We start from the raw sequence: 136,542 nt of genomic DNA, 5'->3' as shown, positions 1-136,542 counted from the left end.
ATACTACAGATCCTGCATTTATTAAAAGCTTTGTAAGCGCAGACAATGAACAATTTTGCACTTATAATCATAACTTTGACTACTTAGAAGAAGTGGACCAATTCTTCAAAAAGTGCAAGCAACCAAAATCCAACCAAGATGAAATAGATAATCTGAATAGTCCTTTAGCCATTAAAGAAATTGAATTAATAATTTAAAAGTTCCCAATCTTCAGGTCTAGAGGGCTTCACTGGAGAATTCTACCAAACAATAGAGGCAGGATTATCAACAATTTTACACAATTTCTTCCAGAAAATAGATGGGTTATATTTTCCAACTTTTTTTTTTAACATCTTTATTGGAGTATAATTGCTTTACAATGGTGTGTTAGTTTCTGCTTTATAACAAAGTGAATGAGCTATACATATACATATATCCCCATATCTCCTCCCTCTTGCATCTCCCTCCCACCCTCCCTATACCACCCCCCCTAGGTCCCACCCCTCTAGGTGGTCACAAAGCACCTATCTGATCTCCCTGTGCTATGAGGCTGTTTCCCACTAGCTATCTATTTTACATTTGGTAGTATGTATAAGTCCATGCCACTCTTCCAACTCTTTTCATGTTGCTAAGATTACTCTGACAGGCAAAAAACAAAAGAAAAACAACTCAGCCTAAACCACACACCTTATACAAAAATCAGCTGAAAACAGATCATGGGGCTAAAACATAAGACATAACTTAAAACTTCAAAGAAAACATAAGAGGAAATCATCAGGACCTAGAGTTAGGCAAAGATTCTGAGAACTGACATCAAAAGCATGATTCATTAAAGGAAAAATTAATAATTTTGTCTTCATCAAAATTTAAAACTTTTGATCTGTGACAGACTCTATTAAGAGGATTAAAAGACAAGCTACAGACGGGGGAAATATTTTTATACCATATATCTGACAGAGGAACTGTATCTAGAATATAAGAAGAACTCACCTAATCGCAACAGTTAAACAACAAACAACTCAATTAGCTATGGGCAAAACTTATGAACAGACATTTTACTGAAGAGTACCCAACAATGGAGGCACTGTGTCATTCACCATTTCATGCCCCCATATCACCTCCCAGTCACCCTCACTCCCAAGGTTACTTTAACTTTTTTCTCTTCATTGTAGATTTTCTTAAATTCCATCAGTTGAATTTAGACACTTTTTTTTTAAACAAAAATGTGGAGAAAGAAGTGTAATACAGACACTTCAAGGGTTACAACACCAACTACCAGGAGAGTATTGTCTGTCTGCTTGACTGGGAGCTCAGGGAGTAATGTGGAGTCCATCCTGCAGAGATGGCTAGAGCATTGGGAACCCTTTTTTCCTTAAAGTAACTGAGGTTGGGAAGAGATCAGGAGGCACAGAGGATCGGCTCCACACCAGTAAGCGTAGATTTGCACTGACTTTCGTTTTTCAGTGGCCGTCTGCTCAGCCTCAAGAAACAAACTTTTAATAACTAAGGCATTAGAAAGCTGGATTCAATCCTACCTTCAGGGACTTAACTCCTAAACATTCATCAGCAGGTAGCATATGCTATTGAGTCTCAGAGACTCTTTTCTGTTACAACAGAAAAACTGTTATTTCTGGAAATAGGTATGTGAACACTTTGGTCTCAAGCAGTAGGTGCCGGGGGGATTTTATGTTGCAGTGAAAGAGCAAGTAGAATCAACCAATCTTCAGAATCATTCATTCATCAGGAACTCTGCTAGGTGCTGAGGATACAGTAGTAAGCCAGTCATTATCTCTTGTCGCTCAGCCTCATACCAGCCCTTCTTTATCCCGATCTGTAAGCAGGGTAAGGAGGCTACAAACATTATTTCCTAGGCTCCTACTGTCACTTGTAAGAACTAGAGATCAACAGTGGGGGAGCATGGTTAAGAGTTGTAATACTTAGCTAGTACCTGAAACTACAGTATTGTGATGGTTAATTTTGTGTCAACTTGACTGAGCCACAGGATACCCAGATATTTTTTTTCATTGAAAAATATCACAACTTTTACTGTAATGTTTTTAAACGTTTTTATTGGAGTATAATTGCTTTACAATGGTGTGTTAGTTTCTGCTTTATAACAAAGTGAATCAGCTATGCATATACATATGTTCCCATATCTCTTCGCTCTTGCATCTCCCCTCCTCCCACCCTCACTATCCCACCCCTCTAGGTGGCCACAAAGCACCAAGCTGATCTCCCTGTGCTATGCGGCTGCTTCCCACTAGCTATATATTTTACGTTTGGTAGTGTATATATGTCCATGCCACTCTCTCACTTCATCCCAGCTTACCCTTCCCCCTCCTCGTATCCTCAAGTCCATTCTCTAGTAGGTCTGCATCTTTATTCCCATCTTGCCCTTAGGTTCTTCATGACCATTTTTTTAAATTCCATATATATGTGTTAGCATACAGTATTTGTTTTTATCTTTCTGACTTACTTCACTCTGTATGACAGTCTCTAGGTCCATCCACCTCACTACAAATAACTCAGTTTCATTCCTTTTTATGGCTGAGTAATATTCCATTGTATATATGTGCCACATCTTCTTTATCCATTCATCTGTTGATGGACATTTCGGTTGCTTCCATGTCCTGGCTATTGTAAATAGAGCTGCAATGAACATTGTGGTACATGACTCTTTTTGAATTATGGTTTTCTCAGGGTATATGGCCAGTAGTGGGATTGCTGGGTCATATGGTAGTTCTATTTGTAGTTTTTTAAGGAACCTCCATACTGTTCTCCATAGCGGCTGTATCAATTTACATTCCCACCAACAGTGTATGAGGGTTCCTTTTTCTCCACGCTCTCTCCAGCGTTTATTGTTTGTAGAAATTTTGATGATGGCCATTCTGAACGGTGTGAGATGATATCTCATTGTAGTTTTGATTTGCATTTCTCTAATGATTAATGATGTTGAGCATTCTTTCATGTGGTTGTTGGCAATCTGTATATCTTCTTTGGAGAAATGTCTATTTAGGTCTTCTGCCCATTTTTGGATTGGGTTTTTGTTTTTTTGATTTTGAGCTGCATGAGCTGCTTGTAAATTTTGGAGATTAATCCTTTGTCAGTTGCTTCATTTGCAAATATTTTCTCCCATTCTGAGGGTTGTCTTTTGGTCTTGTTTATGGTTTCCTTTACTGTGCAAAAGCTTTTAAATTTCATTAGGTCCCATTTGTTTATTTTTGTTTTTATTTCCATTTCTCTAGGAGGTGGATACCCAGATATTTGGTCAAACATTTTTCTGGGTGTGTCTGTGAAGGTGTTTGGGGATGAGATTAACATTTGAATTGGTCGACTTCGTAAAGCAGATCACTCTCCCTAATGTGGATGGTCCTCATCCAATCAGGTGAAGACCTGAATAGAGCAAGAAAGGCTGATCCTCTCTGGAGTAAGAGGGAACTCCTCCTGCCTAACTTCATTGAACTGCCTTCAGACTTGTCTTTTCCTGCCTTCAGACTTGACCTGAAACATCATTGGCTCTTCTTGGTTCTCAAGCCCACTGGCTTTTGGACTGGAGCTACGCCATCAGCTTCCCTGGGTCTCCAGCTTGCCAACTGCAGATCTTGGGACTTCTCAACCTCCATAATCATGTGAGTCAATTTCTTATAATAAATCTCTTTACATGTACACCCTATAGCTTCTGTTTGTCTGAAGGACCCAGACTAATATGAGTATGTTCAGGAAGTTCAGAAATCATACAGTAGATTTTTATTGGTTTAAGGATTCGCTTAAACAAAATAAATAACTATATTGTTTACTACTGTAATACAAATAATTTACATTATGATTTGTTAGATTTGTGTCCCCTGAAAACTATGAAGTACCAAGGCTTGGAAACTGGCGTAAAAACAGGGACTTAGATCTGCAAAGGATTTTGGATAAGCAAGAGAGAATATATCACAATGGTGAAACCATTAATTGTGAAAAGTGGCCAGAAAACATTGCTATATGAATTCCTGAGTCTTAGAATGATATTGTAAATTTTGTAACTGATATTGTAAATAGTCTTAGAATGATATTGTAAATAGGGAAGAGATTGCTGGTGCCAGAAGCCAAGTGAGAAGTGTGAGTAGATGCAAAAGCAAAAGCATATTTCTGTAATAAAGAGAAGTGATACACTAACAAATAAAGTTTGCAGGAAAGTAATCATCCTGAAATACTTTTTTAAAAGCAATTCCATTTGAAATATACATAATAAATACTTCTTGCATAATGCTGACTAAAAAACTTTTGTCACTTGAATTCGTAAGACTGCAATTTTGGCTATCAGGAAGAAAAAAAAGATGGTTTACAAAGTGTGTTTAAAGAAAAGTAGATAGCCTGAGGAGTTAACTTAATGCTTAAAGTTCTCATCATGAATAATGTAGGAAGAGGTACCACACAGCTTGTTTGGGATTCAATATATAAGAAGACCAAGATGGTCAACACTAAAAATGGAGTTTTGAAACCATAAGTGATACTTGTAAATATCTGATGTGAATCCACTGACCCAGAGAAAGTTTGAACTTAGTAAGTATAAGTCTTGATGTAGTATATGATACAGTTGGGGGGAGGGAGAAAGTTTGTGGGCAGGATAGTGCCAGGAGCTTTAGAGAGCACTTGGTCAGGCCCAAGAGAACCAAAAGGTGAGAATCATGATGCTGAGCTTTAGAGAATCTATTATTTTATCCTGACGTGATAACTGATTTTCACACTGCCTGCATAGGAACAATTTTCTCCTTCAAAAGTAGCAAAATTAGTGTCAGGGAAACATTAATAAAAGAATGCAATTCGATGGTTGACATATATTCACATTGATTTAATGATAAAGAAGCTGTTTCAGGCATTCATATTAGAATTCCTAGGCTGGTAAAGAAATTTGGATTCCGTGTGTCGCAGTAACCCTACTGTGACCCTACTCTGCCCATCCTGTGTGCTTGACAAGACATGTGCTACCACTAACTCAGAACCTAGCACCTCAAAATTAGGCACAAGCACAAATGGTTTTGGTGACAAATTTTTCAGAAATCTAGACGACATCAGATTTTCAGAGCTGTGAAGGTAATCTCACTGGTACAGTGTATGTGGGGGGGGGATGGGTGTATAAGAGTTCATGAATCTGACAAACCATGGAGGTTTCATTATAAGCAAGATGAATAGTCAGCACAGCAGCCCCCAAATCACAGCCTTCTACTCATCATAAAGTGCTGGCTGAGGGTAATTAATTAGCCAGTTTGGGAGCCCTTTTAAGTTCAGTAGGTCAGAACAAACCATTTCAGGACCGACCTCTTCCAGACAACTCTCCCATAGCCTCTTATCAAACAAGTTTTTTTTTTTTTCAATCACCTTCTAAGATGTAGAAGATAATTCACCTCAGCCAGTCTCTGTTTTCTAACAAACACCTGATGATGTGTGGGAGTAAATAAAGCCCAGCTCACAATTTTCTAGTCAGCAAGGGCTCCAGGGTGGCTTCAGTTCAACGAGGAGTGAGCACCAACTCTGGCATATAAGACATGGGTCATGGAGACAGAATTTTTTTCCCAACGTGGCTTCTCTGATGTTGAATAAGGTATGAAGTTCGGGTGAAGCCTTTTCTGCATGTATCACACTGATAGGGTTTCTCACCAGTGTGGATTTTTTGGTGCTCAATAAGGCTTCTATTCCTAGTGAAACTTCTCTCACACTCATTACATTTATAAGACACGGGAGCCTCAACATTTTCCCACTGGCTTCCCATCCTCCCCTGACTCTCCCAGGTCTCTCCACGGTCAGGATTCTGAACGTTTTTATCGCCGTGGATCCTCTGATGTCTCAGGAGATGTGAATTGCGCCTAAAGGCTTTGCCGCACACATTGCACTGGTATGGCTTCTCCCCAGTGTGGATCTTGCGATGTTCAAGGAGGCTGCAGCTCTGGCTAAAGGCTTTCCCGCAGTCATCACACTCGTAGGGCTTCTCCCCGGTGTGAGTTCTCTGGTGTTTGATAAGGTTTGAACTGTGACTGAATACTTTGCCACATTCCTCACACTCATATGGTTTCTCCCCAGTGTGGACTCTCTGATGAATGACGAGGGCAGAGCTCCCGAAGAAGGTCTTGCCACACTCCTCACATTCATAGGGTTTCTCCCCAGTGTGGATTCTCCTGTGCTTAGTCAGGCCTGAACTCTGAGCAAAAGTCTTCCCACATTCATGGCAGTAGTGCCGCCTCCTCCCAGAGGCATTTTCCTGCTTTCTTTGTAACCTGCCCTCCCGTGCACCAGCTTCTGCACATGTAGAAATCTGGGCAGTGTTTTCATCCAGGTGAAGCATCTGCCAGCCTCCTGTTCTGGATGGTCCTCATCTGGAGGCAGGTCCCTGATCTTAGTCCATATCTCACCACCTGAAATAACAAATGACTAGCAACTGTCAATTATGCCCTGCCACAGGGGAAAGCTTTGTGATGAGTCCCAGGGAGGCAAGAATTATAGAGGTCTATACATGGCAAGGATGAGGAGTTAAGTACAAAAATAAGGATGAAAATAAGAGGGAGAACAGAGTACTGGGGAGGAAGGAGACAAGGATGGGAATGGGTCCATCGGATGAACGATACAAACTGGCAAGGTTGTGAGGACTGTGCTAGGGATACATGCAGTGGCTCTAAGTTCTAAGGACAGTAAGGCAGGCTCGTGCACCTAGGATTAAACACTAAAAGGGTTGCACAGAAGGCAACAGTAAGCAAGGCAAGTGAAAGAACTTCTGAAGCATTTAGTAAGAAAACAGGGGAAGTGGGGACTCAAAAGTTGATCACCAAACAATGACAAGGGCAGCCATCTCTCCTATTATTCCAGGTAGTGGCAGGATCCCCAAACAAAACTGGCTTCAACCTTCAACACTAGGAGATCTGAGTTGGAGTGCCACCCCTGCAATCTTGTGCACCTCTGCACCACATGCTTATCTCTAAGGCCAGGCTCTGCAGTCAATCTCTGGGTCCCTTCTAGCTCTCACTCTATGGTCCCATGGCCCACTTCCTGAAGATACCCCCTCAGCTCTCCTCTACCATCAGGGCTAGCAACAGGAAGGGAAGGGGAAGAAATAAGCATTTACTGAGCATCTACTATGAGCTGGACCTGTACTAGAGGTTGTAAGTGCTTCATCCCACTTAACCTTACTACAGGGCAGAGGAGAAGGCAAGATCAGAAGGGTTAAGGAACTGGTCAGTAGCAGAGTTTAGAAATGGTGATTCTGATCCAAACGTAAGGGGGTTCAATGGCTTCTAACAGCCTGGTAGGTTCTAATTCACAAAGGCAGTCAAGAAACCTTATGAGAAATCAGTGCCCATCAGTCTTACCCAAGGAGGTCAGGCTGCCACAGTTCTCTTGCTTTTCAGCTCTGTAGAAGTTCACCTGAGCTGAATCCAGCTGTGTCCATTCAGGGGAAAGAGTCAGGGCCACATCTTCCATTTTCAGCGGCCCCTAAAACAAGGGGCCAAAGATTCATGCTTGAGTAGAGCCTTCATCAGCTGGAACTGGCTGCTTTGTGAACCTCAGGATGGTGTCAACAGTGCCATCTTGCAGCAGAGCAATTCTTGCCCCTGGCTACCACCTGGGACCTAGAAGTTATTCATTTATTTTCATTTTCATTTATTTATCAAACACTTCTATAGCACTTTCTATGTGCCTGGCACTGTTTCCAAGAGCACTAAAACAATTAACTCATTTAATATAGACAACAACCACCTTAAGGTTGGGACTATTATTAACCCATTTCACTGATGGGGAAACTGAGGGACAGAGAGTTTAGGAAGTTTGCCCGAGGTCACCCAGCTAATAAGTGGCAATGCTTAGGATGGGAGCTCAGGGAGAGTGAGTCCAGAGCCCATGCTCTTAACCATTACTCTGTGCTCCCTCATTACATATATGTGTGCTTCTATGAAAACTCTTTGAGAATTGGTGCTAAGTTCTTAGAATACTAATATCTTTTCTTACTGAAAACAATGAGGATAATATTTTCTAGCTTACAGGATTTGGGGGACCAGCAAATAAGATCACATTATGTGAAATTACCTAACACAGGACCCTGCACATGTGTCTCTGTTAAATGCAGGCTTCTGTCCAGACATTTATAGTTAAATTACAGTTTTCAAGTTTTACTTTCTCATGTGCAACTCAGAATTCCCCACATCCTCTGTAAGGAATGAAGAGCCTGAAGCTAAGAGACCTGAAATCACTTTTCAGTGTTACAGGGTGCAATAGATCCCAGTGAAGAACCTTGGTCTTTTGGTCACTGGTTAGAAGGCTCTGGCTACACATCCTCTGAAGGAACATTCACAAGGACACAAAATAATGCAAAGAGGAAACAATCTCATAATACAGGCAAGAAGATGCCAGTAAAATCAACCCATTTTCTGTGATCCATGGGCTCCTTTCCAAGTGGTCCATGAACCTGGATGGAAAAAACTATTTTAATTTTTACTAGCCTCCAGGAGAAGTTTAGCATTTCCTTCCACTATAAATGGGAGCAAAAACCACAATATGGAATAAGCATATCCCGGACTTTGTCAGCAATAGAAGCTGCAGATGTTTTCACATCACATTACATTACCACCAGGCAAATATTGTCAGAGTCATTCGTGCTTAGAGCAACTTTGAAATTGCCAGTTATTAGGCCTGTCCCTAGGTCTTATTATTTAATGCACCAATAAAAAAGCATATATAACCTTATCACAAATTTGTTTAATGTGATTCCTGGTGATATCATTAGCCCCATTTTACAAAGCAGTAAAATGAGGCACAGAGTGGTTAAGATGTTGGCCAAAAGTCACACAGCAAATATGTGGCAGGAATAAGGCAGGAGTTGAACGAGGCAGTCTGACTCCAAAATCCAGGCTCTTGTCCAGTACCACAGAGTAATTTAAAGACCCTGGTACTGACCTGGTCTCCAGGCGGAGCAAAAATGTAACGACTCCCATTTTCAAGGCTCATCTGTGAAAGCAACCCAAGAATCCTGTCTTCAGATGCCCTGAGGCACAGACCCAGGCTCCCAGAAACAGCCCTAGACAAGAGATACGGGAGTGGGACCTAGGTGGGGAGCCCTACACCACAGCAGAGCACCCTTCGGTCGGTTCCACACAGCCTCTCCCAGGGTCTCTTCCAGGGACTGCAGGGGACTGGTGAGGGAGGGTCTTCTCTACATACACAGGTAACACAGAAGAACGGTGGGTGTGCCAGAGGAGAGCCTGGAAAGGAGACCTAAACCTGCACTGGGATGTGGGTGCCCAGCGGGCATACCCCGCTCACCCCACACTCACCACGTGTCCAAACTAGCAAACCACCGCTACCAGGCCTCTGTAGCTACCTCCACCTCCCAGATAGACACTCAGTCTTTTACTAGCTCCCTGCCCCGTCAGCTCCCCTCCCCTCTGGCTACTGAAGAGGCTTTTAGTAAATGACTTTTTCAGTTGTAACAAAGGGAGGAAAGAAAGGCGCAGGTCTCTGTCTATAGTTTCCTACATTTGTGAATTGAAGTGTGAAATAAAATTCATACTTTATGGCAAGACAAGAAAAATTTTAACATAAAAAATTTTCTCTGCCCTTTGGCCTCCTCTCTCCCCTCCACTGTGCATTGTGTACCTGCATGATGCATTGACCAAACCTGCTCAACTATATAGAGCAACGTTCTCCCAGCACCAAGACAACTCCTTAAAAGATAGCATTCCTTCTTAACCTTGTAAGTGACTGCAATGACTCATGATCCACTACTGGCTAGATTGTATAAACTGTCAATAATATGTCATTTAATGTACAGCCGTCTGTCTCAAAAACTTACACGACTGCTTTGACCTATAATGGGAGAACAGTTCTTGGAGCTTTCTGAGAGGATGTTCCCAGGTTATAATTCTCAGTTTGGCTCGAATAAAATTTCCCATTTCTTTCTTAGATCATCTGATTAATTTTTCATTGATTGTATAGTCAGAAAGAAACTCTGGAAAAACACATAAGAAAATTAATAATAGTGGTTGCCTGTAAGAGGTGAATGGTGTCAACTACAAACTGGCACTAGCCATCTACCTCTACAAGGATTAAATTATGACCTTCAACACCCCCTGAAAGGAGTTCAGGGTAGAGATCAGGAATGAGGCACTCTGTACTCTGGGGAAAACTGGCAGAACAAGTCTTCAGACAGTTAAATATTTTCAGGAGAAGATTTTACGAGCCCAATTCTTGCATCTCCTCATATCTAGAAAAGCACTAAAATCCTTCATGGTGACGTCGCTCCTCATGACTAGTAGCAACCTTCTGCAAAAAGTATGTGCTTGATTGCATGTACTCCCTCTTCACCAAAATCACATATATATATTGACCTTCCCCCCCTACCTCTTTGGAGCAGTTTCTCAGAGCTATCTGAAATGCTGACTCCCGGCCATTTTGCCCCAAATAAAACTTAACTCATGACTCTCATGTTGTGCATTTTTTTTTCCAGTCAACGATGGTTAGAAGCTCAGTGAAAAGGAGGACAAGGGTGAGAAGAAGAGTGTTACTCTAAGTATTTTAAATATATTGTAAATTTTAGAGCTGATCGTATTACCTAATTAAAACATTAATTATAAATATTGTTGACTGAGAGAAAAACACATAATGTAAAAGGTGTGAGTTAAGTTTTATTTAGGGACCTGAGGACTAGGGCCTGGGGAACCAGCCTCTCAGTAGTAGGGAAGGTAGAGGAGGAGCCAGTATATATGATTTCCCCCCCCCGGGAAATACAAGTAGTCAACATACATTTTTGTAAAAGATCACTGCTAATCACGAAGAATAAGTGTCTCAAGTTAATGATTTTAGTGCTTTTCTATGCACAGGAAGATGCAAGAATCTGGGGGATCATTGAAATTCTTCCTTAGATTTGCATCTTAACTATCCAGAGGCTCCTTTATCCAAAGCCCAGAATCTTCATTCTGTGGGCAACTGCAGTGGGTTGTGACTTAACCCTTTGTATAACTGGATGATGAGCAACACTCCTTGTTCTTTTTTACAGTGCATGACTTTTATAAGGAACATGCTGAATTGTTTAAAGAGAAAGTCCAAGATAATTGAACACTCAAATTATGATGATTAATAAAAGAGTTTAGCAAGCTTGTAGAATTTTTAAAAATTCATATTCACAATTGCATTTCCCATCACCAGAACAAGTTAAAAAATGTAATTTTTAAGACAGCAATTACAGGAGCAAAGAAATACAGTACTTGAATGGAAACATACATGTTTCCGTGGAGATATATACCATGGAGATACCGTGTCTGTGTATGGGAGAACTCAAACTCATAAAGTTGTTTGCTGCCTCTTCCATGACGTATGTTCTATGAAGGGCTTTAACTTGTAGTACAATGATCTTCAGACTTTCTGCTCACTCTCAAAAGTCCATCCAGACGCCTCTTCCTCAGACCTCGTTTTTGATTTTTCAGACTTTTTCTTTCCAGGCCCCCACAAACTAGCCATGACATTCATCATTGCCCTGAATGTATGTGACCTTATTTGGAGATAGAGTCACTGTAGATGTAATTAGTTAAGATGAAGTCATACTGGGGTACGTTTGGCCCCTAATCCAGTATGAGTAAAAGAGGGAAATTTGGACACAGAGACAAGCACACAGGAAGAACACCAGGAGAAAATGAAGGCAGAGATCAACAAGCCAAAGGAATGCCAAAGATTGCCAGCAAACCACCACAAGCTAGGAGATATACTTGGAAGATTCTTCCCTCACCAGAAGAATCCAGAAGAAACCAACCCTGCTAGCACCTTGATCTGGGACCTCCACAACTGTGAGACAATACGTTTCTGTAGGTTAAGCCACCTAGTTTGTGGTACCATGCCTAGAAAACGAATATTCCTACTGTCAGCCCTCGTCTCCAGCAGACACTCACCACAGACCTCAGTGATGCTGGTACATCTTTCATCAGCATATTCTTATCAGTTTGGTTAATAGAGGATTCTTCATCAACCCCACAGAATGTAGTCAGCTTATGGGCTTTCTAGCTTTACGTGCTGTGTCCAGTCTGGCGTGCACACTTCTCTGAACTGTCTGATCCCTGCCTCCACCTTTTGCAGTAGCAGTTCTGCATTTCTACTTCACTTGCTGTGAACCTTTGCTCCTTTCCCCTAACATTCTATTGTGAACACCTTCAAACATTCAGAAAGTTTGAAAAATTTTACAGTGCATATGATATTTGTCCACAACTGAGATTCTAAAATTATCATCTTACTATATTTGCTTTTCCACATCTCTATTCCCGTATCTATTCATTTTTCTTAATATGTTTATATTTTCTTAATATATCAAAGTAAATTGCAAACATCAAGCAGTATACTTCCCCCTAAATATAATACTTCAGTGTGCATGTCATTAGCTAGATTTCAATATTTGTTTATAGCTCTTTTCTTCTGAGGTAAAATTATGTGTAATAAAATATATTACTTTAATTGTACATTCTTTGAGTTTTCATAAATGCATGTCCCTGTGTAATCCAAACCTCTATCGAGGTCAGAAATAAGTCATTTTATCTGCAATTTGGAAAGACATTTTGATATGATTTAAGGAACAAATGATAAATTTTGAAATAAAGATTATTTATTAAAGAACAGAGAAAATTCAAATTAAAAGGATGTAATGTGAGAAACAAAAGGAATAAAGATATTGAATGAAATAAACAGATTTTTGTTCTGATATAAAGAAGCAAGTTATAACAAAACAAATTTCAGATTACATGAAAACAGTAATTCAATAAGAGGAAAGCTAAATATTAAATAAAATAATAAATCGGCTCTTGGATTGTTCAATAATCTAGTTAATGAAGAACAGTGTATCGCTGAACACAGTGAAAAGAGATTTAAATTTCTTGCACATTTGACATAAAATACTGACACTGACTATGTCTGCTACTGACAATGAGGACATCAAAACAATCTAGTTAATGTGTCATCGATATGAGGTTCTCAGATTAGTCCTCAAAAAACGTAAAACATCCTAAAATCTTGTAGCTCAAAATTGAAAGAAATTTGGGCTTCCATGGTGGTGCAGTGGTTGAGAATCTGCCTGCCAATGCAGGGGACACGGGTTCGAGCCCTGGTCTGGGAAGATCCCAGAATGCCACGGAGCAACTAGGCCCGTAAGCCACAACTACTGAGCCTGCGCGTCTGGAGCTTGTGCTCTGAAACACGAGAGGCCGCGACGGTGAGGCCCGCGTATCGCGATGAAGAGAGGCCCCTGCTTGCCACAACTAGAGAAAGCCCTCGCACAGAAACGAAGACCCAACACAGCCATAAATAAATAAATAAGCTTTCATTTAAAAAAAAAAAAGAAAGAAACTTGATAGAGGTTTACCCAAATAACAACTTAAAATGTCTTTTTTTAATTAAGTTTCGGCTGCGTTGGTTCTTCATTGCTGCATGCGGGCTTTTCTCTAGTTGTGGCGAGCGGGGGCTACTCTTCGTTGCGGTGTGCGGGCTTCTCATTGCGGTGGCTTACTCTTGTTGTGGAGCACAGGCTCTAGGCGCGTGGGCTTCAGTAGTTGTGGCTCGCGGGCTTAGTTGCTCTGCGGCATGTGGGATCTTCCCAGACCAGGGCTTGAACCCATGTTCCCTGTATTGGCAGGCGGATTCTCAACCACTGCGCCACCAGGGAAGCCCTAAAACGTTTTTGATGAGTTATGCTAGAGGATAGATTTTGCTACATTATCTTTTCATTCTTTTTAGAAAAATTTAAATTACAAAATTAACATTAAAAGACAGTCTAAGAATATAGACACGAATTTAGGAGAAAATTATTATAGAAATGCATCAGGCAGTTAATTAATAAAAATATTTTATTATTTTTCTGACTTTCATGTTTGTGGTGCTTTTAAGACTTTAAAATTTGTAATATGTGATTTTCCATTCCAAATCTCCATTATCATACCTATGTTTCACCCAAATTATATATATTAGATCTCGCACTGTCTATATTTCTCTTTTAAGCTTCTTGAGGGTCAAGATCTGTGTTCATTATTATTATATCCAGTCCTTAGAGGAAACCCTTGGCACAAAGAATGCATTCAAAGAGAATTTGTTAAATAAATGGATAAAAAAATAAATTCAACTTCTTAACATATATTATCTATCCCCTTCTCTCCACTACTGTGGCTACTGCCTTGATTCAGGCCCTCACTATATCTACCCTGGATTCTTGCAGTTGTCTCCTAACTGGTCTACCTGCCTGTAATCTCAAATCCTTCCAGTCTACTCTCCACACTGCTGCCATGGTAACATTTCTAGGGACAAATCTGATCGTATCAGCCCAAACTCTCTGGTTAGGGATCCAGGAACAGTAACTGCAGGTGCCCCCTGCTGTATATTCTCTTCTCCAGCCATCGTGATTTGCCCAATTTTCTGGATGACCAAAGTATCTCACCCCATTTCTGATTTTATTCTTTTATTTCATCTCCGGAAATTCCTTTCTCTTGTTCTACAAGGGCAAACTCCTACAGTTTCCTGATCTGCTCCATTAGTTTTCCTCTTTGGCCTAATACATACATTTATCTTCTAAATACTTATACGGCATTTACTATGGTCCAGGGACTATCCTAATCGATTTACAAACATTTACTTCATTTTTATTTCATTTCACATACAAATCAGCTGTTTATAGTTACTTGTTTCTGTGCCCGTGTCTCCTTCTAGACTGCGATTCTAGAAAACAGAGGTTGAGAGTTAAAAATGAACAAACAAAAACCCCCAGCCACAACTACCATCTCTCCTTTGTGGTGTCAAAGGGACCAGAGCTAGGAGAGCGCCTCAGGAAGCAATGGGCGGTAAGTACCAGACTAGAGGAACTATGAAGTCCCTTTCGGCCCTAACATTTTGCATTGCCATGACCATCTGATTCCCAGATGCCGGGAGCCACTCCGTACAGAAATCTCGCTGGGTTTCCCCGCCTCGGGCTGGATTTCTGGTTCCGAGCCTTGTAATGAGGCAGTCATAAAGTGCATCAACCTCCGGAGCTCCTAGAGAGAACAAGATCGCGGAAAAGGCTGCTCGGCTTCAGCAACGGGGCTCAGAACGATGACGCACTTCCGGCCTTTGTGGTTTGTGGGTTCTACGGGCGCTGCTGCCCTTGCCACGGATCCGAAGCTCCCGGGACCCCGAAGGTGAGTCCCAGGCCCCTCGTCCCGATCCTCCCGCCCCGGGAAGATTAAAGTCGGTGACTTGGGGTAGACCGGGAGGGGACGTCTGTGCGGGCGTGGCCTTGCCATCCTCTCGCCGTCGCCTCGACACAGGGCTAAAGCCCCAGTGGAGTAGAAGGAGGTCCCGCCCCTGCCCAGGCGGGGCTTTGTGGTCTTGAGCGGATGTGGGGAGGTGGAGGAGGAGCGTCCGACTGGGAGTCTCGCTCTCTGTCAAAAGCCCGACTCCGTATATACCCATCACTTTTATTTAACAAGTGTTAACATTATACAGTATTTATCGGATCTATTTTTTCTTTAAATGTTTCGAAATAAATTACAAGCATCATGACTTGTCACTTCTAAATAGTTTCGTATGTGCATCTCTGAAAATTAAGGACATTTTACATACATAAATCATAACCCCAGTATCAACACACCCAACTAAACCTAAGCGCATTCCCTAGTATTACCTGACACCTGCTTCATATTCAAATTTCCCCGCGTTGTCCTACAAATGTTTTTTGCAGTTGGTTTGTACCAACTAGGATCCAATTAAAGACCATTCGAAGCATGTAGTTAAGTCTCTTAATTTAAAACAGTCCTATCCTTCCCCTCCCTTCTTCCCATCCTATTTCCTGGTTGAAGGACTTGCGAATCGTCCCGTAGAGTATCTTAATTTCCGGATTTGCCTATTTCCTTGTGGTATTTAAGTTGTTCCTCTTTTCCTTGCCTTTGTGATCAGTTTTCCTTTGGAATTTATTTTGCGACACAGGTGGTTTATGCTTTTCATTATCTCTTCGTTGTGCTGATATGCTAATATGCTGAAGCTAATAAGAAAAACGCTCGGGAATTCCCTGGCAGTCCAGTGTTTAGCACTCCGCGCTTCCATCGCAGGGGTCGCGGGTTCAATCCCTGGTCAGGGAACTAAGATCCCGCAAACCGCGGGGCGCTGCCGGGGAAAGAAAGGAAAACGCTCTTTACGCCACGTCATGTTTTAATTTTTTTAGTTCAATTAGGGAGATGAGAACACATCAAATTCTGCAATTGTATCACTCTTTTATCATGTATTTGCTGCCTGACACGTAATAGGCACTTAGTAAATATTTTTGAAGTGAATTCCTTTGCGGGTTACAGGTAATGCACTGAATTTAGGATGAGTTGTCCTACTTCCTCCAGGAGTGTACCTTATGCACATCTTCGAGATTATGGCTTTTATTTCATTCTATTATAATTTTATCTCCATGAGTTATAAACTCCTGTGTATACCCAGCTCTTAGCACAGCTCCATAAATATCTGTCCGAAGACTGTAGCACTTTTTTCAAACAAAAGTTAAGCTGTTTTGCCTTTCAGTTGTATTTTTCAAAGTTAAATTAATTTGATGAATACATTAACATTATACCTAAGTGGCAGTCTTTTGGATCCAGTGCAATAGCCTCCACCACCACGCTTTCAACTTTTGCCTTTTCTGCTTCCACTCTCTTGCCTCCACCTTCATTCCCTCAGCTCGCCTACCATACAGTAGCAGAGCTTCTTAAAACGTAAACCCAGTCTTGTCACTTACCTTCCTAAAAGCCTTCAGTGGCTTTTCAGTGTAATTAGAATTAAAAAATAAACTCCTGTGCCCTGCATGATCTGCCTTGTCTTACCAGCCTAATTTTTTTTTTTATTTCTTTTTTTGCGGTGTGCGGGCCTCTCACTGCTGTGGCTTCTCCCGTTGCGGAGCACAGGCTCCGGACGCGCAGGCTCAGTGGCCATGGCTCACGGGACCAGCCGCTCCGCGGCATGTGGGATCTTCCCGGACTGGGGCACGAACCCGTGTCCCCTACATCGGCAGGCGGACTCGCAACCACTGCGCCACCAGGGAAGCCCCCAGCCTAATTTTTGCCACTCTCCTCTCACATGGCTGTAGGCACTCTGCCTCCTTTCATTGTTTTGACCACACCGTGCCCTGCCTCAGGGCTTTTGAACAGTTCTCCCCCTGTCCCCCACCTCTACTCTGCAGGGCTCACTCCTTTTTGTTCTTAAGGGCTCACCTCTCACCATCCTGTCTTAATAGGTCCTCCATTTATTTGATAACTCAGTGTCTTCCCCGTTAGAGTGAAAGCTCTAGCAACACAGAGACTGGTTCTCTTTGGAAGACAGCCAGAAGCCAGGATAGCAGAGGAAATCAAATAGGAAATCTTTGGTTAATATAAATGGCACTAAATTTACTGACTGTGTTTTAAAAATACAAGAGTCTTAAACCTTTTATAGAATTTAATTTCTTTCAATTGTAGAACTGAAGTCCCTGGTAGAACCAAGGTCTCCCTTTCCTTGCTGGCTGCCACTGTGGGACTGGTCTCAGCTTCTTGAGGCTGCCTGCATTCCTTTACTGGTGGCTCCCTCCATCAGCAAGTCAGCAATTGTGTATCTAATCCTTCTCATGCTTCAAATCTCTGACTTCGTCTTCTGCTACCAGCGAGAGAAAACTCTGCTGTTAAAGGAGTTATGTAGTAGGTTAGGCCCACCTAGAGCTCTCCTAAGGTCAACTGATAGGTACCTTAATTACATCTTAATTACACCTTTTATCATGTAAACTAACAATCTTAAGTGACATGATGACAATCATAGAGGACGGAGATCATGTGGCGATCTTAGAATTCTGCCTACCACAGTTCCACTGTTTGTTTATCCTGCAGTTGATGGACATTTGGGTTGTTTCTAATTTGGAGCTATTTTGAATAAAGCTGCTCTGAACATTCCTGTAGTTTTAGCTTTTAGTGGACGAAAGCACTTGTTTCTTTGGGGTATATATCCGGGAGTGGAATTACTAGGTCATGGCGTACACATACGTTCAGCTTGTCAAAGAATGATGAGACCATCACTCAATACCTGAAATGAAAAGAGAGCTGGAGAGATCCTGACTAGGAACACCTCACTAGGTACAGAAGAGATTGCTGCTCTTACACAGGCATTTTGAGAAGCATGGAGTTCGGTGGGCTGACATCATCTCTGGGGGCTTGGTTTCATGGGACAAACTGTTGTTGATTAGTTGGCTCTCAGAGCTGTGTTTATTGGAACAAGTCATTACAGATTGGATGATTTTCAAAAGCTATGGGTTGCCACTAATTGATGGACTTACAAAAACATGTTCTCTGAAGTGAATTGTTGATTGATTGAACAGACCAGTTCAGGGCTATTTTATTAAATTAATTTTTATTGGAGTGTAGTTGCTTTACAATGTTGTGTTAGTTTCTCCTGTGCAGCAAAGTGAATCAGCTGTACGTATACATATATCCCCTCTTTTTTGGATTTCCTTCCCATTTACGTCAGTTCTGGGCTACTTGATACCACAGCTGCAGAACTTTTTTTATTCTCAAGCTTTAAGAGATAGTTCTAAAGAATTTTCCAAAGTGGTTGTACCCATTAAACTATCATATTAATGTATGAGAGTTCCATTTGCTCCAATTCCTTGCTGATTTACCCTTAAATTATAAGATGTGTATTTACTTTTAGAATTTTTTTAAATGAGGTCTGTTCAGTATTTCTGTTCTCCTGACAACAAGGGCCTTAATACACTCTTTCTACTGAACTGACCATCTACCACATCTTGTTATTATAAAGAATTTTAGTTTTATATTCTTCCCCTTTTGCATAGTAAAACATTCTCATGTAAAAAAATGTAATACGGGTTATCCATTGAAACATTCCACATCATGCCTGCTCCCTCTGGGATGTTTCCCATCCCCAGAGACAGGTAATGTTGCTTGGGTATCCAATATATATATATTTTTTTTCCCTTTTTTAAATACAACTGGTAATATTTTTCACAGTGGTTCTTCACCATGCTTTTTTCACTAAATGTATCTTGCCAGTGCTTTCATATCTGTACATAAAGAGCTTCCTCATTTTTAAAAACTGCATAGTAGTAGTCCAATATATGGATTACTCTAATTTATTTAACCAGTCCCGTATTGGTGGACATTTAGGTTGTTTCCAACCTTTTGCCTCACAAACAGTGCTACAGTAAATAACCTTTTATGTACATCATTTTACATGTGAATGAATATATTACTTTACAGGAGGTTTTTTTTCCCATAATCATTTAAATTTATTGCCATATTTTGTCAGTTTTTGGACTTATGTTGTTTCCTCTGTTTCATACCTTCTCTCTGAGTTCACTTTTGTTTGCTGAACTTCATTCTTCAGTTACTCTCTTAGGAAGGGTTCGTGGGTTGTAAATGGCTTCAGTTTGCTCTATTTATTTATATTTGGCTGGGAGTAAATTCTGTGTTCACAGTCATTTCCCCACTCTGATTGCCTTCTGGACTCCATTAATGAGCACTTTGCTGTGTTTCCTTTGTAGGTAATCTGTCTCTTTTCCTCTGGCAGGTTTTAAGATTGTCTCTTTATCCTCAATAGGCTGCAGTTTTACTATATTATGTCTAGGTGTGCTCTCTTGATCTGAGAAGTCAGGCCTTCATTTCTGAAAAATTCTTAATTTTTTTTCTCAACTATTATTTCTCAGTCATTGACTACATTCTCATCTTCTGAAGCTCCTGTATATTAATGTTGTATTTTCTTAACATTTTATATATATAGTATGTATATATATTTATTATATATGTGTATATATATGAAAGAGCAGTTAAGAAGATATATATATATGAAATATTCTCTCTTCTTAACTGCTCTTCCATATTTTTCATCTCTGCTTCATTCAGAGTAAAGCCTTCAGTATTGTCTTAAAAATCACTGTTGTTCTTCAGCTGTGTCCGTTCTGTTGTTTATCCTCTAATGCATGTTAAATGTCAAAGTTTTTTCTTAAATCCTAAGATTTCTCATTAGTCCTTTTTTATATCTACCCAATGTTGCATTTTTTGCCTGTTTTGGTTTCATTATCTCATGTATTTCTCAAAATCACTTATTTAAAAAACTCCTCGGACTATAAAATGAACTTTATAGTCCAAGTGAATTTCTATTCTGATTTGTTGATTATTTTTCTTAGGGTTAGAGTTATTCATGCATTTTGGAATTTAGTTTGTAGGTTTATTTTGTGTGGGCAGCTTTCTGTTTTAGATTTCTCTCTCTTCTTCATTCAGCATTATATTTATTATATTTAAGACCCTTTCTGGGACTTACACCCAGTGTTTGAGTGTTGCTGCCCCAAGAAGTTCTTAGGGCGGGCAGACCTAGTATGGGGCCAGCAGCTTCAGGGCTTAGTTACTGCAGATGAGACTGGTCCTGTCCCTTGGCCCCTGGGTCCATAGTTTCTGATAAAGCCGTAGCCTGAGTCAGTAGCCTACAGTCTTTTTTTTTTCCTATCCCCTTTCATGAGTGTGGAAGTCCACTGAAGCCTCTAGCATCAGAAAATATTTCTTCCAAGATTTTCAACTGTCTACTGAATTTGGCCTGTGAATTCAATGGTTTATTTTGTTGGGTCTATTTCCTCTATAAAAAGAGGATATTCAACTTATTAGTACTGCTTTGCTAATAATACCTGGTAGTTTTTTAATGTTTAGCAATTGCTATGGGCCAGGTACCATGCTAAGCTTTTTATATGCATTACCTTATATAATTATCACAGTTCTGTGATAGGGGTGCTTTGGTCAGTCCCATTTTAGAGAGGCCACATGATTTGAACATTAGTCTCTACCTTGCAGTGCTTCTCTAAAGATGATTTTAAAAAACTCAGTCCATTCAGTTTATCAGAGGTGTATCAAGTACAAGAGGCGTCTGGGATCTGTAGCAGGTTGGGACATGGGTGGGAGAGGAGACAGGAGACAAGGGAGGACTAGCTGGTAACATAGGGTAACACATACAGATCCTGGGAGCAGTGGTGGCATAGGGGAGAATAGGAAGAGTGCATTTTCTCTGCCTTCTCCCTTCCCTGCCCTTGCCATGGCTTGATGAAAGGAAAAGGGACGTAGATAGGGAGAATTCACTTATTTATCCAGAAAACAGGGATAAAGACAGAGTTCATGGTGGCACAAGATCAGGAGGTAAATCCTAAGTCCACCAACTGTGGGGAGAGCAGCACAGCGAATGCAGAGGCTGCCCCACCTGGGGCTTTGGGTCTGTGAGGGGTTGCCTGTGGTACTCAAGAGAAAAACCTGATCACCATGGTTTCTCAGTAGCGTTCAGGTTCAGAGCCTATAGTCACAGAACAATTTTTGCCACATTTTTAATAATAGTGGAATCCAATGTAAATTCATAAGAATTCTCAGGCTTACAAGTCTTCCTGGACTGAAGACTCAACAAACCTGATACCCAGATGCTGCAGTAAGGAGTAAAAAATTAGAGTTGATGCTGGATGTGGACAAAGAATAAGACCCACAATCTTTGTAACGCTCTCTATTCTTAACACTACAACATAAGTTGATGTGAATATTGTACTAAAGTCTGTCTCTCCCACTGCAAATCCCATAAAGGCAAGGACCAGGTCTGTTCCCTTTCACTGCTTTGACCTAAGTGCCCGCACTATGCCAGGCATTTAGTAGGCACATGATATTTGAATGAATGGGATAAATACATTTTCCCCCAATAAAGTATAACTGAGAAACTTTTCTCAGTTCTCTCAGACCTTAATGATTCTATTAAAACAGGACTAAAGGGCTTCCCTGGTGGCGCGGTGGTTGAGAGTCCGCCTGCCGATGCAGGGGACGTGGGTTCGTGCCCCGGTCCGGGAAGATCCCATATGCCCCGGAGCGGCTGGGCTCGTAAGCCATGGCCGCTGAGACTGCGCGTCCGGAGCCTGTGCTCCGCAACGGGAGAGGCCACAACGGTGAGAGGCCCGTGTACTGCAAAAAAAAAAAAAAAAAAACAGGACTAAAGCCATATATAAAACTTAAATTCCACCGCTAAAGTAAACATTGTATCCGTGTAACCACCATTAAACCTGCCAACTTAAACTGCCACAACCCTACAGCATATTCTTACCATTTTCCTCCTGAATCTTACTCAATATTCCTTTAAAATACAGCTCTAACTCTATGACAGTGAAATAAAAACCTTGATGACCCTCGGTTTTCCATATCGTAAAGTCTAAACATCTTAGCCTAGAGTTCAGGGTTGTTCTCTATTCCGATGAAATGCATCTTTCCAACCTTATCTCTTGTCATGCATTTTCTCCCCACACGCTATACTCTGTAGTTCAGCCACCAGGACCCCCTGCCTGTCCTTAGAGTCACTGTGCCGTGTAACCTTAAATACCTTTGATTCTGTTGTCTGCTTGGCCTGTCATGTTGAATCTCCTCCCATCACCCTTTCTCTGCCTGACAACTTTCTGTTCGTTATTTTAGGCCTAATTCAAATGTACTTGCCCCTAAGCCACATTCTTTCACTGCTCCATACCCTGTCAGAATTATGTTTTTCCTGCTCATCACTCCCTAGATATTCTGTTGAAGCCTCTATATAGCACTCATCATTTGATATTATGGCTAGTTTTATATGTCCTGTTCTTCCCCTAAAACTACCATATACTGACTATGAGACTTTTAAATCACTACAATTTATTTATTTGTTTATTTTCTTAGAATAAGTACTTTATTTGAAATGGCTCAACAATCAGAAAAAATACAGACAGTATTATTTTCCTTCCTGTCTTATTCTGAGTTACCTAGTTCCCTCCCCAGAGGCCACCCCTCTGTATTAGTTTTTCATTGCTATAATAATGTGGTGTAACAATTACAAATCTTTGGCAGCATATAGCAATAAACATTTATTTAGCACATGAGTCTGGGGTTCAGCTGATAGGGGTAGGGCTTACTTGTATATCTGCAGTCAGCTGTGAATCGTCCAGGCAGCTCTGCAAATCTCAGCTAGGCTCACTTACATGTCTGGGGATTAGCTGGCTGTTAGCTGACCTAGGATGGTCTCATCTGCCCCTCTGGGGTGATTTGGCTCTGTCCTGCATGTTTCTTATCATCTGAAAGCCAGCATATCCTCCTAGTAATTGTAGCAGGCAAGGGCAAGCAAGCCCAATCACACAAGTACTTTTCAAGTCTAGCTTGTATCACACTTGCTAGTAACACACTGGCCAAGTCAAGTCACATGGCTGAGCCCAGAATCACAGTGGGAGGGCACAACAAAGTACATGTCTACAGGGAAGGGTGAAGAATTGGGGTCAGTAATGTATTCTGCCATATGCCTTTTCTTCCAATTTCTAAACGTACAGAAGTAAAATACTATATATACCTTTTATTAACATAAATGATAGCATAATATTTATTGTTCTTATACTTTGTTTTTTTTCCCCATTACTTTTTAATTTCCATTAAGACATATTTTTCTCATCAGGTACATCCTCCTAAAGAAGGTTAAATCAGGGGATCTTAAATCAGTTACCCCTCTGCCTCAGGCTGGAGTGAGCCCTTCTAAGTTAATCCCAGAATGGCTTCAACAGGGGAACAGGATGGACTTAAGATTGTGAAGGTGGAGGAAGACCCTATCTGGGACCAAGGAACCTACCTTAAGGAGAACAGCTTTTCTGGCCAGGAGGCCTCCCGCCAACTTTTTAGGCACTTTTGTTACCAAGAGACTCCTGGTCCCCGGGAAGCACTGAGCCGGCTCCGGGAACTCTGTCATCAGTGGCTGAGGCCAGACACACATACCAAGGAGCAAATCCTGGAGCTCCTGGTGCTGGAGCAGTTCCTGACCATCCTGCCCGAGGAGCTCCAGGCCTGGGTGCAGAAGCACCATCCCGAGAGTGGGGAGGAGGCGGTGGCTGCAGTTGAAGATCTGGAGCGAGAGCTAAGTGAGCCAGAGAACCAGGTGAGAGGAGAAAGATAGGCTCCTGGACACAGAATATTAAACGAAGGGTGAAGTTTGGTGACCCAGGTTGGTTGGCCATAGCCTCATGTATTAGTTCTCTGTTGCGGGGTAACAAATTACCCACCTCCCTAAGCTTTAATGGCTTGAAAAAACAAATATTATCTCCCAGTTTCTGAGTCAGGGTTTTGGGAGCCACTTAGGAGGATCTCTCATGAGGTTGCTGTGAAGATGTCAACCAAGACTATAGTCCTCTGAAGACCTGACTACGGCTGGTGAACCCACTTCCAAGATGGCTCACTCCCATGGTTGTTGGTAGGGGGCCTCGGTTCTTCACTGGCTGTTGGCGGGAGGTCTTTACCATATGGGTTTCTCCTTAGGGCTCATTGAGTGTCCTCACAACATGTCAGTTGGCTTCCCCAAGAGACAGACAGAGAAATAGAGAAAGAGAAAATAAGGATGAAACCACATCCTTTTTACTACTTAGTCTCAGAAGTTATATACCGTCACTTCTGCCATACATTCTATTCAGTAGAAATGAGTCATTTTAAGTACAGCTCTCACTCAAGGAGAGAGGAATTAATGGAAGGAGCATCAAAGAACTTATAAACATATTTTAAACCACCATATCACGTTGGGCCACTCTTGTTCTCCCCCTTCTGCTTTTGGGTGTGGATTTAAACTCTGGGTCTTCCACTGTGCCATTGCTCTACAAATGTCTCATATGGTTCCATATGATCTCTTTCATTGAGTATTAGCCTGGATTCCTGTAATCCTCCTCTTATGAACCCAAATATACCTACCTGCCTTCAGGCCCCAGACTGTGAACATGGACATTCTGAAGTGCTCTCAGGGGATGCAGTGCATTTGAAGGCCAAGCAGGAATCAACAGCTCTCCAGGTTCAGTCCATGGTGACACAGCTCAAATGTGAATCTTTTGGGCCCCACAAATTTGGAGAACAAGGTAAGGACTTTCACAGGTCCATTCAGGGGATCTCTGGTGGTTCAGTATAGGGTAGTAAAGACTGTGGACTCTGGCACCAAATTGCCTGGGTTGGAATTTAAGCACTGCCACTTAGAAGCTGTGTGACATTGGGCAGGTCAAGTAACCTTCCTGTGCCTTCAGTTTATGCATTTGTAAAAATGGAGATAATCATAATATGGAGTCAAAGAGTCATTTGAAGATTTAATAAATTAATATACATAAAACAGAACAGTTCCTGCTTCCTAGTAAGCATTCCACAGTGCCTGCTTAAGTACATCCTCTCTGGAAGCCTCGCCTTCTCTGGGTGACCCCCTCCAGCCATTTCAGCAGGTGCTGATGACCCCTTACTCTGTTGGTCTCAATATCTCCATTTAGGTCTTCTTTGGATTCCTAGAATATGTGTGCTTGATATGGATCTTCCTGTTCCCCATCCTGTGGTTATACTCTTTCATAAAGGAAAGAGATGACATTGTTTGATCTATTTATTATTCTAGATGGTGAAACTGTACTTGAAAACCAGGACTTGGCATCAAAACAAGAAGTCTTAAAAGAAACGGGACATTTTGAGAATAGCAGACTCCAAAGAGATGTTCCTTTAGATTCTAAGTACAGAGAAACTTGTAAACGTGAGAGCAAGGTAGAAAAGCAGAGGGGACATCCCACTGGAGAGAGACGTCACAGGTGCAATGAATGTGGGAAAAGCTTTACTCAGAGTTCAGTTCTCATTCAGCACCAGAGAATCCACACTGGGGAGAAGCCATATGAATGTGAAGAATGTGGAAAGACCTTCAGCCAGAGGTCAGGCCTGGTTGAACATCAGCGGAGCCACTCTGGAGAGAAACCCTATCAATGTAAGGATTGTGGGAAAGCCTTCAGTGCCAGCAATGGCCTCATTAGACACAGAAGGATCCACACAGGGGAAAAACCATATGAATGTGAAGAGTGTGGGAGAGCCTTCCGCCTGAGCTCATACCTTGTTCAGCATCAGAGGATACACACTGGAGAGAAGCGCTATCGCTGTAATGAGTGTGGTAAAGCCTTCAGCCAGAATGCAGGGCTTTTCCAGCACCTCCGAATCCACACTGGTGAGAAACCCTATCAATGCAGTCAGTGCAGTAAAAGCTTTAGTAGGCGAACACTCCTTATAAAGCATCAGAGAAGCCACACTGGAGAGAGACCGTATGAGTGTGATGAGTGTGGGAAAGCCTTCAGTCATCATTGCAACCTCATTAGGCATTTTAGAATCCATACTGTTGCCAAACTGGACTAATCCCATGGACCACCAGGGCCCCTAAATGAGGTGATCTTGGAAAGTAAGATTTTCAAGTGGATAATTTTGCTCTTATGAAATTTATTTTGCTTTGGAGTGTGTGGCTTTTCTGCAGACCAAGTGCTGCTGTCTCCTGGGTGGATGACTGTTGGCAGTTGCTTGGCAACCTCCTTCTTCCCTATCCGTTGGTTCATTTCTAACAATTTCTCTTAAAGGGACCAAATCTTACCTGGAGATAAATTGGTATGGAGGGGCCATTATTGAGTAATATTTAATATTGAATAACTCTAAATGACTAGCAATTGTGTATACTTTTTTTTAAGATTGGGTACATTCAAAAGATATTCAGAGATGAGCCCTTTTTTTTTGTAAAAGTGACATTTTAAACACAATTAAGATTTGGGGGAATAAGAATCATTCCCATTCCCGTAGGAAATCATTGCCACAGTCTCCCCAGGAATTTAATGGATGATTTCTTTGTTGCTTTCATCGGAATGGGTGGCAAACTCATTTATTAAGCAGCATTACCCATGGTGTGAAACCTATTTGATGGTTTAGAAATCCATATCCCATTTTGATATCTAACTCCAAATTCCCAGTGCAGGTCATTACCATATTAAGGTTTCCATTTTTGTTATAAATAACGAATAAGATGATACTTTAAAACCTTTGCAGTGTGCCAGTTTTATTCATAGCCTTTTCTGCCACTGCCTTTTGAAGGCTAGTCAGCAACTTGGAGGGCCATTGCGAGCAGCATCATTGAGACTCTATCAAGAAAAGGAGCCTCTGACCTCGGGCAGCTTGCTGCTTAACTGGGGAGTACAGCTTTCTCAGGCCATTTACTGTCAGGGTTAAACACACAAATCTGGCACCACACTGTGTAGGTTCATTACCTGCCTTTCCATCTGTGAGCTGTGTGACTTTGGGCAGTTTAATTAAATGCCCCTATGCTACAGTCTCCCTGTCTGTAAGATAGGGGATAAGAGTACCTTTCTCATAGGGAACATAAGAATAAATTAATACAAACTTGTAAAGCACTGAAAACATAACTCTCAATAAACGTGCACTATGATTTACATAAAGAAATAATACCATCTAATGAATGTAGGTGGAATTGTAAGTATCATGCTTGAACGAAATAGAATGTTAAATGCCTCTGCTGACAGTCTCATTATACTTTTCTCCACAGTCAAAATCTGAATCAGAATTTCACAAGGAAATAAAAGTTCAACCTAAAAGTATACTGTACTAAATATGTCTTCAAAGTCTATTTTTAAAAAGTTAAAGAAGTCTATATATGTGTGTGTATATGTATATGCATATGTATATATATTTGGTTTTCCTTATAGCTTAGGGACCATAACAACAACCAAAAAACTCTAAAATTCCTTGACCCTTTCATTTGTAAATAGAACAGTGGCTAAATGCAGACTACATAGAATAGTGCTTATTGAATTTGTTTTTTTTTTTTTGGCTGCACTGCGTGACATGTGGGATCTTAGTTCCCCAGCCAGGAATCAAACGCATGCACCCTGCAGTGGAAGTATGGAGTCTTAACCACTGGACCACCAGGGAAGTCCCTAGAATAGTGCTTACTGAATTTTAGAGTATCTACAAATCACCCGAGATCTTGTTAAAATACAGATTCTAATTCAGAAGGTAGCCCAGGAATCTGCATTTTCAGTATGCTCCCAGTGATGCTGATGCTGTTGGTTCATGGAACACACTTTGAGTATCAAGGCCCCAGACAGTCCTGATGGTCCTTGTAATCAGTTAGAGGTGCCAGCAAATCCATTTCCTTCCCATCCTTCTTCCACCTGCAACCTCTGCCTCAGCATGTTGCCCCTATACCTGTGCTCCCCACTGCCTACCCCACCCCCAGAGGAGTGAGATGCCCCAGAAGTGCAATGGGCAGGTGGGCTGAGGTGGGTTTGGGAAACCAGGCAGTGTTCTCTGCTCTAGCATAGGCAGATTCAGCCAAATCTTTACTTGGGAAGTCTAAGCAGTTCCTGTAAACGTTTGCTTTAGGAAAAAGCCGCTGCTACAGAGCTTCCGCTCTGCCTCCTCCCTCCCCTTCACGCGAGCTCCCGGGGTGAGGGGAAAGCAGCTGTTGCATGTTTAGAGCACAGTGCAGACCTGTAGTCCTCCCTGTGCTCCCTGAGCATCTCAGGACACAGGGACAAAGTCTCAGCCGCCGTGTCCTTATCTAGGCTGCTACTACAGACCACACTCACCTTCATCACTGAATTTCAGTTTGGTCTCTCTGAGACTCCAACCCCAGTGCTCAGACAGCCCCTTCCTCTCTCACCTACCCAGAAAGGCAAAGAAAAGCTCACAGAGGAGAAAGCAGTCACAAAAGAGGCCCAAGGAGTAAAGGAGAAAAGCAAAGGGGAGGAGAGGCCTCGAGACGGGAAGGGAGAGACGGGGGAGAAGAGAGGGCCTGATAGGGTGAGCCTGCAGCAAAGAGAAAGTTGAAGGGAGAATTTGGGAATGTTGCAGTTTTTTTTCAGTTTCTCTTTCATCAATCTAGTCCAAAGTGTTATAGGCGCTGATACCACTCCCCTCCATTCAGCCTCATTGACAGTGTCATGAAGGATTTTCAGTGCCTGTGATCAGCGGAGCACCTAGAGAAGAAGGGAAGTTCAGGCAGTGAACAGGGCACTCAGCCACTCGGCAGGGATTTGGGACACAGCAGAGAACCCTGCCTGAGAAAAACAGTAAGTATAATACATAAACGATATAGTGTAATATATAGGTGATACAGTGCTTTGGAAACAGAAGAAAGTGGAGCAGGATAAAGGAGTGAGGTTTCATTATCTAGGGTGGTCAGGGGAGGCTTCGTTAAGAGGCATTTGAGCTAAGATACAGAGCAGATGAGGGAGTCAGCTCAGTGCTACCTGGGAGGGTAATCCAGGAAGTGGGACCAGCTGGTGAAAAGGCCTCAGGGTATAGACTAAAAAGCTTTCCCATGGGGTTTCTCAGATGATCCTCACAATCACCCAGAGAAGAGCAAGGCGTGGGTATTTACCATTCACATTTACAGTTGAGTTAACTGAGCTTGGTGACATGAAGTGATTGCCCAACGTCGCATGCCTGGGAGGTGACAGTTGTCTGTATTTGAGACTGACTCTCTGTCTAGTGCCCTTTCCTATTAAGCATCCAGAAACTTTGTTTCCGTGCCTGGAAAGTTATTATTCTTCCTTATCTAGAAAACATAGGTGTTGCCACATAAGTAGTTGTCAAGTAATTATTTTGTGTGACTAGCTGTGTCCTGAAAGTATTGGCAGAGGGGGTGGTGCACATACCCTGTTGGTGCACAAGAGGAAGAAATGGATAGACTCCTGGAGGTCAGGTGATGTTAATGTGGGGTGGGAGACACGGGGAGTGAGGGTGGCCAGGTGCAGGCACTCCGCAGGCAACTAGAGCCTGATGGGAAGGAAGGGCGGGGAAAGCCGCGGGGTGGGAGATTGAGTGTCTTGGTAGCAGGGCGCTGCTCTGGTTTGTCCGTGTCCACTAGTGTTGCTGTGGACGAGTTACTTCACCTCTCTGTGCCCAAGTGGAAAGACAAGAAGGCCAGGCGGGTGTGTGGAGCTCTCAGGGGTAAGGCAATGCAGGCGACCCTTTCTCTGGGTCTCTCGGTGCTGCTCCTCAGATCGCCAGATGAAATTCACTTGTGGGGCAAGTCGGGGGCAGGATGGGGTGGGGCTAGGAAATGGAAGGGAAGAGCCAGGCTTGTATGGAACAGGAACAGGAGGTCCCAGGATTTGGGGGCAGCGGGGGAAGGGGGACAGTTTCCTATTGGCCTCTTTGCACTGGATGGGCCCAAAGCGTGGAGGCCGACAACATGAAACAGCTTCCGAGCGGCCTAAAGAGACAGCGGAAGTGTCAGCCTAGCGGAGCGGAGAGAGGGTCCGCGGTGCTCCTTCGGCCCAAGTCCCAAGGACCCACCGGCGTTTCAAGAGTCTCGGTCGCGGGTCGGCCGGGTTCAGGTGAGTCCCCGGGCGAGCGGGACGGGCGGGGGCGGTGCATCGGGCTCCAGACTAAAATCCAGGAAAGAGGGCGCGCAGTGCGGGGTGCGCCAAGAACCAAGGCCGGCCTTCCAGGAATAGATATACCACGACTACTAATAGATACTTCTGTAGCGCTCACCACGAGCCTGGCACTGTTCTAATCGCTTAACAGGTAGTAACTCATTTAATCGTCAAAAAATGGTGTGTATACGGGAATTCCCTGGCGGTCCAGTGGTTAGGACTCCGCACTTTCACTGCCGAGGGCCTGGGTTCAATCCCTGGTCGGGAAACTAAAATCCCGCAAACCGAGGGGCGTGGCCCAAAAAAAATCTATATGATTATTATCAACTCCATGTTAAAGAGGGTGAAACTGAGGCACGGAGAGGTTAAGTCACTCGCTCAAGGTCACACAGCTTGAAGGTCCCCTTTGTGCTCTTGACCCCATTTCAGTAAGAAGCTATAAAGTATTACATCAGTGCTGTCAAGGCTGTACTGGATTCCGTTTTAACTGCTACCCTAGTTAGAATTGAGAGCCCCGTTTCTTTAGCAGTTCTACTGATAGACACTGAGGTTGTGTCCTGTTTTCACTATTAGGAACAACACTGCAGTGCCAGGTCGTGCACTTGCCTCCTTGAGCACAAGTGTTAAGTGCAGAACCATAGCATATGCACATATTTTAAAAGCTTTTTTTTTTAATTACAAAGAATTTAAAACGTTGACAAAGACTGAAAGAATAATATGAACCCTTACATGCTCACCCACCTTCAACAGTTAGCAGCTCTTGACCAGTCTTGTATCATGTGTGTCCCCATCCACCCACTCCCTTCCCTTGTTATTTTGAAGCAAAAACATATACTGTTTTACCTGTAAATATTCCAGTATGTATCTCTAACAAATACTTTTTAAAACATAGGCATAATACCTTTATCTCATAAAAGCTTAATAATTATTCCTTATGTCATTACATATCCAGTAAGTGCTTACATTCCAATTTTTATTATCGTATATATATGCTTAGTTAAATATATATATCATATATATATAAATGTTTAGTTGAATCAGTGTCCCCATTATGTCTACAAAATGTGTTTGACTGGTAGGTCTTGTCTATTTTTTTGTTTGTTTTTGGCTGCGTTGGGTCTTGGTTGCTACCAGCGGGCTTTCTCTAGCTGCGGCGGGCGGGGCTACTCTTTGTTGCCGTGGGTGGGCTTATTGCGGTGGCTTCTCTTGTGTGGAGCACCGGCTTTAGACGCGCAGGCTTCACTAGTTGCGGCGCGTGGGCTCGGTAGTTGTGGCTTGCGGGCTTAGTTGCTTCACGGCATGTGGGATCTTCCCGGATCAGGGCTCGAACCTGTGTCCCCTGCGTTGGCAGGCGGATTCTTAACCACTGCGCCACCAGGGAAGTCCCTCTTGTCTCTTTTAATTGGATTTCTGCTCCATTTCTTTCTTCCCATTGCATTGTATTTCCTGGGCGTGGGGGTTGTTTATCCTGTAGTTGCCCCCCAGTATGCATTTTGACAAATGCTTCCCTGTGGTGTACTTTCACATCTTTCTCTGTTTCTACTTCCTGGGAGTTGGTAGTTCAGTCTGGAGGCTTGAACGTATTCAGGTTCAGCCTTTCTGGCAAGACCACTTAATCATGGTGTCACTTTCTTCCATCAAGAAAGAATGTCTGGTTTCTCTTTGTGATGTTAGCAGCCACTGATGAATAGTGTCTCCACTAATTCATAATTGGTGGCAAAATCACAATATTCTAATTATATCATTCCTTCTTTATTCACTCGAAGAATACTTTTTTTTTGGCTGCGCGGCCTGGCTTGCAGGAGTTTTCAGTTCCCTGACCAGTGATCGAACCCGGGACCTTGGCAGGGAAAGCTTGGAGTCCTAACCACTGGACCGTCAGGGAATTCCCTAGAAGAATACATTTATTAAAAGAAACTTTTTCTTATCATCTATTTGGTTACCAAGTGTTATAATTCACATGGAAAAGGCAGGATAAATCCTTGATTGTTTTCTTTTATTTACCAGTTTTCAGAATTGTTAGTTGGTGACCAATCCAGTTTTTTAAAATAAGAGTAATTATGAATTCATGGATGTAAACATCCTTAAAGTGTTTCAATCCACTGCTGTCATTATCTTTACTGATGCTCAAATTTTCCCATCTTCAAGTGGGAAGTTCTTCAAGTTGGCTTCTGACATTAGACCCTCATAGTCAGGAACTTCCTTGCTTTATGGTGACAAGATGTTTCAGGCTTATGTCATATAATTCCTGCCTCAGATCTGTATTCAGCCATTTCTCCAAGGAGCCTTGGTTTCTTCTTGGGGAAACAGAATTTCAAGACCACAAATTGGATGCCAGGGGATGTTCACTGTTTCTAAGCCTTTTTAGTAGAAAGACCTAGGGCATCTATATTTTATTGATACTTCCAATTAAAATTCAGGACTATAGGGTGTTTACTTCTCTTACATTTGTATCTCCTTTTGTGTTAGTTATTTCTATTTCAAAACTTAGTAGTTTAAAACAACACACATTATCTCATAGTTTTCATGTGTCAGGAATCCAGGTATGGCTCAACTGGGTCCTCTGCTTCAGAGTCTCTCAAGACTGAAATCAAGGTGTTAAACAGGGCTAGTGTCTCATCAGAAGGCTTGACTGGGGAAGGATCTGCTTCCAAGTTCACATGGTTGTTGACAGGATTCTGTTCCTTGAGGGTTCTTGGACTGAGGGCCTTATTTACTCAGTTACTTGCTGGATGTTGACAAGAGGGCCATGTAGGCCTCTTTAACATGGCTGCCTTTATATACTTTAAAATTTTTATTGAAGTATAGTTGATTTATAATGTGTTAATTTTTGCTGTACAGCAAAGTGATTCAGTTATATATATATATATATTCTTTTCCATTATGGTTTATCAGAGGATATTGAATATAGTTCCCTGTGCTATAAATAGGACTTTGTTTCTGGGTTGTTGTTGTTTATTGTTTTATTTTTATTTATTTATTTTTAGATTTCAGTTCCTATGGATTTTTTAAAAAATTTTTATTTTATATTGGAGTATAGTTGATTAACAATGTTGTGTTGGTTTTAGGTGTACAGCAAAGTGATTCACTTATACATATACATGTATCTTTTCTTTTTCAAATTCTTTTCCCATTTAGTTTATTACAGAGTATTGAGCAGAGTTCCTTTTGCTATATGGTAGGTCCTTGTTGGTTATCTATTTTAAATATATGTGTACATGTATATCTCCAAACTCCCAGTCTATCCTTCCCCCCCACCCATCCCCCCGGTAACCATAAGTTCATTCTCTAAGTCTGTGACTCTATTTCCATTTTATAAATAAGTTCATTTGTATCAATTTTTTTTTAGATTCTGCATATCAGTGATATCACATGATGTTTGTTTTTCTCTGACTTACTTCACTTAGTATGATAATCTACAAGTCTAACCATGTTGCTGCAAATGGCATTATTTCATTCTCTTTAATGGCTGAGTAATATTCCATTGTATATATGTACCACATCTTGTTTATCCATTCATCTGTTGATGGACATTTAGGTTGTTTCCATGACCTGACTATTGTAAATAGTGCTGCAATGAACACTGGGGTGCATGTATCCTTTTGAACCATGCTTTTCTCCAGATATATGCCCAGGATTGGGATTGCAGGATCATATGATAGTTCTATTTTTAGTTTCTTAAGGAACCTCCATACTGTTCTCCACAGTAGCTGTACCAATTTACATTCCCACCAACAGCATAGGAGGGTTCCCTTTTGTCCACACCCTCTCCAGCATTTATTGTTTGTAGACTTTTTGATGATGGCCATTCTGACTGGTGTGAGGTGATATCTCATAGTTTTTTGGGTTTTTTTTCTGGCCATGCTGTGCAGCTTGCAGGATCTTAGTTCTCCAACCAGGGATGGAACCCGGGCCCCCAGCATTGGAAGCACGGAGTCCTAACCACTGGACCACCAGGGAATTCCCTCGTTGTAGTTTTGATTTGCATTTCTCTAATAATTAGCGATGTTGAGCATCTTTTCAGGTACCCCTTGGCCATCTGTATGTCTTCTTTGGAGAAATGTCTATTTAGGTCTTTTGCCATTTTTTGATTGGGTTGTTTATTTTTTCATATTGAGGCACACGAGCTGTTTGTAAATTTTAGAGATTAATCCCTTGTCTGTCACACTGTTTGCAAATATTTTCTCCTATTCTGTGGGTTGTCATTTCATTTTGTTTATGATTTCCTTTGCTATACACAAGCTTTTGAGTTTAATTAGGTCCCATTTGTTTATTTTTGGTTTTATTTCCATTACTCTAGGAGATGGATCAAAAAAGATATTGCTTTGATTTATATGAAAGAGTGCTCTGCTTATGTTTTCCTCTAAGAGTTTTACAGTATCTAGTCTTACATTTAGGTCTTTAACCCATTTTGAGTTTATTTTTGTCTATGGTGTTTAAGAATGTTCTAATTTTATTTTTTTACATATAGCTGTCCAGTTTTCCCAGAGCCATTGATTGAATAGACTGACTTTTCTCCATTGTATAGTCTTGCCTCCTTTGTCATAGATTAATTGACCATAGGTGCATGGGTTTATTTCTGGGCTTTCTGTCCTGTTCCAGTGATCTATATTTCTGTTTTTGTGCCAGTACCATACTGTTTTGATGACTGTAGCTTTTTAGTATAGTCTGAAGTCCGGGAGCTTGATTCCTCTGGCTCCATTTTTCTTTCTCAATATTGCTTTGGCTATTCGGGGTCTTTTGTGTCTCCATACAAATTTTAAGATTTTTTTGTTCTAGTTTTGTGAAAAATGCCATTGATAATTTGATAGGGATTGCACTGAATCTGTAGATTGCCTTGGATAGTAAAGTCATTTCGATAATACTGATTCTTCCAATCTAAGAACATGGTATATCTTTCCATCTATTTGTGTCATCTTCCATTTCTTTCATCAGTGTCTTATAGTTTTCGGAGTACAGGTCTTTTGCCTCCTTAGGTAGGTTTATTCCTAGGTATTTTATTCTTTTTGATGCGATGGCAAATGGGATTGTTTCTTTAATTTCTTTCTGAACTTTCATTGTTATTGTATAGAAATGCGACAGATTTCTGTGTATTAATTTTGTATCCTGCAACTTTACTGAATTCATTGATGAGCTCTAGCAGTTTTCTGGTAGCATCTTTAGGGTTTTCCATGTATAGTATCATGTCATCTGCAAACAGTGACAGTTTTTGTTTTTTCTTTTTAATTTTATTATTATTTGGCTGCATCGGGTATAGTTGTGGCATGTGGGATCTTTGTTGCAGCATACGGGATCTTTGTTGCAGTATGCGGGATCTATTGTTGTGGTGCATGGGCTTCTCTAGTTGCGGTGCGCAGGCTTCTCTCTGGTTGTGGTGCACAGGCTCAGTAGTTGTTGTGCATGGGCTCTCTAGTTGCAGCATGTGGGCTTCTCTCTAGTTGTGGCATGCGGGCTTCAGAGCGTGCGGGCTCAGTAGTTGCAGTGTATGGGCTCACTAATTGTGGCATGTGGGCTCTACAGCACGTGAGCTTAGTTGCCCCTCAGCATGTGGGATCTTAGTGCCCTGATCAGGGATTGAACCTGCGTCTCCTGCATTGGAAGGTGGATTCTTAACCACGGGACCACCAGGGAAGTCCCAAATAGTGACAGTTTTACTTATTCTTTTCCAAATTGGAATTCCCTTTATTTCTTTTTCTTCTCTGCCATGGCTAGGACTGCCAAAACTATGTTGCATAATAGCATTGAGAGTGGACATCCTTGTCTTTTTCCTGATCTTAAAGGAAATGCTTTCACCTTTTCACTGTTTAGTATGATGTTAGCTGTAGGTTTATCATTTATGGCCTTAATTATGTTGAGGTATGTTCACTGTATGCCCACTTTCTGGAGAGTTTTTAATCATAATTGGGTGTTGAATTTTGTCAAAAGCTTTTTCTGCATCTATTGAATGATCATATAGTTTTTATTCTTCAATTTGTTGATGTGGTGTATCACACTGATTGATTTGCAGATACTGAAAAATCCTTGCATCCCTAGGATATATCCCAGTTGATCATGGCGTATGATCCATTTGAAGTATTGTTGGATTCAGTTTGCTAGTATTTTGTTGAGCATTTTTGCATCTATGTTCATCAGTGATATTAGCCTGTAATTTTCTTTTTTTCCTTCCTTCCTTCCTTCCTTCCTTCTTTCCTCCCTCCCTCCCTCCCTCCCTCCCTCCCTCCCTCCCTCCCTTCCTTCCTTCCTTCCTTCCTTTGGTATCCTTTTCTGGTTTTGATATCAGGGTGATGGTGGCCTCACAGAATGAGTTTGGGAGTGTTCCTTCCTCTGCAATTTTTGGGAATAGTTTCAGGAGGATAGGTGTTAACTCTTCTCTAAATGTTTGATAGGATTCACCTGTGAAGACGTCTGGTCCTGGACTTTTGTTTGTTAGGAGTTTTTTTTTTAAATTTATTTTTGGCTGCATTGGGTCTTCGTTGTTGTGTGTGGGCTTTCTCTAGTTGCAGTGAGCAGGGCTGCTCTTCCTCGCAGTGCACAGGCTTCTAGTTGCGGTGGCTTCTCTTGTTGTGGAGCATGGGGTCTAGGTGCGCAGGCTTCAGTAGTTGTAGCATGTGGGCTCAGCAGTTGTGGCTCGTGGGCTCTAGAGTGCAGGCTCAGTAGTTGTGGTGCATGGGCTTAGTTGCTCCATGGCCTGTGGGATCTTCCTGGACCAGGGCTCAAACCTGTGTCCCCTGCATTGGCAGGTGGAACCCCAACCACTGCACCACCAGGGAAACCCCTGTTAGGAGTTTTTAAATCATATTTTCAACTTCAGTACTTGTGATTGGTCTGTTCATATTTTCTATTTCTTCTCTTCATATTTTCTGTTTTTTCCTGGTTCAGTCTTGGGAGATTGTACCTTTCTAAAAAATTGTTCATTTCTTCTACGTTTTCCATTTTATCAGCATACAGTTGCTTGTAGTAGTCTCTCGTGATCCTTTGTATTCCTCTGGTGTCCGTTGTTGTAACTTCTCCTTTTTCATTTCTAATTTTATTGATTTGAGCCCTCTCTCTCTTTTTCTTGTTGAGTTTGGATAAAGGTTTATCAATTTTGTTTATCTTTTCAAAGAACCAGCTTTTAGTTTCATTTATCTTTTGTGTTGTTTTCTTCATCTCTATTTCATTTATTTCTGCTCTAAGCTTTATGGTTTCTTTCCTTCTACTAACTTTGGGTTTTGTTTGTTGTTCTTTCTCTAGTTCCTTTAGGTGTAAGGTTAGGTTATTTATTTGAGATTTGTCTTGTTTCTTGAGGTAAGATTGTATTGCTATATATTTCCCTTTTAGAACTGCTTTTGCTGCATCCAGTAGGTTTTGGATCATCATGCTTTCATTTTCATTTGTCTCTAGGTATTTTTTTATTTCCTCTTTGATTTCTTCAGTGATCCATTGGTTGGTTAGTAACATATTGTTTAGCCCCCACATGTTTGTGTTTTTTAGTTATTTTCCTATAGTTGATTTCTAGTCTCATTACATTGTGGTCAGAAAAGTTGCTTGATATGATTTCAATTTTCTTAAATTTACTGAGGCTCTCTTTGTGGCCCAGCATGTGATCAATCCTGGAGAATGTTTAGGTGCACTTGAGAAGAACGTGTATTCTGCTGCTTTTGGATGGAATGCTCTATAAATATCAATTAAGTCCATCTGATCTAATGTGTTATTTAAGGCCTGTGTTTCCTTATTGATTTTCTGTCTGGATGATCTGTCCATGATGAAAGTGGGGTGTTAAACTCCCCACTGTTATTGTGTTTCTGTCTATTTCTCCTTTTATGGCTATTGGTATTTGCCTTATATATTGAGGTGCTCCTATGTTGGGTGCATATATATTTACAATTGTTACATCTTCTTCTTGGATTGCTCCCTTGATCATTATGTAGTGTCCTTCTTTGTCTCTTGTAACAGTCTTTATTTTAAAGTCTATTTTGGGGACTTCCCTGGAGGTCCAATGGTTAAAACTCCATACTTCCATTGCAGGGGTCATGGTTTTAATCCCTGGTTGGGCATCTAAGATCCCGCATGCTGCATGGTGTGGCCAAAAAAAAAAAAAGTCTGTTTTGTCTGATATGAGTATTGTTACTCCAGCTTTCTTTTGATTTCCATTTGTATGGAATTCCTTTTCCCATCTGCCCACTTTCAGTCTGTATGTGTCGCTAGATCTGAAGTGGGTCTCTTATAGAGAACATATATATGGGTCTTGTTTTTTTATCCATTCAGTGAGTCTGTTTCTTTTGGTTGGAGCATTTAATCGGCTTGCATTTAAGGTAATTATCAATATGTATGTTCGTATGGCCATTTTGGATTTGCTTTTATGGGTGTTTTTTTTTCCCCTTCCTCTTTTGTTCTCTTCTCTTGTGATTTGATGACTAACTTTAGTGTTGTGTTTGGATTCCTTTTTCGTTTTTGTGTGTGTATCTATAGTAGATTTTTGTTCATGGTTACAATGAGGTTTTGGTATAGCAGACTATATATAAACAAGATTGTTTTAAGTTGCTGGTCTTTTAATTTCAAATGCATTTCTAATATCCTGCATTTGTGCTGTCCTCTTCTCACAGATGCTGGTTTGGATGTCATATTTGTGTGCAGATGATTTCCACCTTTACTGTATGTTTGCCTTTACCAGTGAGCTTTTCTGTTCATAATTTTCTTGTTTCTAGTGGTGGCCTTTTCTTTTCTGCCTAGAGAAGTTCCTTTAGCATTTGCTGCAAACCTGGTCTGGTGGTGCTGAATTCTCTTAGCTTTTGCTTGTCTGTAAATCTTTTGATTTCTCTGTCAAATCTGAATTAGAGCCTTGCTGGGTACAGTATTCTTGGTTGTAGGTTCTTCTTCCCTTTCATCACTTTAAATATATTGTGCCATTCCCTTCTGGCCTGCAGAGATACTGCTGAGAAATCAGCTGATAACCTTATGGGAGTTCCCTTGTGTGTTATTTGTTGCTTTTCCCTCATTGCTTTTAATATTTTTTCTTAGTCTTTAATTTTTGTCAATTTGATTACTATGTGTCTCAGCATGTTCCTCCTTGGGTTTATCCTGCCTGGGACTCTCTGCACTTCCTGGACTTGGGTGACTGTTTCCTTTTCCATGTTGAGGAAGTTTTCAGCTATTATCTCTTCAAATATTTTCTCAGATCCTTTCTCTCTCTCTTCTCCCTCTGGGACCCCTGTAATGTGAATGTTGGCACACTTAATGTTGTCCCAGAGTTCTCTCATACTGTTCTTATTTCTTTTCATTCTTTTTTCTTTATTCTGTTCCATGGAAGTGATTTCCACCATTGTCTTCCAGCTCACTTATCTGTTCTTCTGCCTCAGTTATCCTGCTATTGATTCCTTCTAGTGTATTTTTCATTTCAGTTATTGTATTGTTCACCTCTGTTTGTTCATTCTTTAGCTCTTATAGGTCTTTGTTAAACATTTCTTGTATCTTCTTGATCTGTGCCTCCATTCTGTTTTGAGATCTTGGATCATCTTTACTCTCATTATTCTGAATTCTTTTTCAGGTAGATTGCCTATCTCCAATTCACTTAGTTTTTCTTCTTGGGTTTTTATCTTGGTCCTTCATCTGGGACATATTCCTCTGCCATCTCATTTTGTCTAACTTTCTGTGATTGTGATTTCCATTCTGCAGGATTGTAGTTCTTCTTGCTTCTGCTCTCTGCTCCCTGGTGGATGAGGCTGTCTAAGAGGCTTGTGCAGGCTTCCTGGTGGGAGGGACTGGTTCCTGCCCACTGGTATGTGGAGCTGGGTCTTGTACCTCTGGTGGGCAGGGCCCTGCCAGGGAGTGTGTTTATCAGGAATCTGTGTGCTCAGGAAGACTTTAAGCAGCCCGTCTACTGATGGGTGGGGTTGTGTTCTTACCCTGTTGGTTGTCTGGCCTGAGGCATCCCATCACTGGAGCCTACAGGCTGTTGGGTGGGGCCACATCTTGGTGAGAAGATGGTGCCCTCCAGGTGGGCTCATACCAATGAGTACTCCCTAGAACTGCTGCCACCAGTGTCCCTGTCCCTGCAGTGAGCCACAGCTACCCCCTGCCTCTTCAGGAGACCCTCCAATACTAGCAGGTTAAGTCTGGCCCAGTCTTTTATGAGGTCACCGCTTTTTCCCCTGGATCCTGGTGCACACAAGACCCTGTGTGTGCCCTCTAAGAGTGGACTTTGTTTCCCCCAGTCCTGTGGAATTCCTGTGATCAAACCCCACTGGCTTTCAAAGCCAGATTCTCTGGGGCCTCCTCCTCCCATTGCCAGACCCCCAGGCTGGGGAGCCTGATGTGAGGCTCAGAGGTTTCACTCCTGTGGGAGAACTTCTGTGGTATAATTAGTTTCCAGTTTGTGGGTCGCCTACCCGGCATGCATGGGACTTGATTTTGTCATGATTGTACCCCTCCTACTGTCTTGTTGTGGCTTCTTCTTTATCTTTGGACGTAGGGTATCTTTTTTGTAGGTTCCAGCATTTTTTTATTGATGGTTGTTCAGTAGTTAGTTGTAATTTTGGTGTTTATGTAAGAGGTGAGCTCACGTCCTTCTACTCTGCCGTCTTGTCTCCCAGTCAAGATTAGGTTTTCCCCACAACTGAGTTGCAGAGTTTTGAGGACATTGTTGTTTATCTGTTCTATACATAATAGTCTGCACCTGCTAATCCCAAACTCCCAATCCTTCCCTCCATCCCTCCTCCCGCAACCACAAGTCTGTTCTGTATATCTGTGTGTCTGTTTCTGTTTTGTAGATACGTTCATTTGTGTTGTATTTTAGATTCCATATATAAGTGATATATGGTATTTGTCTTTCTCTTTCTGACTTACTACACTTAGTATGATAATTTCTAGGTCCACGTTGCTGCAAATGGCATTATTTCATTTTTATGGCTCAGTAATATTCCGTTGTATATATATACACCACATCTTCTTTTTCCATTCTTCTGTTGATGGACATTTAAGCTATTTCCATGTTTTGGCTCTTGTAAGTAGTGCTACTATGAACATAGGGGTACATGTATCTTTTTGAATTATAGTTTTGTTTGGATATATGCCCAGGAGTGGGATTGCTGGATCATATGGCAACTCTAGTTTTTTGAGGAACCTCCCTACTGTTTTCCATAGTGGCTGCTCCAATTTACATTCCCACTAACAGTGTAGGAGGGTTCCCTTTTCTCCACACCCTCTCCAGCATTTGTTATTTGTAGACTTTTTAATGATGGCCATTCTGACTGGTGTGAGGTGGTACCTCATTGTAGTTTTGATTTGCATTTCTCTGGTAATTAGCAATGATGAGCATTTTTTCATGTGCCTTTTGACTATCTGTATTCTTTGGAGATATGTCTATTCAGATCTTTGGCCCATTTTTTGATTGGGTTGTTTGGATTTTTGTTGTGGTTGTGTTATTCAGTTGTATGAGCTGTTTGTATATTTTGGAAATTAAGCCCTTATCGGTCACATCATTTGCAATATTTTTCTCCCAGTCCATAAGCTGTCATATCGTTTTGTTTAAAACATGATTGCTTGCTTCATCTAAATCCCCAGAGGAGAGCATCAGCTATCAAGCAAAAATCACAGTTTTTAAAAAAAAATTTTTAGCCTATTCACAGAGGTTACATCCCCTCAACATTACTGTATTCTATTGGTTAGAAGCAAGCTATTTAAAGGGGGTGAGGGATTATATAAGGCTTTGAATACTGGGAACTGCGATCATTGGAGGACATCTTACAGCCTGCCTACCACACTTTTCTCCCATGTCAAGAATTCTAGTTACCAAGGACAGTGGGATGATAAAATTAAAATATCACATTGGGCTTCCCTGGTGGCGCAGTGGTTGAGAGTCCGCCTGCCGATGCAGGGGACACGGGTTCATGCCCTGGTCCGGGAAGATCCCACTTGCCGCGGAGCGGCTGGGCCTGTGAGCCGTGGCCACTGAGCCTGCGCGTCCGGAGCCTGTGCTCCGCAACAGGAGAGGCCCGCATACCACACACACACAAAAAAAAGACATCATTTATGCATTTAAAATTTTAATAGATACTAAAGTAACTCCAGATTGGCTTTGCCAGTTTACATCCCATATCCCATATCCTTGCCAATATTAATCAAACTTTTAAATAGTTGCCAATCTCTTAGGTGTGTAATGGTGTGTTGTTTTTATTTTTAATCTCCAAATACTAATAGAATTATGATCTTTTTATATGCTTATTGGCCATTTGCATTTCTTCCTTTGTGAATTCCTTATTCATATCCTTTGTCCAGCTTCCTTTTGGGCTTTTTAACTTTTCCTTATTGATTGGCAGAAATTCTTTATAGTCTGTATATTAACCCCTTAATTAATATGGATTAATCCATATTAATATGTGTGTGCAGTTATGTGTGTATACACACACACACACGTGTCATTAAAAAAATAGGACTACCTCTGAAGCCAAGATGCTAAATTGGAGTCCTGCTGAATCCCAGGCTCCAGGCAGAGTGAACCTGCTACTGAATTATCTGGACTATCTGGAGAAGCAAGAAAAGTCCCAGTTGTGGCCATGCCAGTTCCCTCCAGAACAAAAAAGGGCTACAGGAACCAAGGTGGAGAAAAACAGCTTCACATAGAATCAGGAATCTAGCCTGCTAGGAAAGAGTCCTTTACACCAGGAAATCTGCAGATAGCACTTCTGCTACCAGGATTTCCTTGGACCTTGGCTCTGAGCCATCTCTGCGAGATCTGGAAGTAACAAAGACCCAACCCCTCCCTCCTCCCAGTAGCAGTGACTTCACCAAGATATGTTTATGTCCTCACATGTAAATTTTGGAGGGAGGCAATTTCCAGGGCTCTATTCCAGCCTTTAGGGAACCAGGTTCCTTCTAGCTTATTACTCCATCACTTCCTGAGCAGGTACTGGTGTGTATAGAGCACCTGGGCCAGTTCTGCTCTAGTCTTAGGACTAGAGTCACTCACCATATCCCTTGGGCTCACTGTTTCTTCTCAACTGTGGGGTGGCATTGAGGGTCATGGTGAGAGTGTAGGCCAGGCTCAGAGAGGTAATCTGCCCAAGGTCATACAGTTGGAATTCAAAGACTTTCTGGTGCCAAGACCCACATTTATGCTGCTTTAGAAATATTATTTATGCTGCCTTATAAGATACTGCATGGCCAGTGCTGACTTGCTCTTTAGAACTCTCACTGTGGATGTGATTTGGAGAAGGGAATGGTCGGGGGGAGTGGAGGGAGGCTGTGGTGGGCAGCCAGGCAACATCACAGAACTGTGATCTAAATGATAGTAATGGCAGGGGGTGGAGACGTACAACAGATTCAAGAGAGATTAGAGGTGGCTGGTAGAAGGAAGGGATCACAGATGACATCTGCGTTACCTGGGGGGCAGGTATTGAAGTCATTTATTTAATTATGGAACCCTAGAGAAGAGAAGAACACATTTAGAAGGGGGAGATATTAAGTGCAGCCTTTGATAACTGCCAAGTAGGGGACAGCCAGAGGGCTCTAAAGATCAAGATAGAAAAGAAAGCGAAATCAGAGTTTATTCTGTAAATAATTCCTGCCCACATTAGCAATCAGTATCTGTACTATTCATTTATCATTGAATTTAAACCTGCATTCTATTAATACTCTTGTAAGTGGGTATTCATAGATACCAGACATTCCATTGCTTGAAAGCAGAAACTAACCCACCTTAGTGATATATTGGTACTTCACAAGGAATAACAGATTAAAGGAAATAATGAATATATTTGAGCATCTGAGTGTGAAGTAAGTGAATCTGTTACTGTTATGCATGGCTTACACTTGCACCTCAGCATGTGCACAATTTCACGCTTGTTGAAAGAATTCAAGCCTGACTGCCTGCCATTCAGCCAGAATTGGGACAGTAAATGTTCGGGTGTGAAAGGAATGCAAGGTAAGACCCACAGAAATGAGGTGGGGTCCATCTTCTCTTTACCCACTAGACTAATTCATCAATACGAGACTTCAACATGAAAGAGTTCACATCATCCACTTTTTTGAAGTATTTCTCCTTTGGTTATCTATCCTTATGACTTGAATCCTGGACTCATTTAATCTCCTTAGTAGTTTTCAACATGGGCTTTACGTCAACTTTACTGCTATCCTTCCCTTTCTTCTCATAATGATTCTATTGTTACCCTGATTTGCTCCATATTGCCTCAGTTTTCTCGACTCTTTTGGCTTCTACTGCCAACGTCCACAGTCACAATAGGACACACCTTTCATTTCAATATTCAAAGAGACTGCTTTACCCCCGGTTTTCCCTTTACAGAACTCTCCTTCTTCAGCATTCCTGCCTACACACAATCGGATGCGGTTACACCAATGCTCAGGTCTTCAGCCTCTGAAACCTACATTTTGTTTAGATCATCCTGACATCATGGGCTCTGTTCTGATTTTCAACTATGGATTCAGTGCCATTCTATGGTTATTTTTATTTTCCATAGAGTTTATTACAAGATATTGAATATACTTCCCTGTGCTATACAGTAGGACCTTGTTGTTTACCTACTTTATATACAGTAGTGTGTATCTGCTAATCCCAAACTCCTAATTTACCCCTCCCCCACCCTCTCCCCTTTGGTTCTCCCCATAAGTTTTCTATGTCTATGTGTTTGTTCCTGTTCTGTAAATAAGTTCATTTGTAGCCTATTTTAGATTCCACTTATAAGTGATATCATATGTGTCTTTTTCTGTGTGACTTACTTCACTTAGTATGAAAATCTCTAGGTCCATCCATGTTGCTGTAAATGGCATTATTTCATTCTTTTTTATGGCTGAGTAGTATTTCATTGTATATATGTACCACATCTTCTTCACCATTCATCTGTCAATAGACATTTAGGTTGCTTCTGTGTCTTGGCTATTATAAATAGTGCTGCTATGAATACTGGGGTGCATGTATATTTTTGAATTAGTTTTTTCTCCAGATATATCCCCAGGAGTGGGATTGCTAGATCATATGGTAGCTATATTTTTAGTTTTTCTAAGGAATCTCCATACTGTTCTCCACAGTGGCTGCACCAATTTACATTCCCACCAACAGTGCAGGAGGGCTCCCTTTTCCCCACATCCTCTCCAACATTTGTTATTTGTAGACTTTTTAATGATGGCCATTCTGACTGGTGTGAGGTGATACCTCATTGTAGTTTTGATTTGCATTTCTCTAATAATTAGCAATATTGAGCATCTTTTCATTGTAGTTTTGATTTGCATTTCTCTAATAATTAGCAATGTTGAGCATCTTTTCATGTGCCTTTTGGCCATCTGTATGTCGTCTTTGGAGAAATGTCTATTTAGGTCTTCTCATTTTTTGATTGGGTTTTTTGTTGTTATTGATTTGTATGAGCTGTTTGTCTATTTTGGAAATTAAGCCCTTGTCAGTCACATCATTTGCAAATATTTTCTCCCTGTCCATAAGTTGTCTTTTTGCCTTATTGTTCCCTTTGCTGTGCAAAAGCTTGTAAGTTTGAGTAGGTCCCATTTGTTTATTTTTGCTTTTATTTCTATTGCCTTGGGAAACTGACCTAAGAAAACATGGATACGATTTACGTCAGAGAATGTTCTGCCTAGGTCCTCTTCTAGAAGTTTTATGGTGTCATGCCTTATATTTAAGTCTTTAAGCCATTTTATTTTTGTGTATGGTGTGAGGGTGTGTTCTAACGTCATTGATTTACATGCAGTTGTCCAACTCTTCCATCACCACTTGCTGGAGAGTGTCTTTTCTCCATTGTATATTCTTGCCTCCTTTGTCGAAGATTAACTGACCGTAGGTGTAGGTTTATTTCTGGACTCTCTGTTCCATTGATGCATGTGTCTGCTTTTGCGCCAGTATGACACTGTTTTGATTACTGTAACTTTGTAGTATTGTCTGAAGTCTGGGAGGGTTATGCCTCCAGCTTTGTTTTTTTTCCTCAGCATTGCTTTGGTAATTCTGGGTCTTTTATGATTCCATATAAATTTTAGGTTTATTTATTCTAGTTCTGTGAAAAGTGTTAATGGGTAATTTGATAGGGATTGCATTAAATTCTGCCTGCATTTTAAAATGGCATTCCCGGGGCTTCCCTCGTGGTGCAGTGGTTAAGAATCCACCTGCCAATGCAGGTGACACAGGTTCGAGCCCTGGCCCGGGAAGATCCCACATGCTGTGGAGCAACTAAGCCCATGTGCCACAACTATTGAGCCTGTGCTCCAGAGCCTGCAAGCCACAACTACTGAGACCATGTGCCACAACTACTGAAGCCCGTGTGCCTAGAGCCCGTACTCCGCAACAAGAGAAGCCACCGCAATGAGAAGCCCACGCACCATAATGAAGAGTAGCTCACACTCGCTGCAACTAGAGCAAGTCCCTGCGCAGCAACGAAGACCCAACGCAGCCAAAAAAAGAAAAAAAAAAAAAAGGCATTCCCCAGAGAAAACTACCAGGAAAAAAAGAAAAGGAGGCAGGATTTCATTCTTTAAATGCACAAATTCATCAATTCAATTCAACTAATAAAGGAGTTCCCACGTTTGATATCAAAATTAGACCTAGAAAAAGATACCAATAGATTTCAACATTTTTACAGATCATTAACATTGTTATAACAGTTTTTGAAACTCTACATAGATTTTTTAAAAGAAATATTAGTCATTTAATTAATAATTTCATTGTATACATACATCAGGTTTGCTTTGGGTACAATCTGATGTAGTTTTGATTTTTCTGTGTCTTACTAATGTCTGCATTGTATCTGTTTTACCTGCCTTAATCTGACATATTTGCATTATGTGCCAAGTAGAAATGGGCAACATGTCTCCGAAAATCCCCGAGTTCTAGAGAGGCACCTGGGTTACAGGCTCTGTGCAGGTGCCATGCATTGCTCATGGCTACATCAATCATGTAGCTCACCAAAACTGAGTACCATTTCTTGCCTCTTATTCTCACCCTATATTTGGAAATGATCTGTTCCATTTTAGCTACGCCTTCCCTGCACTCATCATACAGTTTCACTATGGAAGGCTGACTTATCTGAGGGATCTCCTTGTCATCGGCAAAACAACATATCTCATTGACTGGCTCTATGCCAACAGCGTTGGAGCACAGACTGATAATACCATCACCATGCCAATGACACAGAATTACCTCATCATTTTCTTCTACTCGGAAATCGAAATACCCCTTCTGCATTTTTTTCATATGTTCTGCACTCATCAGGGGACATTTTTCAGTCCTGTTCTCACGAATTGTTCCTGTTGCCCTCACCCCTTTCTTCTTCAAGGCTGACATCAATTTGACACTTGTAAAGAAGCTATCAAAACACAGGTGATAGGGATATTGACCTCTCTCTAAAAGAACATCAGCAAAATTCATCACTAGATTTCCACCTAAACCAAGATCAAGATCCTTACCTGCCATCATAGTTGACTCTTCTTGATAGGGCTCAAACCAAACCAGATAACCCTGTGTGGTTGTACCACACCAGACTTTATAGCCAATTCTAATAGGTTTCCCATTCAGGAATTGGTCACTATCAAAGCACTCACACATTGTCTTATCAAAACAATAGTATTCTTCAAGGGGAGCATACAGGAGAAAATTTTTATTCATTTGCTTTATGAGAGGCCTCAATTTTGTAAACTTATCATTTTGATCTAGGTGGCTATTATCTGCAAAATGCAGGTATGAGAAAATCAATTCAAATCTGTCCCTTCTGATTGAATCTCTAACCAGGTTCTGATCCGCATCAGACATTTCCCAATACATTCCCCTTCTGGGACGCCTCACAAGGCCACTCAAAAGCAGGACACCAAGCACACACCTCATTTCCTGAACTGTGACTTCCAGGTTGACATTTTTCTGAGAAGCATAATTATTGGTTTCACTGACAATCAAGTTGAATGTTTCATCATCAAAAAATAACTCAAAGAGCTCCACTGGGTTCAACTTTTCACTCTTGAGATTCAAAAGTCCAGAATCCAGTGCTGACCAGCTTGGAAAGTTGGGTTTAATGTCCCTTTTAGTCCAGTTCTTCTCTGGGACGCTTGACACCTTTGGTCTTTTTGGAGCAGGCTGAGTCTCAGGCTCGTCATCCTCTTCCACATCTGAATCACCAGAAAATGCGAGGCCTTGGAGCAGTTCACTCACTCGAGCTTTGTCTTTTTTTCTCCCTTTTCGGGTAATGTCTCCTGCAGCATATTCCAGGGATGAGATGTGCATCCGAGCCCACAAGTCAGCAGGGTGACGGTCCTTCAGAGTGTTCAAATGCGCAACTGTTCTTTCAGCAGGAACAGGGGTACTACAAGGGGCCTGGGGTACCCAGTCTCTGGGAAAGAAAAAAGAATCTATGCTATAAAAATTCTCAGTCTCATTCACTGATACAGGATAAATCCACTGACGCCTAAGGATTCTTTTGTGGGGAATACTTCCTTCTCACTCCTCATGTTTCCATGGGGAGGGCTTTGGCCAGACTGAACATTTCTGGCCTCTTCCCACTCACTCCTCATGACTTAACTAATTGTTGAATCTGGGAGAAAGAACTGGGCTGTCCTCTTCAGAAGCCAGTTGCAGACATTCCATCTTCCTTTTCCCCCCAAGATGCATCAGGAAGGCCTATGCGCGGGGAGGGTCTGCTGTCACTATGCGGCCACTTAGCTCTGCCTCTGAGTGGCTTTATCAGTCTAGCTTCTGTCAGTCATAAAGCAGAGGTTTCCAGAATCATGTTTTATTCCTGTGTCTCTATCAGTTGGTTCTGAATTTGGACAAGGAAATGGGTTGTTATTTACTGAGCCCCCTCACCTCTCACAGAATTTCTGAACATGGAACAACTTAGCCTCCCCTAGTTCTGCATTCATCTGGTGGACGCACTGTTTCTGGGGAGAAACAAAAGAGAAACTCAAACTTATTGCCCTTGGACTGATTTTTATGCAGTTTTCAAGGAAATAGGCTGAAGTTACTAAGATGGAAAGTATTATTTTACACAAACTTGTTTAATTCTAGAAATATGCATGTCATTTACAAATGTCCTGTTGGTACATTAAATTAGACCAATTTAAGAAGACATAAGGGAGGAAAAAGCAGTGAAAAGAGTATGTTGTAATATAATTTACACTATATATACTTGTTTGCTTAGAGCATTTATCATCCTGGGTGTCTTTAATGTCTGCATGTATGATCCATTCAGTAGATCCATCTTAGAGTTCCCTGACATCTTCAACTTCAGGGGCCCTGCTTGAATCCTGTCACTACACTGAACTTTCCACTGGTGAAAACTGAACTCCAAGAGCTCACTCTGTAGCCAATTCCTTTTCACTCTAGCCTCCTTGCACTCTTGTCCCACAACACCTGTTCTTCCATCTCACTCTGACTCCTCCGTTTCCTCCTGCTTTTACCTCCCTTCCTATTCTGTCTAGACCTCGTGATCCATCACCACCTTAGTCCTTCTCGTGCCAGGATCATCAATCACCCTGCCCCAGTGTCCTTCTGTAGTGGTGGGCCAGCAAAACTCAGCACCAGATCAACCCCATCCTTAGTCATCTCTGTTCCTCACCCAGGAGTGAGTAGTGCCAGAGAAATCAAACAACGAGGTAGACTGACACTGCTAAATATGATGGTCTCCAAAACTCACCTAGTTACTCAACACTGCCCAGAAATCCTTCTCATGTCCCCTCGTCCCTTTCTTCCCTGTTCCCCACAACAGGTGTTTCATCAGTCTTCTCAAATCTACCAGTCTATCTATCTCCAAACATGACTTCCTTTCCTACTCCAAAGAGGACCCAGAATTTTTCAAGCAGAAACTTGCTCTTTAAAATGATCCTCTGGGACGTCTCTAGTGGTCCAGCGGTTAAGACTCTGCGGTCCCAATGCAGGGGGGCCCGGGTTCGATCCCTGGTCAGGGAACTAGACGCATGCCGTAACTAAAAGATCCTGCATGCAGCAATGAAGATCCTGCATGCCGCAGCTAAGACCCAGCGCGGCTAAATAAGTAAATAAATAAATAAAATAATAAAATGATCTTCTGTGGCTCCTGTAACTCTTCTCTCCTAGTCTTCTCCTGTCCTCTCTAGGCACTTGCATTTTCTTTCTCTGCCTCTCTCTGATCCACCTCCTCTTTAGCTGGTACATTCCTGCTTACTCATCAGGGCTTGTTTCAAGTGTTACCTCTTCTGGGAGGTCTTCTCCAGTATCCACATCTCTGTTGGGTCCTCTCCTGCAAGCTCTATCATAGCTACAGGGCACGTCATCATACTGCATTGTGTTCTGTGTTTTCTCATCTGCTGTACCCTCATGTGACTTATTGAAGGTAGGGTCTCTGTCTTATACATGACTGAATATGAGTGATAAAATGCTTGCTGAATGAGTGGGGAGGTTGCTGGGGGTGCGGAGGGGGGCACACTCAGTCTCTGACATCATGATGGAGCACCAAACCTAGAACATCCTACCCCTTCAGACTTCTTGTCACGTGAAACAGTAAGGTATCTTGATTCTCGGAGGCACTGTGAGTGATGGTTTCAGTTACCTGATGTAAACGTACCTGACAGACACAACAGCAGGTTCCTATTCTCCAGTTATAACTCTGAGCTAAGTCACAGTGTTCTTTCTCTTACTTTAGTGCAGCTTGGCTCGGACTTCACCAGCTTTATGAAAGATCTTACTTCTCTTCTTAGGCTTCAAGACATTTCTCTTTTAACTGAGATTTAGCTCCCTGTTTCCCTAAGATGAACAAATGTCAATAAGGAGAATCCTCATCCCCTGCCCTACTCTTCAGTGTAATTATCGCACGCTGTTTCCTTTTTCTTCTTTCCTCACGTCTCCAAGGAGTTAATGGCCTCACCAGAACCCAACCTTTGCTTATGATCCGGTCCCTCTCTTTCTGCTTTAGGAGCACCTGTGCTAGGCATTCATTCCACAACCAACACTCATTAAGCACCCACTACTATCTTTAATTTGTCCTTTGTCATCAGCTACTCTCCTTTTAATCCTTGCTCAGGATTCTCCTAATGGAGGTCGAAGATACCCAACCTGTCTTCCCAAGTCCTCTTCCAGGTCTGATGATATTTCTTTCTTAACCATCATGGCAACAAACCTTACCTGCAGACCTCACTCTCTTGTCTAAATCCTCTGCTTCTCTATATTCTTTTCTTTTTGGCTTCAGTATCTGTAGCCCCACGACATAAGGGAGCCAGGGGAAGAGTGATCAGGCAAGGTAAACTGAGTCAGAGAGGATTCTTGGAGGCAACCGTGTACCAAATGGAAGTTTTGTATAATTATGATATACTGACAGGTCACCTCCTTGGCGTGGGACCTCCTATGATCACAGAAGTGAGCGTTACTCTTTCTGTATTATTCCAGGGAAGCAGGCTTTTACCAACTGGTTTCTCCAGTTTCATTTCAATTTCTTCTCACATCTGCAGGATTTGTTCTACTTAGGACCATGACACTCACCTGTTGGGTATTCCTGAGACCTCAGCACCTCGTTCCATTTCTTCAGAAGTTTCTTGCTTTGTGTTAAACAATCCATCTTTAGTTACAACTTCTTCAGCTAAAATAATATGTTAATAATTTAAATGTCATTTGTTGCCTGAATCTAGAAAAACAATCTCTAGGGTAAGGAATAGGATGTTCCAAATTAAAACAAACAAAAAATCAACAGGTGTACCAGGAGTGCAGTCACAACAGTCCTAAACATGTGGCAGAGTATGGGAAGATAATAAGAAAGGTCAATTTGCAGGGGAGAGTATCTTAACAGGGCAAAGCATATTACATATAGACAGTAGTGCTCACAGAGAGTGAAGAAAACTTCCTCTGAGGTAAAGAAGGGATCAGGCAGAGGTGTTTGTGAAACTGTCAGATATTAAGGGATGTCTGAAAATGACAAATTATATGGGACCCTTGAAAAGGGAAGAAAAAAGGGAGCAGAGGAGGAGATGTTGAGGGAATCATGATCAGAGAAGATAACAGCAAGAATCAGTAGTGAGTAGCAACAGAAGAAGATAAGGGTACTGGGCGGGATTCAGATTGGCAGGGGCTGAGAGAAGTGTGGAAGCAGAGGCCAGAAGAAGGGGAAGGAAGGGTGAGGGCATGTAGGAAATGTGGGTTCACAAGGGCCGAGTCAGGGTTAATGATGGGAAAGGTGAGCACAGCTGGGGACCAGCCAGAGGCCTGTCCTTACGCATCAGACTGATGTTTGTAACCTTCTCCTGAGCCGAGTTTCCATAGAGGTTCCTCTGGGCCAGACTCAGATGTGGCCACTGCTCTGGGACAAGGGCCTGGGCTGCTGCTTCCTCAGTCTTCACTGATGTCTAAAAAGGCAAAAAATGGCCTCTCAGTCTTCACTGTGGTAAGGATAAGGGGTCTAGGTGTGAAGGGTGTTGAATACCACACTGCAGACCAGTCGAACCAAGCCAACCAGCAGGGCCCTGCTCTCTCCGAAGGTCTAAGGGACGACTGTCCTGCCTCTCTCAGCTTCTGGGGGTTGTCAGCAGTCCTGAGTGTTCCTTGGCTGGTAGATGCATCACTCCAGTCTCTGCCTCTGCCGTCACATGGCCTTCTCCCTGTGTGTCTCCCTGTCTTCACATGGCCTTCTTATAAGGACACTGACCGTCGGATGCTGGGCCCACCCTCCTCCAGTAGGACCTCATCTTAACTTGATTACATCTACAAAGAATCTATTTCCAAATCAGATCACAGTCATAGGTACCTGGGGTTAGGACTTCAATATATCTTTTCGGGACACAATACAAGCCATAACTTCATCTTAGGTCTACTTCAATTAATGTTATTTTTCTCTTTCTCTGGCTGGTCTTTCATTATTCGACTCAATGTTAGTTTCATTCTACTGTCCACCCACATCTCTGCCCTTTCATTTTCCTAGCCTTTTGGTCTTCTTATTCCTCCTTAATTCAAACCTAATGATTACACATCAGTGCAAACGTTTAACTACTTTGTTATTTCTTGGTGTGATCATGTCCAAACATTTGCTTTTTTTTTTTTTTTTTTTTTTTTTGCGGTACGTGGGCCTCTCACTGTTGTGGCTTCTCCTGTTGCGGAGCACAGGCTCCGGACGTGCAGGCTCAGCGGCCATGGCTCACAGGCCCAGCCGCTCCGTGGCATGTGGGACCTTCCCAGACCGGGGCATGAACCCACTTCCCCTGCATCGCAGGCGGACTCTCAACCACTGCGCCACCAGGGAAGCCCTACATTTTTGAAATACTTTTTTTTTAATAAACTGCTTTTTGTTTCTCCATTATATAGCATTTTAGATAATTATATTGATTTAAATATACATATAGGTAAGTTTTACTTGCTATACATTTCTTTTCAGGAAGGTGAAGTATTTGTTAAGAACAGGAGGCACTGGGTCTGATGGGATTAAGAACAAATTAAAAGTCACAGAGTGGGGCTTCCCTGGTGGCGCAGTGGTTGGGAGTCCGCCTGCCGATGCGGGGGACACGGGTTCGTGCCCCGGTCTGGGAAGATCCCACATGCTGCGGAGCGGCTGGGCCCGTGAGCCATGGCCGCTGAGCCTGTGCTGCACAGCGGGAGAGGCCACAACAGTGAGAGGCCCACATACCGCAAAAAAAAAAAGTCACAGAGTGAGGAAAGGACTCCATGAAGACCCTGTTCTTGAGGAAACTGACTCAGCAGCAAAGGACTTAAATAGGAGACTTAAATATTTTTTAACTAAATGACTAGGAAAATGATTGGACAAGAGAATAAGGGGGAAAAAAAACCAAGAGTCTATTTTGTGAAGATGTGAAGTTTTGCCTTGGATACACAGAATTTCCATTATCATCACCAAATATTTATTGGGTATGTGCAGAACACTGGGACTATAAGGTAACATGAGGAAGAGTACTGCTTCTCAGACTGGGGAGAGAAACCAGAGACCCCCTCAAAAGATAAAACATCAGTCACTGAGCATCAGATGAGTAGAGGCACTTTCTGAAACCAAGGGCCTAACTCTGCCCCTTATTCTCATACCTTGAGATCTGGATGTGCCTCCTGCATACGGTATGGAATGAGGCCACTGCATAATCTATGTGATCTATGTGAGCTCCCCGGATGAGGCATAAGTGGCCTGTGATATTCTGTGACAAGGTGAAGGCAGAGGGACGGTGCCAGCTGGAAGGCTCCAGGGTGAGCAGTGTGATCCAAGAAAAGGGCAGGGACAGGTGGTCGAGGGAAGCAGGGCTGCGACTGAGGTTCGCATAGCCCGGGCACCATGCTCACCTGGGACCTGGCTGAGTTAAACCCCGGTACTGCTGCCTGGTCTCTGGGATTCTCTTCCTGGAGAGGGGCTGGTCCCTGGGGAGCAGGCCCTGTGGAAGGAGGAGACAAGAGTCCTGAATAAGACACAATGGCTTTTAGGAGAGAGCCCTTTGTGGGCGACCCAGACCCCAACTCTTCTTAGGTTTGTTAAACATCCAGGAACTAAGATACAGATCTTATGCTAGAACATCATATCTGCTTTCATTCTTTCAGAATTCTAAAATTCTAAAACTTTCTTATGCTAGAACATCATATCTGCTTTCATTCTTTCAGAATTCTAAAATTCTAAAACTTTAGGGTCCCTACCCACAAAATAAGTGGTGTTTATGAACTCATGAGGTGCTCTACAGTGATGCACTTTCACATTCATAAAGAAAAATTAGAAATCATTGATGAAAATAAGGAGAGGGAAGGCAGAACTTGGTGATAAAGGAAACACTAACCAGAGAACAAAGAAGAAAGAAAAGAAGTGGAGAACAGAGAGAGAAGGCAAAGGGGAAACAGGAAAGCAGATAAGAGGAAGATGAAAAGAGAAAATAAAGATACAAAAAATAGAGTTGATAATGGGGGAGGCAACGTATGGGGGGAGGCAGGGGGTAGATGAGAAATCTCTGTACCTTTCTTCCAATTTTGCTTAACATAAAACTGCTCTAAAAAAATAAAGTCATACATGTACACCTGAAACTAACACAACATTGTAAATCAACTGTACATCAGTAAAAAAAGTCACACACACACAAAAACAGTCATACATACATACATAGAAGAGATGCTAACCCTGAGCTAGGAGAACTTTTGAGAATCTGCCACACTGGAAACTGTAACAATAATTCAGACAGTCATAATGATTGCAAGGTGCCAGGCACTGCACTGTTACTTAAAAAGATTCTTTCCAATTCCTTATCTGTACAATGGGGAGAACACAGTCTACTTTACAAGGTTAATGAAGATTGAGGTAACATAAAAACTCTCTGTAAAAGCCCTCTGTAAGTTGTAAGACCCCACACAAGGTAATGTATCATTATTTTTCAAGATGGCAACAATATAAGGAGCCCAAAATTACTAAATGAAGAGCACAGGGGATAATTCTAACCCAAAATATAACACAGAACATAGTACCACTTTTCCTTGCTCCAGACACAGTGGATCACTGTGTAATCTTTCTGTTGCTGTTGTTTCATATCTAGAGCAAATAAGGCTTGCTAGAACAATAAAATAGCCTTGCCCCTGATTCACTGTTACTACCTTACCTCCCCACAATGCATATATGCCAAACAACCAACAGCTTAAAAAGCGCAGTGTAAAGCAGGTCTGCTGTCAGAGAAAGGGCTAAGCTGAGGAGGGGTAGGATGGCAAGAGAGAATGGAAGGGGGCAAAGGTATAATGCAGTGAGGAAAGAAAGCAACAGCAATGGGAAATTTGAGAGAGCAAAGGTCAGATCAGACTCTGTGTTTGCCTCTTATAATCCTCCTGAGGTGGAAAAGCATTAGGGTTAAGCCTGGGAAGAAGGCGGAGGAATGTTTTCAAACATATTAAAGTTCACTACAGATACCACACTGATCTGTTGCTCTATATCTCTGCCAAAGACATAACAAGAGAAAATGGGCTTAAGTTGCAATGAATAAAATGATCTCAAGGTCTTTTCTACTTCTCCATCAACATATCGAAAATTTAACAATGTGTCTGACCCTAAGAATCAATCACATTTGAGCATTAAGAGACTGGCAAAAATAAAGTACTCAATAGTTTTCATTTTAAATCTAGTGTTCCATGACAGGTGAGAATGAAATACTATATACACACAAATAACACAGTCACTATAAATCATATTTTTGATTTTAAAAAAGGGCTTCAGTGGCACCCAACTTTTTAATGATAAAGTCCAAACCTCCTGGTTTGAATTTAAACACCCCATAAAATGGCCCCAACTGACCTTCCCATTCCCCCCACCCACTCTTTCCCCTAAACAGACCCCACCATCCTGTCATGCTGGTTGACTTAGTACCCCATTGAAAATACTAGCAGGAGAGGAGGGAATGCAGGTAGCCTGGGAAACTGATCTTCAGTTCATTTGGTCGCAGGTATCCTGGAGAAATGTGCTTGGGTTATGACTAGTAAGCAGAGAGGCCCTTAGCCAGTCTCCAGAATATTTGGGAGGGCCTTAGAGGGTATAAAAAGCCCTTGAGAATGACAGGGTGTGCTTCCGAAACGACAACAGAGAAACCTGATTACACACACCACAGCAGTGGCGCATCGCACGGGGACCTAGAGAACCGAAGAAGCCCCCCCTCCGCCCAGTAGATACTGCTGGAGTCCAGTTCTGAGAGCCAGCTCGTGCTCACACGAAAGAATCTTATATCCTATGACCGCTGTTATCTTTCTGTCAATTATCATCACCATTCTGACAAGTACCTCCATTCTTCATTACCCCTCCCCCTCCACAGTCAAAATGAGATGAAACTGATTTCAGCAGATGCGCGTTCATCATCTCACAGGCAGATGGGAACACTCACCCTATGCCTGCTCCACTGCAACTCCTCATGTATCAAGGCTCAATGCAAGCTCATGACTCCAGGAAAGCTTTCCCAACCCCAGGGCCGTAAGGCTCCCTACCACGTCTAAACTTCTTCACGTAAAACATTTGGGCTTCATGTCATGGTGGTTTTTAATAACCAAAGAAATAAGACAGAACTATCAATCAAGTAAGTAGGGAAATATCAAGTTCTATTTATGCTCCAATGGGTAAATATCACAAGTAATCTGAGCCTCATACATTTTCTTTTATCTCCCTTGAATGTTTTAAAATAATTTATTATATGAACCATTTATTCTGCACTTAATATCAAAATATCAGTATTCACAGATCACCAATGTGGTGACTGTAAACCAATGTGGTAAATCATTAAGTTGTGTGTGTCATTTTGTATGCCTTTTCTAGGGAAGAGAGTTAATCCTTTTCAATAAATTCTGGGGGAAAATGATAGCATCCCTCACCACAAAGGTTAAAAAACATTGCACTACGGAGTTCTGAGGTCTCCTTTTTGAACGATCTGTATACTTCTGTGTGTTCTCAAACCATCTGCAAACTGCAGGCCGCAGACTTTGCCTTCTTTGCACGGCCTATCTTACTGCACACAGCTGAAATATAACCAGTAGCTGGGATGGATACGGAAAGTGAGAGAGCCGTGCACACAGGAGGGTACGCTCCAAGTGCAGGAAGGGGAGAACCTGTTTAAACCTAAAGCCGTACGTAAATTACTGAAAAATTAGAGGCAGGGAGGCTACTGAAGAAAATGTTACCATGGGGAAAAGACAAATTTATGGAAAGCTACCAAGTAAATATTTAAAATATTCACAAGTGTAGAATTAGAAATGTGGAATAGAGATATATAGTAAAGAGAGAATCTTGGTCAGAAGGTCACGTGACTTAACTCTGCCTCTGTTGACCCTGGTCAAGTCACTTAAACTCTGAGTTTTGGTTTTCCTAACTATTAAGGGTGTTGGATAAGAATATCTTAGACTTCTAACATTTTACAATTCCAAATGTTTTTAAAAGTTTGCTTAGGTATAGGGCTAACAAAAACAACAACAAAAACCCACAGATAAACAAGCTTTACTTAGAAGGCCATGCACCTGCCAGCGGCCTGCTCCCAGTGTCCTTACTAAACTCACCCTCCGGCACTCACCACTCACTTCTTGGGCGACCTCTTGGTGGGGCTCTGGGGGTTCACACTTCAAGGTGGTTACCCCAGGCAGTAGCTGGGGCCTCTGACACTCCAAAGAGGTTCCTTGATATTCTGTCACCGGTAGGTGCATATCCTGTCCCTGAGTGTAGACAGAAGCCTGGGGACAAAAGGTTCACTTTGAAAATGCATCCTGGGGTGGGAGGGAGACGCAAGAGTGAGGAGATATGGGGGTATATGTATACATATAGCTGATTCACTTTGTTATACAGCAGAAACTAACACAACACTGTAAAGCAATTATACTCCAATAAAGATATTAAAAAAGAAAAGAAAAGAAAAGGCATCCTGGTGGGAACTGGACCCAACAGCAGTTAGGGATATCCTCAAGGGAACACCAGAGAAGCTCCATTTAATCCTTAAGCAGCAGCAAGTAAGACAAAGTAGCAAGACAGAGACTTGCTTCACTCATTTGGCGAATATGGGCTGAATGCTTACTAAAAGCCAGGCTCTGTTCTATGTGCTGGGGATATAGTGCCAAAGAAGAGACACAAGACAGGCAAAGATCCCTGCCTAGAAAAACAAAACAAAAACCCAGATGGTTGCTTAACTAGTGGGTGGAAGTTCAATGAGAAATAGGATATGTACACTGTCTCAAAATGTCTCCCACAAATTTCTTATTAATTACAAAGGGGAAAATGGTAACTTTATAGTAGAGAAATCTGACAGACACCGCCTTAACCTCATCAGTAATGGGACAATCCATCACCACGTGCCTCCTGATGTGATGCACTGAGGAGACCACAATGTCACTTCTGTGGTATTCTAGCCAAAATGCACAACCTGGGTCTTATCATGAGAAAATACAAGGCAAACCCAAATTGAGGGGCATTTCAAAAAATAACTGGTCTGTACTCTTCAAAAATGTCATTGTTGGGTTTCCCTGGTGGCGCAGTGGTTGAGAGTCCGCCTGCCGATGCAGGGGACACGGGTTCGTGCCCCGGTCCAGGAAGATCCCACATGCCGCGAAGCGGCTGGGCCCGTGAGCCATGGCCGCTGAGCCTGCGCGTCCAGAGCCTGTGCTCCGCAACCGGAGAGGCCACAGCAGTGAGAGGCCCGCGTACCGCAAAAAAAAAAAAAAAATCATTGTTATGACAAAGGAAGACTGAACAACCTTTCCAGATCTAAGAAGACTGAAGAGACGGCAACTAAATGTAATGTGTGATGCTGGACTGTATCCTGGATTGGGGCAAAACTGTCATAAAGAATCCTACTGGGCTATCATGGATGTATCTAAACAAGGACTACTGTTGAGGTGATAGTATCATAAAAATTTTAATTTCCCAAAACTTGATAGTATGTATTCTGGTTATACAAGAGAATATCTTTCTTCTTCAGAAATACACACCGAAGTGTTTAGAGATAAAGGGGTATGGTATCTCCAACTAACTCCAATCTCAAATGGTTCAAGAAAAAAAATGTGTGAGCCTGTGTGTGTGTGTGTGTGTACACATACATGTACATATACAGAGAGAGAGAGGGAGCACGTGCTCGCACACGAGAGGGGCACATCCTGTAACAAATGTTAACAACTGGTGAATCTGGGTGAAGAGTACACAATAGTTCTCTGTACTCCTCTCCCAAAACTTCTATAAGTTGTAAATTACTTCAAAGTAAAAAGTTAAAACTTAACAGACAAATGTTCGCCATTACATCTCCCAGGCCACCACGCACATTCTCTTCCCACCTGCTGTCCTGAGTCTCCTGTGTCTTTCTCTAGATTCTCCAGCATTGTCACTGCATCTTCCCCGCTCTCCAGAGGATACACCTGCACCCAGGCCTGGAGGTCCTGGGGCAGGATGGTCAGGAACTGCTCCAGCACCAGCAGCTCCAGGATCTGCTCCTTGGTGTGGGTCTCCGGCCGCAGCCATTGATGGCAAAGTTCTTGGAGCTGGGCCAGAGCCTCCCGGGGCCCGGTTACCTCCTGGTAGCAGAACCGCCGGAAGCGCAGGCGGCAAAGCTCCAGAGTGTGGGAGCTGCTGTCCTGTGAGCTGCACATCTGCTCCCATGTGGGATCTTCCTCCTTCACTTTCACAAGGCTGTCTCCATTCTCAGGAGCGGGGCCTGGCGAAGCTTCATCCATGTTGACCTTAAAGGCTAGAAAAAGGTTCACTTAGCTGAGGTCTATGCTCCAGAAATGTTTTTCCAAATGTACATCTGAAGCATAAGAATTGATCAGTAACATAAAAATTATAAGAGCTTCAAAACTCTATGTAACATATTATATTTTGTCCCCACTCTAAGTGATGCTCAAAAACTGAGCCTGCTTGTCAGTATTATCAGTGAAATTAATCAGAAGTCTACCTTGAATCCTAAGGGAGTTGAGCCCAGAGGCAAGGGATGTAAGGTAAGGGACACCAGGGAAGAAGGGTTAACAATACGAATGCTTGAGCAGCTTATACTTGGGAGGGAAGGGATAATTTGATCCATGGAGGAGCCAGATGGCTGCCTTTATGGACAGATTAATATACTCTTAAAGTTCATCTATCTCTGCATATTTCTCACAGAATACTCCACCTTAAATGTAGGTGAGGTAGACTGTTTCCAAAGCCTCCATCCCCTAAAACCTGTTATGATGAGATTTTGTCACTTTTCTCATCATGAGGTGGAGTCTATTTTTCCTTCCCTTGAGTCTGCGCTGACCTGTGACTTGTTTTAACCAATAGAATATGGCAGAAATGACAATGTAAGAGGAAGTGCTCTTGTAGTGCCAGACACACAGCCATGAGGCTTCCATGCTGTGAGAAAGCCCAAGCTAGCCATGCAGAGGTCACATGGAAGAGAACCACGGAGCCCCAGCTGGGCCTAGTCCCCAGCTGATTGACCAGCAGCCACATGAGTAACTCCAGTAATACTGCCCAGTCAACCCATAGAATCATAAGAATAAGCTGAGGTTGTTTTAAGCCACTAAGTTTGGGGCTTTATTTTTTTATGTTACAATAGATAACAAACAGTAGAAATACTTCAACTTCTGTTTCTCTTCTCACCTGTTCCTTTTGTGATCTCAATCAAAATTCAATATGTCTCTATTCTAAGAACACTTAAATCTCTGTCTGGCTCTGACTTGCCTTTCGTATTCCAAACTCACATCTTGGGCCTCTCCTGCACTGTAATTTCAACACATCCCAAACTGAAATCAGAGTCCCCTCAAAGCTGCACTCACTCTGTATTTTTCAGTTTCTACTGGCATCACCACCACCTTCCATGCATTCAGGCTCAAAACCAGCTTACATATATTATATATAATCACCCTGAGCCCAGTCAATTCTTCCTCCACACGCCTCTTGCAGCCACTCCTTCCTTTTTACTCCTGCTTTACGATTTACATTCACTATTACAATAATTTTCTGTGTGGTATTCCTGCCGCACCACACACTCCATCATCACTGGATCGATATTTCCTAAAGCACAATTCGAAGCATATTCGACACACCTGTCCCACCAAAAAGCGGGCTGAACTAAGTTCAAACTCCCCAGGATCTGATCTTAACTGAGTTTGACTTGTGTGTTTGTCACTCGATAAACATTTATCAAGCACGTCATTTTCCAAGCATAACGCTAACCCCATAATAAAAGACATAGACCCTACCTCCAAGAAAGCCATCGTCTTCCCAAATGCCTCGTAACACTGCCAGCTGATACTCAGATTTGTTCCACCAACCTTGTACTTTATGGCCACGACCAGTCTTCTAACGGTATATTCCCAAGGCTCCGTGCAAATGCCACCCCCAAACCTAATGTACAGACAGTCTTCTGTCCTCTGAGCCACTCAGGTGGAGGGTGTTCCCATGGAAAAGTGAGCCCAAACCTGCCTCACCAACCCATTTCCCTCTCCAACCCGCATTACGGATCACACCCCGCACCACCACCACCACCCCTGCCCCTTGAGGACAGGGGTTTATCTTTGCATGACCTCAGCGAGCCCAGGCTTACCTGGTATTCAACAAATATTGGCGGACGTCTTGCCGGAGGCACGTAGATGTACTGGGATGTCGGTAGCCGGGACCTGCGACGGGCCCAGAACGCATCTTACTGCGGTTGCCCCCCAGCTCCTAGCGCTTGGCATATAGCGGGCACTCGGTGAGTGAGTGTCTAATTGCTGGTTAACGGACCAAAAGTTCAAGGAACATGCACAACGAAGACATGGCCGACCCAGTGAAAAGCCCCACCGGAGGGCGGAGGCCCGGATCTCCACAGTCGGGATGAGCCAGTCGCCTGTCCCCGCAGGGCCCGGGCGTCTGCCGCTTCCGGCCGTCGGGACCCGGGGTCAGATTTCCCCTCCTGCCGCGCGAGCAGCCGAACCTCAGCCCGGCCGGCTCCATGCCTCTCTAGGAATGCGGCCGCACGTCTCACTGGTGCGCCTGGCGGACCCCCGCAGCCCCCGCCCGCCCTGCTCAGTTGCTGAGTCCCCACCAGGCCATGGGGATGTTCCCAGCCTGCCCCTCATTTTTGCAATCATTTCAATTAAAAACCAACTCGATGATGAAGACAAAACTGAGTTTCTGTCTTTAGAGTCCTCACAGGCTGCTGGGGGAACAGATTAATAAAGATTACAATACAGCAAGCAGCACAAATTAAAAAAACTTAAATATACAGATCATATATGTACAATTAAAACACAAGGTGCATAGAAACTATAAAATGAAAAGTATCCCACTCCCCAGTTAACCATTGTTAATATTTTGTGTATATCTTCCCAGGACGTTAACAGCCACATAGTAGCACTCATTAAACATCTGTTTAATATGTATTTTAAACCACCTCTGGCATCACAATATAATTTTGCACCTTATCTTTTTCAGTTAAGAAAGCTTGGAGATCTTTCCATACCACTTTATCTTTTAACAGCTAATTAGTATTCCATTGTATGGGTTAATTTACTTAACTATTCCTACTATATTTTTTCTTTGTTAAGTAGAGAACACCACTGAATATCTTTACATGGTTTTATGAGTATATTTCTAGGGTAAATACTACACACTGAAATTTGTCAAAGGGCATGTGCATTTAAATTTTGATATACAGCTCCCTTATTTAATTTTTAAGGGCACTGCTGTTTAAGAGTAAAAGGAGAATCTAATAGAATAATTCAGCCAAGGTGAACATGGCGGTTCAAAATCAGAATTAACATGTTACTTACCAACCAATTAACATGTGAAAAGACTTTCAATTTTGACAGTAAACCTATTCTTTAAAAACTCTTTAAAAAGCAGACCCAGGGACTTCCCTGGTGGCGCAGTGGTTAAGAATCTGCCTGCCAATGCAGGGGACCCGGAAGATCCCACATGCCGCGGAGCAACTAAGCCCGTGCTCCACAACTGCTCAGCCTGCGCTCTAGAGCCTGTGAGCCACAACTACTGAGACCACATGCCACAACTACTGAAGCCCATGTGCCTAGAGCCCATGCTCCGCAACCAGAGAAGCCACCGCAATGAGAAGCCCGCACACCGCAAGGGCAACGAAGAGTAGCCCCCGCTCGCCACAACTAGAGAAAGCCCACGCGCAGCAACGAACACCAACGCAGCCAATAAGTAATTAATTAATTTAAAAAAAAAAAAAAAAGCAGACCCAAACAGAAATGGCTGACGAGTAGAAGATACTGCTGCAATACAGTTAGTCTTCCTGGACTTCTGCTCTCTGAAAAGATTTTTAACTGCCTTTTAGGGTGTCTAGGATGTCTTAAATTGCAAGCAAAACCCCAGTCAAGATCTGTTATAACATTTGCCCTTTGTTCAATGTTTCTATAGTTTTCAGGAATAAATAAGGAAAACACGTTATTTAAATATATCTGTATCCAAACTTTTGCCCAGGTGGTTATGGATCTGCCCCAGGGTACAGATGAGAACACCATTTCCGTGGAACTGTAAGGAAGAATTAGGTTAAAGTGTCAATGAACTTAGAATGCTTATAATACCTATACTGTGGAATCATCATGAAAAGAGAAAGCCAGAATAAATTTTCCATATATTTAAGGTATATATCAATTGTTCATACTTTGAATCTTTTAATTATCTTTGCTTTTTAATGAGAATAATAAAGATATTCCATGTTCTTTCCTTAAACTGAACAGAATCAAATAGATTTAAACTACGACATGGAGCTAAATGTTTAGGTACAAACCTCAGCACACCCCTTAAAACTCTTGGAAAAATCCCTGTTATCAACTTAATTTTACTCATAAAGGCAGAATAAAGACACATACCTTTATGGTTTCCTAACAATGGAACATGACTGACTTTCCATGAAATTCTTTAATATCTCAAAAAATTACAGCTGCTTCTCCTGCTGATTTGGTCCTCCTCCAGATAATGGTATTAACTGTTGCTCTGCTCAGCTTGCATCCACTCAGATCCGAGTGGGAAGTGGGCCAAAGACTCCTAAGTGCCAGGCACCTCCCCGGTGGCGCAGTGGTTAAGAATCTGCCTGTCAATGCAGGGGACCCTGGTTTGATCCCTGGTCCAGGAAGATCCCACATGCCGTGGAGCAACTATGCGCACGCCTAGAGCCCATGTTCCGCAGCAAGAGAAGCCACCACAATGAGAAGCTCACCACCACAACAAAGAGTAGCCCCCTCTCCTCAACTAGAGAAAGCCCGCGCACAGCAATGGAAGACCCCACGCAGCCAAAAATAATAATAAAAAATATATCTGTATCTATATAAAAGGCGCCCAAGTGCCTATTTCAGCCTTCACTCTCCCCTTTACTCTTAGTGACAGAAGACTGATTTTCAGCTGGGCATTCTGCAACCCAGAATAAGACACACTTTCCAGCTTCCCTTTTCTAAGATTTGGCCTATGATACAACCGCTGAAGTGATTTACAGGAAGGCTGCTTAAAGGGAGCTGACTGACCAGGAGGAGTCTCTTTTGTCCTTCTGCCTTTTGTCCACATTTTGCATGTGATGGCTGGAGCTTCAGCAGCCATCAAGGATGATGACCTTAAGGAATGATGGCATGAAAGGCAGAAGCTGGGTTCCCTAGTGATGTCATGAAACCACCTTACCAGTGCTGGACTGCTGTCTCTGGCCTTTTCTACTTAAGAGCAAAACAAACTTTTATTACATCATTCCCACTTTTTTTTGTTGTTTTTAAACTATACTCAGCTGAACAAAAACCTCAGCAAAACATGAGGACTCACCAGTCTTCCCACTCACGTGACAGAGTGAGAAGTACCCCAAGCAGCTACCACCAATCAGCAAGTTATGTTTATCATCCTGGTGATATATTCAGAAGTGGACTTCCCTAAGCTTAATATTCTTCATCATTACCATGACATTTTGGCATTTACAACATGAAGATCATGATCTCTTCCAAGCTGTTTTTCTGATTTGACTTTCAAAATTCCAGAACAAGCAGGATTTTAAAATTCTGTCCTCAGTATTAAAGGAAAAAAGTCCAATTTCTTTCCCCATTCTTTGAAGTTTCTATGCAGCAGCCACTATACTGACACTGGAGTTATGAAGTAAGACAGTTGCTACTTGGATTAATTCAGCCCAGTTCATTCAAATGGCTTATGAAATCTCTTCCATAGTCTAAATAAAACCTTACTCTCTAACTTGAATCAATGAGGTATTATGGCAGGGATGGGGCTGCGAAATGGTAAAATTAGATCATCTTTGCTTTCCAAAATGCTGATTGGGGGTAGGGAAGGAGAGGATAATGCTAGGGGCAGGCAGGGTAATAAAACCAGTGGGCGAAAATGTTTAGCATTAACCTGTGCTTTAAGATACCTTTGAGTGTGATATATTTCCAAACATCATTGGTTTTATTGTATAGGAGTCTGTTGCTGTAGCATATGCAAAAATATCAACCTGCTCTTTTTCCGATTAAGCCTGTAAATCTGTGGACACTTGATTCATTGCTGACTTAAAGCCCTCACTCAATCATGAGGCTCTCTACTACTTGGAGATGCATAGCTATGCATTTAGCATGCTAAAGGCTCTGAGAAGTCCTGCAGTAAAGAATGCTATTTACCTTTGATCCCCCAGGGTCTAGGGTCAAATTACTGTGGCCCAAAGCTGACAACAAGGAAAACGAAGGAAAGAGAGAGGAGGCAGATAGCCTCCAACTTGGTCCCCAAGAGTTCTCTGCCAGAGTTGGCTAGAGTGCCTTTCCTAAAGTGCCGGCTTGCTTGTTAATGTACTGTCTCTGATGGTCCGTAAGGAAAGGACACCTCATCAAGCCAGTTTGTCTTTGTGGTGATATCTCTGATGTTGAAAAAGACCTGACCTCTGTCTGAAGGCTTCTCCACATTCATTACACTCGTACGGTTTTTCCTCGTTGTGGATTCTCACGTGCTGAGTAAGGTGTGAGTTTAGTCGGAAGGCTTTCTGGCATATGGTACACTTGAAAGGTTTTTCTCCAGTGTGAATCCTGTGGTGTCGAATAAGGTCTGAGGTCAAACTGAAGGCTTTCCCACACTCGTTACACTGATGGCTTTTGGAGTGGCTGTGGATTCTCTGACAGTGGGTGAGGAGTAGGGCCTGACTAAAGGTTTTCCCACACTCCTTGCACTCACAGGGCTCCTCCTGACTGTGAATTCTCTGGTGTCGATTAAGGTGAGAGCTGCGCCGAAAGTTCTTTCCACAGTGGATACACAGGTAAGGTTTCTCTCCAGTATGGATTCTGAGATGTTCCAAAAGGCCTGCATTCTGGCTAAAGACTTTTCCACACTCCTTGCACTGATAAGGCTTCTCGCCAAGATGGATTTTCTGATGTCTGACAAGGTGTGAACTTCTCTGAAAGGTTTTCCCACACTCATGACACTGATGACCCTTCTCTCTAGAGTGGATTTTCTGATGTCCAGTAAGACTAGAACTCTGACACACTTCAGATTCACAGAGCTTTTCTCCCCTGTGTGAACCTTCATGCTTAATCAGGTCTGAGTGCTGGATGAACCCCTCCCCACATTCTGAGCATTTATAGTCAGTCTTCTCCTTGGCCTTGGCCTGCTGCCTATCCAAGTTAGAGTCCTCATAATAAGCCTCTTTGGGTTCAGATATTTTCCCAGATGATTCCACTCCTCCACAGGAGTCTGTCTCTACAACCAGCTTCCCATTCTCAATCCTTGTCTCCTCACCTGAAACATTAAATATATACCACCAGTTACTTGTTTTTTGGTGCTTAGGGAAAGGAATCTACAATTAGGAGGAAAAAAAATTGAATCAAGCCATGTGTGCAAAGTGGAAATGTTGTGGGTGCTGGTGTTTGCATAGAACATACATGGAATGATACATAAGAAACTGTTTAACAGTGGCTGCCTTTGGGGGATTATGGTGAGAGGCAACTTATTTTAAATGGTTTGAGGTTTATCATGTGATACGCACATCTATACATACATACACACAAACAGAAGTTAGCAAGCAAGCAAACTGTCATAAAGGGCATGGCTGTCTATGTTCTTGATAATGGCCTCATGTGGAAAATTAGAAAGCTAGGTCAACTGAGTACCCTGGGGCCAATAAGAAAGGGCTAGCGCCAGAAATGAAGAAATAAACTGGAAATGAAGACATGCAGACGTGGTGCCAATTTTATCATGATTAACTGTGTAATCTTAGGTAATTCCTCTGGGCTCAGTCTCCTCACCAATAAATCAAAAACACTGGGCCACAAGGCCTTGAGGGTAACATGAAGTCCACAAAAATGTCTTAGCCTTTCCTGATCTCCCTGGATGGCAGTAACTGCTTTCCTGTGTGGTTCAATGGAGCTATTATATCTCAGTGCTGTAATAATTTGCTTATATGTCTGGAACATAAGACATATAAGCAAATTATAACAATGTGTGCTGAATAAAACCTTAGCTCAGACACACAGGGAAGAGGGTGAGAGGGAACAGTAGATAGGATAAGTCTTTTAAGTCCAGGAGCCTGAAAGGGGATGCAAAGTCAGAATGAGAGAGTAAAAGGGGAGATGGATGGAGAAAATAGAAGAGGGAGCATCTAAGCAGCACTCATAACAAGCAAATGAGGGTTACCCTGTGTAAGCAAGATAAAGGCAGCAGATCATTTAATGAGTGAGAGTAGATGAGAAAGTGAAGGGTGTGGGAAGGAGACATCAGGGAAAGTAAAAGCACATGTGGGAGAGGGAAGATTAAAAACATGTACTATGTGTAAAGGCCTTTTGCAAGAGGATGAAGTAGGCTCCATGGGGGAGGGAGTGAGAGTTAAGGGATGAGAACAAGAGAGGTTCTTTTCCAGTGATTTTATAATGACATACACAGCTAAAAGGGGAGGCAGGGGCCTCCAAAACTGAAAAACAACCTGAACTTGAATATAAAATAATGGGGCTTCCCTAGTGGTGCAGTGGTTAAGAATCCGCCTGCCAACGCAGGGGACACGGGTTCAAGCCCTGGTCCGGGAAAATCCCACATGCCATGGAGCAACTAAGCCCGTGCACCACAACTACTGAGCCTGCGCTCTAGAGCCCACGAGCCACAACTACTGAGCCTGCCCGCCACAACTACTGAAGCCCGCGCACCTAGAGCCCGTGCTCCGCAACAAGAGAAGCCACTGCGATGAGAAACCCGTGCACCGTAACGAAGAGTAGCCCCCACTCGCCACAACTAGAGAAAGCCCGCATGCAGCAACGAAGACCCAACGCAGCCAAAAGTAAATAAATAAAAGAAGAATATAAAATAACATTTTCAACAGATCTAGAGGGTAAGGAACAGTTTCAAGAATCTACTATTGCTAAATCTACTTTTCATACTTAAACACCCATCACTGATTACACGGCATAACTTCATTTCTGCAAGGCTGTTTAAAAAAGGTAGGCCTCTCTCTTTCAGTGACTTTACTCAGAAAGCTTCCAGAAGAAGAGGACTTTTGAAGCAGACTCAGAAATTGAGCAGGGGGAGTAGGTAGTAGGTAAAAGGAGCCTTTAGAATTGAAATCAGCCATTCATCAAATAGACATTTACTGAAGGTCTACTTTAGTCCAGGGACAGTAGCAGACTCAGGAAACAAAACAAAGCCCATGCCCTTCTGGTCTGGTGGGAGAAAAAGAGAAGTAAACGAGCAACTCTAATATAATACGATCAGTTCCGTGGTAGGAGAAAACTTGGAGCTCTAGCAGCAGAGGTGGGGAAACTGATCCAGACTTGGAAAAATTAGGGAAGGACAAAGAAAGTGATATCTAAGCTAGGTCCTGAAGGATGAGGAGGAATTAGCCAGGGAGAGTGAGGAAAAAGTATTCCAGACAGAAGAGGAGCAAATGGGAAATGGAATGCAACTCAACATGAGGGGAACACACAGTGTGATCAGGTGGGACAAAGGGCGATTAATTAGCCCAATGTGTCTGGGACTGAGGGGTTTCCCAGCACATGCAACAGCTGGAGCTAAAAGTCTCAAGCAAATCGGAGCAAGCTGGTGATGTTAGTGGACATGGGGCTGCAAGGTCTGCAAACGCCAGAACATGCCGTGTGAGGCCTTTGTTAAAGGCTATTATTGGGAGTCACTGAAGGTGGTGGGTTGGTTTTTATGTTTTACTTTTTATTATGGAATTTTTCAAACATCAAAAAAAATTGAAAGAATAACACTACTTAGCTCACTGAAGGGCTTTAATGAGGAGAGCAACATTAATGAATGTGTTTAAATGACAGAGAATGAACAGGAGGTAATTTAACTTCAGTGGAAGCACTAAAATGACAGACAGTAAAACAAAAAGAGAAGCAGGGCTTGTATCAGACTGGAAAGGGGAGAAAATGAAAGGGATAGAAATTAGAAAGAGAAATTCAGAGTCAAAGAAAATATGGTAGAGCAAAATAAAATAATTCAGGTAACATTTAGAAGTAAAAGACAGTAGTCGTTTACAATAATTTGAATGTGATAAGAAAAAATGAGTAATGAATCATGTGGCTGGAATTCTTTGCCTTGGGTAAGAAACTAGCACTCCTTTTTTAATTCACCCCTACAGTAATGGGGAGAAGAGGAAGGTGAACGTCTACACAGGAGAAACATTGTTTTAACTGAACAAAAAAAACCCCCAGGGCTTCCCTGGTGGCGCAGCGGTTGAGAGTCCGCCTGCCGATGCAGGGGACACGGGTTCGTGCCCTGGTCCGGGAAGTTCCCACATGCTGCGGAGCGGCTGGGCCCGTGAGCTATGGCCGCTGAGCCTGCGTGTCCGGAGCCTGTGCTCCAGCAACAGGAGAGGCCACAACAGTGAGAGGCCCACGTACCACAAAAAAACAAAACAAAACAACAAAAAAAAACACCCAAACTAGAAACATCCAAAAACAGAAACAAGGATTAGGGGAAAAGGAAATGTCTGGGGTGATGGAAACTTTTATATCTTGATTGTGGTGATCATTAGACAAGTACAATTATTTCACGTTTGTGAAAAGTCATTGGCCTGTACACTTACAAAGAGTGAATTTTACTGCATGTAATTTACACCTCAGTAAACCTGACTCAAAACAAGAACAAGACGCAAAATGCCAAGTGTGCTGAGCAGGGCCTCGGGTGCGGGGGGGACCATGAAGCCCACCACATCTCACATGCAGGAAGATGCAGTCTACTTCTTACCCTTCTGTCTCTTGGGCTTGGGAATTTCACCCTCAGGCTGGACCTGCTGCTTCAGCACTGCTTTCAGAGGGGCCGTCTCCTCCACAAGCATTTTCTGTTTCTTTGCCTGGTTTGGGTCCTAGGGATGATTAGGTACACGTGGGTTTAGGAGGAAACTGCTGTTCAGAAAAACACTTCTATGTTAGAAAAGAGAGCGAAGAGAAACCACAGAAGGGCAAAGAAAAGAGGCTGGAGAAGCTGGAGCACATTCAGTTTCCTCCCACCAGAGACAGGTAAGGCTGAGGTAAGACCTTCAGCAATGAACAGCCAGACTGAAAAGAAACTGAACCAAAGCTTAGCGATTCTCCCACTGGTGAGCTCATGGCCACCACTCTGGCCAGAGGTCTCAATTCCTGCTTTCCTACAAAAGAGCACATCTGACCCTTACCACCTGTTGTTCTGTTCCTCTCAGTTCTGGCTGCAAATCCTCCAGTACAACAACCACATCTTCCCCACTCTCTGGGTGATGCTCCCGCACCCGGGCCTGCAGCTCCTCAGGCAGGATGGTCAGGAGCTGCTCCAGCACCAGCAGCTCCAGGATCTGCTCCTTGGTGTGGGCGTCGGGCCGCAGCCACTGTCGGCAGAGCTCCCGGAGCCGGCTCAGCGCTTCTCGAGGTCCTGTGGTCTCTTCATAGCGCAACTGCCTGAACTGGTTGCACAGTGGCTCCTGCCCGAGGCCTGCGCCGTTTCCTTGCAGCTTGGCCCCCTGTTCCCGAGGAGAGCGGTGATCCTCCTTCACTAAGTGAAGTCCCTCCTTCTTCAGATTCAGAGGAGCCGGGGAAGGAGTGGTTACCAATGCTGTTGCCATCCCCAGCTTCAGACTGCTCTCTCTGTTCTGGAGAACTTTCTTTTGACTGCCTCCTCAGGGATACCCCTGAAAATGTAATAACAAGAATCACAGAAACAGTAATAGTATAGTAGTAGTAATGATAATAACAACAATAGCAACACCCCTTTGTTGGGTTTATACATTTCCAATAATTACTATCCTTTTTTTTTTCTCTCTGAAACAACCATACAAAATGAGAAGACTCTGTTTTACAGAAGACTGCCAGCTAACATAGCAGGAACAACAGATTTGAAAAAATCACCATTTTGTAGCCCTTGAGGAAATAACTGTTTCAATCAAGGACCACAAATGGGTGAAATCATTGGGTGAAAGGAGTAGGGGGAAAGGACAAGCTCATAGTCTCAGAGAATCACCACACTGATTGCTTATGAATTACAAGGGGAAGAATGGAGCTATCTGGCAGTCACAAACTTAATCAAATGAAACCTATTAACACCAACAGCAAGACAACTGAGCTTGTGCCTTATCACTTAGGTAGCATTTTTACTAAAAGTGTTTAACATGAATCTAACAATGAGGAAACTTTCAGATAAATCCAGAATGTCCAGAATGCAGCTTCTCTACAATAGGCATGTACTCTTCCAAACAATCAATATCGTGAAAATAAAAAGAAGGTGTGGGGAAGGTATTTTTCTAGATTAAAGAGATACAGCAAAATGCAATGTGTGAAATTTGCTCTTAAGTTAAAAAAAAGATACAAATATGTTTTGAAGAATTCAGAAATCTGAATATGAATTATATATATATATATATATATATATATATGCAAACTATGGCCCAGCAGACCAAATAGGGCCCAAAGGCTGTTTTTGTACATAAAACTTTACTGGAATACAGCCAAACCCATTTGTTTAGATAGTGTTTACATCTGCTTTCACAATACACTGCAGGACTGAGTACCTGAACAATGGCGCACTGACCCCTGTGTAGTCAAAAATCCGTATACTACTTACTATTTCTGCCTCAAACACAAAGGAACTGGTAGATGACCAAGGGTAGGAAGCTGAAACAGCTTGGATAGGATCAGGATTCAAACTCTAGTTCTTTTGACTCCACATATTGTGATCTCTAATCAAACACAATTCCCCACACTTAAAGATCTGTAAAATGAAAACACAGGTATTGATACTATTGATATATTTATTGAAAAAATCCGCACATAAGTGGACCCATGCAGTTCAAACCCTTCTGTTCAAGGGTCAACTGTAGTTGCCATAGAGATCGTATCACCTGCAAAGCTCAAAACATTTACTATCTGGCCCTTTACAGAAAAAGTGTGTAGATCTTAAGAGTTTTCTCAGGTGGTCACGTAAGAGAATATCCTTATTCTCAGGAGATGGTACTAAAACTTATTTTCAAATGTTTTGGGGAGGGGGGATTATGGGGGGCGGCGTGTGGAGAGAGAGAGAGAACACAAATGTAGCAGGAAGTTCACAGCTGCTGCTATATGAGGGGTATATTGTATTAATTGTACTACTCTTTCAAATTTTCGGTAGATTTGAAAATTCTCCAAATGTTGAGAGGAGAAAAAAGACACAAAATGAGTAAAACTGCTTGTAGGTTCATTAATTAAAGCAGTTTCAGAATTAACTAAAAGAATATACGGATATTCATAACTCATCTCATTTACAGATTGTCTACAATGTGCCAGACTCTCTTAGTTGCTGAGACACAGAGATAAAAGAACTCCTTGGCCTTTACAGCTCTCTGCTCCGTAAGAAATCTCAAGTGAAATAGCAGGTCAGAAAAGGCTTTCTGAAGCCCCCTGCCCCCACCCCGGCCCCTTGCAGGTCTGCGGGACTAAGCGTCTAGGAGGCGCACTCATGGCAAGAATCAAGAGCAGGAGGCAGCGAGGATAGGTTCAGGAAAACGGAGAAGTGGAGCAGCCTGTGCAGAATGCAGAGCAAGACCGCCCTTTGGGAGGGGGCGAAGGCCACCAGCCAGCAGGAAATAATAGACAGGGACAGGCTCGCCGACTTGCCCCTAATTTCCCATGGGCCATACCCAAGAGGCAGGTCAACGATGGGATGGGTGGAGATGGAGATGATATGGAAATGTTCATGGAGGAGATGAGAGAAATCAGGAGAAAACTTAGGGAGCTGCAGTTGAGGAACTGTCTGCGTATCCTTATGGGGGAGCTCTCTAATCACCATGACCATCATGATGAATTTTGCCTTATGCCTTGACTCCTGCCATTTTCCACGAGATTAATACTGTGATTCCCATTTTCATTCTCCTTTTCCTTACATTTTCCTGATATGCCTTTACTGATCCGTTTGCTGTGAACCTTATGTAATTTCCATGTGTCAGGTGGGTTCTGTGTTACCAGCTTCTCACTGGAGGTTGCCTGGGCACCCAATCTAAGTTTCTGTCAACAGTAGAGTTTCACCCATTTGCATGGGAAAATGTAAAGCTAATAAAGCAATTAAATAGCAAAAAAAAAGAAAGAAAAGGTTTTCTGGAGGTGAGTCCTTCTGACTCTTACAAGACAAGTGAAAGTTAGGCAAGAAAATCGGGAAAGGGTTTTTCAGACAGAAAAGTCTGAGCACAGAACTGTTGGAAAACCTCACATGTTCAGGGTAGTTGTTAGTTACGGCTGGGAAAAGGCTAAGTGGGCTGGAACCCTGGGAAACACCTACATGTAAGGAAGAGAAGTAAGAAGGAACAACTGCAGAGGTAGGAAAACAAGGATAGTAGTATCTAGAAGGCCAAGGGGATCTGTTTCTGTAAGTGTGGAGTGATGGAAAGAGCCTGGGCCTCAGACAGGCCTGGGTTCTAGTCTAGCTCTGTCACTTACAGAGCTAGCTACAAAATGAGTTTGTTTACTCATTTGTAAAATGAAGGTAATATCTAATTCACAGAGATGTTTTGAGGTAAATGAGATAATAATTGTAAAGAACAGTAACTAAATAGTGGTACAGCTCTTTTAGAATTTGTTTAGCAGGTTTTCTGGTCCGCACTGGAACATCCCCCCACACCCAGAAAAAGAATAGCAACTGACTGATTTATAACTGGAATTATAAAGAGGCAGTGTTCGAGAGTGAAATGTTATAGGAAGGTGCGTTCACCTACGAACTGACATATGCACTTAATTAAAAAACAAAGAGGTCATTGTGACCTCTGTGAAGGCAATTCTGGTCATGGGATAGGGAGGACAGTCACCTTGCCCCAGCAGAATGAGAAAACGGCAAGAGTAAGCAAAAATTACTTTCAAAAAATAGGACATTGAAAGGAAGGAGAGAAATAGGACATAAGATAGGAGGGGGTAATGTAGAGGACAGGTATGTCTGTAAGTTCAATTACTATCTTTATGCTGATGACTTCCTTATTTTTCAGCCCAGATACCTCAAGAGTGCCAGATCTATATTTCCTTCTGGCTATCTGGTTTCTGGATACCTTACAAAAGCCTTTCAAACCCAACATGTCAAAACTGAACTCAGAGAATTCCACCATCGTCCTTTGAAACAGGCTCTTGGTATGTGTAGAGTGAGCATTCTTGATTTTGACAACTCTTGAGTGACTCTAGAAATCAGTGACTAGTGTCTGCCAATTGCTGGCACACACTTCTGAACCAATATGCGTGAGGCTCAGTTAGTGGCTGCGGCCAGTTAGGTTCCAAATTCCAAATATATAACAGCTAGCTGAAAAATATCACCCAGCTGTTATATATTCCTGGATGTGTATTAGAGTAGCACTCCCAGCTGATATTTTTCTGTCAAAAATGGACTTATAATTCAAAAAGCCAATCCTGCTGCAGTTGACCCTTGAACAACACAAGTTTGAACTGCGCAGGTCCACTTATACTGATACATGGATTTTTTTTTTTTCAATAAATAGGTTGAATCTGCAGTTGGCTGAATCTGCGATGCGGCCTTGTGAATACAGAGGACTGACTGTAAAGTTATACTCAGATTTTCGACTGCACTGGGGGTAGGAGCCCTTAACCCCGGCATTGTTCAAGGGGCAATGGAACTCTTAATGAAACTGAAAAAAAAAGTCTGCGAAAGTAATGATTCTTAGACAGAAAATAAAAATGGTTAATTTTATGTGACAACTTGACTGGGCCACCGAGTACCCAGATATTTGGCCAAACATTACTCTCGTGTTTCTGTAAAGGCGTTTTTGGATGAGATTAACATTTAAATCAGTCGACTGAGTAAAGCAGATCGCTCTCATTAATGTGAGTGGGCTTCATCCAATCAGCTGAAGGCCAGAATAGAAAAAAAAAAAAAAAAAAAGGCTGACTTTCCCCAAGTAAGAGAGGACTCTCCCTGCCTGACAGCCTTCAAACTGGGACCGGCTTTTTTCCTGCCTTCCTACAGTCTGTTCTCATCATGAGTTCCCAGCTGTAGATGCTTTAAAGCATGTCAGCTGTTTTTCCTTTGCTTAAAATTTTCCGACAACTCTTCACGCCAAGAAATGACCAAATTCCTTACACAATACAATGCCCACTTTTTCTACAGGCCTCCTCCCACCCCCCAATCTTTCTGGTGTCATCTTCTACACACTTCCCCCTTGTTCACTGCGCTCCAACCACTCTGGTCTCCCTGCTATTCCTCGAACATGTTAAACAAGCTCCCGCTTTAGGGCCTTTGCACTTGCTGTTCCCCCCGCTTAGAAAATTCGTACCCCCAAAGGCCACACAATCTTTTAACCTCCCTCAGGTTTCTGCTCAAATGTTACCAAGGTTTACCTTTAATAGGTATTTAAAATTGAGCTCAGTGGATGAAAAATATGCAGCAGCAGGTTGTGCCCCAATAACTAGATCCACAGCATCATTCCCCTCCTAGGGCCCAGGATTGACACCTCTCGCCCGCCCCCGCCCCAAGTCCACACGGCCTCTCTGTCGGGTAAGGCGTCCCTGCACTTCCACCCTCAGGGAATCAGTTAATCCCCAGCCCACGGGCTGCAGTTCCTCCCCAAGCTGTGGCACAGTCACCACTCACCAATCCAACGACCGGCAGGAAGGGCCAAACGCTGTCAAGTCCCGTCTTAGCTCTTTGCTGATCTCCGGCTCTCGCTCCGCGGTTCACTTTAGCGTCGCTCTAGGACTGCCGGAGGACCGCGGCTCGATGGCCTTCTGCTCCCGCCTCGCAGGAGGCGGCCAAGCTCCCAACGGTTGGCTGAACGTTCTCTAAGCCCCGAGGCTGAGAGGGGCGTCCCGTTGTGCGCTTACTGTTTTTTCATTTTTTAAGCCGAAATTTATTTTATTCATGTAAAAAACGGGCCAGCTCACTTTACTGTTAGCACAAACAGCTGGCGTTCCACTTTGCTTACTCACGTAATTAAAACACGGACACATATATTACCATGTCTTCCCAATTTAAAAAGTCATCAAATACAGTGGAAAAAATAAATGTCGAAGTATTTTGAAGATTAAATTGAACAATGAACGTATATTTGTATTGAAGGGTTTAAGGTAATAAAAAATTCAGAATTGTTACAAAACGCAAGTTCGTGAGCTGGACGAACAGTGAGGCCAAACCAACCAAAACGTCGGAGTCTGGAACAGAGAAAGGTTTATTGCAGGACCAAGCAAGGAGAACGCGTGGTCCGTGCTCAAAACACCCCCAACTCCCCAAAGGTTTTCAGCAATGCATTTTTTTAAAAGCCAGGTGACGGTGGTCAAGCTCCTGCACACTTCTCTGATTGGTTGGTGTTGCGGTAACAGGGTGGTTAACATTATCAGTTCTTAGGAGCCTGTAGGTCTGGGGGCTCATGATCATCAAGTAGTTAATTTCTTCCATTTGGTGGTAATTTTAGCATCTGTAAAACAACTCAGGAAGAATGCATCAGGTACTATTATCTATGTATCTATACTTCAGAGAGGAGCCACAGCAGAGGATATGGGGGAGGTGTCTGTCCTGGGGAGGCCCCATAGGGTCCTGCTCAGTTACAGTCTGTCTATTACTATGGGAGAGAATAATCAACGATTATTCTCTGCAATGTATGGGGGTGAGGGGGTGGTGCAGGGGATCATATATCACTACAAAAATAAATTCTGCAAAAGAAAACAAATATTCCCTCTCTTGCCCACCTCATCACAAACTGTATTTTTATAGTCTGTGAACAAAATAAACCCTTTAAAAAACCTGAACAAACTTTGGTTTCATCATTGATAATTTTGAAACAAATATCATCCTAACCATGGTTTTATGTCATAATTCATATTGTTTCAAGCCTGAAATTTTCATAACAGGAAAGAAAAAAAAATTCTATCATCAGGAGAGTTATCTTCTCCTTGAGGGTCAGAGCTCGAAAATATCTTTTAAAAGTTAAAGTAGGGCTTCCCTGGTGGCACATGCCGCGGAGCGGCTGGGCCCGTCAGCCATGGCCTCTGAGCCGGCGCGTCCGGAGCCTGTGCTCCGCAACGGGAGAGGCCACAACAGTGAGAGGCCCGCGTACCACAAAAAAAAAAAAAAAAAAAAATTAAAGTAAAATATATTTACTTAAAAGCTTTTCCTGGGTTTCCCTGGTGGCGCAGTGATTGCGAGTCCGCCTGCCGATGCAGGAGACACGGGTTCGTGCCCCGGTCCGCAACGATCCCACGTGCCGCGGGGCGGCTGGGCCTGTGAGCCATGGCCGCTGAGCCTGCGCATCCGGAGCCTGTGCTGCGCAACGGGAGAGGCCACAACAGTGAGAGGCCCGCGTACCACACACAAAAAAACAAAAAACAAACTTTTCCTTAGGCTAACAAATCCAGTCAATGCAAATATTTTACTAATTAGAAGTTAATATTCTGTCCTGAAGGGAAAACATACAACTGATTTTTCAAATTTAAAAATTAGTGCTTTCCCCCCAAAAAATTATGCAAGGAGTAAACATAAATTTTAATTTTAAAAGGAAGTAAATGTATTCTAATTCATTTACCCCCTTTCAAACTCCCTACCATGGCTGGCTTCTTAAATGTCACTCATATTATCAAGGCTGAGATTATTGGCATTGCGTTGTTTATCCCATGAAAATAAATACACTTAATGTAGCTTGACAAACAAGTTTTTCAACAAAAATTCAAGGTGTGCATTTTTATGTAGTCTGTTTGTATCTTTTGGAAGGGGTAGAGGTAGATAAGGTGAGAACAAATCAAAATGCAATTTTTACCAGGACAGAGCTACATTTCACTAATAATACAAATCAATTTTCGAACTTGAGATTTTCATTTTCCAGGATTATCCTCATTTTTGTAAACAAAACGGTCGTCTATATGTTTCCATCAGGTCCATTCATAGGATATTTAAAATAAAAGCTTCCTTTTCTATATGATCAGAGGCACTGTTGCATTACAGCCATGAGTTACAAGTATCCCAGTAGCATGTAAAATTCTTTGATGGCAGGGATCAAGCCTAACTTGCTGTTTGGTTTATCCCTAATATCTGCTATAGCGCCTAGCACATAGAAAGCACTTATAAATATCTTCCCTTTGATTTAATAATTCCACTTCTAGATGGCCATTTTTAGATGACCCAAAGGACTTTTGACCCAATAATTAATTCTATTTCTAGATGAGTATGCTATAGATAATACTCTCATACATCCACAAAGATTTTCACTGCAAGTATTGTATAATACCAAAATACAGAAAACATCTTAAACATTGGATAAAACATGGTTCTTCCATACAATAGAATATTATAAAGTCATTAAAAAGAGATAGATTTACATGCATTGATATAAAATATCTCCAATATATATTGTTTAGTGAAAAAAGCAAGGTATAGATCCATCTGTATAGTGCGGTATGGTTTGTTTCTAAAAATGGAAATATACATATGTAACAAGGCGGCTTTCACCCAACTCTCTTTGGGGAAAATCTCAAGGTAGTGTGGTCCAGTGTCAATCAAGTCACGTACTGGGGTAAAAGTGCCCTTCTACATCACTCTGTCCTGCCAGATTCTAGAACTGCACTCCTTCTCCTTCAGCTCTGTGGGGTTACCAGGGTCTTGAGCCTTGAAAAGGGGCATATCCAAATTAGTTTGGTTAGCGCTGAAGTCTCAGAGTTCAGGAAGATGTCACTGGATGACAACAAAAGCCTTACCACAGAACATGAGTGGAGCTCACTCTAAAAGTCTTTTCCAGCATTGGTGCTAGCCAGTCTCTCAATGCTAACTCTCTTGTCCACCTGGTCCCACCTGATCTGATCTCCTTTTCATGAGCTCCTCCTTTATTCTCATTTTGTTCTTTCTCCTCCTAGCCTAGCTGGTGCCTAATCTACTCTTTGGAATACTCAAGCACTCTGGATCGTTATCTTTTTTATATCTATTTTTATGGATAAATCCTATCACCCCTTCAATCAGGTACTTGGCTTCTAAGTCAAAGCCAAGCTTTTCTTCAAGAAAACTTTGGCTTTCAGCACCTGTACTCTCTATTCTATATTTTTAAAAAAATCATTCAAAACTGTAGTGAGCATTTGTTGGTTGCCTACCCCCCCTTCCCAACATTACTCTGATTTTCACTCAGGTATCCATTCCTTGCCCATGTAGCCCATTAGGGTGACAAAACCTGCAGATTCAGGAGTAGGCCGTTCTATTTCCCTTGCAACAATTCCTTTTGTGAGGAAGGGCATGTGACCTAAGCTAATCTAATTAGGCTGCATCTCAGTATTCTTGTTTGGAATGCCAGGACAAAAATGTTCTCTCTTCATAGGTGGACCAGGAAAATATACAACCAAACTCAGGAGCTTTGGCAGCCTTTTCGTTATTTAAGGGAAACCAGCCTGAAGAGGAAAATGAGCCAATAAACCTCTACTTTTTAACTCAGTGTTAAATGGAAACCAGAAATATACACTCAATTGAATCCTTTGTTCTTTCTGGGGTTCTTCTGGTTCTCCCTGGGGTAAATGAACGGCTCCATGAGGCAATGAAGCCCTCAAAGAGAGAAAAGTCAGAGCAACAGGGAAAAAAACAAAAAACCCTTCAGGTTAATAGATCCAATTTTTAGCCTGCAACATACATGCTTGTATATACACGGAACTTATGGACAGATATAGAAGATTCCAAAAAGAGATTTCTTTGGGGAGAAGGATCAGGGACTGGGGTAAAAGACTTACATTTTACTGACTTTTCTCCTGTAGTGTTTGAATATTTTTAAAAACGTGCACATTTTACTTTTAAAATTAAAAATAACAAAAAATAAATTGCTAAAGAGATCTCAAAAAGCAGTTTTTTCTTGAGGAACTTATAGTAGGTACAGCAGCATCATAAAGTCTTTTAATTTTGGTCAGATAAAATTCTTAAAAGTCCAGCTATAGAACAAAAGTTATTTGTCATCTTTCCTTTTTGTCTTTCGGTACACCATCTCTCTGAAACTAGCTAGAATCTTATTCTCTCTTCCGTCTTTCTTCTTGGTTAAAGGATGCAAGGGCTCTCTTCTCATCAGCACTATAGATCTGGTTCTCTTTACGCAGTCGCACAGCCTCCATTCTGCAATGCCTGCTACCACTCATAACATAACCTAAGCATTCAAAAGAAGCAATCTCTTCACTTCTCAGCCCAATTTCACCTCTTCATGGGATACGCTTTCCAGCTTTTACATACTCAGCCACAGCTGCACCTTCACCTGGAAGCAGAGCATGGCCATAGTTCAAAGGTTCCTCATCTTGAGAGGTGTGTATTATAGGTGCCTCTGGACCTATTAGAGCCATGTTATCTGCAATCTTTGACTGCTCAATCCAGATATCTTCTGGCAACTCCCCTTCTGAATCCTTACAGCTTTTGACACTGGATTCTTTTTTAGTCTTCTTCGTCTTTTTCTTGGGCTTTTTAGCTCTGTGTTTTTCTTCTCTTTCTTCTTGGATTTTGTTGCTCTCTTTTTATCATCATCAGAGCTAGTGTCGTAGTCTGAATTACTGTCGCTGTTATCAGAATATTTTCTCTGTTTTCCTTTGGACTTTTTCTTTCTTTTCTTATTTTTTGAACGACTGGCCTTTTTCCTTTTTTCTTCGGAGCGGGAACGTGAACTGCTGTTCTTCTTAGTCTTTACCTCTTCATCCTCAACTGGGCTGTGTTCACCAGAATCTGGCTCAGGAAACTCTGGAGACAGCCCCCACACCTCGGGTGCTCCCAACTCCCCAGTCCTTTCTCTCTCTTTCAGCCTCCCCTGACGATAGCTCTCCTCCTCCTCCTCATAGTCTTCCGCCCACTGCCTGTCGCCCGCATAGTGGTGGTGATGGTAGCGGTATCCGCCATAGTAGACAGAAGAGGACGAGAAAGCGTAGTTGCGGAGCCCGGTGGGCCGCTCCCGAGATCCAGAGCGGCTAAAGGTACAAGGAGCGCCGACGCCCGACCCACCCCACTGAGGCCTGAGGCCCTCGCGGCCGCGGGAGTGCGAGTGGGATTGGGAACGGCTGCCCCCACGGGGATGGTCTGGTCTGCGCGGAAGGCAGGCTCCCCGACGAGCTGCGTCGCCGTCTCCTAGAGGCTGGGGTGTCCTCGGGGTAGCGCGACCAGGACACTGGCACCATGAGCCACGCTTTCACAAGGGCACTTACTACAAAGACCGGAACTGACGGCGATTTCCGGCCACGCAAGCGCTCTAGCAACGGTCGGGCGCACGACTTCCGCTTCCGGCGCTTGCCAGAAGAAAACCCAATCAGCATGTGGGCTGTGAGGCCCCTGTTTTGGTTGAGGCTGCGTGGTGGCCTCTTCGCAAGAGCGGATAAAGGGGGCGTGGCCGCGCCTGTTGTCAGGATTTACATTCCCCATCCTGAGCCCCGTGGGAACGTAAAAAGAGGAATTCGCATCAGTGAATCCCTGTACTGTTCAAACACTCCCTTCTCTACATGGTTACTTGCTGTTAAGCATTTTGATACCCTCTCTCCTATCATTCTCACTTCCGCCCTCTTTATCTTTACCCCTTGGTGAAGTTTCCCTACTTCTCACGCTCCTCTTGTTAACTCCTTAAAAAGGACCTTGTCCACCATCTTCATGGCAGAGATACGTTTACGTTTATTAATGACTACCAAATCCCACTTGGAAGCAAGACCCCGAACTTATTTTAAAATCAAAGTTTGAGCTCAGCCTGAGTTAAGTGAGGACTGGAGTCATGATTTGTATTCTTAAATTCGCAAAACACAGGAAAGCATCTAACCCAGGCTTGTAGATGTCTCCTTATCTAGTTGAGCTTTTCAGAAACTGTTGTTTGGGAACCACGTTCTGCACACACTTTGTTTACTCTCTAAAATGGCAAACATTTCATGCAAGATTACTTCCCCTGGATCTTAAATGTGCATAGACATTACCATCATCTTGGTTCTCTATAGTTAAGTTGACCTGCTCAGTTAGTTGACAGACTTGGAAAGTGACAGAAAAGTTAAGTCAGAACTTAGGAATGGTGCTTTCCTGATGCTAGGCGTCTAAATGAATAAAATGGATTAATTAAATAGAACCAAATGAGGTCATTTGATCTAAGTAAAATTTTAGTAATGTGATTGAAGGAGACAAGGACTGGCATGGTGCCCTGCCATAAACTATGCTACCTTAGGAACTGGCAAATAGGAGGGAGTATTAAAAATGAATGGTCACATGTATGGTGAAAATATCACAATGGATAAAGTATTACAGATTCTCTGTAAGTAAAAATGTCATATTATATGTAAAAAAATATTCTTTTGGATAAAATTAAGCCACTTAGTATTAGATGGGGTTTTCAAATATTGATTGATTGATGGAATATCTCTTTCAGATAATATATGGGAAAATTAGTTTTAGAATATAGTTTTGTTCCTTAAGAAAACTATGATCTAGAACAGGGATTAGCAAACTTTTTCTGTAAAAGGCCAATAGTAAATATTTTAGACTTTGTGGACCAAGAGACAAAATTGAGGATATTACATATGCACTTATATAATAAGACAGAAAACAAATTTCCACACATTTTTATTAATGAAATATAATTATCTTATTCAAACTATAATAATTGAGTACAATTTTTCGTAATACAGGTCTTCTGATGGGAAGAATGAAAAAAATTTTTTGAGAAAATAACATTTTGCTTAATTGGGATGCTGCCATTGTAGAGCAAAAGCAGCGCCATAGACAATATGATCACATTTATAAACTAACTCCAGAGTGAATTTTTCTAATGATGACAGAGGCCCAAACATGGAGAGAGAGCTTTTCTCTACATTTCATTTTAAGGGGCTTTTTTCCCATTAAGAAGGAATGCTACCTTTTAAGGAGTACCTTGTTGGTGCTAGAATGTTTCTCTTTATGGTTGAACAGGTATTTCTGCTGATGGGGAGGTTTGGTTGATGCATAATGCAGATACACAATGCACAGTAGAGGAAAGAGAGGAGGCCAAAGGGCAGAGAAAAAAAAATTTTTTTTTCTTTTGGCCACACCACGCGGCATGCAGGATCTTAGTTCCCCGACCAGGGATCGGACCCAGGCCCCCTGCAGTGGAAATGCAGAGTCTTAACCACTGGACCGCCAGGGAAGTCCCCAGAGAAAATTTTTTATGTTTAAGTTTTCCTTGTCTTGCCATAAAATATGAATTTTATTTCACAAATAATACAAAAGAACAAGCTGGATCAATTTCCAGATTCACTCATTTAATAGGAACTCTGCTAGGGGCTAAGGATGCTCTGGTAAGCCTGTCATTTATCTCACACATATGTCTCAGCCCTTCTATACCCCCTGCTGTAGCGGGTCTGAAAGGCTACAAACTTCATTTCCGAGGATCCCAATGCTGATGGGCAGAATTGGTGAGGAACAGAGGGAAGAAAACGGTTAAAAGTTTTAACACTTTAGTTAATACCTGAAACTATAGTTATTTTCTGACAGCTTGGAAATTATGCAATGTGTTAGCTGTTTAAGAATTTGCTGAGATGAAAGGAATAATCACATGGTTTATTACTATTATACAAATAAGTTACATTTGGGTTGTTCAGATTTTTTTTTCCTAGACCCTTAAAAATCTTGAAGTAGCTTAGAAATTCGAATAAAAATGGGAATTTGGAAAGTTGTGCAGAGGATTTTGGATGACAACCCAATTCCTAATAAACGAAATACACGGAACAGGCAGGAATATATCACAGTATTCAGCCATTAATTGGGAAAGGAGACCAGGAGCACTTGCTATGTTCAAATTCCAAGGTCTTAGATTGATGTGGTAAATAGAAAGGACTTGCTAATGCTACAGACAAAGTGAGAAATGTGGGTAGATGCAGAAATAAAAGGATATTTCTACAATAAAATGTTATGTTAACAAAAAATGTCCACAGGAAAGTAGTCATCCCCAGATATTTCTGTAGCAGCAACTCCATTTAAAACGTACAAAACAGGTACCACATCTACAGAGCTGACTGAAAAAAAGTTCCTGCATTTGAATTCGTCAGACCCAATTTTAGCTATCACAAGGAGTAACAAAAGATAGACTAAATAGTGTGTTTAGAGAAAAGTAGACAAATTAAGTTTACTGAGTAAAGTTCTCATTATGAATAATTGAGATGGAACCGCACAGATGATTTGGGACATCACTACAAGATAAGATCAACACTGTCACATGCTTGTGTCAGGACACTTTTTTTAGAGAGCCTTTACTATTAAACAATTGTCATTCCAATATATAGAGGTTTTGGCTAACAAAGTGTTTAACCTCCATTTCTCTATCAATATTAACGTTTTCAGATTATTTATCCAGCACTTCTTATTTGTATGAGCAGATCCTCACAAGCCTGTGAGGTAAGTTGGCACTCCTACTATTTTTTTTCCCACTAAAGGAGGAGGAAGAGGGACTTCCCTGGTGGCGCAGTGGTTAAGAATCCGCCTGCCAATGAAGGGGACATGGGAAGATTCCACGTGCCCCGGAGCAACTAAGCCCGTGTGCTACAACTACTGAGCCTATGCTCTAGAGCCCGTGAGCCACTACTACTGAGCCCCCGCACCATAACTGAAGCCCAGGCGCCTAGAGCCCATGCTCTGCAACAAGAGAAGCCACCACGATGAGAAGCCCATGCACCGCAACAAAGAGTAGCCCCCGCTCACCCGCAAGTAGAGTAAGCCCGTGCTCAGCAACGAAGACCCAACGCAGCCGGAGAAGGAAAAGAAACAGAATCTTCTGCAGGAATACACACATCTTTACCAAAATTAAGAACCCATCTAGGAGGGCTATTCATCAAAAATCTCTTTTCATTGTAACTGTTCATTCTACCCAAGTAGAAAAAATAGCTATAATTAGTTACTTATTAATGAAAAGGAAAAAGAAAGAAAATGGGGGATTTCAGCATTGTTTCAATTGGAGAAGTGAAGTATTGGATTGGCCAAAAACTTCCAAAACCCCAATGAACTTTTTGGCCAATCCAACAGAATGGCTAATTGACACTAAAATTCCTAAATACAATTTTTAAAAGCATGAAAAGTGACGTTTTATTCCACTTTATATACTGCTTATATCTAACTAAGCAGCTTATTTTATGGGGTCTAATTTCATCTGAAAATAATTTTTTTGACCATCCTTTTAAATAGGCTAGAGTTAAACCCATTTTATAATTCACTTACTTATAAACACACATTTGTTATATACAAAAGTGGGGTGTCTAAAAGCCTATCAGCAAAGTAACTTTTTAATCTGAAATTATACAATAATGCCAGATAGTTTCCTAAATAATATTTTTATCATAAAATGTCAGTGGCTCCCCAGTGTTACTGAATAAAATTTCAGCCCCTTGCTCCGGCACTGAAGGCCGCTACAATGTATGTATCTCTTCAAACTTGCCTTAGTTACTAAATTTGACAAACTCCTTTAGTCTTTTCAGCTAACATGTCACCCTGTCCATGCAATAGCACACAGCCAGAAGTAACCTTTCCCTCCTCTGAACTTCCACAGCATTCAGTTCACCACTCACAAGTTATTTACCATGGCACTGTCTTATTTTTATGTGCAAGTCTTATCAATATTACTATACTGAAAGCTTAAGCCCAAGTATGTATGCATGTGTGTGTGTATGCTTTATTGCTTTCATTGTCAGGCATAGTAGGCACTCAAAAGTAGTTTTCTATAATCTTTCCTTCCTCTATGGAGAAGTCTTTTAGGTTTGGAAGGAGCAGAAAGAGTGAAAGGAGGTGCAGTGTTCCTTTGTTAATCTCAATAAATTATACTTATTAAGTGTATAATGTTTTCTGGTTTGTAAAAGGCTTTATATGTATCTCTTTACATGACATAAGGAACAAACACCAAAGAAAAATAAACAATGTTTAAGATCAGGGCTATTAGCAAATATTTAGGAAAAATAAAGATAAGGAGATAAGAGGAAATGGCTAGCTTTGCGGAGGTAACAAAAATACGGTTAATTTAAAAGGAAATTTTAAAAGGCTAGAAAAGATTAACTGGAGGACGTCTACAGGATTTTAGAACACTAAAGTTTTAAATTATACTGCAACAAGAGGATAATGAAGGCAATGAAAGATTGTAGGGAAATGATAAAGGAAGAGCCCCACAGTTTGCAAAGTCCCTAGTCAGCCAGGGGTACTTCAGAGCAGGAATCCAGCAAGGGTACTTGAGAACAGAAGAAAACGCTATGCTGGGGACGATTTCCTCAGAGGCAGAACCCATTCTTGTTAAAGCTGGAAGCTGGGGATGGGCACTCAGGCACCTACGAAGAAGGTAGCAGTCTCTGAAGAACTTAGCAGAAGGTGATCTGGGTGAAAACAGGAGATATCATGAAATTCTTGAGAGTCTTGACTTCACAGGTTGATACTCTGAATGTTGTGGAATCGTTTTGGTCAGATACCCAGGACTCCCAATGTGTTTCTGAAAAGATACATTTTCTCCTACTGCCCATACTTGGGTCTCTATCAACATTGGCTGCCTCTGACCCAATCTCCCTCTCCCCAACCACAGGGCAGTTTTAAAAACATGAACAATACTTGTTATAAACGTTTGGTGTGAATCCTCTGACCTGGAGGGAGTTTAAGCTTAGCTGGCATGAGCTTTCATGCACACTTGACTTTAAGTTGGGAGAGAGGGATATAGATGGTGTCTTGGCACTTGGTTAGGCCCAAGATAACCGAAAGGTGAGAAACAAGCTGTTGAGGATCATAGGATATTTTTTTCTTAATTTTTAAATTTTTTTGGCTGCACAGCCTGTGGGATTTTAGTTCCCGAACTAAGAATTGAACCTGGGCCCTCAGCAGTGGCAGTGTGAAGTCCTAACCACTGGACAGCCAGGGAATTCTCGCATCATAGGATTTTCATCAAGATTCATAATAGTTTTGATCTGACTTGGTAAATTGATTTTTATTTACCTGAATGTGAAAGGTTTCCCCCTAAAGAGTAGCAAAATTAATATGAACTAATGTAGTTAACGTTGACTATAGCCTGGAATTGTACAGATGGAGCAGTCTCACAATGTCTTAATGATAAAGAAGCTGTTTAAGGCATTCTTACTATAACTACTATGCTGGTGAAAAAATATGGATTCCTCCACCCCAACTATGACAATCTTACGTATTTGACAATAAATATACTAGAATCTGAATCTAGATAAATATTCTAGACCCAGAATCTAGAACCTCAGAGAATTAGACTAAGCCCACACAAATGGCCTTAGATAGTCCTCAGAAATCTAGACAACATTAGATTTTCAGAGCTATGAAGGTCGTTTCACTGGTATATTTAATAAATGTTTATAGCACCTGTATGCAAGGCACAATGGGGGTATAAGACATCATTGATCCAACCAACTGGTGAGGAATTCATTATAGGCAAAATGAACAGTCAGAGCAGCAGCCCCCCAAATCAGAGCCATCCACCCAGGAGACGTCATAAAGTGCTGGCCGAGGGTGATTAATTAGCCAGTCTAGAAGCCCATTTAAGTCTAAAAGGTAAGAATCATTTCAGGTCTGACCTCTTCCAGACAACTCTCCCATAGCCTCTTATCAAACAAGTTTTTTTTTTTCAGTCACCTTCTAAGATGTAGAAGATAATTCACCTCAGCCAGTCTCTGTTTTCTAACAAACACCTGATGATGTGTGGGAGTAAATAAAGCCCAGCTCACAATTTTCTAGTCAGCAAGGGCTCCAGGGTGGCTTCAGTTCAACGAGGAGTGAGCACCAACTCTGGCATATAAGACATGGGTCATGGAGACAGAATTTTTTTCCCAGCGTGGCTTCTCTGATGTTGAATAAGGTATGAAGTTCGGGTGAAGCCTTTTCCGCATGTATCACACTGATAGGGTTTCTCACCAGTGTGGATTTTTTGGTGCTCAATAAGACTTCTATTCCTAGTGAAACTTCTCTCACACTCATTACATTTATAAGACACGGGAGCCTCAACATTTTCCCACTGGCTTCCCATCCTCCCCTGACTCTCCCAGGTCTCTCCATGGTCAGGATTCTGAACGTTTTTATCGCCGTGGATCCTCTGATGTCTCAGGAGATGTGAATTGCGCCTAAAGGCTTTGCCGCACACATTGCACTGGTATGGCTTCTCCCCAGTGTGGATCTTGCGATGTTCAAGGAGGCTGCAGCTCTGGCTAAAGGTTTTCCCGCAGTCATCACACTCGTAGGGCTTCTCCCCGGTGTGAGTTCTCTGGTGTTTGATAAGGTTTGAACTGTGACTGAAGACCTTGCCACATTCCTCACACTCATATGGTTTCTCCCCAGTGTGGACTCTCTGATGAATGACGAGGGCAGAGCTCCCGATGAAGGTCTTGCCACACTCCTCACATTCATAGGGTTTCTCCCCAGTGTGGATTCTCCTGTGCTTAGTCAGGCCTGAACTCTGAGCAAAAGTCTTTCCACATTCATGACAATAATGCCGCCTATTCCCTGCAGCACTTTTCTGCTTTCTTTGTAACCTGCCCTCCTGTGCACCAGCTTCTGCACGTGCAGGAATCTGGCCAATGGCTTCACCCAGGTGGCATGGCATCTGCCCAGACTCTTGTCCTGGATGGTCCTCGTCTGGAGGCAGGTCCCTGATCTTCGTCTGCACTGCACCACCTGAACAACAAATGGCCAGCAACTGTCAATTATGTCCTGCCACAGGGGAGAGCTTCGTGATGAGTCCCAGGGAGGCAAGAATTATAGAGGTGTTATGTATGCCATGGATGAAGATTTAAGTATTAGAATAAAGATGGGAATAAAGGGGGAGAACAGGGGTGCTGGGGAGGGAGACCTGAGAATGAGAATGGGGCCATTGGAAGAAGGGTACAATCTGGGAATGGAGAGATTGGAGGGAAGGTGGTGAGGCCTGAAGACTGTGCTGGGGATAAATGCAGATGCTCTAAGTTCTAAGAAAGTAAGGCAGGGCCATGTGCTTAGGATTAGATACTAAAAGGGCTGAGCAGAAGGTGACAGTAAACAAGGCAAGTGAAAGGATTTCTGAAATGTTCTATGAGAAACAGGGAAAGTAGGAACTCAGAACTCACTGACGACTGGAAGGTGCAGTCATCTCTGGCTGCACCCCAGGCAGAGGCAGGGTCTGCCAAATAAAACTGGCATCAGTGCTGGGAGATCTGAGCTGGAGCCCCCACTGTGCTGCCAGTGAGCTATGTGAACTCAGACAAGCCAGGCAATCTTATGCACCTCTGCACTGCACGCTCATCTCTAAGGCCAGGCTCTGCATTCAATCTCTGGCTCACTTCTAGCTCTCACTCTATGGTCCCATGGCCCCCTTCCTGAAGAGATCCCTCAGCTCTCCTGCACTATCAGGGCTAGCAACAGGAAGGGAAGGGGAAGAAATCAGCATTTACTGAGCATCTACTATGAGCTGGACCTGTACTAAGGGCTGTACCTCCTTCATCCCACTTAAACTGAACTGACCAGGACACTGGCAGGACAGATAAAAAAGCAAGGCTCAGAAGAGTTAATAAACTAGTCACACAGCTGGTTAGTAGTTGGGATTCAGAAATGGTGGTTCTAATTCCAAACATAATTCAAACAGTTTCTAACAGCCTAGTAGATTCTAATACACAAAGGAAGCCAGGAAACCTTATAAGAAATCAGTGCCCATTAGTCTTACCCAAGGAGATCAGGCTGCCACAGTTCTCCTGCCTTTCATCTCTGTAGAAGTTCACCTGAGATGAATCCAGCTGTGTCCATCCAGGAGTGAGGGTCAGGGCCACATCTTCCATTTTCAGCAGCCCCTGAAACAGTGAGTAATTCCATGTAATTCCTCTTGTCCAAAATCACTCCCAAAGCTGGGTACATGCAATGAAGGAGCATCCCCTTTACAGGAGCTCTTTACAAAAAAGCAAGTATGGCATACTTATGCCTACTTAACCCTATCTCTAATAACATCTCTGTCAAAAAAATAACCATGAAAGGAAAGAAATACACACATTATCAATACTTTCATATAAACATCTAAACAGTCCAGAAGGTGAAAGGTTTGGAAAAACAAGGGCCAGTGCAGTGAAAGGAGTGGAACCATATCCAAACTTTTCAAAATATTTGTGGTGTGCTTTGGCAAAGTGGGGATGGGGGCTTATTTGTATTAATGATTTTAAAATACAGTGAAATCTAGGTCTGAGGTGAGGAAAAACCAGGGAAAATAGGTTCTACGGAGCCTCAAATACTGAGATCTTCAAGCAGGACATGAAAGACTGGGTAAGAAATTAAAATCCAGGTTAAGTAAAGACTATTCAAATTGTAATATTAAATCTTAGACTAAAAGCACATGTCTTATCTGCTCCTTCAAGTTTAAGTTCCTAGAGGGCAGCGGGCATGACTCTATATCCCTCACTAGCAGCACAGTTTATGGTACTTAAAAAAACAAAACTACATCACCATCACAACAAAATCTTCAGTTTGTATTTGCTAAATTTCCCTTGCTGAAGAAGAAAATCTCCTTGATGAAGGAGCTGACCAAACAGATGGCTAGGAAGAGCAGGGAAGCACAGTCTCCAAGCTAGGAGTGAAACAGGAAAATCTTAAGTGAATACCAAAATAATGACAGATGATAATTAGCAACCTTGGGATAAATGAGAATACTCAAACTCCATGTAGATCCAGGATGAGGGTGGAGGAGGCATGGAGAGAAAGGGATCTGATGGGAAGCCCATCAGCAGGGAAGGGTGCTGGGTGCTGGGGGAGGGACAGGGGTTCCACCTCACCTGGGACTCTGGGGCAAGCCTGGCGGCTACCACTTCATCTTCTCTGCAGCGCCCTCCAGAGGCAAGCCTAGGAACCTGGAGAACTAAGAAGGAAAGAAGCTCTGGATGAGATTGACCCTGACATTCAACCTCCCTGGCATTCAGCCTCCGTAAGCCGTGAAGTCCAAGTTCAAAAACTGCATAAATTCCCATAAAGAAGTTTATACAGTGTGTCTTTCCAAAATTCCTGATCCCTGCCAGCTCAAATCCTACGGCCTGAAGAGATGTGATGTACTCCACAGATGCACAAAACGATGGGCTGGATCCTTGGTAAGAAGTGGTAGCAACATAAAAACAAAACAAAGCATTCCATCTGAAGAGCCTTTAATGTTGAATTTTGCTGAGAGAGGGAATAAGAGGATTTCTGTGGTTTCTTTTTTTGGCCGCACCACGCAGCATGAGGAACTTCCCTGACCAGGGATTGAACCCGCGCAACCTGCAGTGGAAGCACGGAGTCTTGAGCACTGGACCACCAGGGAAGTCCCAAGGATTTTCATTGTTGTTAAAATTTCTTTAGTAGCTCTTTGGGTGCTTTATTCTTTTCTTTTTTTCTTTTTTTTTTTTTTTTTGGCTGCATTGGGTCTTCGTTGCTGTGAGCAGACTTTCTCTAGTTGTGGCGAGTGGGGGCTACTCTTCGTTGCGGTGCACAGGCTTCTCGTTGCGGTGGCTTCTCTTGTTGCAGAGCACGGGCTCTAGGCACATGGGCTTCAGTACTTGTGGCACGCAGGCTCAGTAGTTGTGGTGCACGGGCTTAGTTGCTCCGCGGCATGTGGGATCTTCCCAGAGTAGGGCTCGAACCCATGTCCCCTGCATCAGCAGGTAGATTCTTAACCACTGCGCCACCAGGGAAGCCCTGGGTGCTTTATTCTTTAGTTCTGAAAGACTAAGAGGAGTCAGATAAGGCTGGGCCCAGAAAGGAGGAAATGGGAGTCTGCCTATATAGAACTTGCTCAGATTTGAGAGAAGTAAAGGGGAACTTTAGGTTTTCCTATGAAAGGTGAACTTTGCTGGAGGCAGGAAACAAGTTAGGTTAGGCTAGGACCTCTGTTCAGAAATAAAGATTTCCTGTTGGCTGGTGTATCCCAGTGTTGTTTGTCTTGGAAATCTGCCCAGATGTTCACAGTACGTGGGGAACACTTGGGAACATATAACAGTTTCCTACTGAGTGATTTTCCCCCTGTTCTAAGTGACAGGTTTAGAAGATTTATACTCTTTGGTTTGTAGAAATCCTACAATTCTGGAATATTCTGACTGGCTTTACATATTCTGCCTTATATTCCTCATAGCACTCACCAATATCTGAAATCATATTAATTTATTTGCTATTCTCCTTACTAGAATGTAAGTTCCATTGGAGGAAGAAATCTGTCCTACTGACAATGCTATCCCTGGTACCTACAACACTGGCTACCACGTAGGGAGCCTCCAGAAATATATGTTGAATGAATGGAGATCACTGTGTTGCTACAAAAATCAACTCCTTCCAAACACCAATTTTAATAAAGTCTTATTTACCGTGTCCAGGTTTGGTTAGGAAAGCTTTCCACTATTGTTTGAAATTTCCCTATTAGTCTCAAAGTAAAGTAGATCTGCAAGGGGCATATAAGACACCTATCAATAGATCTTGTAGGTGATCCTTAAATAAAATTGGTTGAAGTCTGCAGAATTCATACTGCCCAGAAGATAATACTCACCTCTGTCTGGTAGGGAGTGGGATCCCAGAGATTCATGCTTGAGTGGAGGCTTTCTTGGCTGGAACTGGGTATTTCGTGACCTCTGAGCTGGTGTCAACGCTGCCATCTTGCAACAGAACAGTTCTTGCCCCTGTTCACCACCTGGGACCTAGAAGTCATTCATTTATTTATTCATCAGACACTTCTACCACACTCTCTATGTGCTAGTACTTTCTATTTCCCAGGCACTATTTCTAAGAGCTTTGTGAATGTCAACTCACTTGATGCAGAGCGCAACAACCTTATGAGCTAGGTACTTTTATCATCTGTATTTTTGTAATGGGGAAACTGAGGCACAATGTTTAAGCAACTTGCCCAAGGTCACCCAGGTAAAAGCAGAAATGTTAGGATGGGAGCTCAGGCAGAATGGATCCAGCGCCCACGCTCTTAAGCATTACTCTGTGCTCCCTCATTATATATATTTGTGCTTTTATGAAAACTCTTTGGGAATTGGGGCTAAGTTCTCAGAGAATACTAATACGTTTTCTTATCTAAAAAATGAAAATAATAATTTCTAGCTTACAGGGTTTTGGAGACCAGCAAATAAGATCGCAGTGTGTGAAATCACCTAACACAGGGCCTGGTACATGGTATGTCCTCATTAAATAAAAGTTTCCTTCCAGACATTTGTCATTAATTAATTTTCAAGTCACTTTCGTAATAATTAGCTCATGTGCAGCTTAGAATTTCCCGTATCTAAAGAATGAAGAGCCTGAAGCTGAGACTTGAAATGATTCTTCTCTGTTCTTCTCTGTTACAGGGCTAAGGGGCACTAATGCCTACTCAAGAACCTTGGTCGCTGGGTCACAGGTTAGAAGTCTTTGGTCTGGTTATGTACACGCTGAAAGGAACACACAAGGACACAGAATACTGCAAAGGGAAAATAGACTCATACAACATTCAGGAAGATGCAAGTAAAAATGAACCCTGGGGTTTCCAACTTGTTGTCCACCGACTCCCTCCCATGTATTCCATGAATGTGAATAGGAAAAATAACTTTATTTTTACTAGCTTCTAAGCAAAATTTAGCATTTCCTTCAATTATGAATGGAAGCAACAAACCAAGGTGTTATAAGCAGTACACAGGAATCTGCCACCAACTGAAACTGCAGGTGTCCTCATACCACATTACAACCAGGTAAATGTCAAAGTCATTCATCGCCACTTTGAATACTAGTTATTAGGCCTGTCTCTAGATGTTAATATTTAGTGCATTAATTTTAAAAAGCACATATATAACTTTATCATACATTTAATGCTTTGCTAACTGTATTTCAATATAATTGAGTTCTTTTAAATCCTTTATATTTTCCCTTATGTATTTAAAAAATACTATTATGTGAAGGAGTCCAGGGACTTCACCTTACTGGCAAAGGGGTTCAGGTACAAAAAGAGACTGAGAACTTCTGGATCTTAAAGAAAAGCCCCTCACTCTGATCTGGAGATTTCAGGAAGAAACAGACCACAGCTTTCACAGGCTAAACCTGTTCTCTCTACCTGCGGCATCGGCTCATCCAACTGCTTCTCCAAATACTCCAAGAGCACCACCACCTCCTCCCCGCTCTCCGGATGCTTCTTCCGCACCCAGCTCTGCAGGTCCCCCGGTAGGATGGTCAGGAACTGCTCCAGCACCAGCAGCTCCAGGATCTGCTCCTTAGTGTGCACCTCTGGCCGCAGCCACAGTCGGCAGAGCTCCCGGAGCCGGCTCAGAGCCTCGCGGGGCCCCTCAGCCTCCGGGTAGCGGAAGCCTCGGAAGCGCTGGCGGGAGTGCTCGGAGCCCGGAGCTGGGCTGCCTGGGGCGCCCGCCTCAGCAGCCAAGGCGGAGGCTTCCTCCTTCTCCACCTTCACGGTCAGGATCCCGGTCCGGTCCTCTGCAGACTGGGCGTCCAAGGCTGCGCTTTCCTTCGAGTCTCTAGCCATCCTGGACCAAGGCAGTACTTGGGCCTCAGTCTAGCTGGGAGCTGTATTTCTTCGGAAAATTCTTGAAAGGTGGGAAATCACAATTATACTGTAAAACTGCAGTGGTCCCCTTCCGCGTGTCCAGGGGCCCAGGACACCCCTGGGGCGCAACTTCACAGATTGCCCCCTGTAGTCCGTGCCTTTGCAGCGTCCTCCTCTGCACCCCACCCCGAATCCCACAATAAGTAACCCCAAAGGATGTCTTGGTGGAATGAACAGATTCCAGATGCTGGAGAAAAACTGAGGATGGGGCACAGGAAGCCTCGGTGGGAATCAATGCCACTTCCCGGGCTCTCTAGGAAGCACCTCTCGGTGGTTGTCCCCGAGTTAACCCGTTAGCAACCATGCCCTTACCTCCACTCAAGGGAAGCAGTTAGGGGAAGGAGAAAAAAAGGATGACAGGCTCTGTATCATAAGAAATAAGACTAGATCTTTCAGTCCTGTGAGGATGCTGTTGTGCGCCCCCATGCTCTGATGTAAAGCTTGACTACAGAGCTGGCATAAGATTGACACTAAAATTCAGTAGAAAGCAGAGCTTCCTCAGAGCACCAGGCAGGAGGACATGCCCTTTCTCTCAGAAACATCGAAGACCACATCACCAGGCACTTGCTTGGAGAAGCAGTGGCTGCCCCTGGCTCTTGCTCCACTCCAGCTGCCATTCTTCCCTCCCTTTCAAGGCTAAACTACTTGAAGGAAAGCCCTCCTATCTCTGACTCTAGTCCTCACCTTAACACACTGTAGGCGGCAAACTGCCAACAAAGCCATTGAGATTGCTCCTGCAAAAGTAACTAGAGATTCTGTCCCTCTTCCCCTCCACACACAACAGCTACCACTTTCTATTTTCCATGGCTTCCTCTCAGGCAACCAGGATTTCCAGGCTTCCCACTATCAGAAACTCTCTAGTCCCTGGCATCAGGGACCATACTATCTTGGGCTTTCATTCTTCTTGTTTCTTTCCAGCCCTCATTTATGGTCTGGAATAGTGGTTAGATCCGCCGACTCTCAAGCCAAGGGTATGTAATCTTGGCTGTACCACGTACTAGCTGGGTGACCTTGGTAAATTACTTATCCTCTCTGTGCCCGACTTTCCCAATCTATAAATGGGGATAGTAACAGTAGATAGTGATGGAGGAAATTTTTGCCTGTTGAGGTATGGGGAAGTCATTCTGACTTATATGGTGTACATCTGTTCTAACAATTAAAAAAGAATGCATTTACCATATTGTTCACAATCTCCACTTTGAAGACAGAGATAAATGCCCCCCCACCCTTCCCATGATGCCAATGCTATTACTCCTTCGAAGATAAGGGTCCCTTCCCAGACACCAAGGTCATGCTGACTCGCTGTGTATGTGCTAATCTGTCTCTTTTGAAACCTTGAAGGAATGCACGCCTGTCATGTTTGATATTTGTTCTTTGTTCTGACAAGATATGAAACTGTGGTTCGGGCATCCAAAATGGAACCGGGTAACCATTGTGCATGTGGTTTCAGAAATGTTCCTGCGTCACTGAGAACCTGAATTTTCTAAACTGTATCAAACTCAGGGACACTACCAGCTGTTCTCAAAACAGTATCTGCTAGTAGCTGCCAGCTGCAACCTTAAGGTCTCAAGGTCTCCTCTTGTAACTATGTAACCCATTTTGGGCCCCAACCAACCCTTGCTTAGCAAGCACACTTACTCCTTGCCAGCTCCAATCCTAATTTTTTTATTTATTTGGCTGTGTCAGGTCTTAGTTGTGGCATGTGGGATCTTTCGTTGTGGTGCATGTGCAGGCTCAGTAGTTGCAGCATGCAGGCTCTCTAGTTGTGGCACGTGGGCTCTAGAGCACGTGGGCTTAGATGCCCTGTGGCATGTGGGATCTTAGTTCCCCGACCAGGGATCGTACCCATGTCCCCTGCATTGGAAGGCAGATTCTTAAACACTGGACCACCAGGGATGTCCCCTCCAATCCTAATTCTTGACGATTTGTGTACAAATTGTTTTTTGCCTACCTAAGCCCCCGCCCCCCATTTTGTAGTCTGACAGAACACAATTCAAGTGCTTCTTGAATCCATGTCTCTTGGGTTACAGTCCTCAGTTTGGCTCAAATGAAACTCTTTTCTATTATTATTATAGATTGTTTATTGATTATTGCATTGATGAAAGGGATGTTGTGAGCATTAAGGTGAGTTTTTGTGTAAAGTGCTTAGAACAATGCCTGGCCTATAATAAATTAGGCCTACCCTAAAATGGAAGCCCCGAGATTCCTTTGAACCAGGCAGGATTAGATTTTAAGCCAGAAATGACTGCAAAGTTATTTTGGTGGACCAAGATGTCAGTAAGTCCCCTTTCTACCCAATGGAATACAAGTTTACAAGTTTGGTAGAAGTTCATTAAATGGAAGAATACCATGCTGATACCTTCCTGAGTTATTTTGTTTTTATAAATTTATTTATTTATTTATTTATGGCTGTGTTGGGTCTTCATTTCTGTGCGAGGTCTTTCTCCAGTTGCAGCGAGCGGGGGCCACTCTTCATCGCGGTGCGTGGGCCTCTCACTGTCGTGGCCTCTTGTTGAGGAGCACAGGCTCCAGACGCACAGGCTCAGTAGTTGTGGCTCACGGGCCCAGTTGCTCCGCGGCATATGGGATACTCCCAGACCAGGGCTCGAACCAGTGTCCCCTGCATCGGCAGGCAGACTCTCAACCACTGCGCCACAAGGGAAGCCCCCTTCCTGAGTTTTTATTCTCTAGTTTTTGTTCCCTCTGCAGTTCAAGGGATAACAAAGAGATAAAACTTAATAAAATGAGAGATGTCAAGGCTGTTACAAAGGAAAACTACTAGAAAATATTCTTCTCTTGATGAGCTGCCACAGTAGGTACAGGGCACTGCCATGAAGCACTGGCAAAATGAGTGAACCTGAATCTAGTTTCTAGATCTTAATGCCTTTGTATAGGTGAGATACAGAAGCAAGTTAAGCAGTTTTCAAACACCTCAGCACATTAGGATCACTGGGGAGCTTTTAAAACATCCTGAAACCTTGGATGAAACCGAAATCAATTAAATTAGAATGTCAGAGGGTGGGACTCAGGCATGAATGACTTTAAATATTTCCTAGGTGATTCCAGTATGCAGTTGAGTTTGAGAATTAATGAGTTAAATGATACTTAAAAGAAGTAATCAACCAAATCCAGAATGTGGGACATTCTATATTCTATAGAACAGAAGATTCAGGTTCTTCAACAAATAAATGGCATCTTTCAAAAGGGCAGGGGAGAAAGGGGAGCTGTCATATATTAAAAGAGACTGAATAGATATACCAACCAAATGCAACGGTAAACCTTATTTGGGCCCTAATCAGACCAAGACAACTGTAAAATGGCATATTTGAGACAACTGGGAAAACTATATCACAATGGCATTAAGGAATCACTACCAAGTTAGTTGCCATAATGATACTATGTTCATGTTAAGAAAAAAGTCCTCATTTGTTAGAAATTCATACTGGAATTTGTACTTGTGCGTGAACTGACATAAGGTCTAGATTTGCTTTGAAATACTCAGAAAGAAACAGAGGAAAAAAGAAAATGGTGCAAAGATGAGAGTTGTTGAAGTTGCGTGAGAGGCAGAGGGGGGTTCATTGTAATACTCTCTTTACGCTTATATATGTTTGAAATTTTCCGTAGTAATTTTCTTTTAAATTAAACAAAATCCTACCTTCCTTCCAGAATAATTCCATCCAAAAGGCAGGGCCAAAGGAAGTGGGAGAGGAGGTGGCAGCCCAGCCCAGAGTGAGTTCGGAGCCCCAGTGAGCGGGAACAGCGTTCAGCGGGGTGAAGGGAGGAAGCTACAGCAGGAAAATTTACACTGATACATTACAACTACCTCCTCCACAGACCCCATTCAAGTTTCACCAACGTAAGACCTGAGGTCTGAGCCCATGAGAGGAGCAAGACCACATGGGGAAATTGATTACACACAGGAAGGATTAATCAATTAAGTAAATATACAAGATATTGGGAGCCAGATTCCTCATGTCAGAAAAGGAGTTACAAACATGAAAAAGAGAAAGGCCGAAATGAATCCTGTGGTGTTGGATTGGAATTGAAGGTATCAGCGTGAACTCAATTCCCAATATCTACAGTTACTTATAGAAATAAATATAGATGTAGGCATGCAGGTGTATACGTGTATATACAGTATTTGATAAATAGCACTGCAATGTTTTGATATAAATAGAAAAAAAAATTTCTTTGACAAATAAATTACTTCCAGTTGTTTAAAGACTTACAAGTCAAAAAGGAAAACTTTCACAATTTTAGAAAAAAATTAGAAGCATTTTTTATGCTCTTGAATAAAGCAAGATTTCTTTTAAAATACACAAACTGCACAAAATGTGAAGGAAAAATTTCGTAAATTTGACATCATTAAAATTTTAAACTACATCAAAAGATACTGGAAACAAGTAGAAACTACAAACAGAAGACTGACAGAAGATATTTGCAAGCCATATGATCAACAAGGATCAATATACAGACTATACAGAGAGCACTAACAAATAAACAAGAAAAAAGCTAACAATCAAACAGAATAATTGACAAGAACCATACACAGGCAATTCATAGATGTGGAATCTGGAATGACCAACAAACATAAGCAAAGATCCTTAACCTCATTATTTACTAAGAGAAGATAAATTTTAAGCCATTTCATATCCATACCTCAGCAAAATTTTGCAGAGCTTCAATAATATTTGCTAGTAAGAATGTGAAAATTTTTGAACTCTTGTACACAGCTGATGGGTGTGTAAGCCGGTATGCTCACCTTAAAAAGCAATGTCAGGGACTTCCCTGGTGGTCCAGTGGTTAAGACTCTGTGCTCCCAGTGCCGGGGGCATGGGTTAGACCCCTGATCAGGAAACTAAGATCCCACATGGCACGGCCAAAAAAAAAAAACTATGTCAGTATATACTATATAGTAAAGTTGAAAATGATATACACATGGACTTAACAGTTTTAAATTATTTAACCTGTAGGAGTCTTGTACATGAACAATAATGTTAATTGAGTCACTTTTCTGAGCCAGACACTGTTTTAGGTATTCAGGATACAACAGTAACAAAAAAAGGACAAAGATTTCTGCCCTCATGGAGTTTATGTTCCAGTGGGCATTGACAAAAAAATAAACTATGAGAATAAATACATAAATTTTAATAGGACGTCATGAGCACAATGTTTTAGAAAAAGGAATAAAAGAATAAAACAGAATTAGGACAAGACCCTGGTCATTTTTTTACCAGTCTATTCCTCAAGATTGTTTATGTAGCTGGTAATCTTGAAAGATGAGATAACACATCCCAGTGGTTAATTACCAGGCTTACTTACTGCTTGTTATAAAAGCTGAGGATTTCCTAAATTCAGGCTTCCCTGGATGCAACATAGGCATGTTGTGTGTATAGCATCCACCTGAGCCCATCATGTCACCTCCTTGGGACTTGGGGGCAAGGTCAACTGATGCAAATACGATGATCTCATGCTGCTTGCTATCTATGAATAACAAGTGTTAGGCTTGCTATTGATAAGAAATGGGCTGGGAAAAAAAGAAAAAAAGTAAAAAAAGATCAGGGCCTTATATCCTGGACCCATGCAACAAGACATGTAGGAGCACAAAAGGCCCAAGGAGGACTGCCATGCCTAAGGTTTTTGAGAATTGGAGAAGAATAACAATTACAAGGACTTTTAAATAGTATGGCTATTTGGGGGGTGGGGAGGTGGGCAGGCATCGATCCATTGGAGAAACACAATGAAATTTTGAAGGCAAAATGTGAAAGGCATTGGGCCTCTTGGAATCATATAAAATCCTTTGTTTCTGACCCAGGAACTCGTATTTTATGCCAGATTCCATGAAACAATCACAGGCTAAGTTAATTAGCTTGTTACTAGAGTAAAATGAAATCCCAGACCCCTAAAATCTGAGAAAATATGTCCAACAGTCTTTGTCGATGTCCTTTTGCACGTATTTGTTCTTGGGTCAAAGACTCTGGTTATGCATACACATCTATCTCATGATTTGGAGCATTACTTATGAATTTTCCTTAGACATATATTCCCTTTCAGTATTATAGTGATAAAGCTTTGCATGCATAATGATTTTTTAATAATTCTAATTCCCTCAAGATATATACATATATTGGTATGGGAGGCCAGCACTCACTCTAGACACATTTTAACTCTTGCACAGCTTTTACCTCTTGAGGAACAGTCACCTGCTGCCAGACAAAATTAAAGGTATTATGGCTAATTTGTAGGCTCCTTAAAAAGATTTCAGTTTATTAACTCCTCCCCATGGTCACTTTTAAAGAACCCCTTGAAACTAAAAGATTCACTTCTCTTCTGAAACACAGAGAAATTTAGGGACTGCTCAAGTTCCCCGTCTAATTACTAGCAAAATTAGCACTAGAAGCTTTGTTACCCAGAGCTTCAGTTATCCGGTAAGATTTCTACCCACCTATATTGTTTCTCATGAACAGCACCCCTCACCTACATTATTCATCAACTGTTGTACAGGTAACAGTGGTGACTCTCCTGGCTTGGGTAGTCCACAGTCCCACGAATAAGACTGGAATTTCAGTCAGACCTAAGGAAACAGATTCAGGAAAGTAAATAATAGAAGTGGAGGAAGTTGGAAAGTGGCAAATGACATCAAGCACTTGGTTAGGTACTGCCACTGTGAAAGGGTACAGCATGAGCTGTGATGAAAGCCAGCCTTTGATGTGATCTCAAAGAGAAGTCTAGTATATTCCTTCTCTCTCCGTTTCTCTACCTTGCTCCCAAGGGGATTGGGCAAACCTGGAAACACTGCCTCAGATACCTGCATTTTCTCTACGAGTCAAAGAAAGTTTCCCAAGGGTGAACAGAATGTAGAAGACATCTAGGATTTCCCAAATTGTGGGCTGAGTTCCGAGTTAACTTCTTGCTATATGAGCTTCAGAGAATCTCCTGGTTACAGCCTTCATCTAGCTCATCTGATAGTAATACCTTTCTGTTCAACAATTAGTTCTATACCTTAAAAGTGCCCCCAAATCACTGGCCTCTGATGCATTGGGTATCATCTTGTTAAATATTCAAGGGTAGGATGACCAGCAACTGGTCCGAGTGTGAGGATGTCATCCAGGATGTGAAGAGGAGGTGGTGACTGTGCTGGAGGATCTGGAGAGAGAACTTGGTGAACCAGGAGAGCAGATGAAAAGGTTGATGTGGGACTGTGTGTGTGTGTGTGTGTGTGTGTATGATACAAAACAAAAGTGGGTGAGTCAGGGCTCTTTCTGAATAGGCTCCACCACACCTATTTCTTGTCATTCCACCACCCCTTGAGCAGTGGTTCTTGACTTCATTTAGTTCTCCAACCCTTTTGAAAATATGATGGACATTATGGGTCCTCAGTGTATTAAAATTAATCACTACCATAGTAATGCCCTTTCGAATCTAAATGTTCTTAATTACTCATAGGTCCCAGCTGATCCTCTCGAGAAGGAAAGAAGGAGTTGTTATGTCTCCAAACAGATCAGGAATCCCTGAAATTTCACCTCTGGTCCCATAAGCCACATCCCCTTTAAGAGGCTGGTGAGGGGAAAGGCTGCCTCTGGGGGCTCACCTTTTCTAGGAAGCCTCAGCTGACTTCACAGGGAGGTGAGACACTCTGCAGAAGTGAGAGTTTCAGGAAGTCAAATGGACAAGTATGAATTTTTGGTTTTTTAACACATGTTTTTTCTGGTTACACACATTTTTTAAAAAATTGATTGAATGCTAAATTTGTAATTACTCCTTAGTTTATAAGGACAGAGAGACCAGAATCACATGGTAAATAAAAGCATCTCCTAAACTGATTCTCTTTAAACTGTAATTTTTAAAAAATCTTGACTCCATTTTTGATGTTTGATCACTGACAGCTTTCAACCTCTATCTTCCCCTTCCCTTCTGCCCCACATCTGGGCAAGTTTATAAGAAATCCCAGTGCCTCCTCACTTGGCACCTGAAGGAAGTTCAAGCTATGCAAGCCCTTATCTATTTGTGCAATGAGAACTATTTCCTGGACCCGTCCCCTAATCACAATAAAAACCAGGGCCACTAACTCTCACTCTCCTTATGCTACTCAAGCCAGTTCTGGACCAGCTTGGGTGCTGCCCTGCTATCTCCAGAGAGTTCCATGATGAGAGTAATAAATTTTTCATACATTCTTGTGTGTGTGCATGGCATCATCTCTAGTAACTGGGAAGCGGGGTCCATACCACCTCTGTAGGATCATCACATTCACAGTTCAAAGATAAGTAACACAGAATGTGAAAGGCCCATATAATCCCCCATCCACCCTAGTTACCATGTTGACAGTTTGTTGCATATTTGCCCTGCACAGTCAAATCTTGACACATCCATAACCATTCTGTACCATTCTGGATAAGTTCCTATGCCCATCTTCAGTCTTTTTACCGACTGATGTCCACTGTCTGAACTTTTCCTTCCTTTCTTCATCCCATGTACATGTTCTCTGTCTTTCTGGCCCCTGGCACCACAGATTTCATCTTTCTCATGCCCTTCTCATATTATTCCCTCTTCATATACTTTTCAGATATACACAAACTTCCTACTCTTGCATTTCATTTGGAAGATTTTCTCCCTTACAATAGGTCCCTTCTTTTCACTGGATTATTGTTTCAGATGGAAAGGTCAGGACTGATAAAGGGATAGCAGTTCCAAAGAAAATACAGTTATATGGGAAGGTATGTAGAACACTGAATGAGAGCATTCACCAGGATCCTAAGTGTGAAAAAAACAATGGACATGAGATTAGATCAGAACATCAGCAGACAACTCCAGACCTAAGCAAAGTGACAGAAGGGAAAAACTCAGGAGATTTAATATGATAGTTTTTAAAGCATCTTATGGATGATGACCCAATGCTCCGATGTCTTGTACTCAGAATACCGATGACTTTTTGTAACGCTGAAGATGTGATGGGAAAGCACTAAGGGAATTTCAGGTGACTAAGCTCAAATGAGGGAATCTGAGAATACCAGTATGAAGCATGACACTGTAAACAGATTGGTATTTGGAGTCAAAAGCCAAGGGTTTAACTAAGAAGACCCGATGTGAGATGTTAACACTAGAGGAAGCTGGGTGAACGGTATATAAGCACTCTATCTATCTTTGCAACTTTGTTATAAGTCTAAAATTACTCCATAATTTAAAGTTACTAAAAATAAAAGTCCAGGGTTTAAGCCTTGGTGCTGAGGCTTGGGTTTTGTGAATCTTCAATTCCTCATCTGTAAAACAGGATAATGATAATACTCATTTCCCTGTGTGGTTGTTGTGAGGGCCAACTGTGGTTAAGTAAGTGGAACCCAGCCAGTGCTGGTCACTATCCCAGGGGAGCATCACACAGGTGTCAGAGGGAAGCAGTAGGCACAAAAGGTATTTACTATGCAGGTACTGGTCACGGGGAACACCAAAGACCAATTTACTGTAAAACATCAGCAGAGCTCTACGGGATCTTTAGGGGTTAAACACAGATACAGATATTTCTGGCATGTTGGCTATAGCAGTGCCATTTATTACATTATTAGAAAAGTTTAGCAGCCATCTCAAAGAGAATAAATAAGAGAGATGGGGGTAGTAAGAACAGGAAGGCGCAAAGGAACCAAAGGGAAAGTAGCAGCTTCAAAAACCCAAACCTGCCTCTTTGAATGTCCCCAGACCAAAATACACTTAGTGGAGACAGGAAGAAAGGCGTTTTCTAGTCTCAACCTACCCCGCACGACTTGGCCAGTGATCTGGAAAACTTGCGTACAGCTTGGATTAGACCAGCTCTGCCACCACGTGGATCTTCTGATGGCGGATGAGGTTGCAGTGGCGATTAAAGCTTTTCCCACATTTGCTGCAATGGTGAGGTCGCTCCCCTGTGTGGCTTCTCTGATGCTCGATGAGAAATGAACGCCGACCGTAGCTCTTGTTGCACTGGCTGCACTGATAGGGCTTTTCTCCCTTGTGGATTCTCTGATGCTGGATGAGACCGGCACTCTGACTGAAGGCCTTCCCACACTCCTTACAGTGGTACCGTTTCTGAATATTGTGGATTCCTCGGTGATTAAAAAGACCCGAACTCCGACTGAAGGTTTTCCCACACTCATTACATTCGTAGGGTCTTTCTCCAGTGTGAACTCTTTGATGTCGAACAAGACCTGAGCTCTGAGCAAAGCTCTTCCCACATTCTTCACATCTGTGTGGTCCGGCTCCTAAGGGGTTTCCCCAGTGCCTCTCTACCCCACCCTTGCAGTCACCAACTTCTCTGTGTCGCGGATCCTGCTGTGATATCTCCCAGGTCTGTCCGTAAGACATTTTCCCATGTGGTTCCACTCTCTTAGGACAGTCTTTCCTTAGCACCAACTCTCTCTTCTCAGTCTTGGCCATTCCATCTGAAACAAAAAAGGCCAGGTAAATGTCACTTGTTCCCTGAGCCTAGTGACAGGAGGGTCACTATGTGCACAGAAATGCAAGGTGCTTCTATTCTGATGTCACTCTATGTCATAGAGTAGGGAGGAGGTTAGAAGCAGAAGGGCCAGTGTGTTAACACCTTCTTCTAGGTAACGAGGGAGGTTTGCCCTCTTTGGAGAAATGCAGCTTGATCCACCCCAACATGGATGGGGCCTGGAGAGAATTTTTTTTATACTTCTTCACGGGAAGAGAAGGGTCAGGATCAGAGTGGCTTCTTTAGAGTCTTCCCTGAGAACTCCTTCCCCTCTGTGAGGCAGGGAGCCTCCAAGTGACCCTTTCCAAGGAAACTGACCTTATGTATACATTCATTCAGTTAGCCATTTATGGAACAAGCGCTGAGCTTCTCCTAGTCTAGGTGCTTCAGGCAGTACTTTATGTTTCTAATCCATAACCATCCCAGGTGCATCCCCAGCACAAAGCCTTTGCTCTAGCGCCTCTCTCTTTCTGGAAAGCTCGGACCTCAGATAACAGCAACCCTCACTCTCTCACTTCCTTCAAGTTTTTGCTCAATTCTCACCCTAATTCTTCTATTTAAAACTACAATCTGTGTGCCCTATCCATAGCAGTCATAACCCCCTTAGGCAGTTCTACTTGTGCTTCATTCCATAACACCACCTCCTAACATATCATCTCCTTATTTGTATGCTTATTGTCTCCCCCTTGCTACAATCTCATCTCCACGGAAACAGGATCTTTCTGGTTTATTCCCTGAGAAGCAAGCTTGGCACATAGTGGCTGATCAATAAATATTTGCTGAATGAATAAAAGAGAAAGGACTGAAATCAGCGCTACTACTATGGCCTCAATTGACTGGCCCAGGGACCAGCACTGAGGCAAAGCCTGCCTGTAGGACTGGTTCATGTTGGACAGTGTCCAACCAACCCAATTAGACCCTCTCTGCTTGGAGGAGTTGAAGGTGAGAATGGAGACAAACAGACCCAAACTGTCTAAACGCTAGAGAGCAGCTGCTGTGGAATTCTTAGGGTTCCCCAGGTGTGATTCCCACCTTGCAACCCAGAAAAGCCCAAGGAAAATTGCCCCCAACCCCCTCCTTTAACCAACATCTGGCTTTTTCTCCCACATCTAACTGCACTGTCCCTCACACACCTGGATAGGTACCTCTTAGGACTCCTGTGGGGTGAGACCATGGTTCTTCTCCTCCTTTTAGCTGGGAGATGACAACAGGTTTGCAAAACAGAAATGTGCCTGCAGAGAAGAAATGGGCCACAAGTGAGATCAGTACTGCTGCCCAAACTTCACATTTATATCTGAAATGCACAAAGGAACTGGGTAGAATATAAAAACGAAGACATTTCTCACCTTTTAATAATTATCATTTATACAGCCTTCCATGACTTACAAAGCACTTTCACATACATTATCAAACTAATTCACCACAAACCCCCTGATGCTATTATCCCACTTCTTTAAAGAACTAGGAAAAAAAAAAAAAGAACTAGGAAAAAAATAAAAAGGCAGACAGACATATAGCTAGACAGACTCTATATTTAGAAAAAAGTCTGGAAAATATACAGCAATTTGACAAGAGTGGTTACTCCTGGGGAGTTGGACTTAGAGGAGAACTTTTACTTTTTACTATGTAAACTTATTCATTATTTGTATTTTTTTTACTCTCACTAAGAATTCTAAACGAAATTCAAACTCGGTGATATAAAGTAACTTTAAGTGTTGCTTGGCTAAAAAACCAAACAGCTGGAACTTCGGTTTGGTCCTTTTAATCCCAAACACTATGTTGCTTTACAAAATAAGCTTGTCCTAAATGTATAACACAGACCTGCATTGATAGTCCTATAGGGAGAATTCTCTGATCTGTAGATGCCCTCTGGATACTCCCCCGTAGCCACTGTAGATGCTTAATAAATATTTGTTGAATGAATGAATGACTAGATGGATGGATGGGGGAATAGACTTACTCAGATGTACCCTGGAAGAAGGGTTCTAGGTGCAGTTTGGAAAGTAGAAGAAAGGAGAAAATAAATGGAAAATGAAAAATCCAAGTTCATGGGGAGAGGAGGAAGAAAGTAGCAAAGGAACTGACTGGAAAGATGCTCATAAAGGGGGAAAATGAAACCAGAAAGAATTTTAATAAGATGAAGTCATGGGAGTCAGAGGAAGGTCTGCAGTGTGCACAGAATTTACTCATCAAATATAATTTTAATTTAAATCAACAGATGTGTTCCAAAATCCATGATAACTGTATGGTTGGTAGGATAAATGAAATGAATAGAAGCAGGAGGCAGAGCAGCAAGAAAAGCTGTGACTTGGATACATATGGAGGTAATCTGAAAATGAAAACAGGAAACCTCTGCTGTAGATGGGTTACCAGAAGGGTAACAAGAAGTCAGAAAGAGGCTGTGATGTTATGTGTGGGAAATTAGACAGAATTTGGAGCCAAATGCTGCAGGGAGAGCTAGAATGGGAAGGCAGCCGACTCAGCCCCAAGTGCCCACTACTATACCCACTGGTGCCCAGTACTGACACCACTAAGGAGATTGCATACAAGGAGATGGCAAAGTCTATTCCACTGGATTTTCTCATCCAGTTTGCCGCCTACTAAGCATATCTCATATCTGCTGACTGCAGATGTAAACCCAAATTGACAAGGGCGGCACTGGTAGTTTCTGATAAGAACAGTTGCTACATATTAAGCATAATGCGTGCCAAGTGTTTTTCACAAATGGTTTGTATTCAACGCTCACAACAACCTTCTGAGGTACATTTTTGTTATAGACTGAACTGTGTTATCCCCACTGCAAATTCATACGTTGAAGCCCTGTTTTTGTTTATTTATTTGTTTAATTTTGGCTGCGTTGGGTCTTCGTTGCTGCGTGCCGGCTTTCTCTAGTTGCGGCGAGCAGGGGCTACTCTTCGTTGCGGTGCGCGGGCTTCTCATTGCGGTGGCTTCTCTTGTTGCGGAGCACGGGCTCTAGGAGCGTGGGCTCAGTAGTTGTGGCTCACGGGCTCTAGAGTGCAGGCTCAGTAGTTGTGGCACACGGGCTTAGTTGCTCCACGGCATGTGGGATCTTCCCAGACCAGGGCTCGAACCTGTGTCTCCTGCACTGGCAGACGGATTCTTAACCACTGCACCACCAGGGAAGCCCTGAAGCCCTGTTTTTGGAGACAAGGTCTTTAGGGAGATGATTTAGGTAATTAAAGGTGGGGCCATAATCCAATAGGACTGATGTTCTTAGAAGAAGAGGAAGAACTACCAGAGCGCTCTCTGACTCTGTCTCTCTCCCCCTCTCTCCACAGGCACATGCAGAGAGGAATGCCCATGTGAGAACACAGCAAGAAGGCCGCTCTCTACAATCCAGGAAGACAGGTCTCACCAGAAACCAACTCTGATCTTCAATTTCTAGCCTCCAGAACGATGAGAAAAAAAACTTCTGTTGTTTAAGCCACCCAGTCTGTGATATTCTGTTACAGCAGCCTGAGCAGACTAAGACAATACTATTATTAACCCCATTTTGCAGAGGAAAAAACCTTGATCAATCAGTTAAGTAACCTGCCCAGGTACAAGCAGCTTCCAAGAGGCAAAGCCATGATATGAACCTGTCTGTCAAACCTTGAAGCCCATTCTCTAAAGTTGTGCTCCACAGTGATTCCTAAAAGTCTTCCTAATGTACCATGTGCCAGCAGACAAGAGAGCTTCCGGGATGGTACCCAGGGGAAGACTGCATGCAGAGGATCGGGACAAAGACAAGCACACTAGGCACTCGGAAGCACTGAACATTGCTGGTAAAGCGTCTTCTGACCCCCTGGTTTCCCAGCTCTGGTTTTTTGTTGGTTTGTACTTGACCAGGTGGGATATATTCAACACCAGATAAATCCTGTCCCTCACCTGTCTTTCCGATACGGTGGGGCTCCTGAGCAGGGTCACATGTGAGCTGGGGCTCCTTAGGCTGGGACTGAAGGCCCAGTGACATCTGCTCTCCTAGAGACACTGTCTCTTTAGAGAGGACTTCTCGTCGGTGTCTGTAGGCTACCATCTAGAAATAAAGAGACAAGATGTGGCTTCTGAAGAAATTAATTGTCTAAAGAAACATTTCCCAGAGAGAAGCAGAAAGCTGAGTCTTATTTAATCAGCAAAGTCAAGAGGATACAAAGCAGAGGACACAAAGGTCCTTGGTGACCTACATATACTCTTTCCCTGGCGAATCTCCCTTCCTACCTCATGTTGTGGTTCATCGAGCTCTCTCTCCAGATCCTCCAGCAGAATCACTGCCTCTTCCCCACTCTCTGGACAGTGTTCCTGCACCCAGCCCTGCACCTCCTTGGGCAGGATACACAGGAACTGCTCCAGCACCAGCAGGTCCAGAATCTGCTCCTTCGTGCTCACATGCGGCCTCAGCCACTGGCAGCAAAGATCCCGGAGTCGGGTGAGAGCCTCCCTTGGTCCAGGGGTCTCCTGGTAGCAGAGCTGTCGAAAGCGCCTTCGGAAGATCTCCCTTGCCAGTGGATTACTGCGTTTCAGTCCGGATTCCTGCATTTGGAGGTGACTTTCTGCCTCTGCCTTCACGGTCAGTTCTTCCCAAACATCACGAGCTTGAACATCCAGGGATATAACCTCCTTGGAGTCTGTATTCATTTTGGTCTTGAACAGCTTAAAAGGCACCCTCTAGCTGGAGCTATGTTTTAGAAACACCTTTGGAAGTTCCCTCCTAAGCAGTAAAAATCATTGTTTAGGTAGAAAAATGGCAATAGTTAATGATAAAAAACTGATAATATAAGCAACTGTCGTACACCTAAAGCTCTTCACTGAAAGTAAAGCGACTTGGTAACCAAAGATGAGAATAGTGGAAAATATAAGGTCATAATGTGCAAAAAGCATAGGTTTTCAAGTTACCCAGACCTAGGTTTTATTCCAGTTCTAACTTTTACTAATTGTTCGACCTTGTGCCAATTTATCTTGCTTCAATCTCAGTTTTTTAATGTGAAAAAGAAATAGCAATAATACCATATGAGTTCATGGAGGAATTAAGGGCCATACAGATCACTCAGAATGGTTAAAAAGTTCAGACTCACTGTATAAAAATCAAATTAGAGAAAGAATAAATGGAAATATTGCTCTTGCCTTTAAAAATAATTCTTTTAATTTAATTATTTGGCTGCGCCGGGTCTTATTTGCGGTACGGGGGATCATTTAGTTAGGGGGGTGGGATCTAGTTCCCTGACCAGGGATAGAACCCGGGCCCCTGGCATTGGGAGCACGGAGTCTTACCCACTGGACCACCAGGGAAGTCCCTGTTGTTCTTGTCTTTGACTAAATAAACTAACTTTTATTGAAATCTTTACTTGAGTTTTTTAAATTAATCTTCAAAACAACCATTAAGGCTGGTTTCATTTTTACTAAATTTACAGAAAGGAAAGCTTAGGTCGACTGCAAGTCTTGTGAGCTTTCCACACTGCTCTGCTGCTTCCTAAGAGTAAGAGCCAACACTGTACAACAGTCTACAACATGCTTTCAGATACAAGACCACATTTAACCCTCACAATTACCCTCTGAGGTTTGATTACAATCGCTATTTCACTAGATAAGAAATGGGAGCCAGGGGAAGTTAAGTAAGTTTCTTAAGGCCAAATTCTTTGTGCGGACAGTCCTAAGAGTCCACAGAAGCCCAAGAGAAAAGTGTGCTCATATCCAGGCAGTGCCTGAGACCCAGGAGGACTGAGTGTCTCCAAAATGTCAGGAGTGCAGACCAGAAGCTGAATTCCAGCTTGACAGGCCCTGTGGCAGACAGCTAGGGAATCGGAATCCGGGGCTTAGGGGTGGGAGGGGAAGAGCAGGGAGCCCTTATTATGTACCTTTAATTTCTAGGCTCCCCAAGGATTTGTACGCACTCCAAGGTTTGAGAATCAATGAACTAAGGGAAAGGGAATCGGAAAATGTCACATTCTGCACTTGACAAGCAGTCCATTCAACGCCCCTTCATCTGCTTTTAGAACCAAAGAGTGAGAGTGTATAGACACTGGCTCCCCACGAGGAAGGCTGCAAAAAGTCTTTACAAATTTGTCCTTAACTTCCTTGTCCCCGAGGATATTTCCCCAGACTCCAGGCGTTTCCTGCCCTGAGTCCTAATCCTGCTGCCGTTATTCACCGCAGTGACCCGCCCCGAGACCTCTCCCGCGTAACATCCCCCCAGCCCGGGTGACGGATCGGCTCCAGGATCGCGGGGCACGACCACTGCCCCCTCCCCAACTCCGCCCTCCCCGGGGCCGAGGCTCACTTTCCACACCCCTTTCTCAGCCACACCCACCCAACCCCGGTTCCCGGGCCGACTCACCGGACCTGGAAAAGGTGAGGTGGTTGGGAGCTCCCGCCCCGACGCTGGGAGGAGCGCGCCGGGAACAATGGCCCTGCGGGAAAGACACCAGCCCGCCGCGGGGCCCACCGCGCACGGGCACTTCCGGCCGGTCTAGGATTCAGTGTCTCGTTTCCTACCTCCTACGCGTGCCTCACCTGGAACCAGCCGCCAATTTCCTGGGCGTCCGGTTCGATTTCAACTGTGAATCACATAATCAGAATTCGTTACGTGTGTGGGCCCCAGATAGGTTTTAAACTGAAAATACAGATGAAGCACAAACCGTTAATTATTGAAAATGCTTATTTTTAACACATTTAAAAAATTAATACATTACCTATGACTTTTTAAAAGGCTCAGACAATGCCAAAATTAATAAAGTAAAAGGTGAAATCCCATCCTGTCCCTCCTAAGCCTCAGCTCCCTGAGATAACCGCTGTCACCGTTAGCTTGGAATTTGCAGGTATAATTCTCATCTCTGTCTCTCTCTCACACACGTTAGATAGATAGATGGATAGACAGGCATTGAGCTATTTTACATTTAGCTTTTCCCCCATCACTTATTTTAACGTTTTCACGTCATGTATCCCAGACATCTTTATCAGTCAGGCATTTAGTGGCTGTATAATAATAGTACATCAAGTACATGCCTGGCAATTTATTTGACCAGGCCCCTACATATTGATAGAGGTCTTCTTTCCTTCCTACTTTTCTTCCCTCCTTCCTTCCTTTTTTTTGTTTTTTTGTTTGTTTTGGTTTTATATGTTTGTTTGTTTGCTACAAAGTTGTCTGGATTCTTAGTAGTAATATAAAATCAGTCCAAAACCTATTAAATTACCTTTATTAGTACCAAAGAGCATAATTATAAGTACTGTTTGTCATTCATTAATTTTGTTATGCCAAACAGAATGGTGGTAATTCATAGATTAAACTATGTTTTGCTTTGTTTTAATGGAACCTCGTTGTTTATTTATTTTATCACAGTAATAAAAAAGCATCTTTTATGTTAATGGAGTTTCCATGATGCTTTTGTTTTTTTTTTTTTTTTTTTTTTGCGGTACGCGGGCCTCTCACTGTTGTGGCCTCTCCCGTTGCGGAGCACAGGCTCCGGATGCGCAGGCTCAGCGGCCACTGCTCGGGACACGAGCCCGTGTCCCCTGCATCGGCAGGCAGACCCTCAACCACTGCGCCACCAGGGAAGCCCTCATGATGCATTTTAACTCCAAAACTGTAGCTGTGTAAATTTCTTTAGTTGTTTGACGCAACCTAGCCATCTGAGGTCATTAAATAAGCTCAAGCTTCATCCTTTACTTCAGCTTCTTCCAAATATCCAATAACTGTGTATTAAGAGCACCAGCATGAAGAAAACTTGTCCCCAGTCCTGATCACTTTCTCCAGCATACCTCACTTGCAAAGCCCTCAGTACAACTTTCCTAAAAACTATAAAATGGGAGTAAATGCTCAACTTCTCTTGGGCTTTAAATGTGTTATTCTTTTCCATTTTTGATGCCTATCTGTGACAAGTAAACACAGTTTTCATGCTCTCAAATATCTCACTAACAGTTAATTAGGCTCCTTAACTGGCTTATGTGTGCTTGTTAAGTAGGTCAACTATAGGACTCAGGCCGGTTAGACTCTAGGGTCAAGTGGACAGCACATTGGAGTTCCTTGTGGTCCAGAGAAAGACTGGCTCCCACTTGTCTGTTTGGAGGAAGATTCCCCTATAGCAGTACCTTGATGAGTGTCTTGGTACAGAAGGGATTATTTTTAACTTAGAATTGGGACTTTCTACTCAAAATATTTAAAATGCCATTAGCTCAGAGACAAGAATAAATGCTGACTACATGGCTTACTAAAAAGATTGAGGGTCACCTGAATCTGGAAACAGGCATATTGGGATACTGACTCTTCTGTGTGTTATGTCGTAAGTTCAAGAAAAGAAGAAGGAGGAGGGGAAGGAGGAGGAAATGTTTTGGAGGATTGGTAACACAGAGATTGAGGGAACTAGCTGGTATGTTGTGAGATTCAAGTGTAAAACTATTTGTGTCCCATACAAATCTTCACTAACCCACCATGTAAGAGGTTTCAGTAAGCAAGTGGGTACGCTGATCTGCCCTATGGATGTCAGCAACTGTTTTTTCAGCTCAGTGTTTGATCAAGGAACTTTTGAACATGGTGACCATGACTACCATGATAAAGGATGTGCATACTCTCAAAAAAAGAAAAAAAGGCTTTCTTTCACTAAAGCTAATCAAGACAGCACCACTGTTGAACCACAACAAATCCGAAACCCTAGATATGGTGTAATATCCCAGTGGGAACAGCCAGTCACCTAATGGCAAGTTGATTACATTGGACTCTCTATGACAGAGAGAACAAAATCTTACTTCAAAGCAATAGACACTTGTGTTGGATTTGGGTTGGCTTTCTGTGCCTACCATGCTTCTGTCAGTACTGACTTGATGAAAGCTCTACGCACACCAGCCCCAAATTAGTTGGACATTAAAGTGAAATGATTTTTCTCTCAATCTCTATTATTAATTGGGTACTTGTGAATCCTTTCCTGTCCTTTAATGATGGCTTGACAGATCCCAAGCTTTCTGGTCATTTTTATGTATTAAAGGTCTCATCCAATTTGTTTCTAATTTAAAATTGTATTATCTATTGAATAAGTTATAGAGCCACAGATTCAAAATACAAAAAGTACAAAAGGGAATACATTGAAACATCTCCGTTTGCCTTTTCTCTTCTGTTGAGCTTGACAATGGTATTGCAGTTCTGTAGGAAAATATCCTTATTTTTTAAGATTTTTTTTCTTTGCTGCACTGTGTGGCATGTGGGGTCTTATTTCCCCAACCAGGGATTCAACCTGTGCCCCCTGCATTGAGAGCACAGAGTCTTAACCATTGGACCACCAGGGAAGTCCCAGAAAATATCCTTATTTTTTAGAGATGGGAACTGAAGTGTTCAAGGGTGGTATATCATGATGTCTATAATTTGCTATCAAATACTTCAGCCAGAGAGTATGTGAGAGAGAGTGCAAATATGGCAAAATGAATACTTATAAATGTAGGTGAGTATATGGTGTTCGTTACACATAAACCTTTGGGAGTAACTGTGTTTCAGAATTCAGAGTTTTTAAGACTATTAAAAAAAAAAATCCGAGTTCAGTTCACTTCGAGATTTGCCTCAGATGAGTTTTAGTGCCAAATTCATGGGGGGGAAAAGTTTTCAGAATTTTATAGATTTTGGAACTGTGAATAAGGGATCCTGGATATGTACTAGTCTCCCTCTCTCCCTCTCCTCCCCCCTCCCCGTCTATTTAAACATTTTCAAATTTAAGAACTATTTAATAAAAATTTCCATCCTACTCCTACCCCCCGTCATCTAATTTCATCCCCTAAAAACAGCCAAAACCTTTGATTTCTTCTGTAGGTTTTCAGAAATATTTTATACATATAGAGGCAAATATTTATTTATAATTTATCTCCATTATTTTACACAAATAGTAGAATATTATGCATACAGCTCTCCATTTTGCTTATTTAATTTAACAATATATCTTGGAGTTTTTCCCATAGCCATAGACATAGATTTACCTCTTTATTTTTGACAGTTGTATAATATTTCATTATGTAGATTTTTTTTTTTTTACGCAGTCCTCTATGGATGAACAATTACGTCATTTCCAATTATTTTCTATTTATAAACCGTACTAAATTAAATAGTTTCATACATACATCATCTTACCCATGTATGAGTATATCTCTAGGGTAAATTCCTAGACGTAGAATTTCTGAGTCAAAGAATATATGCACTTGTGTATATAGACTACTAAATTGCCCTCAAAAGTATTAATAGTTATGAAAATTTGCAGCTCTCTAATAATATCTGAAAGTGATACCACCCCCAATCTTCATCAAACTTTTTGATCTTTGCCAAAAGAAGAAAAATGGTATATTATTGTAGTATTAATTAGCATTTCTTTAAATATGAACAAAATTGAATAAATTAATATTCATGTACATTTTCTTTCTGTGAAGTTTGTGTTCATACCCTTTCCCTTTTTCCTTTTGTGACGGTCTTTACACTGATTTGCATGATCATTTTATATTAGGGAAATAAGCCCGTTGTGGTAATTTGGAATTTTTCCACTCTAGTTTATGTTCATTTTAGTTACACAGAAATTTAAAATTTTTAAGTAAATTTACTAATCCTTTATGTTTCCTGTGATTTCAAGAAAGGCCTCCCTTGTGCCAAGACTATAAAGGAAAATTTTCATGTTGTTTCTTCTAGGAATTTTATGGTTTTATTTTTTTCCTTTTAAAATTTTTGAACCACGTAGAAACGATTCAGTTGTAAACTGTGAGGTGTGGATTACACTTAATTTTTTTTAGAAGTCTACCCAGATGTCCCAGTACCATTTACTGAATGATCTATCTTTTCTCCACCGACTTGAAATGCCATTTTTATCAAATTCTTAAATATTTGTGCCTACTCTTGGATTTTTCTATCCTGTTCATACTACAATGTTTTATTCATTATAGCTTGTAATATGTTTTAAAACCCAAAAGGCCTGTGTCTTCTTTGTTATTCTTTTCTGAATTTTCCTGACTACCAATGCTTGTTTACTTTTCACATAAACTTTAGAAGCTGTTTATCCAATCTGAAAATGAAATTCTATGTTAATTTTTATTGGTATTATATTAAACACCTAGACTAACATGTAGAGAAAATTGATATGCCTTCCTCTCCATATCTTGATTCAGTCAACAATATTTAAAGTTTTCTTACTATTGATCTTGTAATTTGCTCTTAAATTTATTTCTCAACAAAACGAAAAGACAACCTACTGAATGAGAGAAAGCATTTGCAAATGATATGACTGATAATGGGTTAATACCCAAAGTACATAAACAGCTCATACAACTCAATATCAACAAACAAACAAACAAACAACCTGATTAAAAAATGAGCAGAAGACCAGAAGACATTTTTCCAAAGAAGACATACAGATAGCCAACAGGCACATGAAAATATGCTCAACACCTCTAATCATCAGAGAAATGCAAATCAAAACCACAATGAAATATCACCTCACACCTGTCAGAATGGCTATCATCAAAAAGTCTGTAAATAACAAATGTTAGAGAGGATGTGGAGAAAGGGGAACCCTCATACACTGTTGGTGGGAATGTGCATTGGTGCAGCCACTATGAAAAACAGTATGGAGGTTCCTCAAAAAATTAAAAATAGAACTGCCATATGATCTAGGAATTCCATTCCTGGGTATGTGTCCAGAGAAAATGAAAACACTAATTCAAAAATATACATGCACACCAATGTTCATAGCAGCACTATTTATAATAGCCACGATGTGAAAGCAATCTAAGTGTCAATCAACAGATGAATGGATAAAGAAGATGTGGTATATATACACAATGGAATATTATATTATATTTATATTTATAATATCACTTATATGTGGAATCTTAAAAAAAACAAATGAATAAACAAAACTGAAGAAAATTTATTTCTCAACGTTTTATCTCTTTTGTTGCTATTGTAAATGGGGGTCTTTCGTGTTGTGTGTGTGTGTGTGAAGGCAATTGATTTCTCTTGTCTATTTTTATAAATATATTTAATTTTATTATCAAATCCTTGGATACCTTCATATAATTTTAACTCTTTCTTTCAAATCATTTATTTCTCTTGTTAAATGCATTGTCTAGTTCCTCCAGAACAATATAAAATAATAGTAGTGAGAATGGACATTTTTCTAACATGTTGCTAGCTAGCTTCAAAGAGAAGGCATAAAATGTTTCCTCTGAAAAGCAGGATGATGTTGATGTTAGTTAGATATGTTTATCACGTTAAGTAAGGAACTATCCTTTTTATTTAAAAATTTTAATATATCAAAATGGATGTTAACATAATAAAATGCCATCCCCACATGTATTAAATGCATATATGCTGTTTCTCCTTAGATATGCTAATATGGTGAATTGTGTTTAAAGCTCTGAAAATTTTAAACAATGTTCATGCTCATCTCCACTTTGCCATAGTAAATGATTTACTCTAACGTGCTGCTGGATTCTGCTCCTATTTTATTTAGGATTAAGCATAAATAAGAATAAGAATATGTGGTTTTCTTTTTGGTAATCAGTTTTGGTTTCAAGATCATTATTTGGATTGTTCTCCGCCCCCCCCCCCACCGCCTTCCAAGACCGAAAATTCTCTTCTTTATCTATACTCTGGAACAGTTTTAAATGCATTGGAATTATCTGTTCTGTAACTAGTTTATTAAAATTCACCTGTGAAACTTATGTCTGATATTTTTTCGGGGGTAGTTTGTTGACAACTTTATGTCTTCAACTGTAACTGGTCTGCTCGGATTTTCTGTTTCTTCTAAGGTTGTTTCGGTATATTATATTTTCTAGAAATACATATACATTGCAACCAGTTTCTTAAAACTATTCTGCATAGCGTTGATTAGGGTAGTATCTTTTAGTTTTACCTGCATTTGCGGTTACGAACATTCCGGCCACCACGGGCTGTGCCCGGCGATCGACAGCGTTTCAGGAGCTCACCCCAAAGAGAACAGCGAACCTCAGGATTGAAACTGGAGCGGGACGGGGCACCGCATCGCCGCATAACACACCATTTCGACAGGCTCGCTCTTCCAGCCAGGTTATTTGAAGACTCGCGGGAACTGGAGATGCAAGAGAATGAAGAAACGAAAGAATTGGACTTGGAGCAAAAAAGCGGACTGAGAGAGCGGAAGGCGGAGGTCGGGGGATTCCGCTGGGGCAGTGGGAGCTCAGGAGCCGCCCGTTCCCCCGCAGCCGAGGCCGCTAGTTCATTTCACTTAAGTATCACCGTAAACACCGCCAGGTAGCTGTCCTGCTGTGTGACGGTTAGCATTATGGGCTTTGAATCTGATGATCGGAGTTCATATCTCGATGCGACGTTTGGGTCTAGTTTTGCATTTGCCTCTCGGGTAAGTGACTTGAAGGAGCTCATTTCTCCCCTTTTTTTGAGTAACACTCCTTTCCGACGTAATGATATATTCATTCAGCTTCAAGGAGTGAGAGTTATATTTCAAAGCGAAGGAGTTCTCAAGCCATCATTTAATGCCTCTTTCTGAGATTCCCAAGTGGGCTGAGCCCGGGAGAGGTCAGAAATGGGCATTTTCTCTTGGAAGTTTACAAACCCTCGGAGCCGGTGGAAAGGGCGGAAGAGTGACATTTCCTGAGATGGAGACGCCCTCTGGCCTCTGAATTGTCGAGGAAGGGAACCCTCCCTGCCGCCAGCCCTGCCCTGAAGGCCGCTCACGGACGCGCAGCCACCAACTAGGTTTGCCACATTTGTATGTAAAAATTGTTCGTTCTTTATCTGAAATTAAAATTAACTGGGAGTTCTGTTTTACCCGGCAACCCTACCGCCGACCTCCAGCGGGGGGCGCTTTCTTCGCTGCTGGGCGTCCGCGGGAGGAGACCTCGCAACTCGCCGGGATAATTCACGCGAGTCGGCCTTCTGTTCTACCTTCCTCACCACCCACCACGACCCCAACCCTAGCCTGGAAAGGCCTCAAAACCCAGCAGCAGGCAGAGAATGCGAGAGCGTAAGTTCCCTCTGCGGGCCGTTCTCCCGCGCCTCGTCTCTTAGGCCCCTTGGATTGGGGTGAAAAGGAGGAAACCTCGGCCACCTTCCTCTCCAAAGTCTCCTGAACAACCAAAGTCGAAGCAACCGGGGAGCAGTTCCTTGAAGCCGAGGCTCAGGAACCTTGTCTAGATTAAAAGGAAGAAAATCTACTTCAATTGAAAAAGAAAAAAGTGAAGCTGCTGTTATTGGGCTGGGAGGACAGATACAGGTAATGCCAGCTGCAAAGTAAACAGGAAACAATGTTTTCCCCAAGATCATGCAGCAGCTGTAAAATGCCACTACGGCCCCCACTTTGAGTGATAACTGCCTTCTTACGACGCCCCAGACCCGGTCGGCTATGTCCACCTATTACTGGGATAACAGCCCTCTCTTCATGACCATACCCAATCCCTAGCTAATCCGCGCTTCTTCTAATCCCGCCTCAGAAATAGCCACCAACCCAGACCCGCTCCCCTTAGAGTCTCTTCAGAGTCGTCTAAAGTAACTCAATTGTTGATAAAAGAGGTTTCTCTCATTTATCTTGTTGAGAGGTATTTCCCAGTTACCTTGGAGTATCCTGTTGCTGCATTAATTCATTACACTGATTTTGTCAGGTTTGGTTCTGGTGATCTTTGGCTGGTGTCTTTACACCACATTAGCTTGCTCTGTGGGTCCTAGCTCTGTGGGCAGAGTAGGGGTTGTTAGAACGATTAATCCTGGCAGAGCAGGGAAAAATCAAGATAGACACTCATGTTGATGTTGGAATGATGGGAGAAATGTGCATCCTGGGGAGAAAAGATATCACCAAGATGGACAGAAACTAGGTTAACCATGTTTTGAAATAAAACAAAACAAAACTAGAGTTTCAAACTTTAGCATAAATCAGGATTATCCTAAGAGCTTGTTCAAGCACAAATTGTTGGGTCCCAGCCCTGGAGTTTGTACTTCTAACAAGTTTCCAGGTGATGATAATGCTGTTGCTTGGGAGGAACTGCACTTTAGAGAACGACTGAACTAGAGTAATCTCATCAGTTGCATATGATCTAATGCTTCAAATCCAGTGATCTAATTTCAGATCTCTGATTTAGACATTTAAAATTTTCATTCTAATAAAACAATCAAATGAGTTCTACCTTAAAACCACACAGCAGCTCAATCTCACCAATATCCCAAATCCACTAAATCTTGAATTTTTAATCAGTCCAGTCTATAAACTGCCACTGATTATCCAGAAAGTCTGTAATAAACCAAAGTCACCAAGCTTATGAGAAATCAGGATTCCTATTTCCTTCCACTGTGGGTGCTTGTGCTTCCATTTAGATGATTTGTGACAATGCTAGTTGAAATAATCCCTCTCACAGGGCTGCAGAAGCAGGTGTGGTCTGGTCTCCTTTCCACTTATTCGGTTGGGGGTGCAAATCAGTACAATCTCTATGGAGGAAATGTGGCAACATCTTACAAATGAATACGCCCTAGAACACAGCTTATCTCCTTCTAGACATTTATATTATAGCTATAGACACACATATGCAAAATGTTGTGTATATATTCAGATATAGATATATTTACCTTTTTTTTATAAGTAGCATTATACACATTGTCTTGCACTATGCTCTTTTTCATTTAACAATATATCTTGGTTTCATGTACCCCTGTGTTCAAAGCAGCACTATTCACAATAGCCAAGACATGGAAACAACCTAAATGTCCATCGACAGATGAATAGATAAAGAAGATGTGGTACATATACACAATGAATATTGCTCAGCCATTAAAAAAGAATGAAATAATGCCATTTACAGCAACATGGATGGAACTAGAGATTATCATACGAAGTGAAGTAAGTCAGAAAGATAAAGACAAATACCATATGATATCACCTATATGTGGAATCTAAAATATGACACAAATGAACTTATCTATGAAACAGAAATGGGCTCACAGACATAGAGAACAGACTTGTGGTTGCCAAGGGGAGGGGTGGTTCAGGAGGGAAAGATTGGGAGTTTGGGGTTAACAGATGCAAACTATTATATATAGAATGGATGACAACAAGGTCCTACTGTATAGCACAGGGAGCTATATTCAAATCCTGTGATAAACCACGATGGAAAAGAACATATATATAAAAAGAATGTGTGTGTGTGTGTGTATATATATATATATATATATATATATATATCTGAATCACTTTGCTGTACAGCAGAAATTAACACAATATTGTAAATCAACTATACTTCAATTAAAAATTAATATATCTTGGAGAGCTTAATATTATACATGCATTCTTTTTTTCTGGAATGACACATGAAGGCCAGTATTGGTGACAAAACTTTGGTGTATAGATTTTTATAGTTTTTGAATCATGTGAATGTAGTACTTACTCCAGAATGGCAATAAATAAATTAAAAAATGAAGAAATACATTATTCTTTTTTTTCCTCCCAAGGTCTAATATGGAAGTCACATGTAGAAACTACACGTTACTAACATTTTTGGGGGGGCGGGGGTGTGCATCGCACGCGGCATGCGGACAGGATCTTACTTCCCTGACCAGGGATCAAACCCCTGCCCCCTGCAGGGGAAGTGCAGTCTTAACCGCTGGACCACCAGGGGAGTCCTATATTTTTATTACCTTTTCTCAGGAAGAAATATTTAGCCCTAACTGAGAATGTTGTTTTTAGTTTTGTCATATCTCTAAGAGATACATACTCTTCCTTGTCAAAGACTGGGATACCTAGACAATAATGGTTCCCTTTAAAGTTAAAAGATAATAGACAAAAATTGCATAGAGATAAAATCAGCCCGATAATGCCTTAAATAACCCATAATTTTGTGTACATTACTCTATAGACAATTTTATCAGCTCCTCTAAATTTATTAGGTTTTTCCGTGGTCCTCAATTAATTCTTCAATTATTTCCTCAATGGGGAATCCCTGCTAAGCAAAACTTGTAATGGAATGAACATTTTGTGGGAGAATGAAACATGAATCAAGCATATCAGTTAACAAAGTTCACAGCCAGGAAAATGCTACTGAGGAAGTAGAGAATAGGGGGGATTAGAAGGAATTACTCAAGTGAGTGATGAGTAAAGAATTAACTCACCAAAAAGGAACATTCACTCTTCTTAGGCACAGCAAACCGACGAGGATGGGAATCGAACCCACGCGTGCAGAGCACAATGGATTAGCAGTCCATCGCCTTAACCACTCGGCCACCTCGTCACATGCAAGTCCCTTTTATTCAACTTCTTCCTGCAGTACTTCCAGGCGTTTTATAGCAATGCATCTGATCGCTCTTTTCCTGGATTAATCGTCATAACCACAGTGTGAGTCAGGTGTCAGAGTAAATGTCACAACCACCACAAAACTGATGCACAACACTTGGAGTGGTGAATTTACTTGGCAAACACCTGATAACAGGTGGAACTAGGCCTGACACACATTGTTGGACGCAAGCCAACCCTGGCTGGCCGACTCAGCTCTGCGTGCCGGGGAGACACACACCCGGACGTTCACAGGGTCCCTCCGCCGCTGCATTCCGCATTCGAGGGACTGATTTCCCCACCACCTGATCAGAAATCCCGGGATTCCCGTTTTCTGAGCGGTACAAGAGTCCCGGCTCTGCGATTCCTTTCCATTTGCGCCCGCCAGCCTGGAGACGCCCTCATTTGTCTTTTGTTATCCACTTTAGGACTTGGTATTGATCAGTCTATGAAAAATCAGCAACGCATGAGAACGTGTTTTGGAAAAAAGTAGACAAGAGAAAGAGCCCCAGTGGGAAGATACTTGTATCATAGCGCAAGAGCGGCTTAGTTTGACTACTATTAACTCTGGGAAGGGCCGGTGAGGTGGGTTATCCCTGATGCAGGAGGCAGGGTGCAGTTCCTGGTTGTGGCTCTTTCCTAAGCCCCACTAGGGAGGCCGGACTGAGTAACCCCTAACGTCCCCTGCAGCTCTGACAACCTCTGTGATAAAGTGACCATCAAGAATCCCGGGGGCCCAGGTTCGATCCCTGGTGGGGGAAATAAGATCCCACAAGCCGCACGGCGTGGCAAAAAAAACAAAAACAAAAGCAAAAAACCTCTTCCACTTGTGAGAGTTTGTGTACTTTTAAATATTTAGTGCAGAATTTTGGAGGTTGAATTGTTCTTTTCTACAAAAATGTTGTTGCCTTTTTCCTCCCTACGAAATCTCTTAGCTCTGTTCTCAGTTTTGTTGGGAGGGACTCTTCTCTCTCACCCCAGTTCACCGAATTTCAAAATATCTTCGATCAGCACGAAACCTTTAGAGGTACTTCATCCGCAATACTGAATGAAACAATACTTGTTCCTTTGAGTATTGTTACACTTTGAGTCATCCGCTACCACTCACACTTACTTTTCAGAGACTCAAAGGCAAGCTCATTTCACACCAGTGACTTCAGAACTGTTCCTAGGGGAAGACTCGGGTGGGGCTGGATTTCTGCTGTTAACTAAGAGCTTCGGTGAGGTTTGACTTAGACCACTCTCGCTACAGCAAGAGGACAGGGAATGTATTTGTCTTGGTCTTAATACACCAGTGTCCGTGTAAACAAACGATCACTATTGTTAACAGATTTAATGTCAAATCTAAGCCTTAGAATTAAGGCTCCTAGAAAGGATATTTTCAATTAATTAAACCTTTGGATTAATAATCCTACTTTTAAAAAAACCATAAAGGTTACGATGAGTATTAAATTAGTTAACATCAGTGAAATGCTTAGAAAATTGTCTTGCACGTGGATGGATCTAGAGACTGTCATACAGAGTGAAGTAAGTCAGAAAGAGAAAAACAAATATCGTATATTAACGCATATATGTGGAACCTAGAAAAATGGTACAGATGAACCGGTCTGCAGGGCAGAAATAGAGACAGAGATGTAGAGAAGAAATGTATGGACACCAAGGGGGGAAAGCGGTGGGGGCGGGGCGGGGCGGGGGGGTGTGATGAACTGGGAGATTGGGATTGACATGTATACAGTGATGTGTATAAAATGGATGACTAATAAGAACCTGCTGTATAAAAAACTAAATAAAATAAAATTCAAAAAAGAATTGTCTTGCAAATAGTAATTGCTGTGTAAATCATTTGATATTATGGTAGTTGTTTTTATTACTAACAAAATAAATAATACACTAATAATTAATTACATGAAATTGTATTCAACACGAAAAGAAAACCCAGTAGGGGGGAAAAACAAAACAAACAAACCCATGTATGGTCGGAATTCCGTGGCTGTCCAGTGGTTAGTACTCAGCGCTTTCACTGCCATGGCCAGGGTCCCATCCTGCAAGCCTGGCGCGGCAAAACAAACAAACAAAAAACCCCAAAACACTTATGGTCAATTCACAAAAGGAAACCAAATGGTTAATATATGTACCTGAGGATGCTCCACCTAACTCATGTAAGGATGTACCATTTAAAGCAATAATATATCATTCTCGTTCCCCTACTCCCACTTTAGATTTCTGAAATACTGTCCATGCAAGCGTAAATCGGCCCAATCAGACTGAAGGACAATTGCATAAGAACTATTAAAATTTACGAAGTTCATATCTTTCCTTTCTTCTTTCCCTCCCTTCCTCCCTCCCTTCCTTCCTTCTTCCTTCCTCCCTCCCTCCCTCCCTCCCTTCCTTCCTTCCTTCCTCCCTCCCTCCCTCCCTCCCTTCCTCCCTCCCTTCCTCCCTTCCTGAAACCCAATAGTCAACCTACTAGCAGAGAATTATGCTGGAGAAATGCCAACGCTAGTGTGAAAATTATGTATACACACACATTATATATATACAGTGGAGCACTACTTTTTAGTTAAACTATTAAAAACTATCCAATGTCCACCAAATGTAATATTGAGTTAAATAACTTATGAAAAGCAAAACGTTAGAGCAGTATGTGTTCATTAATAAGACTAATACATATCTACATGTAGTAACTTACAAATAAATATTTTCCCACTGTTAAGTTTTTTTTTAAAGGCAAGTTGCAGAACAGCATGCATAGTATTTTTGTGTGTTTTAGATGATAGACTGAGAGAGTAGATATTTAATATCAGTAAAGGCCATTTAGCTTTAACCTCAATTTTATGAAGCCCCCACACTTAGACTTTTCATGTTGTCTTCAAAGGAGTATTATGTATGTATGTGTATATCTATACATATATTATATAAACAAATGTTTGTTTCTTTTTTGAGTTAACTGAAGGGTCTTAAACATATCTCAATATCTTCAAACCTTATTTGGCATTTCTTTATTTTTTATATACTGGTAATGAAGATGACATGAACCTTTTGCAAATTCTGGAAGGCTCTGATTGATATAAAATTAAAATATCTTGAAGGATGTATACAAATTGTAAACAACTAGTATCAGAAACTTTAAACTTTTCTATGTTAAAACATTTTTCAAGATTTTTTTCTTTACCACGAGTACATGTTATTTAGTAATTTACTTTTTTAAGTAAAGAAAAATTTAAGCAAGTTTTTTTTTTAAAGACGGAAGCGTGGTGAACAGAGCCAAATCCTACTCATAAATGGAGATACTAATTAAGAAATGACCACTAGGGACTTCCCTGGTGGTGCAGTGGTTAAGAATCCGCCTGCCAGTGCAGGGGACATGGGTTCGAGCCCCGGTCCGGGAAGATCCCACATGCCGCGGAGCAACTAAGCCCGTGTGCCACAACTACTGAGGCTGAGCTCTGAGCCTGTGAGCCACAACTGGAGTCCACGTGCCACAACTACTGAAGCCCACGTGCCTAGAGCCCGTGCTCCCTAACAAGAGAAGCCACCACAATGAGAAGCCCGCGCATTGAAACGAAGAGTAGCCCCCGCTCGCCACAACTAGAGAAAGCTCGCGCGCAGCAACGAAGACACAACGCAACCAAAAATAAATAAATAATTTTTTTAAAAAAAGAAAGAAATGACCACTAGATTTAACAACAATTTTTACATATGATAAGGTAGAGTGTCATCATAATATCTTTACAGGTCAAGGTTACACTACTTGTAAGAGGTCTGATTCCACAGACTACTTCAGCACAGCACAATGAAAGCATCCTTTTCATTGTGTTCCATAGCGTAGTGATTGTAATAGCTGTTTTTGTACCTCAAGCTCCTTCCTGGGCTTTCCTCCTACCAAAGCTTCATAATCTCACGTCTTACTTCTCACCAAACTACAGAGGATTGGAGCTTTATGTCCCCACCTTTTCTCAGAGGGATTTGGTTTCACTTTTCATTTCCACAGGTAGAGTATACAATTTCCAGAAAAAGATATTTGACTACAAACCTCTCTGAAGCAGAGTCTGAACAGAATTCCCATTTGGTGCCCTGCATTAGCCCCTTTCCCTCATAACCTGCTTATCCTCCTGATCCTTCAGCTCTGAGGACCTTCAGATCTCATTGTCCTCTGTGCCTGTTATTCTATTTTTTCTCTCCTTCCCTACATGTACAGATGGGGCCAAATCACTGAGTGGTCTGGGGACTTACTGTTGGAGCTTGGAGCCTCTCTGTTTAGATCATTTTTAATAATCTATAGTAGCAGCAAGTCTGCCAGTAAACAAATTTGTACTTTTTAAAAAAAAATTTATTTACTTTTTGCTGCTTTGGGTCTCCATTGCTGTGTGGGGGCTTTCTCTAGTTGCAGCGAGTGGGGGCTACTCTTTGTTGCAGTGCATGGGCTTCTCACTGTGGTGACTTCTCTTGTTGTGGAGCACAGGCTCCAGGCATGAAGGCTTCAGTAGTTGTGGCACGCGGGTTCAGTAGTTGTGGCTCACGGGCTCTAGAGCACAGGCTCAGTAGTTGCAGCACACGGGTTTAGTTGCTCCACGGAATGTGGGATCTTCCCGGACCAGGGCTTGAACCCATGTCCCCTGCATTGGCAGGTGGATTCTTAACCACTGCGCCACCAGAGAAGTCCACAAATTTGTACTTTAAGCATGATAAAATCACACCATCCACCATCTATGTACCCATTCTCTCAACAATTATTTAACAAATGTCTCTTCTATTCCAGGCACTGTGTCATGCACAGTGTGCACTGTCTAGGGGGGAAGACAGATATTTAGACAAAAAAGAACACAAAAAGGTATATGATCACAAATTTTGTTAAGGGATATGAAAACATAGAGTGTCATGAGAAAAACCATGGGGGGAGAATTAACATTAACTGGGAAATTAGGAAATGTGTCTCTTAAATAGATATCCTTTAGATAAATAGGTGACAGGATAAAATTCAAGAGAAATGTAGGAGACAAGGAGGCAGAAAGTGAAGCAAAGGGTATTCCAGGCACAGTGAAAAATATGTGTGAAGTTTCCAAAACAGGAAGAACTGGGAAAATTAGGAAAATTGAGAGAAGGTCAGTGTGACCTGCACAGAAGCAAGCAAAGGAGACAGTGGGGAAATGGCACTGGAGAGGTTGGCCAAATCAATACAGGCCTTGAACACCATGTTCAGGATTTGAAATTTTTACCCAAATTGCAATGGGAACATATTGGAGCTTAAAAGTAGAGGAAGAATGTGATCTGTTTAATATTTTTGAAAGATCATTCTGGATGCTCTGGAGAGAACAGGTTGAATAGATTTGAGCAGATCCATTGGGCAGCCATGGCAGCAGTCAGCATGAAAGATGGTTGGTGGCTTGGGCTAAAAGAATGACTACAGGAATGGAGAGAGGTAGATGAATCCAAGATATATTTTGGAGATAAAATTGTCGGGACCTGATGATGATTTGGATACACACTGTGAGGGACAGGTAGGGTGACTAACTACTGCTGGATTCTGGAACTTTTTTGTTTCAGCACTGAAAGCCCTGCCTCTCTGGGAGCCCCCTCAGCCCCAAGCAAACCCAAACATCTGGTAACAGGGAAGGACAAAGGATGATTCTCATGCTTCTGACTTGAGTAATGGAGCAAATGGAGAAAGTGTATATTGAAACTGGGAGGATTGGGGGGGGGTAACAGGTATTGTGGGAATGACAATTCAGCTTTTCTATGTTAAGACTGGACATAACCTCATTAAGCCAGATGTCTGAAGTAGAATATTTTTTCCTTCATATTAGAGTCAGCTGATGAATTTTGATTTTTAAAGGAATGTAAAAAAAAATCAGATTTATATCCATAATGAGTAACTTCTTTCCTCTTTCAAGATTTTAACTACAAATGGTAAAGATTCTGGAATTTTTTCTTTCTTGCTATAAAACTAATTCACAGGAAATTATTTGGTGATTCCTTGGTTTATTTCCCATTTTTAAATGATTCTATTCTTTCCTTTATCCTTTTATTTAAAGATTTTTTTTTGATGTGGACCATTTTTATTAAGTCTTTATTGAATCTTTGTTACAATATTGCTTCTGTTTTATGTTTTGGTTTTTTGGCCACGAGGCCTGTGGGATCTTTGCTCCCACAGGATCAAACCTGCAACCCCTACATTAGAAGGTGAAGTCTTAATCACTGGACCACCAGGGAAGCCCTGTCCATTCATTTAAATACTGCAAGGTTAAATTGTACAGATTAATGTATTCAAAAGAAAAGGGAAGCCTCCAAACAAACAAACAAACAAAAATTTCCTCCAAAAGAAAAAAACCCTAACAAAAAAAAGAAGATAAAAAACTTTTAAGAAAACCTCCAATCTCGCAAAAGCTTTGACAGCCAATTTGTTTGAATCCACATTAATTGGAATAAAAATAATTGTTTAGTTGATGTCTTCTTAGCAAAAGTGAAATTCTTAGCAAATGTGAAAAAAGACTTAAGGTCAGTCTTGAAAACTGAAGATCCTAAGTGCAAACTTCTATAAAGAGAGTGTGTTTTGACTAAAACAATGTCTTAGGTTAAAAATAAGGAGAAATATAAAACCTAAGTAAAGGAGACTTTTAGGAGACAATTGCAAGGCATTCAAGTAGAGCTGAGAAGGGAAGATACCCCACACTGCCAAAAACATGAATATTTAGGTGGCTCGGTTCTTAAACAATGTTGCTGATTAAGTGCAAATTAATAAGGATAAAGTCAATATTTAACACTGATCCTTAGAAGGAAAATTATTTTGCTGACCATGTAAAGCAAAACTCACCCCACCAACTTTGTGCAATGGAATTGTTCTCTTAAGCCTTTAAGATCATTCTAAGAAAATTAACACACTGATCAAAATAAAATAGGACAAAACAAAGGAATCTGAAGAAGCCATTTCCCCCCTGCTAGCCATCCCCATTAAATAAGAAGGGCATATATTTAGAAATTCTATCTCTCTTACATATTGAAGTCCTCATGGATAAAATTATATGATGCCTGGATTTTCTTTAAAATACAGGAGAAAAAGGTCGGGAAATATAAATAAATAAATAAATAAATAATATATATACATATACATATATATATAGGGAGAGAGATTGGCAAAAATATTGCTAATTCTTGCAGTTGGGTGATGAATACATTAGGCTACGTCATATCATTTTCTTTATTTTGTGTATTTAAATGTCCATACTAAAAGTTATAACATGTTTAACTTCACTTTATTGCATAAATATGCCCGATGTCATGGTCCCTGCAAGGAAGAATTAATGCAGTGGTCAGGGAGAGTACAAGTAAATAAGCAAAGACATATATATATAACTACTGACAAGAAAAGGTGAGGGAGGGGTTAATACCCTATTTGTCGGAAACTCCTTATCGAGAACCTAAAGGCATGCAGGTAAAACTGCAAAATTGAAAAGCGTCGCCGTCCACGGGTTGACAGCTGCATGAGAAGTGCTCACCCGCCCGCAGGCCGCAAACCTTTCCACCCGACGGTGAAGACCCCTCGCCAGCAACGCCCCCGCGCCCTAAGCTTTAGCTTTTACTTTATTCCCTGGAAAGCGCAGATGGTTGTGGAGCACAAGCTGGTGGCGATGCTGCTAAACCGGACATGCTCCTTGTGGGGGGAGGTGGGGACCTCTCTGGAGGTTTACAGAATTCCTGGTTTCTGTCTTCTAAAGTCTTTCATAGCTGGGTAATAATAATAATAATAATGGCAAACTCCTACACAGAGCCTACTTTGCCTAGCACACTCCTAAGTGCTTTACATGCATTAATTAAGGGAATCCCATAGGAGATGCAAACTATTATATATAGAATGGGTAAACAACAAGGTCCTACTGTATAGCATAAGGAACTATATTCAATACCCTGTGATAAACCATAATGGAAAAAAGTGTGTGTGTGTGTGTGTGTGTGTGTAGCTGTACCACTTTGCTGTACACCAGAAATTAACACATTGTAAATCAACTATACTTCAATAAAATAAATTTTAAAAAATTTAAGGCAATCCCAGCACCGTCCTGTTAAGGTGGGTGCCTGCCAAGGGCCTCACGCAGAGTTGCCGGGATGCGGTTTAAACGGGGCAGTCCGTCTCCATAGCCCATGCTGTTAACTACCACGCAGTATTTCAAACGCGAAAATGGCAAATTATTTTCCCCTAAAATTCAATGGAGACGCGATCGTGTTTGATTGAGTGGTTTGTTTTAGGCTTGAGAGGGAAGGGAGAAGGGGAAACCAGTGGTGTCAAAAGTCTTAAAGAGAAACAGAACGCTGGGAAAACCAGAAGCCATTCTTAGGACTTAATTTGCCAAATAACAAACCAAAAGCCGGGAGACAAAATCTGCTCAATGCGGAGGTGAAGGCTTCCCTCGATTTTTCTGGAGATTTTTGAAGGATATTGCTCTGGGCTTCGGTTCTATAGACGGAGAAAGCTGTGATTGTGACTAGTTCTATAACGCGCTCCGCTTGGCTCTTCTTGCCCTGGTCACAATCCCCACTTCTATTCAAATCAGTTGCCCAGAGCCGAACCTTTCCCATCTGAAGGAGAATCCTAGCTAATATTTCAAAACTGCGCCTCTTTGCATCCTGAAGGGAACTGGGGACCAGGTACTGACCACCCTCTCCGAGAAGTATGTGTCCCCAGGCGCACGGAGAAGAAAAGTCAGGGAGGATAACGTGAATTGCAGGGAATTTCGGAGGCGGTGACGTGATTGCAGCCTTTCTCACTCCCGCTGGGATATGCACTTGAGTTTCTGAAATCAGTCTAGGTTGTGAAATCCCAGGAAAGCAGCCCGATCCCTCCCTTTGGCTGTATCCCTCCCGTTCTTTCTGTAGGTATAGTGTTAATAGAGTATCTTGGAATTTCGAAATAGTCAAAGCCGGGAGAGAGGGGACGATAGGGTGGATAATGACCAGGAAAAGGATCCAACAATTCCCCGTGTTAACATCTGGATCCTAGCAGGGCCATCATTTTCATCCACCCAACTAGCTTTCGGAGGTTCCCAAGACCACAGACCTTTCTTTCAAATTGCCCTCCTTCCCTGTTTCCAGGAGACCAGATATAGGGAAAATCTGGTGGGGAGTGTGGCTGACTTTTCCTCTTACCCGGGAATGCTAATGAGCTGGATGCAGGAAGAGCTTCGTGGAAATTTGTCCAGTGCAGGAGCACTCCCTGGGTATTGCCTGGACCTTGAGATTAAGACCCCTATCTTTCTGCCAAGTTTCTCTGTAGTTGAAGGAATTGCTTTGCCAGAGTCTCTGATGAATCAGTGCTCACTTGTTTTTTTAATTTAAGTATAGTTGATGTACAATATTATGTAAGTTACAGGTGTACAATATAGTGATTCAAAAATTTTAAAGGTTATACTCCATTTATAGTTATTATAAAATATTGGCTATATTACATGTGTTGTACAATATATCATTGTAACTTCTTTTTTACATGATAGTTTGTACCTCTTAATCCTACCCCTACATTACCCCTCCTCCCTTCACTCTCCCCACTGGTAACCACTAGTTTTTTCTCTGTATCTGTGTTCCTTTTGTTATATTCACTAGTTTATTTTTTAGATTCCACATGTAAGTGATATACAGTGTCTTTCTCTGATTTATTTCACTTAGCATAATACCCTTCCAAGTCCATCCATATTGCTGCAAGTGGCATTATTTCATTGTTTTTTATGGATGAATAATATTCCATTGTATATATATACCACATCTTTATCCATTCATTTGTTGATGGATACTTAGGTTGCTTCCATATCTTGGCAATTGTAAATAATGCAGCTATGAACACTGGGGTGCATGGTATCCTTTCGATTTAGTGTTTTAATTTTTTTCAGGTATATAAGCAGGAGTGGAATTGCTGGGTCATATGGTAGGCTGACTTTCCCACAGTCTCTGATGAATCAATACTATTCAGTTGTTTACTTCCCTACACTTATTTTTTAAATGGATATTCCTCATTTTTAAAAGAAATTACAAACTTTCCTGAAATTCTACCTTTAACATCACTTTTAAGAGAATACAAAGCTCTCATGTTCCTAAAGAATAGAATCTCAAAAAAACCTCTTTCCATTTTCTGGAAGTGACTAGTTGTCCTTATTGAGGGTCTTCAGAATGCCTTACAAGATTTTACTGTCTGTGGGTAAGGCTGTGCCTTATAAAGGACTTGTTTTGGTTAATAACCCAGTGCTGAAGGCTGGGAACCAATATTTTCACTGAGATAAGAATCCCTGGGCTTCCCTGGTGGCGCAGTGGTTGAGTCCGCCTGCTGATGCAGGATCCGGGAAGATACCACGTGCCGCGGAGCGGCTAGGCCCGTGAGCCATGACCACTGAGCCTGTGCATCCGGAGCCTGTGCTCCGCAACGGGAGAGGCCACAACAGTGAGAGGCCCACATACGGCAAAAAAAAAAAAGAAAAGAAAAGAAAAGAAAAAAAAATCCCTTATAAGAAGTTACTTTAAACTTTGACACTGTACCACACAATCCAGAGCAATCTACAGATTCAGTGCAAGTCCTATCAAAATTCCAATGGTATTTTTCACAGAAATAGAACAAACAATCCTAAAATTCATATGGAACCACAAAAGACGCCAAATAGCAAAAGCAATGTTGAGAAAGAAGCTGGAAGCAACACACTTCCTGATTTCAAACTATATTACAAAACTATAATAATCAAAACAGTATGGTATTGGCATACATCAGATACACAGATCAATGGGACAGAACAGAGTCCAAAAATAAACCCATGCATATATGATCAATTAATTTACAACAAAGGATCCAAGAATATACAATGGGGAAAGACAGTCCCTTCAATAGTGTTAAGGAAACTGGACCACCACATGCAAAAGAATGAAACTGGGCCACTATCTTACACCATACACAAAAATTAAGTAAAAATGGATTAAAGACTGAATATAAGACCTGAAACCATAAGACTCCTAGAAAAAACATAGGGGGTAGTCTCCTTGATCCTGGTCTCGGTGATGATTTTTTGGATTTGACACCAAAAGCAGAGGCAACAAATGTAAAAGAAAAAAAAAGTGAGGCTACATGAAATTAAAAAGCTTCTGCACAGCAAAGGAAACCATCAACAAAATGAAAAGGCAACCTACCTACCAAATGGGAGAAAATATCTGCAAAATCACTTATCTGATAGGGGATTAATATCCAAGATGTATAAACAACTTATACAACTCAAAAGGAAAAAAAAGAAAAGATTAAAAAATGAGCAGAGGATCTGCATAGACATTTTCCCAAAGAAGACATACAGATGGTCAATAGGTACATGAAAAGGAGCTCTATGTCACCAATCATCAGGGAAAAGCAAATTAAAACCACAAGGAGATATTACCTCACACCTGTTAGAATGGCAATTATCAAAAAGACAAGAAATAAGTGTTGGTAAGGATGTGGCGAAAAGGGAATGCTTGTACACTGTTGGTGGGAATGTAAATAGGTGCAGCCATTATGGAAAACAGTATTGAGATTCCTCAAAAAATAGAACATGATCCGGCAATTCCATTCCTTGGTATTTATCCAAAGGGAACAAAAACACAAACTCAAAAAGATATCTGCACCAGCCCGCAATGCTCCTCCCGCCCGTTCACTGCAGCATTATTTACAATAGCCAACACATGAAAGCAACCTAAGTGTCCATCAATAGATGAATGGATAAAGAAAATGTTGTGTGTGTGTGTGTGTGTGTGTGTGTACACAGTTCAGCCATAAAAAAGAAAATCTTGCCATTTGCAACAACTTGAGGACATTATGCTGAGTGAAATAAGTCAGAGAAAGACAAATACCATACGATCTCATATGTGGAATCTAAAACAACAAGAACAAACCAAACTCACAGATACAGAGAATAGATTGGTGGTTGCCAGAGTTGGGAGAGAGGGTAGGGGTGAAATGGGTGAAGGGTGTCAAAAGGTACAATCCTCAAGTTATAAAATAAATGTCATGGGGATGTAATGTACAGCATGGTGACTATAGTTAATACTGTACTGTATATTTGAAAGTTGCTAAGAGAGTAGATCTTAAAGTGTTCTCATCAAAAGAAAAAAAATTTAACTGTATATGTTGATGGATATTAACTAGACTTATTGTGGTGATTCACAGTATGTACAAATATTGAATTGTTTTGCTGTAGATCTGAAGCTAATATGTTATGTCAATTACAATTCAAAAAAGTGTTGGACTTGTGGCGATTCACACTTGAGTTGGGTTTTTAAGAACTGACACAACGTTTAATAACTTTTGATGCTCCCATATTTGCCATTTCAACATTTCTTTTAAGAAAACATTGTATTTATATGGATAGGCTGGAACCTGGAGATAGTTAAATATCACTGGCCTGTAAGAGAAACGCCACTTCTATTCACCATGGAAGTGAGAGGTAAAAACTATAAAAAGAGGGCTTCCCTGGTGGCGCAGTGGTTGAGAGTCCGCCTGCCGATGCAGGGGACACGGATTTGTGCCCCGGTCCGGGAAGATCCCACATGCCGTGGAGCGGCTGGGCCCATGAGCCATGGCCACTGAGCCTGTGAGCCATGGCCGCTGAGCCTGCGCGTCTGGAACCTGTGCTCTGCAACGGGAGAGGCCACAACGGTGAGAGGCCCGCGTAGCGCCAAAAAAAACAAAAAACAAAAAAAACAAAAAACACCTATAAAAAGAGACAATGGGAAACATTCTCTATGACCAGGAAAGTTTCAAGAGTCTTATATTCAGAGGATCAGAGGCAGTAGAGCAGAAAAGAAAAGCGAAAGAATGACAAATTAGCAGACTAGATAGCCTAAGGGAGACTTAAATTCACCAAAATTTTTTACCACAGCTGGGCCAGAGTTTCTATTGACAGGGAATTATGTTGCCCTATAAATACTGTAATTCTAGTAGAAGTCAGAAGCAGTCACAAAAATGAGGAAATATTCTTCCAGTACTTGAAAACTATCATCAGCTTCAGCAAAGTCCCTCACTACATTGACTGAGGGATATAGGCAGTGCTGAAGCTGAAAGAGGTTTCAGTTGTATAAATATACTTTGTAGGAGATGGAAAATGCTGGAATGAAAGGCTTGCTTTCCCCTCTTCTCTTTTGTCCTCTGTTGTGAGCTCAAGGAGCTGTGTTCACAATCAAAATGTATGCTTTGTGCTTTAGCCATGATGGCCACACTAGATTTTGATGTACTGGGGACCCAAACCTCTATGCTCTCCATATCACTTAGAATATAACATGTCCTTTTTCACCAGGAAATGCTAGTTCTGGGGGTGGGGATCAGGAAGGGTGTGCAGGCCATCCACATATGGTCAAGAGGCTTGGTTAGGTAGCCAAGGTGGGAGGGAAACAGAGACAACTCATCTCACACA

The 136,542-nt window shown here is 42.0% G+C and overlaps 7 protein-coding genes, 2 non-coding genes and 1 pseudogene across 10 annotated transcripts; 3 read left to right on the top strand and 7 right to left on the bottom strand.

Moving 5' to 3' along the window:
• Window positions 1-4,522: 4,522 nt before the first annotated feature.
• On the bottom strand, window positions 4,523-7,541 carry LOC111168452 (zinc finger protein with KRAB and SCAN domains 4-like; annotated as a pseudogene).
• Window positions 7,542-17,505: 9,964 nt separating this feature from the next.
• On the top strand, window positions 17,506-28,136 carry ZSCAN31 (zinc finger and SCAN domain containing 31). Its single transcript, XM_022562140.3, has 3 exons — window positions 17,506-23,913; window positions 24,724-24,874; window positions 25,390-28,136. The coding sequence occupies exons 1-3, from the start codon at window positions 23,533-23,535 to the stop codon at window positions 26,163-26,165; spliced, it is 1,308 nt and encodes a 435-aa protein (XP_022417848.2). The 5' UTR covers window positions 17,506-23,532; the 3' UTR covers window positions 26,166-28,136.
• A 15,182-nt stretch (window positions 28,137-43,318) lies between these two features.
• Window positions 43,319-62,459, bottom strand: PGBD1 (piggyBac transposable element derived 1). The gene is made up of 7 exons (XM_030760214.2): window positions 62,126-62,459; window positions 59,880-60,289; window positions 58,136-58,292; window positions 54,411-54,499; window positions 52,351-52,480; window positions 51,624-51,720; window positions 43,319-48,504 (listed from the first exon to the last, which is right to left on the bottom strand). Exons 2-7 carry the CDS (start codon window positions 60,273-60,275, stop codon window positions 46,947-46,949), a joined length of 2,427 nt encoding a protein of 808 aa, XP_030616074.1. The 5' UTR covers window positions 60,276-60,289; window positions 62,126-62,459; the 3' UTR covers window positions 43,319-46,946.
• A 3,891-nt stretch (window positions 62,460-66,350) lies between these two features.
• On the bottom strand, window positions 66,351-76,867 carry ZSCAN26 (zinc finger and SCAN domain containing 26). 2 transcript variants are annotated; one of them, XM_022562137.2, is made up of 4 exons: window positions 76,546-76,867; window positions 71,138-71,623; window positions 70,711-70,828; window positions 66,351-67,269 (listed from the first exon to the last, which is right to left on the bottom strand). In XM_022562137.2, exons 2-4 carry the CDS (start codon window positions 71,555-71,557, stop codon window positions 66,368-66,370), a joined length of 1,440 nt encoding a protein of 479 aa, XP_022417845.1. In that variant the 5' UTR covers window positions 71,558-71,623; window positions 76,546-76,867; the 3' UTR covers window positions 66,351-66,367. The 2 variants fall into 2 exon arrangements, with proteins under 2 accessions (XP_022417845.1, XP_089774603.1); XM_089918477.1 differs by lacking the exon at window positions 76,546-76,867 and adding an exon at window positions 72,553-72,861.
• On the top strand, window positions 72,980-75,956 carry LOC111168486 (protein BEX3-like). Its single transcript, XM_089919854.1, has 2 exons — window positions 72,980-73,060; window positions 73,459-75,956. Exons 1-2 carry the CDS (start codon window positions 72,980-72,982, stop codon window positions 73,783-73,785), a joined length of 408 nt encoding a protein of 135 aa, XP_089775980.1. The 3' UTR covers window positions 73,786-75,956.
• LOC115802032 (U7 small nuclear RNA) lies at window positions 74,510-74,571 on the top strand. Its single transcript, XR_004022394.1, has one exon. It is a non-coding gene; the product is annotated as a U7 small nuclear RNA (small nuclear RNA).
• Window positions 76,868-80,733: 3,866 nt separating the features above from the next.
• NKAPL (NFKB activating protein like) lies at window positions 80,734-82,791 on the bottom strand. Its single transcript, XM_022562138.2, is given in 4 exon segments — window positions 80,734-80,927; window positions 80,929-81,368; window positions 81,371-81,946; window positions 81,948-82,791. Coding segments are annotated over 4 exon segments (1,335 nt in total). The 5' UTR covers window positions 82,194-82,791; the 3' UTR covers window positions 80,734-80,854.
• A 525-nt stretch (window positions 82,792-83,316) lies between these two features.
• ZKSCAN4 (zinc finger with KRAB and SCAN domains 4) lies at window positions 83,317-95,649 on the bottom strand. Its single transcript, XM_022562131.2, has 5 exons — window positions 94,919-95,649; window positions 93,383-93,530; window positions 91,650-91,732; window positions 90,557-90,680; window positions 83,317-89,535 (listed from the first exon to the last, which is right to left on the bottom strand). The coding sequence occupies exons 1-5, from the start codon at window positions 95,339-95,341 to the stop codon at window positions 88,673-88,675; spliced, it is 1,641 nt and encodes a 546-aa protein (XP_022417839.2). The 5' UTR covers window positions 95,342-95,649; the 3' UTR covers window positions 83,317-88,672.
• Window positions 95,650-104,751: 9,102 nt separating this feature from the next.
• Window positions 104,752-110,542, bottom strand: ZSCAN9 (zinc finger and SCAN domain containing 9). Its single transcript, XM_089918491.1, has 4 exons — window positions 110,100-110,542; window positions 109,770-109,917; window positions 107,027-107,113; window positions 104,752-105,828 (listed from the first exon to the last, which is right to left on the bottom strand). The coding sequence occupies exons 1-4, from the start codon at window positions 110,514-110,516 to the stop codon at window positions 105,212-105,214; spliced, it is 1,269 nt and encodes a 422-aa protein (XP_089774617.1). The 5' UTR covers window positions 110,517-110,542; the 3' UTR covers window positions 104,752-105,211.
• A 12,474-nt stretch (window positions 110,543-123,016) lies between these two features.
• Window positions 123,017-123,098, bottom strand: TRNAS-GCU (transfer RNA serine (anticodon GCU)). The gene has a single exon. It is a non-coding gene; the product is annotated as a tRNA-Ser (tRNA).
• Window positions 123,099-136,542: the final 13,444 nt, after the last annotated feature.

This window comes from Delphinapterus leucas, chromosome 10 (genome assembly GCF_059928025.1).
Source record: "Delphinapterus leucas isolate spDelLeu-1000000601 "Yukka" chromosome 10, BTC_Dleu_Yukka2, whole genome shotgun sequence".
In the NCBI taxonomy this organism is placed as follows: domain Eukaryota; kingdom Metazoa; phylum Chordata; class Mammalia; order Artiodactyla; family Monodontidae; genus Delphinapterus; species Delphinapterus leucas.
Note: the sequence above shows the minus strand (reverse complement) of the source record. Positions and strands in the feature narration are given on the sequence as shown.

Excerpts from the sequence above, each read along its gene's own strand:
- ZSCAN31 (XM_022562140.3), top strand. The coding sequence starts at position 23,533 with ATGGCTTCAACAGGGGAACAGGATGGACTTAAGATTGTGAAGGTGGAG. Across the intron at positions 23,914-24,723 it reads TAAGTGAGCCAGAGAACCAG|GCCCCAGACTGTGAACATGG; the intron begins GTGAGAGGAGAA and ends ACCTGCCTTCAG. Across the intron at positions 24,875-25,389 it reads CCACAAATTTGGAGAACAAG|ATGGTGAAACTGTACTTGAA; the intron begins GTAAGGACTTTC and ends TTATTATTCTAG.
- ZSCAN26 (XM_022562137.2), bottom strand. The coding sequence starts at position 71,557 with ATGGCAACAGCATTGGTAACCACTCCTTCCCCGGCTCCTCTGAATCTG. Across the intron at positions 70,829-71,137 it reads GAGGAACAGAACAACAGGTG|GACCCAAACCAGGCAAAGAA; the intron begins GTAAGGGTCAGA and ends AATCATCCCTAG. Across the intron at positions 67,270-70,710 it reads CAAGCCCAAGAGACAGAAGG|GTGAGGAGACAAGGATTGAG; the intron begins GTAAGAAGTAGA and ends TTAATGTTTCAG.
- LOC111168486 (XM_089919854.1), top strand. The coding sequence starts at position 72,980 with ATGGGGGGCGGCGTGTGGAGAGAGAGAGAGAACACAAATGTAGCAGGA. Across the intron at positions 73,061-73,458 it reads TGCTATATGAGGGGTATATT|GTTCAGGAAAACGGAGAAGT; the intron begins GTATTAATTGTA and ends CAGCGAGGATAG.
- ZKSCAN4 (XM_022562131.2), bottom strand. The coding sequence starts at position 95,341 with ATGGCTAGAGACTCGAAGGAAAGCGCAGCCTTGGACGCCCAGTCTGCA. Across the intron at positions 91,733-93,382 it reads CCACTCCCTACCAGACAGAG|TTCTCCAGGTTCCTAGGCTT; the intron begins GTGAGTATTATC and ends TTTCCTTCTTAG. Across the intron at positions 89,536-90,556 it reads TGGCAGCCTGATCTCCTTGG|GTGGTGCAGTGCAGACGAAG; the intron begins GTAAGACTAATG and ends TTTGTTGTTCAG.
- PGBD1 (XM_030760214.2), bottom strand. The coding sequence starts at position 60,275 with ATGGATGAAGCTTCGCCAGGCCCCGCTCCTGAGAATGGAGACAGCCTT. Across the intron at positions 54,500-58,135 it reads GGTCGCCCAAGAAGTGAGTG|GGCCTGCTCCCCAGGGACCA; the intron begins GTGAGTGCCGGA and ends CTCCTTCCACAG. Across the intron at positions 48,505-51,623 it reads GTCTCAGGAATACCCAACAG|AGACTGGGTACCCCAGGCCC; the intron begins GTGAGTGTCATG and ends TTTCTTTCCCAG.
- ZSCAN9 (XM_089918491.1), bottom strand. The coding sequence starts at position 110,516 with ATGAATACAGACTCCAAGGAGGTTATATCCCTGGATGTTCAAGCTCGT. Across the intron at positions 107,114-109,769 it reads CCACCGTATCGGAAAGACAG|GCACATTTCTGTTTTGCAAA; the intron begins GTGAGGGACAGG and ends TCTTCTCTGCAG. Across the intron at positions 105,829-107,026 it reads CCCCACAGGAGTCCTAAGAG|ATGGAATGGCCAAGACTGAG; the intron begins GTACCTATCCAG and ends TTTTTGTTTCAG.